This window comes from Eubalaena glacialis, chromosome 1 (assembly GCF_028564815.1).
Source record: "Eubalaena glacialis isolate mEubGla1 chromosome 1, mEubGla1.1.hap2.+ XY, whole genome shotgun sequence".
Taxonomy (NCBI): domain Eukaryota; kingdom Metazoa; phylum Chordata; class Mammalia; order Artiodactyla; family Balaenidae; genus Eubalaena; species Eubalaena glacialis.
Genome location: NC_083716.1, coordinates 101,002 through 237,412, shown reverse-complemented (window position 1 = coordinate 237,412; position 136,411 = coordinate 101,002). Strand labels below are relative to the sequence as shown.

The 136,411-nt window shown below is 54.9% G+C and overlaps 9 protein-coding genes, 1 long non-coding RNA gene and 1 pseudogene across 14 annotated transcripts in view; 4 read left to right on the top strand and 7 right to left on the bottom strand.

The window, feature by feature from the left end:
* Positions 1-7,083: 7,083 nt before the first annotated feature.
* On the bottom strand, positions 7,084-10,371 carry CALY (calcyon neuron specific vesicular protein). Its single transcript, XM_061181990.1, has 5 exons — positions 10,249-10,371; positions 9,201-9,317; positions 8,450-8,563; positions 7,225-7,428; positions 7,084-7,191 (listed from the first exon to the last, which is right to left on the bottom strand). The coding sequence occupies exons 1-5, from the start codon at positions 10,369-10,371 to the stop codon at positions 7,084-7,086; spliced, it is 666 nt and encodes a 221-aa protein (XP_061037973.1).
* Positions 10,372-25,612: 15,241 nt separating this feature from the next.
* PRAP1 (proline rich acidic protein 1) lies at positions 25,613-29,872 on the top strand. Its single transcript, XM_061182480.1, has 5 exons — positions 25,613-25,755; positions 28,051-28,117; positions 28,789-28,838; positions 29,392-29,495; positions 29,604-29,872. Exons 1-5 carry the CDS (start codon positions 25,748-25,750, stop codon positions 29,825-29,827), a joined length of 453 nt encoding a protein of 150 aa, XP_061038463.1. The 5' UTR covers positions 25,613-25,747; the 3' UTR covers positions 29,828-29,872.
* FUOM (fucose mutarotase) lies at positions 28,197-37,590 on the bottom strand. Of its 4 annotated transcripts, none has more exons than XR_009699544.1 (7): positions 37,491-37,584; positions 36,827-36,950; positions 35,363-35,433; positions 35,066-35,164; positions 34,403-34,476; positions 30,988-34,072; positions 28,197-30,460 (listed from the first exon to the last, which is right to left on the bottom strand). XR_009699544.1 is itself a non-coding variant. In XM_061182367.1 (6 exons), the coding sequence occupies exons 1-6, from the start codon at positions 37,573-37,575 to the stop codon at positions 34,064-34,066; spliced, it is 474 nt and encodes a 157-aa protein (XP_061038350.1). In that variant the 5' UTR covers positions 37,576-37,590; the 3' UTR covers positions 33,980-34,063. The 4 variants fall into 4 exon arrangements, 2 of the variants coding, with proteins under 2 accessions (XP_061038350.1, XP_061038232.1); XR_009699550.1 differs by having other exon boundaries at positions 36,827-37,132; positions 37,491-37,580; XM_061182367.1 differs by lacking the exon at positions 28,197-30,460 and having other exon boundaries at positions 33,980-34,139; positions 36,827-36,895; positions 37,491-37,590.
* A 6,606-nt stretch (positions 37,591-44,196) lies between these two features.
* Positions 44,197-51,606, bottom strand: ECHS1 (enoyl-CoA hydratase, short chain 1). The gene is made up of 8 exons (XM_061181516.1): positions 51,449-51,606; positions 50,065-50,262; positions 49,463-49,590; positions 48,526-48,625; positions 47,142-47,246; positions 46,554-46,673; positions 45,360-45,427; positions 44,197-44,352 (listed from the first exon to the last, which is right to left on the bottom strand). The coding sequence occupies exons 1-8, from the start codon at positions 51,534-51,536 to the stop codon at positions 44,287-44,289; spliced, it is 873 nt and encodes a 290-aa protein (XP_061037499.1). The 5' UTR covers positions 51,537-51,606; the 3' UTR covers positions 44,197-44,286.
* A 12-nt stretch (positions 51,607-51,618) lies between these two features.
* Positions 51,619-55,569, top strand: LOC133084822 (uncharacterized). The gene is made up of 3 exons (XR_009699477.1): positions 51,619-51,716; positions 53,376-53,619; positions 54,283-55,569. It is a non-coding gene; the product is annotated as an uncharacterized LOC133084822 (long non-coding RNA).
* A 5,909-nt stretch (positions 55,570-61,478) lies between these two features.
* PAOX (polyamine oxidase) lies at positions 61,479-69,727 on the top strand. The gene is made up of 7 exons (XM_061191638.1): positions 61,479-61,764; positions 62,261-62,747; positions 63,467-63,666; positions 65,262-65,514; positions 66,237-66,349; positions 67,151-67,308; positions 69,339-69,727. Exons 1-7 carry the CDS (start codon positions 61,581-61,583, stop codon positions 69,540-69,542), a joined length of 1,599 nt encoding a protein of 532 aa, XP_061047621.1. The 5' UTR covers positions 61,479-61,580; the 3' UTR covers positions 69,543-69,727.
* Positions 69,728-72,158: 2,431 nt separating this feature from the next.
* Positions 72,159-85,809, top strand: MTG1 (mitochondrial ribosome associated GTPase 1). Of its 2 annotated transcripts, none has more exons than XM_061181459.1 (11): positions 72,159-72,379; positions 73,438-73,504; positions 75,981-76,083; positions 78,023-78,103; positions 78,638-78,694; positions 78,913-79,003; positions 80,257-80,318; positions 80,703-80,799; positions 81,119-81,200; positions 84,966-85,056; positions 85,324-85,809. In XM_061181459.1, exons 1-11 carry the CDS (start codon positions 72,268-72,270, stop codon positions 85,408-85,410), a joined length of 930 nt encoding a protein of 309 aa, XP_061037442.1. In that variant the 5' UTR covers positions 72,159-72,267; the 3' UTR covers positions 85,411-85,809. The 2 variants fall into 2 exon arrangements, with proteins under 2 accessions (XP_061037442.1, XP_061037404.1); XM_061181421.1 differs by having other exon boundaries at positions 72,161-72,379; positions 84,966-85,078.
* Positions 85,810-88,500: 2,691 nt separating this feature from the next.
* On the bottom strand, positions 88,501-89,801 carry SPRN (shadow of prion protein). Its single transcript, XM_061181310.1, has 2 exons — positions 89,782-89,801; positions 88,501-88,963 (listed from the first exon to the last, which is right to left on the bottom strand). Exon 2 carries the CDS (start codon positions 88,945-88,947, stop codon positions 88,501-88,503), a length of 447 nt encoding a protein of 148 aa, XP_061037293.1. The 5' UTR covers positions 88,948-88,963; positions 89,782-89,801.
* Positions 89,802-96,618: 6,817 nt separating this feature from the next.
* Positions 96,619-97,475, bottom strand: LOC133084319 (ganglioside GM2 activator-like; annotated as a pseudogene).
* Positions 97,476-97,884: 409 nt separating this feature from the next.
* Positions 97,885-99,162, bottom strand: LOC133092349 (olfactory receptor 6B9-like; the record flags this gene model as incomplete). The annotated part of the gene is given in 3 exon segments (XM_061191625.1): positions 97,885-98,396; positions 98,399-98,834; positions 98,836-99,162. Coding segments are annotated over 3 exon segments (1,275 nt in total), but the record flags the coding sequence as incomplete, so codon positions are not given.
* Positions 99,163-134,519: 35,357 nt separating this feature from the next.
* LOC133092340 (olfactory receptor 226-like) overlaps positions 134,520-136,411 on the bottom strand; it is a 6,770-nt gene continuing 4,878 nt past the window's right edge. Inside the window, 2 exon segments of the mRNA XM_061191614.1 lie at positions 134,520-134,878; positions 134,881-135,559. Coding sequence (XP_061047597.1) covers positions 134,610-134,878; positions 134,881-135,559 — 948 coding nt within the window. The 3' untranslated portion in view covers positions 134,520-134,609.

Below are 136,411 nucleotides of genomic sequence, written 5' to 3'. Positions count from 1 at the left end.
CTCGCGCCTGCGGGTTTGCAGGGCTCCAGCAGGAGGGCCGCTTGCTGGGGTCACCACGACTGGCCGTGGGCACGTGAGAAAGCTCCCACGATTGAGTCCTGGGGAGGTGGCGCTCTTAGAGACAAGCAGACGGACCCAAGTAAAGGCAGTTCAAGCTCAGCCCTCCGCTCACTGAATTGGAGCAGCGGCATCTCGATGGGAGGGTGTGTGCAGAGCAGAGAAGGTCTAGTGCCCTGGACAGCGTGGCTGCCCTTCCTGGGCATGCTGTGGGGTGGGACCCGGCCCAGTCCACTCAGCTGCACCGCACCACACCACGGGAGGTGCTTACACAACACACGGTCACGTCCCACCGCTCCAGAGGCTGGAGGCCCTGCAGACGAGGGGCTGCGGGGTGTGGTTCCCTGAGGCCCGCTTGCTGGCTCCTAGACACTGGGTCCTCACGTGGGCTGGGGGAGCCCTCTGGGGTCTTTTTTATAAGGACACTGACCCCATCATGGGGGTTCCACCTGGTGACCTCGTCACTTCCCAAAGGCCCCGCCTCCTTAGACCATCACCTTGGGGGTTAGGCTCTCTCAACACAAGAAGTCTGGGAGAGGACACAGACATTCAACCTCCCATGACCACTGACACATGAGCCACAGGTGACTAGAAGGTGTGGCCACTGTAAGCCCCAACCCTTTTGGAGATAGATGTCCTGTGGACGCTGCCGGAGACCTCCGGGTGGGCACAGCAGAGCCTGGTTGCCCAGGGCGCGCTGGAGTGGGGTCCAGGTCACTGGGGTTTGGCAGGGCGGGGAGTAGGAGGCTTCCTAGTGGGAAGGGGGCTCAGGCTGCCCCGGGAGGCTGGGTCCTGGAGGTTAGTTAGGGGAGCGTTGTGACTCTCTCTGGTGGGTCCCGAGTTGGAAGGGGGAAGAGTGACAGTCGTTGGCCATGTCCTGGTGGGTTTGGGTGGTTTGCGGCTTCCCAGGCTGGTAGCGGCTGGTCGTGACTGCGGCTCCACCTCTATAGATGGTCGGCCGTAGTCTGTCTGCACAGTCAGCCTGTCTGTCTTGGTCTCTTTCAGCCTAAGGGCAGTTTTCTCCGCAGGGACCAGGGGCAGATTCGGGGCAGCACCCATGGGTTCCAGTCCCAGGGAGGAAGGCGTGGCCCTGGCCATCCCCCCACTGAGGCCAAGCGAGAAGTCCCACCTGTTTGTGAGTTACAGCGGCGTGGACGCCACGTGGACCCACGGGCTCTTCAGTCCCTTGGAGGCGGACCACGCGGGGCTGAGGGTCTGCCTGCACGAGCGGGACTTCACGCCGGGCAGGAACGCGCTGGAGAACATGGCAGACTGCATCCAGCAGAGCCGGGACTTCGTGCAGAGCCGGCGGTGGCTGCTGGAGGCCGACTGTCCCTCTTGGGCTCCTGCCTGGAGGGGAAGCCGGTCATCCCGGTCGTACGGAAGGCCTGCCGGGTCCCGCTGCTCCTCAGCCTGACCTGCCTGGAGGCTGCGGACAGCCGCTTCTACCCGAAGGAGGCGCAGCTCCTGTGCCTCCCCAACCACTGTGTGGCGCGCCCCGGCCCTGCGCTCGGCCCCCACGCTCTACAGCGGGGAGACCTGTTGACCCTGGACTGTGTCAACAGGGGCAACCTGCCCTCGTGGAAGGTGGGCACCTTCAGCACCCTGGGTGTCCCGGACCCCTTGAAGGAGGTGCTGGAGGACCCCGAGGTGTACAAGCATGCCGTGGGCACCGTGAATGGTGCTCGGTTGCCCGCGTCCTGCCTGCGGTACCGGGGCTGCAGGATCACACTTGGCATCGTCCTGATTCTTCTCTCCTTGGCATCGCTGTTCCTCCCCTTGCTTTTAGGGCTCAGGGAACGCCACCCAGCTCAGCGGTTCCTCCTGATCACCGCCAATGCATTTTTCTGCCCCTTCCTCATGGTCTTCAGTGTTAACACCCTGTGCTGGTTCCGAAGGTTTTCCAAGAGGCACATGCGGGAGCTGGTCCGCAGAGCTGCGGAGGCCAACCTGCTGCTGGCGCCGCACTCGGCGCTGACGGCCTGCGAGACCAGGAACGGACTCTGCTTTGTGTACGTGCTGCTGGGGGACTGCAGGCGGGCCCTCCTGGGCGCCCCCGAGGGCGAGGCCCTGTTCCAGGAGGCCCTGCTGCAGTTCTCGCCCAGCTACATCTGCTGCCTGGCCCATGCACACCGCCCCCACTGCGAGGACGCCGCGGGGGCCCCGGGCCACGTGGAGCTGGGCCTGTGCTTCTGCCAGTTTGTCTCTCTGCAGCTGAAGAGACTCGGGGGCCTCGGGGTTAAACCCGTGTGACAGCTGGAGGGCCCTGCGGACGGGGCTGCGCTGAGCCCTGGCTGGTGCACGCAGGCCTCTCCCCTTGGTCCCCTGTGCTGAGCGTGGCGGCCCTCAGGCCCCTGCGTCCTGCCAGGCCAGAGCAGGACTGACTGCAGACCGGGCGCCCTTTCTGCCCGTGGCCTCCCCTCCAGCTCCGCCCCAGCTCCTAACTGCAGACCTGGTGGCTTCTCCTTCCCCTTCGGGCGGAGGGCGTGCTTGGGGCTGCAGCGACGCCCCCTGGAGCAGGGGCGGGGTCCATCCACCGGCGCTGCCCCTGAAGGCTGGCTCCGCTTCTGCTGACGCTGTTCAACCCCGAGAGAGCAGCCTTGGAGCGTGAACTGGTTCTGAGTGTGGGGATAGCCGGGCAACCTTAGAGTCCTGACTGAGCGGCGTGGCTCCCATCGCTCTGTGCCCCCAGGGGAGCAGGACTCTGGCCAGCGTCCCCAGAGGTCCCTACGCACCAGGGCAGGACGTCGGAGGTGCATAGTGGCCCTGGGGCTCTGTCCTGGGCCTCAGTTTACCGATCTGTAGATGAGCAGCTCGCAGAAGTTCCTGGCCCTCCTCGGGGAGCCCCCGGCCCGCGGCCAGGTGCTGTGCTGGCGAGAGCTTAGCTAAGATCTTGCGTGGTATTGTGGCCCCGCAGCCACTTCGTTTGGCCGGCAGCCTTGCAGTCAGCAAGTGCAGGCCGCGGACAGCAGCCCCAGAGTCACAGGCCAGTGCAGACTCCCGAGGGGCCTTCCCAGCAGCCCTGTGAGCCACAGCGCCCTCCCTCCCTGGCCTGCCTTCCCCTGGCGCCCCTTAGATGAGACCCCCAGGGTGGACCAAAACCCCACTCTTTTGGTTTGAATTGACCAATCCGGCCCAGCCCAGGGACCCCAAAGCACTGCCCCCGTGGCCCCTGATGCAAGCCCGTGCTCTGGTCCCGCCTGCCTGCCTGACCTCCCCTGCGAGTAGTAAGCTCGCCTGTTTCATTGTCTCTTGTGGTCTGTTGTTGAACCTGGCTCACCATCCAGCACCCTGTGCTCCACTTAACAAGGGTTAATTGAACGAAATCATAACACGAGTGTCTTGCTGGAGGCTGGCACAGAGGCTGTACTGGTCACCTCCATCCTGGAGCCAGGATCGCACAGAGAGGCTCCCCCTCCAGCGGAGACTGACCAGCAGTGTGAGAGACAGAGAAGAGGAGGCTCTGGGTAGGGGGGCAGCGTGAGCAAAGGCGCCAGGCAAGAGCCAGACCTCGGGGGCCCCAGAGGTGGGCCCTGACACAGCCTCTCCGTGGCCCGTAGGGCCTGGCCCCCCTGCAAATTTAAGGGTTGGGGGCTGATGGGGAAGCAGCATAGCCAGGACGTGGTGATGGGCACAGCCAAAGGGGGGAGTGTCCTGTGAGCCCCAGAGCCTGCTGGGTGGCTTGGGCGCTGGAACGTTCTAGGGGATGGTGCTTAGCAGCAAGACCCATCCCGAGGGTCCCAGCACCTGGCCTCTGAGATGCCCAAGGAAGGGCACCGTCTGGGCCTCACATGGAGAAGGAGCCTCGGAACAGTGGGGGCTCCTGCTGCCTTCCAGCAACCCCCCCCCCAAGACCCCACTGGGTCCTCCATCCCCAGCAGAGTATCAGCATGGATCCATCCACCCCTGCTCCAGGCCAAAACTGCCTCTCGGACTGCACAGGTGGCACCCACAGTTACAGAGAGGCCGACCCCAGGCCACACTGGCCACGCCTGCCCAGGCCGAGGGTCCACTCAGTGCCCAGAATGCATCTGTGCCAGAGAGCACAGGAGCCCTGGGCGCAGAGCTGGGCAGCTGGGCAGCCTTCAGGGACCAGACTCCTGGGGGCAGCACAGGGAGCCCTGGGAGGCAGTGCCTGGGACCGGGGGCGGAGGCCTACCTGTGCGCACGCACCCACACGTATCCGCACATGCCCACATGTATGCACACGTACCCACATGTATCCGCACATGCCCACATGTATGCACACGTACCCACATGTAACCTGCACATGCCCACATGTATGCACACGCCCCCACATGTAACCTGCACACGCCCACATGTAGGCGGAGGCCTACCTGTGCGCACGAAGGAGCCTCGGAACAGGGGGGCTCCTGCTGCCTTCCCTGCAGACGCCCCAGGAAGCTCCTCTGCTGGGTCCTGGACTGGTTCTCAGTGGGGTGACCTCAGGCGGGCTGGGGCCTGTGAACCCCAGGGAGGGGCTGAGGCCCTAACCAGTGCTGGGACCCCCCCCTCACAAGGCTGCTGGTCACCAGGTGCTCCGGCAGCTGTCCGAGGCCGGCCCTGCGTCCTGGCACGCCACAAGCTGGCAGCCACCCCATGGGGCCTCTGCAGCAGCGCCCCCTTCAGCCCCGCAGTTTCCCATGAGACAGGAGAGGAAGGCCTCCAGGATGAGGCTGCCACACCCTGGTGACCCCCGTCCCAGCTCAGGCCTGGATTCAGCAGGGGTGAACTGAAGCTCTGAATGGACTGTCCCCAGGGCCCCATACGACCCTCCAGGGCCTTTTAGGACCCCCTGACATCCCCAAGACTAGGCCCCTCCACTGACCCTCCACCTGGCTGGGCTCTGCCCTGTGGGTCAGGTGAGCCTTACCATGGACGGTGGGGATGGGCCAGAGCTGCCCTCGCCAGGATCCTCCCCCAAGGGGACAGGGTGGGGGTCCTGACAGCAGAGGGCTGTCCTGTACCTGCTCCGCGCGTCCTGAGCACTGGGTCGAGGCCATGAGCCAGGCGCTCTCCCTAGAGGTCCTCCCTAGAGGCGAGACCTGGGCGGGGCCGGGGGGCACCAGGCCCAGCTGGGACGGAGTGTGAGGGCAGGTCCCAACCGCCTCGCTGAGAAGCGTCTCCACAGGTCTTGGGGTCCAGGGTAGTTGAGAGTCACTTTGGCCAAGGAGACGGCGGAGCTGCGTGTTGCTGCAAGGGCTCCACGCAGGTGACGGGGTTGGCCATGAGGGTGGCGGCAGTGGGGGGAGGGGTCCCTCAGCAGGATGCCCTTGGTGGGGCGGGTTGCAGAAGGTACCCTGGGAGCGGGTTGATGTTGGCGCTGCCCAGCGGACCCTTGGTGACCCCAGGGGCACAGAGAGCCTTGTTCCAGAGCGAGGGAACCCACATTCGTGAGAGGGGCCCTGTCCCAGCAACCCCACAGGTGCCAGCTTGCCTGGGTCCCCATTTTACAGACAAGGAAACTGAGTTTTCAGGGGTCTGGCCCCAAGAGACTGTGCAGCCCCCGTGGCAGGGCTGCGGCTGACTCTCTTCTCTGGCCTAGGTCCCCTGCCCTCCGATCCCCAGCTGCTAGGTGAATGGCAGGAACCCTGAGGTGGGACGTCCCACCTGGGGACACAGCCACAGCCAGGCGGGTTCTGGAGGCCGGTTCTGAGGGGAGTCCACTCAAAACACAAGCCAGGAGCCCCCATCCCAGTTCAACACCGCAGGACTGCTGCTACCTCTGCGGGCCACACTGCGGGGCCGGGACTACTGCAGGGGGCCGGGCAGGCTACCCAGCCCACACCCTGACACTGGCCAGAACCCACAGCCCTCTTGGCCCGGGTCCATCCCAGGAGCCTGTCCTGGTGCGGCGAGGTGGGCCGCGGGACCCCGCAGACGGCGCGGGGAGGGTGGAGCCCTGCTCTCGCTGCCCCTCTTGGCTTAGGTTCGCCCAGAAGTGGTGCGAGCAGCGTCAGTTCCTGTTTGCTGCTGAAAACCCGGGAAAGTCTTAAGAGGATGTAGCACAGGCAGCTCATTTTAACTTGAAATGGCTTAAATTTCATCTCAGCAATCCTGGGTTTTAGTTCCAGGAGGTGAGAGAATTTCAGTTTAAGATCTGACTAACTCCGACCTCGCGGTGTCAGGCGGGTGGGGTCCGCGCTGTTAGATGCTCAGAGGGCTCCTGGGGTATGAGACCCATAGGGAATCTAATTAATGAAGTTTGTCACTTCTGGGAAATGTCTTTAAAAGTTTAGAGAGATTAACTGTATTAAATGTATAAATTAATGGCGTATTAATTAAAGAATAAGTGAAGACATATACAAAGGTTACTAGGTTAATAAATGCTTTTAAATTGAGCTTTAAAGCTTGAGAAACGCTGGGCAACGGGGGACAGAATTCGGGCCCTCGCCCGAATGGGGTTGGGGGGTCAGGAAAAAGGCCGGAGAACCGAGGATGCTCAGGAGAAGCGCGAGATCCAGGTGGAGGTGAATCTTTACTCAGAGAAAAGCGACAGAGCTAGAGGCTCACGGGGCGGGGGGCGTCAGCGAGGGGGCCTGGGAGCAGGGGTGCGACCACGGCGACCACAGCGACCACAGAGCGGGGAGCGTCGGGCGAGGGCGGTCACAGGTGCCGGCGTGGGACGCTGCGAAGACAGAGAGGAGGAGGGGTGAGGCCGGGCAAGTTGGGGCGGGCGCACGACCACCCCGCCCACCTGCGTGCGAAGAACGGAGGCTGAACTCCGCCCTCCCGCCTCCAGTTCACCTGACCCCGCCCCCCACTGACCCCGCCCCGCCCACACTCCGGTCCCCGACCCCCGCGCCTTGCCCACGCCCCTCATCCCCCATCCTGCCCTGCCCACGCCCTCGTCCCTGCTCCCTGCCCGAGACCCTCACGCGGTCACAGGGGTCGCCAGGGCGGACAGCAGCCCTGAGTAAGCCTCCGGCAGACCGGGCCGGCCCCCCTCCCCCCCGGGGTGGGGGGGCGGATAGGGAGGAGGGTCCCACCTACCCGGACGGGCTGCGGCCCGGACGCCGGAGGCCATCACTGGGGGGCTGGGGGCGGCGCGCTCCCCTCCACCTTCTGCGCCGCCTCCTTCTCGCCAGGCGCCGAGGCCTCCCCGGAGGGCTTCCCCGAGGGCTTCCCCGAGGGCTTCCCCAAGGGCTTCCTCGAGGGCTCGGTGACCGCCGCCATGGCCGCGCGGGCAGGCGCCTTGTGCGCCTTGGGCGCCTCCTTGAAGGCGTGGTAGCTCGCGGACAACCACGGGGTCTCCGTGCCGTGCTTGCGGCCCACTGGGTAGGCCCCGATGGCCGCCAGGAGGCTGCGGTGGTGCTCGGGGTCCAGCTCGGTGTAGTACATCTCCAGGGTCAGCGGGGTGCAGATCTTGTGCTGCGGAAGGGGGCCGGTCAGGGGCGGGGGGGGAGGGGGGGGAGAGGTGTGGTGGCCGCGCCCCTGGGCTCGGGTGTGCAAAGCCGGGTGCGTTTTTTCTCAGTGGCATCAGCCACGATGCGGGAGCCGCCTCCGTGGGCCACCCGTGGGCGGGCGGTCACCTCTGGGCCTTCCCGTCCCTTCCCGTCCCTTCCGCTTTTGAGCAGTTCGGTCATACTGTAGACAGTGCCCCTAAATACACTGATTTCTGCCGTAATTTCAAGCCATCAGGGGTCGGCCTCCAATTCAGAACTGGAGGCTCCGCAGAGAGCCAGCCCTTCTCGGAACGCACCGGTGGCCGTGGCCTCCTCCCGAGTGAAGGGGAGGGGGCTCGGCGAGTGCCCCGCGGCCCGCCCCCACCCCGCGGGCCCCCGAGGGAATCCCAGTGAGTGAGGGGCGTTAGCAGCCCGGTGCACCCCTGGAAGTACAGTGAGGGCTTGTGGCCTCTGTGGGGGGAGCGCTTCCCTCTCGGAAATCATGGGGAAAGGGGGAGGATTTATCTACTGAAAACTTAGAGTCTTGAAAAAATACACTGAAAATGGTAAAAGTCACCATAAGCAAAGCTGAGAGAAAAGAAACAAGGATGGGAAACACTTTCCAAGCATAGAGAAGACCTTAACATCCTGTGACATAGAAACACGCCACATGCAAGTGAGGGAGACTTCCCTCCACCTGGACCTCCTTCCTTACGCTTTACTTTTTAAATTACAGGAAGAGAAAACCTCTCGCTAAAACACCTTTTGTTTTAATTTTTCTAAAGATAGGACTTGAATATACCTGGGAGGTGAGGGGGCTTGAGGGCCTTTGCAGGCCACGTTCCCGCAGAGCTGGGAACGCCCCAGACCAACCCTCCTGGGGGTAGCTTGGGGGAGAGGAGGCACCCCCGTCCTTCCACAGGACACCCCCCGGGACCCTCCCTGGCACTCTGCCTGCAGGGCACGACTGCCCTTCCCAGCCCTGGTGCCCAATCCACCGGCCTTACCCGAAGCAGGAAGCCGTCGGGGCAGCTGAACTGGTCGTACCAGATGGCCTTGTACATGATCAGGAGGCAGCCCATGAGCGCCATGGTGAAGGCGATCATCCGCCCTGTGGGCATCTGGGGGGTGGGCAGGTGCGGAGAGGAGAGGTGGGGGGGTGAGGCTGCGCAGGGCCCGGGCCGCGAACCTCAGGGCCGGCGCCTATTGCGCACACGGCCCAGGGCTCACCGGCCTCTCAGAAAGGATGGGGAAAGGGGAAAGGGGCAGAGTTACTACTGAGAAATGAAAGGCTTTAGAAATGGTACACTAAAAGTTATCAAAAAGCCTCCATTAGTAAGCTGAAGAGCTAGAAGAGGAAGGGAAAACACATTTGCCAGAGACACAGCAGGAAAAGTGAGTCTCCATCATATACGGGAAACCTGTGAGTCACCGAGGAAGAGACAAACGACCCACTTGGGAAAGGGTGCAGGGCACGAGCAGGCACTGCGTCTCCTGCCAGGAGCGCCTCTGAGGGCGGCGGCTGCTCTCACCCCATGTTACAGCAGCAGCGGGGAGGCTGGCAGGAGCCTGGTGCTGCCCAGGCCCGACCCCTACCTCTGATGGGGTGATTCCCTGTCCAGCTCTACTGAGAGCAGGACCCTGACGGAGGGCCCCCCAGCCCACCCAGCCCAGAGCCTGGGTTCCCATAACTTGCAGCTGCCTCTCCACCTCCCCCGCCCTGACTCCCCACGGAAATGGCGGGGAGGGTTGGGTTACCCTGCCACGTGCATCCTCCGGGTGGCCACCGCCCAGCTTCTGGGCCTCCAGGTCAGAGAACTTTGTCGGCTGGTCCCCGGAGGACAGCTGGTATTCTGTCTGTGTCTTAATGACAACCTGTGGGAAGAAATAATGCAGGAGGACCCTGAACTAGGAGGGCTGGGAGGGAAAGGGGGCAGGGGTCAGCTGCCCGCAGTGGTGTGGGTGCTAGTGGCAGGGCTCTAGTGGCTACAAGCTGACACCAAGGGAAGGGGACACTGGAAGTTGGCCAGGGCCGTGGCAGCCCAGGGCCTGGCCAGATGATGGAAAGAGCCCCTATGTCTGCTGGTTGCCTTCAGCTCTCAGGACACTAGCTGTCCCTGCCAGAAGCTTCCTCTTCGATGGCACCACAGCTTGGCCCCCTCCTCCAGGAAGCCCACCACTGAGCCTTCCCTTTGGGAACCAGGTCCAGAACGGTAGCAGGCATGGTCGAAGCCCACACAGATCGCTGGAGAACTGCCCTCGACTCATGGGAGCAATGCTGGGAAGTGCCCCCTGCCCTCGTCAATGGCTGACTGACAGGGGCCTCAGGCTGGGACAACTCTCCGTGCCATTCACTCTCCAGAGCTCCGGTGGGGTCAGGCAGGGCTGTGCCTGAGCTGAGCTCTGCTTCTTACAGGTTCCTCCTGAGAGCTCCCCCTCCACCCACCCCTTGCCCAAGGACCTCATCTCAGGCCGCAGTCCAAGAAAGAGCACGCCCAGCAGAGGAAGGGGGGTAGTTTTTGCTGCTGAGCCCCTGCTGGACAGCAGGCAAGCTGGGCACTGTCTGTGAGAGCATGTGAATCCTCACCACCACCCGTGGCCAGTTTTACCCTGGTTTGCAGATGAGGAAAGGGCAGTTCTGGGTGGCGGGGGGAGCCGACCAGGTCACACAGCAGCCTCAGCCTGGCCCTTCCTCCGCTTGCTCAGCTGCCCCTTAGAGGAGGCCACACCTAAAGCCACCTCGCTAACGCCCATGTGTTTCCAGGGCAGAATGAGACAGGCCTCCACGCCGGCCCAGGCCCCTCACCTGGTCGGAGAACGCAGGCTGTAGCTGGCTGACGTCCAGGGGGCTGATCAGAGGGACGCTGTCCATGGTAGCCGCGTCCCCGGAGCCTGTCTTCCCCGAGAAGCTGCAGTTCAGCTTCACCATGGTGGATGGCAGTCCTCGTCCTGTCCAGAGGCAGACACAGGGTCACTGGCCACCGAACAGATGTCCACACCAGTTGGCTCTGGAGTGAGAGGGCCCCAGGCTGGCCCTGATGCTCCTCACGCCAGAGGTGGGTCGGGCCGTGGGCGGCCAGGCCAACCTCCCCAGGACAAACCGGGTGAGTCCAGCCACAGGATTCTAGTCCCTTGCTGCCCACTGGACTCCCTTTGGCCCCCACAGCTGTGCAGGCGATAGTGCCTCGGACTGGTGACTGCCTGGCAGAGTCTTCCACTGGCCCACCTGCTCCAGGAGACATTCTAAGGGCAGCAACCAACAGAAAACAATCCCAGATAGAAGCCTGGAGAGTAGGGTGGCCAGACTTAGCAAATAAAAGTACAGTACGCCAGGTTAAATCTGAATTTCGGATAAGCAACGGATGCTTTTGCTTTTTATGATATATCCATGTAATATGCAATACAGGGACATACTTATACTAAAAAGTATTGTCTATCTGAAATTCAAATTTAACTGGGTGTCCTATGTTTTATCTGGCAACCCTACTGGAGATGCAGGAAGTAACAAAGAGCTACAGAAAGAGGATGCTGGTGAACGAATCCAAGAGCGAACTGCACAGACCATGGCAGTAACGGTGTACATGGACTGGACCATCTGGGGAGCTGGACGCCCCGACAAGAACAGGAGTGCGGGGCAGGGAGGAGGGGGGAGGGACCTGCATGGCTTGGAGGAGCGCAAAGCTTCCCGGGGGAGGTCAAGATGGTTTCACTTCTAGGCTGACCGATGAGAGAAAAGGAACACAGCAAATGACTTGAAACGGAAAAAACAGAACCACAAAATATACTCAGTCAATCAAAAGGAGAAAGAAATGGTCCCATGTCCACTAAGAAATTAAATCTGTTGTTAAAATCTTCCAACAAAGAACTCCAGGCCCAGGCAGCATCACCCCTGGATTCTACCAATCACTTAAGGAGGAAATAATGCAAATTTCATACAAAACTCATCCAGAGGAAAGAACAAGGGAGCACACCCCAGCTTGTGAAGCCAGCACGACCTCTATCTCAGAACTCGGCAAGGACAACGAGACAGAAGACCTCGCAGGCCATGCTACCCACCAACACCAGTGCCAAGGCCCCAGATAAAATGCAAGCATGTGGAATCCAGCAAGATATTAAAAGGCTGGGTGTATTCTGGAAATTTCACATCTGAAAAGCAATCATTATTTTCACCATATGAACAGAATAAAGAAGAAAAATGATCTGATCAATTTCAATAGTAGCTGAAAAAGTATCTGGTAAGATTCAACATTTGTTTACTATTTAAAAAAATCTATTGGAATTCCCTGGTGGTCCAGTGGTTAGGACTTCACGCTTTCACTGTCGAGGGCCCAGTTCAATCCCTGGTCTGGGAACTAAGATCCCACAAGCTGTGCGGCACAGCCAAAAAAAAAAAAAAAAAAAAAAAAAAAAAAATTGGGAGGGAGATACAAGGCCCTTTATTACCAGTTCTATAAATGATGGTGATTTATAGAGGTCCTAGCCAAGCCATAGGGCAGGAAAAAGAAATAAGAGGTACAAAGCCTGGATGAGATTAGGTAAGACTCTCATTATTCACAGAGAAAGCATCTTGTGTGTGTAGAAAATCTAAAAGAATCTGCATATAAATTATACGGATTGGAAAGTGAGTTCAGCAGAGTTGATGGATTTAAGGTATTCAGGAATCAGTCCTGTTTCTATGTATCAGTGACAAAAAATTAAAACATAATTTGTTGAGAGATTCTACTTAAACAGTATCAGAAATATCAAATGCTCAGGAGCAGGTCTAAGAAGAGATTAGAAGGACCTCCCTGTGGAAAAACAGAAAAAACTTCTGTCAAGACATTATTGACTGGGACTTCCCTGGTGGTCCCGTGGGTAAGGCTCCATGCTCCCAATGCAGGGGGCCCAGGTTTGATCCCTGGTTAGGGAACTAGATCCCGCATGCCTGCCACAACTAAGAAGCCTGCATGCCACAACTAAGACCCTGTGCAGCCTAAATAAATAAATATTTTTTAAAAAAAGACATTATTGACTGAGACCAAATAACTCCTAAATTCCTTAAATAAATGAGGAAAGATATGGTCATGGATTTTGGAAGTTTCCATGTTTAAAAACGTCATTTCCCTTCAAAGTGTAGCTATAGAATCAATAAATCCCAATCAAAATTCCAAGGTGAATTTTTTGTGTGAATTTTTAAAAAATATATCAATAGTTATGTATTTTTAAAATAAATTTATTTATTTTATTTTATTTTATTTATTTTTGGCTGCGTTGGGTCTTTGTTGCTGCACGCGGGCGTCCTCTAGTTGCGGCGAGCGGGGGCTATTCTCATTGCAGTGCATGGGCTTCCCGTTGCGGTGGCTTCTCTTGTTGTGGAGTACAGGCTCTAGGCACGCGGGCTTCAGTAGTTGTGGCACATGGGCTCAGTAGTTGCGGCACATGGGCTTAGTTGCTCCCTTCTGGGCATCAGCTCCACCACGGCCGGTGCCTGCCAGGCCCTCGCTCAAACCCCGGCAGCCAGGCCCTGCTGTGTGTTCCGGTGCGCGCAGGCCAGGTGGGAACGCAGAGGGGGAGCCCCTGCCAGCGGCAGAGTCAGACAGACCTGCAGGACGTGTGGGAGGCGCTGGGCAGGGAGGCTCGGGGCGGCCACTGTGGGGAGGGCAGGAAGCCCCCGGCCCAGGCTGGGAGAGGGGCCGCCCCATCGTGGACTCACTCCCCAGGCGCCCGCGGAGGAGGGTTCTCTTAGGGTCTTGAGCCGGCGCCCTTCCCTGGATGTGCGCGCCTTGCCCGGGCCGTACAGACCGGCAAAGCGTCCCCACTCCCCACCCACCCCAGGCTGGGGCGGTGTGCTCTTCCTGAGGTGGGTCGAGGCCTGGCCGGGGCTCGGGCCTGTGGATGACGTCCGGGCACCTGGGCACCTGCCCCAGACGGGCGGGCCATCTGTCATTCTCCGCTCGTACAGCGCTTATATGACGTCCACGCTCCACGAGGCAGAGATGGGCAAGGAGCCATCAACATATAAATAAAAAAAGGTCGGGCGATCCAGTGCGAAGAAGAAAATAGAGATGAAAGCCGCCACCGAGAGAGGGCCGCGGAGGGGGCGGGGGGAACGACCGGGGACTGCAGGGGAGGGCTGTGCGAGGTGGGGACAGCAAGCGCCCCGGCCTTGAGGGGAGCTTGGCGAGGGGTTGGGGAGGGTGCCATCCAGGGGGAGGGGCCTGGGGGCCTTCACGCAGCAGACGCCCCGCGACTCTCAAACCCAACCTGCGGTTTACAGACAGGAGCCGGGAGGGGCAGAGGGGGCGCAGCCCCCACCCCCGCAAACTTGTCAATCTCAGCTTGGTGGCCGCGCCCCCTGGAAGGCGGAAGGCCGAGGTCTCCCCCTCCTCCCCCGCAGGAGGCCCCTACCCATACGAGCTCCGCCTCTGGGTTCCCTTTAAGCCAAACGTAAGCTCCAACTCCTCTGCCTCTGCATGACGTCCACGTTACATCATCTTGGGTTTCCATGGCAACAGAGACAGGCAGGCAATGACACGTCTTCTTGAAGAAAAGAAGACTTGGGGGCCCAACGGACCCTCTGCGTCTGGCTCCAGGCGCCTTGCTCCAGGCAGAATGCTGGGGTAGGGGCTGGGCTGCATCTGACAAGCCCCCCCCCCGCCTCCGCAAAATTCCTTTCCCTGCCTGAGTCATGCAGACCCTCTGGGCAGGCAGGCTGGGCTCATTCACACGACAGACAATAGCTCCGTGGAATGGGAGGGGTCTTTCCTACTCCTCCCACCGGCCCCCTCCCTCCACCCTGCGCTGTAATTGTGCCTTCGACAGCGGATCAGCTGCTCCGCGCTCGCCGCAGGCTGCTGGGCCGGGGTGTGGGGCGGTGTACGTCTCCTCTACGAGGCCTGGGGAGGGGGCACAGGTTGAGCAGTGAGGCTGTGCTGAGGCTGCGATGGGTGGCTGGACGGGAGGGCACGGACCCCCAGCTGAAAGCCTTCAGGAAGCTCGGCTGCAGGTCACGTCACAGACTCGCTTTCACACATACGCCACCCTGCGATGCTGCGTCACTAGGAGGTATGCACGCACCGGCGCCTGCATGTGCGGGCGGGCACGAGCGTCCTGTGCGCATTGGGCGTGCGTGTGACAACGGAGCGCGGGGGGCCTGCGCGCTTTGCTGAACCCCGCAAGGCCCCCGCCCCCGCGCCGCCCCTTCCAGGCCCAGCCGCAACGCCCACCCAGGTGCGCTCCCACCCGTTGCCCTGCAGGCCGATGGGGGGTTTGACTGCCGGTTCAAGGGCAGCTGGACTGCAGGCGCCAGCCCAGCCCTGAGAGGCCCAGGCGAGCGGGGCAGGTGGGGGGAGGTGCAGGTCTGCCCCCCGCTTCAGCGTCCCAAGTACCAGCCACCTGTGGCTCCGCACCGAGAGCCCGCGGCAGGCGGTTCTGGACAAATGCCCTCTCTCCGCTTCTTGGCCACGTCCCGCCTGCCACGCAGCTTCCCTCACCTCCGCCACCACCGTGCCGTTGCCGACAGCGCTTCGTGATCTGGTCCGTCGGAAGCCCCTTCTGCCTCCCCCACCCCCTCAGGTAGAGCTGAACCAGTCCTGGAACTGGCACCCCTTCCCCACCTCGGGACGCCCAGCTCCCACTGGCTCTCTCAGACCTGCAGAGGTGGAGCTGGCTCTCGGGGAGGGGGCTGCAGTCACCATGGGACGGGGGGAGCTGATGTCCAGCAGTCCTACCCCCACCCGAGCCGCCCCGCTCTACCGCGGACGGGAATCCGGGCGGCACGTCGGGTCTGCGTAAGGCTGGACAACCACGGCCCTTCTGGAACATCCAGACAGGGACCCGCCCCGCGGAGGCCCCGGACCCTCGGGGGGGCCTGAGGACAACCTCCTGCGCTCGGGTCAGCAGAGACCCCAGGAGAGGACACCTGCCCGGCCGGCCGCCAACGGGTCAGCCGCAGTTCCCCCCGTCCGCCACTCTCCCACCCCTGCACACGCCCCTCGCACATCCGTGCACACACACCAGTATACCTGCGACCCCCGCACACCCACCACGCACACCCGCGCAACGCACGCGCACACCCTCCCCCCAGCCCCGCTCCACAAGGACAAATGTGGAAATGGCTCACAGGCGGCTCCAACGGGCAGCTGCAGCAGAATGCGGTCGCAGGACAAGGATGCGGAGGAAGGATGCGGTTCCAGACGCTTCTCAGCTGCTGCGCGGCGGGGGAGGGGCCGAGCCCCAGACCGAGGCTGCCCTTGTTGCCAGGGAGATGCAGGCTGGAGGAGGGGAGCACTGCGTCTGCCGCCGCTGCCCCCCTCCCACGCGTGCCCGTAGGAGCTGCGCTGCCCCCCCCCAACCTGTCACTGGCTTAGACACGCACACCACATCCACCCACGGCACACATCTCACACACACATCACACACACACACCATTCACACGCTGCACACACATATACATACACCTCACACTCAGACCACCGCACTGCAGGCGGGGCGGGGGGTGGGGAGGGGACGGACACCCTGGCCAGCATCCTCCCCGAGGGATGTCCAGGCTCCCAGGCACCACCTTGTCGGGCGCGCAGACTTGCCCTCTTGCCCCCTTTGGGCCGCTTGGTTCAGGCACAGCTGGGTTGGGCCCCCACCCGCCCAGAGGGCCTCCTCCTCACGTCTCGGCGTCCAAAGCCCCGACTGTCCGCTTTCCGAGGACAAGCCCGTGACTCCCGGTAGCCGCTGTGGCCCAGGGCCTGCACAGCGCCGGGCATAGAGCAGCCGCCGCCCAGTCGCGTTGTCCGAGTGAGCAGGTGAGCGGGGGCCGTGGTCTCAGGACCCCGGGGCTCAGCCCAGCAGGGTCGGGGCTCCACACCTGGGCTCACAGCTGGCTGAGGAGCGATGGCGCGGCTGTGTCACGCCTTTTTGCTGTTGACTAGTGCCCCGTGGTGCGGATGTGTCCCGTTTTATCTATTCAGTCGCCAGGCTCTGGACTGTTTGTCCCAGGTGTGTCTACTGTTGACAGCGTTGCTGCCAATGTTCTTGGACTAGTGTTTGTGTGGACACAGGGCTTTCATTTCTCTTGGGCAGGTACCTAGGAGTGGAATTGCTGGGTCGTATGGTAGTTTACATGTAGTTTTTAAAGAAAATGTTTTAACTTTTTTCCAAAGTGGCTGCAGCATTTCATATTCCCACCAGCGGTGCAGAGGGGCTTGGCTTCACCCCCGCCCGCCCCCACCCCGGATGCGTGTTACTGTCTCTCCTTTTTACTGCAGCCGTCTGTATTCGCTCGCTAGGGCTGCCATAACTAAGTACCACAGACCGGGTGGCTTAAACAACAGGAATTATTTCCTTGTGATTCTGGAGGTTGGAAGTCAGACATCAAGGTGTCGGCAGGGTTGGTTTCCTCTGGGCCCCTCTCCTTGCCTTATAGAGGCCGGCTTCTCCCTGTGTCCTCAGATGGCCTTTCCTCTGTGTGTATCTGTGTCCTAATCTCCTTTTCCTTTTTTTTTAAGCTTTTTAAAAATAATTAAATAAATAAATAATTAATTATTGGCTGTGTTGGGTCTTTGTTGCTGCGTGCGGGCTTTCTCTAGTTGCGGCAAGCGGGGGCTACTCTTCGCTGCGGAGCACGGGCTCTAGGCACGTGGGCTTCAGTAGTTCTGGCTCGCGGGCTCTAGAGCACAGGCTCAGTAGTTGTGGAGCACAGGGTTAGCTGCTCTGCAGCATGTGGGATCTTCCGAGACCAGGGCTCGAACCCATGTCCCCTGCATTGGCAGGCGGATTCTTAACCACTGCGCCACCAGGAAAGTCCCTAATCTCCTTTTCTTATAAGGACACTAGTCAGAATGGATTAAGGCCACCCATATGACTTCATTTTAACTTAATTATCTCTTTAAAGACCATATTTCCACATACTGTCACATGCTGAGGTCCTGAGGGTTTGGGCTTCTACGTATGAATTTTGGGAGGAAACAATTCTGCTCATAACGCTGACCTCATACCCACTAGTAGGATGAGTGATATCTCACTGTGGTTTGAATCTGCACCCCTAATAACTAATGATGCTAATGTCAACAAAAATTAATCAGTAGTCCATCTAAAGAAGAAATAGAGAATTTTATTCAAGGCAACCTGAGGATTATAACTCAGAAAACTCTGAGGACTGTTCAGCTTGCTAGAAGTTGAAGGCACAGCTCTATACATTTTCAAGACAAAGGATTATTCATCAAAATGACCCTGACGTTTTATGTAAAGTTCACCGAAAATACACACTCCAGCTCTACATGTATGAATCGAGTGCAGGTCACCACGACCCTAACAGAACTAGGAAAAGAAGGAAGGAGGAAAAAAAAATGATCTTTTTGGTGAGGCAGACATTCTTGCTCTTGAGGAGGGCCCAGGGCAGGGAGTATGGTCTGCTTAAATTTTCTTGTCTTGTCTTAAAAACATACATTTTATTCCATCATTAACTATACATCTCTTCGTGGGTTTCTTAGCCACCTGTATATCTTTGGTGAAATGTTTGTTTAAACGTTCTGAACATCTTTCAGTTGGGTTGTTTGTCTTGTTGTTACTGAGTTGTTAAAACTCTTCATATATTCTGGATACAAGTCCTTCAGCAGGTAGAAGATTTGCAAATAGTCTCCCCCAGCCTGTGACTTATCTTTTCACTTTCTTGATAGTCTCTTTTGAAGTGCAAAAGTCTGTAGTTTTGATGAAGTCCAAGGAATCAATTTTCTCTTTTATGTGTCGTGCTTTTGGTGTTGTGTTAAGAACTGACCCAAGGCCATGAATATTTTCTCATTTTTTCTTCCAGTGGTTTTGTAATTTTAACTTTTACATTTAAGCCTATGATGCATTTTGAGGTAGCTTGTGTGTACGATGTAAGTTAAAGGTCTAAGTTATTATTATTTTTTGCATATGGATATCCAGTTGTCTCAGCACCTTTTGTTAAAATCACTAATCTTTTCATGTTAAGTTGTCTTGACATCTTTGTCAAAAACCAGTTGTCCATACATATGTGGGTTTATTTCTGGACGCTTAATTCTGTTTCACTGATGTGTGTCTCAATCCTTATGCCTACAGTATATCTTTTACCACTGGGGCTTTGTAGCAAGTTTTGAAGTGACGTAGTGTATCTGTTCTAATTTTGTCCTTTTAGAAATTATTTTAGCTCTTCTGAGTCCTTCGCATTTTCATATAAACTTTAGGATCAACTTGTCTATTTCTTGGCTAGAAATTTGATAGGAATTGCATCAAATCTATAGATTAATTCTGGGAGAATCACCATCTTGACGAAGACTTGAGTCTTCTAATCCATGAAGAAAGAATATCTCTCCGTTTATTTAGATCTGTGATTTTCCTCAGCCCAAGTCTTGTGCTTCTTTTGTTAAATTTATTCCTAAGTATTTTATTACTTTCAATACTACTATGAATGAAAAATTCTTCCTAATTTCATTTCAAACTGTTCATTTCTAGTATATAAAAACAATTGATTTTTGTATATTGATCTTATATCCTGAGATCTTACTAAATTCTTTCTAAGTATGGGATCATATCATCTGTAAATAAAGACAGCTATTTTTCCATTCCAATTCAAGCATGGTTTTTTCTTTGTCCTGCCTTGTTGTGCAGGCTGGACTCTCCAGCACAATGTTGAACAGCAGGGTGAGCGTGGACGGTGAAGTCTCCTCCCCATCTGAAGGTGAGAGTTGGTGGTCTTTCACTACTGAATATGATCACCACTGTAGGTTTTTCTGTACATGCCCTTTTACCAGGTTTAGAAAGTTCCCTTCTACTTCTACTTTTTTGAAAGTTTTTTTAAAAATCATCAATGGATATTGGCTTCCTGAAAAAGAATTGCAGATTCTTTTTGTGTCTATTAAAATGATCATTTCTTTGTCTTTCATGTTATCTATATAGTATAGTACATTAATTATCTTTTTGAATATTAAACCAACATTGCATTCCTGGGATAAATTCTTTTTTATGTGTTGCTGGATTTCGTTGGTATTTTTTAAAATCTCATTAATAGCTTTTTAATATGATTTTTTAAAAATTATTTATTTATTTATTTTTGGCCGCGCTGGGTCTTCCTTGCTGCGTGCGTGCTTTCTCTAGTTGCAGCTAGCGGGGGCTACTCTTCGTTGCGGTGCGTGGGCTTCTCATCGCGGTGGCTTTTCTTGTTGTGGAGCACGGGCTCCAGGCACGCGGCCCCCGTAACTGTGGCCCGCGGGCTCCAGAGTGCAGGCTCAGTAGTTGTGGCGCAGGGGCTCCGCCGCTCCGCGGCATGCGGGAACCTCCCAGACCAGGGCTTGAACCCTTGTCCCCTGCATTGGCAGGCGGACTCCCAACCACTGCGCCACCAGGGAAGACCTCGCTGGTATTTTTTATTAAGGATTTTTGTGTCAATATTCAGGAGGAATGTTGGTCTGTATATAGCTTTCTTTCCCCTGTAATGTCTTTGTCTACCTTTGGAGTCAGGAGGTGCTCTCACCTCCTCTACAGGTTGTGAAAGGTTATTTTTGCTGTTATTCCTTCTCAAGCATTGTCTGCAGGCCTCCGGTGTTTCTGATAAGAAGTCAGCTTTAATCATGTTGCTGGTTCTCTGCGCAGGAGTAGTTTTTCTCTTTCTACTTTAAAGATTTCCTCTTTATCTTTGGGTTTTAAAGTTTAACTGTGGGCTTCCCTGGTGGCACAGTGGTTAAGAATCTGCCTGCCAATGCAGGGGACGCGGTTTCGAGCCCTGGTCTGGGAAGATCCCACATGCCACTGAGCAACTAAGCCCATGTGCCACAACTACTGAGCCCGTGCTCTAGAGCCCTCGAGCCACAACTACTGAGCCCACGTGCCACAACTACTGAAGCCCACGCGCCTAGAGCCTGTGCTCAGCAACAAAGAGAAGCCACCGCAATGAGAAGCTCGCGCACAGCATTGAAGAGTAGCCCCCGCTGGCCGCAACTAGAGAAACTCGGCACACAGCAACGAAGACCCAACACAGCCAAAAATAAATAAATAAAATAAATTAATTTAAAAAAATAAAGTTTAACTGTGATACATCTTTGTTTTTATCCTATTTGGGGCTCATTGAGCTTATTGGGGTCTGTAGATAAATGCTTTTCATCAAATTTGGAATGGTTTTTGCCATTATTTATTGAAATATTTTTTCTGTCCCTCTCTTTCCTCTACTTCTGGGACTCCATGTATGTGTGTGTATGGTGTGTGCCTGTGTGTGTGCACGTGTGTGGTGTGTGTGTGTGGTGTGCATGCATGTGTGTGTTGTTGTCTCACAGGCCTCTGGGCCACCAGGGAAGTCCTTGGGATGCTTTTCATTTTTCTTTTTTTTCTCTTCCTTCAGGTTGGATAATTTCTATTTATGCCTTTAAGCGTTGATCTAACTTAAAGGTATATACTTAAATATGTCTTCTATTAAGCCCTCTAGTAAATTTTTTATTTTAGTTATTGTTTTTCAATTCCAGAGTTTCCATTTGATTCTTTTAAAAATGTTGTTTATTGAGATTTATTTATTTAAATCACTTTCATCTATTTTCCTTTAACTCTACCCATGGCTTCCATTAATTTTTTGTTCTCTAAGTCCAATACCTGGGTCGACTAAGAACAGTTTCTATTACCTGCTTTTCTCCTGAATATTGGTCACACTTTTCTTGTTTCTTTGCCTGTCTTGTAATTTTTGGTTGAAAAATACATGTTTTAATTGGCTCATCATTTGTAACAAATATACTAACCAATGTCAGCTAATAGGAGGGGAAATGGGGATGGGAGAGGGTATTATGGGAACTCTGATTTTCTGCTTAATTTTTCTCTAACCCTGAAATTGCTTAAAAATAAAGTCTATCAGGAGACTTCCCTGGTGGCTCAGTGGTTAAGAATCTGCCTTCCAAGGCAGGTGACATGGGTTCGATCCCTGATTGGAGAACTAAGATCCCACATGCCGCGGGGCAACTAAGTCCAGGCGCTCTAGAGCCCGTGCGCCACAACGGCAGAGCCCACGTGCTGCAACAAATATCCCATGTGCCGCAACTAAGACCTGACACAGACAAATAGATAAATAAATATTAAAAAAAAAGTCTATTAACCAAAAAAAACTAGATGTATTAGATTATATTTTGAAACAACTATGGACTACGATATTTTCCCCTGAGGGTAGTGGTTAGCTGTTTAGCAATTTCCTGGACTAAATCTGAGGACTGTTTCCTTGTGGTGTGTGGCACTGATCTCTCTCTGCCAGGGTAATAGATAAACGACAAAGACCCTTCCTCTTAGGACGTTATTTTCAATGATACTTGTTAGTGGTACAAGGACCAGAATTAGAAAAAAATACAGACTAGATCCTATGTGTCCAGTGACAATAAATGGGTGATCAAAGGGTTGTCCTCTGTTTCATATTAGTGTCAGTAGGTGCCCTACAAGTACTCAGATAAACATTGGCTAAGGGGTCGGAATGTTATACATCGTTGTTTTGTTGTATGAAGTATTGGGACAATTGATAAAAATAGGATTGAGAAGATTAAGGACAGTATGCTCCCTGTTTGTTGTGAATGGATCATACAATTGTGTTTGCAAATAAGAAGTATCATTCTGGCTTGATGTGGGGGGCTGTGTTGAGGGGGTTAGGAGGAGTATAATGGTCTGGGTCCCCTAGAAGTTCAGATGAGACTAGTACCAGCGTTAGTGAGATTAGAAATAGGAACAAGGCATACCAGATATCTTTAATTGTGTAGTGTGGATGAAACGGGATTTTGTTCATATCAGATGAGATCCTTGTTGGATTATTAGAGCCTGTTTCATGAGGAGTAATGGGTGAAGAGCTACTAAAGCTGCAGTAATCAATGAATGGGAGGATAAAGTGGAAGGTGAAGAACAGGGGAAAGGGTGGCTTTATCCACTGAGAATCCTCCTCAGCTGCATTTGACTAGGTTAGTGCCAATGTAAGGAATTGCTGGAAGGAGATTTGTAATGTAATGTAACTCACCGCAACTAGAGAAAGCCCGTGACAGCAACGAAGACCCAACACAGCCAAAAATAAATAAATAAATAAACAAATTAATTAATTAATTTAAAAAAAAAAGCTATTTAGCCTCATGATAAGACGTAACCTGTAAATGCTGTGGCTATTACTTTAAATAGCAGGATGATTCCAGTGTTTCATGTTTCTAGGAAGGTGTAAGATCCATAATACAGACCTCTCCCAACATGGGTAAATAAGCAAACAAAGAATATGGAAGCTCCATTTCCATTAAGTATCGGATAATTCATTCATAGTCTCCATCTTGGTAGATATGGGCTATGGACAAGAAGGCAGTTATTGATACATGATACATGATAATGTATTGCTAGGAATAACCCTGTTAAGATATGTAAAATTAAACAAATACCAAGCAGCGAACCAAATTTCATCATGATGAGATATTTGATGGAGCTGGTAGATCAATAAATGAATCGTTAGCAGTTTTGATTAATGGGTAGGTTTTTCTAATGTTGGTCATTAGTGGGGTTTTTAAAATAAATTTATTTATTTATTTATTTTTGGCTTCATTGGGTCTTTGTTGCTGTGCGTGGGCTTTAGTTGTGGCGAGCGGGGGCTACTCTTCATTGCGGTGTGCAGGCTTCTCATTGCAGTGGCTTCTCTTGCTGCGGAGCACAGGCTCTAGGCACGCCGGCTTCCGTAGTTGTAGCACGCAGGCTCAGTTGTTGTGGCGCACGGGCTTAGTTGCTCCGTGGCATGTGGGATCTTCCTGGAGCAGGGCTCGAACCCATGTCCCCCGCACTGGCAGGCAGATTCTTACCCACTGTGCCACCAGAGAAGCCCCGGTCATTACTGTTTATATAGTTGAAAGACGATGATTTTCATGGCATTGGCCATGGTTACATTCCACATAAGAATAATCATGACATACGTTGTATTTATTTTAAGTACATTTTGGTAGTTAGTTTTGAAGATTTTCCTTCAAAAGCTTCACTTACTTATGGTGGGCTTGGGTTGATTGTGAGTGGTTGAATTGGTTGTGGTATTGTAATAAGTTCTGGTGGGTCATCTTTGAGCTTAATGGTTTTTAAGTTTATTTAGGGGGACTGTTGTTAGTTTTTGGTTATACAACAGCTGTGCCTACGGAGCAGTAGCCTGAGGTTTGTGTGTCTAACAAAACTGTCTTAGGGCTATTTCTTTTGGGGTTGATAATGGGGCTTGCAGTGATCCTTTTGCTTAAAAAGATGAGGAGCAGGGATTGTGTTTAAGTTTAATGGGATGGGAATTGAATAATTTATGCTACAGGAGATTCCGACTTTTTAGTGAGGAAGCTACAGGAGCGGCTGTGTGGTGTAGTTACGGTGTTTGACTGGTGATCGTTACGGGTTGGTCACTGCTCATTGGTGTTCTGGTTATGATGGAGATTACCCGTGGACATTAAATAGGGTTTTACTTAAGTGTAACGAGGAAGGAGAGCAAATGTAATTTAACTGGGCCTATACGTGTTTGCCGTAGGCTGTGAATAATAGCTTTGGAGCATATACAGAGCGTGGCTTTGAAGAACGCACGTGTGAAGGCATGGAGGCGTGCTAGGCAGGGTTTCTGCTGTCGGTAGTCAGTACTACGAGGCCTAGCTGACTTGAGAGGGGTATGCACTCTGAGGCAGTGATGAATGTATTGACCCCTATCAGGATGATGGTGATGCTGGATCCTGAGAACGGTGACGTTACTGCACCCGAGCAAGGGCGCTTGTCCCCTCGGAGCAGAAAGCAACTCTGGACAGCAGGTGTTTGCAGCAAAGAAAGGGTTTATTTGCAGGCTTTAAACAGGGGCATGAGAGACAAGCCTCAGATCCACTCAGACCAGCTCAGATAAGCCTCCGACCAACTTGGTCTTTGAGTTAGGGGATTTTTTAAAAAGGGGAACAAAGAAAGAGGCTGGGATTCATCATCGTTTTGTGACATTTCTGTGACATTTCTGAATCTAGTTTCAGGAGTCAGGCTGTCTCTGGTTTACATTCTCAGGCCAGGCGGTCCATGGCTGGGGGGTCTGTGAGCTCATCTTGCCTTGGAGAAACAACCTGAGTTTGTACATTAACGATGATGTCTACAAGGCAATTTTAGTACATTAGCAATGTTATCAACAGCAGCCATCTTAGTCACCTGACTCTGGTTGATTAGTGTTCAGTTAGCACAGGATTGAGGTCAGAGGGAACAAGAAAGGGAATAAAGTTTTGGGTGGAGAGATGAATCATGAACTCAGTAAGGGAACTCGGTTTTAGGGGGACTTGGTGTCACTACTACAAATAATTCTCTAATTAAGCTGATTGCTGGGGGCAGGGCTACGTTTGTAAGCCTTGCTGATAGTTGACATTGCCATTAGTGGAAGAAATGTTTAGGCCATGGGCTAAAATTATGGTACGGCTGTGAATACGTTTGTGATTTAAATGTGCCAAGCAAAATAGTATAGATGATGTGAGGCCATGAGCAGTTCTAAGCCCCTGCGACATCAAGGTGTCCGGGTAAGAACAGCTACGCTGCCAGTGTGGCCCGTGGAGGAGCAGCGGTGAGTGACTTTCCGTCTGTTTGGCGCACGCGGGTTGAGTTGTTATAATTATTCCTCATTAGGATGATGTAAGGATTGGATCTGCTCTGTGGCTTTAAGGGGTTTGGGAGTTTGAGTGCTGTGGCTGCAGGAACCGAAGATCCCGCCGTCGGGGCTTCCTACACCCGCCCTGCAGTCAGAGGTGTAACGCAGAGGGGTGTTTTTACTGTAAAAGCTATTATGTATGCTAATCGTATGAAAATATTGAATCGAGAGTCAGATGTTGCTTGGGTTCGGTACTGGATCATTAAAAAGTTTGGGGAACCTGTGATATTTCGGAGGAGTCCAGCAGCTGCGGCTGAGGGCCCAGCGGGCAGGGTGGGCTGGGTCGCCCTCCGGCTTCCATCCAAGCAGTCAGCCCCGCTTGGGGTCCCATGCCCCCGGGTGACAGAGCCCAGGGCCTGGGTGGGGCGGAGGCTGTGCGAGTTCCAGCGTGTGGAGAGGTGGGGGGAGGTAGGGCTGCGTCAGGTGGCTGGAGCGGGCAGAAGTCAGGTCCTGGGGAGGGTCATGCATGTGACAGACAGGTGGAGTGGGGGCCGGCCCGGTGCACTCAGTCACCTCGGCAGCCCAGGCAGGATCCCTGGCCCCGACCTCTGTCCAGACACGCCCACACGGGGGCCATAAAACCTCGAGAGGCGAGGGCGGGGAGGAGGAGGACCAGACGTCTGGATCCCTGGGCCGCTGGCGAGCTGGGTCTGCAGCTGCAGGTCCCCCAGAGCGCCGTCTACACTGAGGAGGGGACCCCAGCATGAGGAGGTAATGCCCAGTGCCTGCAAACCCGGGTCCCCACCCAAACACCCCACCCACAGCTTTGCTGTGTGGTCACTTGGGTCCAGGAGCCCTGGACGCAGGGGCCAGCCCCTGGGGCACCTGGGTCCCCAGCCCAGCCCGGTTTCAGGTGGGGGTCGGGGCTCTGTCTGCAAACCAGTGTCTGGCTGGTCCCCAAGAGCGCCGTCTCCTCCGGGGTGTTGAGGGCTTGGGGACACAGTTCTCCCTCCCGCATCCTCCAGAAAGATTGTGGCCCCTGGGCTCCAGCTCCAAAGGCCACCCCTGTGGCTCCTGAGAGACAGCACTGTCCCTTGGGGTCCCTTGACCCTGTGGAGAGTCACCCGGGAGCCCCTGGAAGCGGGTGGGAGGCACCAGGGCCAAAGAAGGCAGGTCTGTGACTGACAAAATGAAAGTGGGGGTCAAGACGCTGAGACGGGGCTGGAGGCTGGGGGGCGATGCGGGCGGGGCAGCTGGAGCCCAAGGGGCCGTCACCCGGGGAGCTGGGGTATGAGGCCCGGGGAAGCACTGGGGCTCCTCCAGGACCCTGAGGTCAGAGGCCATTTGCCCTGAGGGGGTCTCCCTCCTCCCCCTCCACCTGTGGCAGGGGTGGGGGGCCCCTCCCCCCCTCCCCCTCTAAGCCAGAGCTCTCCCCGGCCCTCCTGTCCTGGGGGGTTCTCCTAGGGACCCCAGCGTGGACCAGAGGCGGGCTGATCAGTGACGTGGGGACCTCTTGGTGTCCAGAGCCTCTGTCTAGGGTCGGTGCCCAGGAGAGGCAGGGTAGCTGACCAGACTGGGCCAGTGCCCTGCAGTCCAGGGCAGGCCCCCATCCTTTGACCCCTTGGAGTGCAGGGGAACCTCCACCCCAAAGTGCTGAGTCACCCGAGGAGCGAAGGTCTTTGTGGGGCTGGAATCGGGGGATCAGGCAGGAAGCCTTGATGGGCCGCCCCTCCCCCTCCCCCCAGCCACGTGCTCCCGGCCCCGCCCAGCTGCGGAGCAGAAACCTTCCTGCCCACGGACTGCCACTGCCCAGAGACACACTGAGGCGTGTCAAACATTCCGAGTTTATTTAAGCAAAACTCAATTCAAATCGGGCGGCATCCAATCTAGCAGATAGAAAGGAGCTCCAGGGAGCTGTACAGAGTGAAAAACTTCTACAGGCCGGGTGGGCGGGGGGCGGTGAACAAGGAAGTTCCTGTAAGCGAAGGGCGCTGGTTGTGGTCGGGTCACCTTCCTTCAGGGGAAGGCAGGGCCGCGAGTGCCGCCTGGCGGTTCCGGATTGTCTGGCTCAGGATTCCATCCCGGGGAGGGGAGGGGACTCAGGATTCCATCCCGGGGAGGGGAGGGGAGGGGAGGGGAGGAAGCCCACCCACCCTGTACTGACGTCTCAGTTTGGTGATGAAAGCTCAACTCAGCAGCTCCGCTGGGGGCCTGTTGTCTTGTATTTTAATAACGGAAAAGACACCGGCACATGCACACCACACACGCGCACGCTACGCACACCCACACCACACACACGGCAATGCACACGCACAGGCACACGCGGGCACCCTAACCCCACACCATGCGTCCCCGCTGCAGTCAGCCCCGGCCGTCCTCTGCTCTCCCGCCCCGGCTTGTCTTGGGTGAGGCCTCCTCACTGCTGAGTCCCTTGGTCACCTTCTGTCCTGTGTATCCCTCCACATCTCCTGCCTTCGGCCATTGCTCCTCGGACCCCCTGCTTGGGCTGGGTCCTCGACCTCCCTGAGGTCAGGCTGGACGTGCCCAGGCGGAGCACCCCATCTTTCCCGCCCCTCCTGGGCTTCCTGCCCAGGTAACGGCCCCGGCGTCCACCCACGGCTCTGGGACAGAGCGGAGTGCCACCTGCCTCTGAGGAGCCACGGGCACAGCCTCAGGGGTGCTGCGGGCTTGAGCGCCTGCCAGCTGAGCCCCAAGCCCGTGCCCCATCAGTGCCACAGCCCCACTGTGCCAGGCCCCGATGGTGCGGCCGGCACAGGCCGCGGAGCCAGAGGCAACGCTGGGACCACCAGATCCACGCGGTAACCCGGGCCTGCAGGGTGGGGTCCGAGGGCCCGAGAGCAGGTGTGGACCTGTGGAGGCCCCATCTCTGTGCCTGCGTGGCCTGCTCTGTGACGTGGGGGACAGCAAACCACCTGTGGACCTGATCAGTACCCGGCCCTTGGCCGCCCTGGCTGGACCATCGCCGGCCACGCCAGGCGTCATGTCTGGAGGTCGCGGGGCAGAGGCGGAGCCTCGCCGTCTCTCACCCTCCCCCTGGTCCCCCAGGCTTCTCCTGATCACCAGCCTGGGGGCTGCGTTTCTGCTGGAGGCGGGCTCAGCATGGACCCCCCAGGTATGTGCGGCTCCTTGCCCAGCCACCCCTTGGCTTCCGCCCTCAGCCCCACCAGCAGCGGGTGGAGAAAGGCACCGGCCGGCCTAGGGCAGGGAAGGCGTGGCACCCATGGGACTGCAGGTCCTGCGCACCGGGCGGGCCCGTGGGCACTGGGGGGACCCTCAGGATGAGGGGAGCGGCCCCTCTGCGGGGTCTGATGGACAAGTCTCGACGACCCCAGGTGAGCCAGGTGGAGGAGGGGGCCTGATGACGCTCACCTGTGCTGTGAAGCCCAGGGCACCTCCACATGCCGGGCTGCCCAGGGGCCAGGACTGTGCTGGGGCCGTGTTCTTCACCAGCCCTGGCTCTGGGCCACTCAGCCCTACTCCCTGGGAGTGCCAGGTGAAGGGGGAGACACAGGAAGACCGGCACAGCTGTCCCACAGCTGCCGGGCACTGGTCACTGGGCTGGGTCACCCGTTTCATTTGCTCCCCTGTCCCCACTGGCCCCGCAAGGAAGTACGGGCAGAGGAGCTGGCCCCCCTTCCTCAGGCCACCAGGGGACAGGTGGTGCAAGTATAGACCCCATGCTGTCCCCAAGTCTCCCCAGACACCACACAGCCTCCAGCCAGTCCCCAGAGGAGGACCCTTGGAGGACCGCACTGAGCCTCACCTGTGACCTCTCTCTCCCAGGTCCTCGTCCAGACCAAAGGCAAAGTCGGGGCTGAGCAGAGCACAGAGGAGTGAGTGCCCCCGGCAGCCTCTCTCGCCTTCCCCTGCTGTGCCCCCTTTGGGCCTTCCCTGAGCTGGGGGCCTTCATGGATGGAGGGGGGATCCTGTCCAGCAGCTTTGGGGAGGGGATGCACGGGAGCCCCTGAGATCGGTGAGCGACCGAGCAGAGCGCAGGGCCTGGAGGATCCAGTCCCCCCCTCCTGCCCCGCCCAGCTCCCCTGCTCCCCTGTAGCCTCCAGGGTGGCTCCCGCCCCGGGTGGCCGAGGCAGCAGACTGAGCCAGCCGTGCCCCCTTCCCGCACCCACGTGAGACGGCCGGCCAGGCGGGAGGACGCAGCACCGCCTGTAGACTGGGCTCCGCTGACCTCTACGCAGGAGGGAGCCCCGGCCAAGCCCATGGAGCCTTCTCAAGGCCTCAGCCTCGGGGACCTTCCCGGGCCCCACGCACATGAGGGACGTCGTGGGGATGCCTGGCGCGTGGGTCTGGGTTGGGGGCGGGGCAGGGGTGCTGTCCTGGGGTCTCCCGCTGCGCACGGTGACCTGACCCAGATGCTCTTGCCCACAGGGCCTGGGGCACCCGAGCGGTGGAGCCTCTGGAGAAGGACAGCCAGCTCATGGGGCTGTTCATGGCACCAAAGCTCTTGGCCACCACCGGGGAGAAGCGGCCAGGTCAGGGCAGGCGCTGCCCCCTGGGGAGGGGGCTTGCAAGGGGCTGACGTGGACGAATGAAGCCTCGGGAGGGAAACTGAGGCCACACTTCCCTCTGTCTGTCCCTAGGTGCCGAGGCCCTGGCAGAGACCAAGGACACCCTGGGCCGTGTCCCAAGCCCCAGGTGGGGCCCTGAGCCTGACCATGACAGCCTGTACCACAACTGGCCCGAGGAGGCCCAGGGGGAGGCAAGGCCCTGGGCTCAGGTGCTGCCACCTCAGCAAGTGCTTCAAGGGCCAGAGGAGGACCGAGACCACATCTACCACCCCAAGGAAGACTCCTGGGAGCCTTGACCCCCCCAGCTGGAAAAAATAAACCCTGCAAAGAGGCGGAGGCCACATGTGTCTTCAAGAACAGTGATTGTGGGCCCCGCCTGCTCTGTCTGGGAGAAGGGGGGCCACAGGCTGGCCCCCGGGCAGCCCCAGGCTGACGCTTGGCTCCTGCACCCAGCGCCCATGCTCTGGGAGCCATCTGCTTCCCCCAGGCCTTCTCATGTGCTGGGGTGCGGACGGAGCTTCTCCGGGCTCCCCATGGACAGGACCGGAGAATGGAAAGGACTCGGGAGCAGGGAGCCCAGTCGCTGACTGCTCAGGGGGACAGGGGCACAAGTGGGCAGGTGCTCGGGGGGACAGGCAGGCAGGGGCACAGGTGACTGGGGGTGGACTTGGGCCCAGCCTTTCTGTCCTCATTTTCTGGGCAGTTGCTGGCACTCTCTGAGGTGACCAGTCATCTGGCGCGGCCTGGCTCAGCAGGCCTGATGTCACAGACGCAGGTACAGGGTCACTGGAATTTGCCACAAGTTGTACATGTGCTGGGGTGTGTGCAAGTGCAGGCGGGGTTTCTGCGTGGCAGTCGCGCTCCGGCATCGAGAGGGAAGCACTTGGTGCCTGAAACTTCCCCGCCGCCCAGACTGAGCCTGCTGGGTGCTAAGACAGAACGAGGCGCCCGGCTGCTCCAGAGACCGTGGGTCTGTCCTGGGGACCTCACGTGCCCTAGAGCTCCTATGTCACCCCACGAGTCCCAAGCTCCTGGAGGCCTCAGGTGGCAGCCTCACCCCCGGATGCGCTGCTCAGAGGCGTACATGCCTCCCGGCTTCGCAGCCCCACATACAGAAGCTCTGTTGCCCCCGGTACCAACGAGGAGACCGAGGCCCCGGCAGTGACCTGCTCAGACCCAAGGTCGATGGTGGCCACGGCCCTGGGCAGCCCAGGGTGGTGTTTGTGGCCAAGTCTCTCTCCAGCCCTGCTGGAGCCAGGTCCCCAGTGGGCACTGCCTGCCCCGAGGGCACAGCCGGAGACCCAGCAGGAGCAGGGGACTTGGGGGTGAGCATGAGACGCTGGCAGAGGCCCCAGGCCGGCTCAGCCCCCTGTGGCCCCACCCCCCAGACTCCCAGGCGCACCCCCACTGCCAACCCCTTCTACAGAGGGTGCTGAGCCCTGTGAGCGTGGGTCACCTGCCTCTGCTCCCCGGTGTCATAGGCAGTACTGCTTCTGCAGAGCGACCGCTGGCGGGTGAGGCATCCAGGCAGGGAGTGAGACAACTGAGGTCATTCCTGGGAGCCGCAGCCCTGGCTTCCCTGATGCAGTGGTCCTGCCGGGGACCCTGGACGCTGCACCTGCGTCTGGGGGCACAGGCTCTTGGCCAGGCGGTGCCCAGCGACCCTCATCCCCACACACCTGAGCTGCCCTGAGCCACAGAGCAGCTGTGACCCACTGCACCTGTGGGACGTTCTTCCTCAGTGGACGGCTGGCAAGGGTGGTCTGTGCTCTTCCCTGAGTCTGAGCATTTGGTTGAACCCAAGGCCCTTCTGGTGGGCACTGGGGCTCCCCAGCAAGTGGACTAAGTGAAAAGTACTGTGACTTATAATCAGAAATGTGCGTGATCTTCGTCCCTGACCCTGGCACAGAGCTCCTAAAACCCTTGGAATTTCCTGAGTGATGGGCGTGATAAAGGTGTCCTTTGCTGTGTGACTGAGGTGACTCTGGGAAGGTCCCTAAGGATGGGGCCAGTTGCAGGGAACCGACCAGGAATTGAGGGTTGGAACCTCCAGCCCCAGGCCCAGACCTCAGGGAGGGGAGAGGGGCTGGGGGTTGGATCAGTCGCCAGTGGCCAGCGACTGAATCAAACAGCCTGTGTAGTGAAGCCTCCACAGAAACCCAGAAGGATGGGTCTGGAGAGCTTCGGGTTGGTGAGCATGTGGAGGTGCGGGGAGAGGGGTGCTGGAGAGGGCGCGGAAGCCCCTCCCCGTACCTCATCCACCTGGCTGGTCCTGAGTCCTATCCTTTTAGGATAAGCGGTGATCTAGGGAGTGAATGTTTCCCTGAGTTCTATGAGCCGCTCTAGAAAACTAACTGAGCCTGAGGAGGGGTCATGGGAACCCTCTATCTACAGCCGGTCGGTCAGAAGTCCGGGTGCCCACCTGGGCTTGGGACTGGCATCTGGAGTGGGGGCATCGTGGGGGGCAGTCCCGTGGGACTGAGCCCCGAGCCTGCGGGATCTGACGCGTCCCTGGGCAGGGGTTGTCAGAACCAAGCGGACTGCAGGACGCCGGCCGGTGCTGAGGGGCTGCCTGGCGGGGGGGGGGGGGCCCTGCCCCTCCCCCCCCCACACAGTGTAATTGGTGACTGGAATCATTAAACGCCCCAGTGCCAAAATGGGCAGGAGATTGACCATTCATGTCACCAAAGAAAATAGAAGGCACACACACCCATGAGAAGATGTTCAACATCATTAACGATCAGAGAACTCACCACTACAGTCCCCTTAGAGCGGCTCACGGGAAAGACCAGCAGCCAGGATGAGGACCAGGGGCTGGAATGCACATTCCCAGGGCTGGGGATGTAAACCAGCTCAGCTGCTTTGGAAACGGTTTGGGAGTTTCTTACAAAGTCACACATACACACGCCCTACGGCCGAGCCTTGACCAGAGGTGTTTTACTCCAGAAATGAAGGCTCTTGTCCACGCAGACTTGTGCGGGCACGTTCACAGCAAGCTTATCTGCAATAGCCAAGAGCTGAAAGCAACCCAGCGCCCCCCAAGAGCTGCCTGGATGGAACACAGCAGTGCGTGCACAGCAGAATCCCGCTCTGCAGCAAAATCCCGCTCGTGCACAGCAAAATCCCGCTCTACACCCCACCCCACCGCGAGCACGCAGACGGCATGCACGGCCTTCCACTTACACGGAGTTCTGCAAAGTGCACACTGACCAGCAGGGGGGGGGGGGCGGACCAGTCGGGGCAGGGAAGAGGCGGGGGGATGGAGGTGCTGGTCCAACACCCAAACGAATTTAACTGAATGCTTTAAACGTGAACAGCTTACTTACTGCGTGTCAATTCAACCTCGATAAAGCTGTTTCAAGAGAGGCCCGTGTGTCGCTGGAAGTGGCTGGCCGTGGGGTCAGGGATCAGAGATTAGCCCTGGCAGTGGCGGGCCCAGAACGTGGTCCCTTCCCCAGGCTGAGCCCCAGACCTCCGCCCAGTGGACCTGTCTGCCTTCCAGGCCCACCAGCCCCTGGTCCTGACCATGGGAGCCTCCCCCGAGCCCTGGGGATCCCTGGTCATCCCAGCTCCCACGCCCACGTGCTGTGAGAAGGTCTGGAGGAGCAGGGAGAGGGCCCTCAGGGAGGGATCCTGTGCAATGGCCAGTGGGAACCCCGCCCACCCCGGGAGACCCAGTTTGAGAACGTGCCGGGAAGCCGTCGCAACCTCGCAGGCCCCCTTTGCCTGGGAGCCTCGCGTCCTCCTGTCCTCTACCTGCCGCCCCGGCCATCGCCAGACCCAGTCGGGCTCATGCGTATTCCGTAGGCGCTCAACCACCAGAGCGAGGGAACCCAGGCACAGGGCCCAGCGCCCCCCACCCCAGCTGACGGTGTGGTCAGCCCCCGGAGGCTCCAGACCAGCTTCTGCCACCTGCCCTCCTGCCTCTGGGGCTGAAGGAACAGCCCTGGCCCCCTCTTCAAGGGCCACCTTAGTGACTGCAGCCCACTCAGGGCTGCCTGGGTAGCTGATGCACCCACCTCCAGGCCCCCTGCCGTGTGCTGCATCACCCAGGCCCCTGCCCAGGCCCTCTGTGCGATCTCCCCACGCGAGGGTCTCGACCTGTGTGAACTCTCATCCCAAACCCAGGGACTTGCCAAGTCAGGTGACCCAAACCTATCGGGAGGAGGGAGGCCTTACTTCCCGCCTGAGGGTTCACCGAGAGTGGGTGGGGTCTGCCCTCCAGGGAGCCCACAGCCGCCGTTGCACTCAGCACCAAACAGGCCTTTGTGAGTGAAGATGGAGCTCCTGTTTAAACCTTTGGACTGTATGTTGGCAAGTCACTGCACTTTTCCATCATTTTCCTGAACTGGGATAACGCCAGCCCTGGTCAGCAGAGGCCCACCCAGGACCCGCTGGGCCCCCGGAGCCCCTGGCTGGGGGAGCTCTGAGCGCTGCCAGGCAGGGCCAGGCCAGTTCATCTGCCGCTGGACACGCCTGCTGGTGGTGGTGTCGGGCCCAGGGTTCCAGATCCCTCTCTGGGCGGGTGGTCTTCAACAGGCCTGGAACAGGGCATCGGGGGCCAGCACCCCCTTCTTGAGGATGAGGTTTCCGTAGAGGGCCGCCTCCCTGCATAAGGAGCAGGCTGAGAGCCGAGCTGGGATGGAGAGGACTGGGGTGCCCAGAGCCCTGCTCTGCCACCCACCCTGCGCACTTTCAGCAAATCCCTCGGCTCTCCCATTCCCCGTGGGGCATCTAGTCTCCACCGGGGCAGGGGCTGAGCAGAGCTCTGCAGTGGGAAGGGGTAGGGCCCCAGGCTCGGCCCAGATGCAGCCGGACCCAGCCAGACCCAGGAGGACCCAGTGGACCCAGCGGGTCCAGCCAGAGCTCACCCAGTTGTCACAACAGCAAAAGCCTTTCTGGTCCGCTCATAAAACTCAAATCTCTCTATTGTGGCCAGGGGACTCTGGAAGGCAAGGGGGGACTGTTGAGGGCCCCAGGCCCAGTGGGGCATCAGCCGATTCTCCAGGCTGGGGTCCCCAGGATGCTGGGCTCCTGACCTGCGAGGGCTGGGCGGATAGGGGCATAGGGGGCTGTGGTGGCCACCTGCCTGGGGCCCTTGAATCGTCTGAGCTGCCCTGGGGGTTGGGGTGGGGCTGCTGTCAAGGACAGGAGCCCCGGGTCCTCTCTTCAGGAAGGTCCTGCCCAAGACCTGCTGGTGGGTGGTCCTGGGAGGACAGGCCCGGCCCCTTGAAGGGTGGGGGGTGACAGGCAGCATCGGGCCAGGCCTCTGACCACAGACGGGGGCCAGGGGTTCCCCGCTTTCCCCTGGCTCCGCTCGGACAGGCTGGGTTGGGTGAGGACCCCCAGGCAGAGATAGGTCAGAGTACTGGAAGGGAGCAGGGAGGCCGGGGCAAGGGGTGGCCATACCCCCGGGTAGGAGCTCGCACAACCATGGTGCAGGGTTCGGGGAGGCCCGTCTTTCACTTCTCTCGGGACTCCAAGGAGGCACAGAGGATCCCTGACTCCTTTCTTGGTGGGGGTCTCAGGCTCACCGCACAACCGGCCCTGGAGAGGATGGGCTGGTAGCTTGTCCACACTGGGGTCTGCAGGCCCCTCTCCGTGTCGCTGGGCACCAGCTCCATGGCCACAGCCTGGAGACAGAGGGGGTCAGCTCTGTGGCCCACTGACCCCTGCCCTGGGTGCCTCCAGGACCCCTTGTTGGGTGACAGTTCAGGGCTCCTCTGATCAGGCTCAGGGGTCTTTGGGGACACGGGTCCTCCCCCCTACCCAAGGCAAGTGGCCCCCCTGAGTTCTGGCAAAGGGTAAACTGAGGCCCAGAGCAGCCTTACCGGCCTCTCCGCGTAGTCGTCCAGTGGTAGCAGCTGCAGCACAGCCTCCAGGCGCTGAGGGATGCCCAGGCCTGCAGGCAGAGTGCCGGCCTCAGACGCCGCCCTCTCCCGCCCGGCCACCTGCTGCCCGTAGGGTGACACTTATTGAGGTCACGTTGGTGTCTCCCCGCCCTGGCCACGGCACCTGTCACTGTCTTGGCCCTGCCCATCCCCCTTCACTCTACCACACGGGTTGTTGGTGGTGACCCCCAAACACTCGTCCACCAGGAGGGGCACCTGGGCCACCTCCTTGAACCCAGAAGGCCCTGGAGATGACCTCCTTGTGACGAGGACAGTGGGGTCTGGAAGGAGGCCCCTCTTGCCCCAGGCCGCCCCCAGACCTGCCCCACTTGGCTCCAAGGGCCCCTGCTCTCCCGAAAGTTGGTTTCTGATTGTTAAACTAATGCGTGCTCATGTACAGAACCAGGAAATACAGAAGCCCACGAAGAAAAAGAACCGGCTGTAATCTTACTATGCAAAGGAAACCCTGCTACTGTCGGAGTGCATTTTCTTCTGCCTTTTTCCCCTCGTTTCAACAAGGTTAGACTTTTCTGCATATTGGACGCTGAATGCTAACTGCTTGTTTGCCAGGGTGTGTGTGTCACTTCTGGGGGCTGCACCGCGATTTACTTATGCCCTCCTTCTCTTCCACCATTTGGGCCTTTCCATGGCCCACCCTGCGGAAAGGGAGGAGAGCACCTCGGGTTACCTGGCCCAAGGTGTAAACCGAGGCACAGTGGGCTCAGCTCCCTGAGCAGGGGTGGAAGCCGGGGCCACCAGGTTGGGAGCGCCCTGTCCAGGGGGCTGCGTTTACCCCACATTTCATATCTCTGTGCCTTTAGTGGCCTGAACTCTGCAGGGAGAGTCGTGTTCCTGCCTCACAACATTGCTGGGGGTGGGGGCATCCAGGCACAGCCCGAGCCCAGCCCACGGCCCCCGTTACCCTCAAGACTGCTAACCCCTCTCTTACTGTTACCTCCTGGACCTGGCTCCAGGCCCCTCCCAGCCTCACCTCCCACTGGCCCCTGTGGGGATGAGAGGGTCTTAAGAGACGGAGTGTGCGGACACCTGGAACCTTTGGGGCCAGGTCACGAGTGCTGGGATTCTAGAGCAGAGTAAAGGCTGAACACCTGACCTGGGCCGGGAACCACTGCTCAGCCAGCCAAGAAGGTGCCAGGCCTTAGTTTCCCCATTTGTAAGACGACACCAAGTGGTGTGTGAGATGCAGCAGGAGGCCCAGGCTCACTTCTGGGGGCTGGGGGCTGCAGGGAGAATCTTGAGGGTCCTGGCACTGAGATTTCCTGGGTCACTTGTGGGTTATTGAGGAATTGGTGGGGGTAGGAGCAGAGCTGCAGCACCTGGGCAGCCCAGAGGCCGGATGACAGCCCACCCTCCCCACCCCGGCCTGCAGAAGGTGGGGCTCACCGTCGGCACGGATCTCCTCTGGGCCACACCTGCAGATGGAGGCGGTGGGGAAGTTCATGTCCGCAAGAACTGAGCAGCCAGCACGGTTAGACATCCGCGGTGGGTCCGCGCAGCCCGCCGCGGGCTTGGGCGCAGACCCGGGGTAGCCACTCAGACGCGTTAGGACACGCCCACTACCCCTCCCTTCCCGTCCAAGAGAGGGGAGGAGAGGGAGCCCCAGACATAGGAGGAACTGCAGGTGTCACCCGAAGGCTGCCCGGAGTCCCGCCCAGCGTCCGGCCACGCAGCCCGGTCCAGGCCCACAGCCTCAGGAAAAGAGAAACCGCTGCAAACGTTAGGGGACAGCCCAGGCACAGGCGGTGGTGGCCCCTTGGGGGCCGTGTGGGGAGGGGGCTGGAGTAGGAGCGGCACACAGGGCCTGAGGCGGGGCGTGGACTTGGCCGCCCGGGGCCCCGCACACCCGGGCTGGGGGAGGAACCGGATGTGCCGGACACAGTCCCTCTTGTACCAAGGGCCATCGTCCTCGTGACCGCCCAGGCAGGCCTCTGTTTCCTTAAGGGAGCGAGGGCGCCAAAGCAATGCCCCCACCCAGGACCAGGGGCCCCGCCCGACTTCTGCCCCCGGGGGGTGGATCTCCCCGAAGTTCTGCCCCCGCCGCGCTCACCGATCTCATCTCCGTGCCCCATCCGCGCCAGGGCGTAGAGCAGCTCGGGGGACACCAGCGCGGGGACGCCCTTCAGCACCACCATGCTGGCTGGGCCTGAGAGGGCGGGGCGGCCACGAGGGGTGGGGCCGGGGAGGGCGGGGCCGCGTGTGGGGCGGATCCTGGAGGGGAGGCGAGGGGCCAGAGGGGGCGGGTGGCATATAGGGGCGGGGCCCGGCGGGAGATGGGCGTGGCCTGAAGGGAGGGTCCCCAGCGGAGTGCGGAGGACTTGGGGTTGCGTGGGCCGCCTCGGGGCGGGGGGCGGGGTCGACCCCAGCCCAGCCCCGCAGGCGCCACCTTTCCAGGCCTCGCTTTCCGCGCCAGGTCCAGGAGCCGGGCACCCACGTGTGTTTGTGTTGGAGCTCCCCAGCGCCCTCCGTGCGTGAAGGCCTCCTCTCCAGCCCCAATTCCGCCCCCAGGCCTTGGGGACTCGTCCCCCACCCCCTCCAGCCCGCAGGGTCCGTGGTGCCCTGGGGTGGGGAGGGCTGGGTGGCGGCACGGGGAGGACTTACTCCTTCACCCAACACTGTTCACACGGGAAGGACCCTGAGGGCAGGTGGGTGCGACCTCTGGGCCAAGCCGGTGTGCTGAGAGCACCCCTACGCTGTCTTCCAGGCGTCAGCCTGCTGAGACCCCTCAGGTACCTGGCTAGGGTGCCACACCCCTGCCCAGGGAAGCAGTGCTCTGACTGCCCGTAGGGGCCCCAGCAGCCTGGGCTCCACAGGACCCCCCCCATCCCCGCCCCCACGCCCCCACGCCCCCCAACACTAGGTGTCTTGATTTTGGCGGGGGAGAGATCACCTTCAGCTGGCCAGCTGAGGTGCATATAAAAGGAATGATTTCAAGGAGCCCATACATCTTGCATCTTCCCATACATAGGAAAGCACTAAATTCATTAACTTGAGATGTCTGGTTTTCTTTAATTAGCAGTAATCTTTTGCTGTTCGGACTACCTGTTTTTTTGTTTTGTTTTGTTTGCAAAAACTCCTGTACATACTGGCTGCTCCTGTTACCGGAAAACTGGGTTCACCGCTCGGTGGGTGTTGAGCCGAAAGACAAAACCAAGCCAATAAAGATCGGGAGAAGGAAGAATTTATCACAGCAAGTAAGGAGAACACCGGGGATCTTTCCCAAAGCAGTGTCTCCCCACCAGCAAAACTGGGGAAGTTTTAAGCTAAGGGCACATGCATATTCAGGAAGGGGCTTGAGCAGAGAATTTAGCATAAAATTGGGGCAAAGGTCAGGTCGACAGAGTCAAGTCTTCGTTGATTTAAGTCAGGATGGTCAACATCACCATTCCACTCTCCACCTGGGTAGGGACCTTAGTTCCTGCAGAACTCAAGGTATATTATTATGTTTATCCCTTGAGGAGGAACTAGGACTCTGCTTTATCACTGCCTTTTCTCTGTCCCTGTGTTCCTCTGTTCGCTTAACATCACTGATTACTGAGACCTGTTCAAGGGCAAGCACCGGGGCCAGGCTTAGATCACAAAATGGCATAGGCCAAAACGGGTTCTCATATGTCCAGAAAGCCATTCCTGGTTCTCTGTCTCCAGGGACCCCCTGCCCTGTCTGCTTACACTCCCTTACCTCTTCGGAACAGTCCCTGAGAGCTGAGAGGCTGTATCCTGGGCTTAAGTCCTCAGCAAGTCCGCCGAATAAAGCATAATTCTCAACTTTTATGTTGTGCATTTATTTCAGTCGACAGGTATGATTGTGTTTTTCCAAAATGGCAGCACCGCCACCATGTTGTATCTGACACGCCACAGTGAGTGATGCGCCTCCCCTGAGGTGGGTTTGTCCCCTTCCTTGAACCAGGTGGACCTTTGTAACTGCCTCCAATAGAATGCTGGACATGCTGCTGCCTGGCTTCTGGGGGCAGGTCATAAAAGGCAGTATGGTGGGACTTCCCTGGTGGCACAGTGGTTAAGAATCCTCCTGCCAATACAGGGGACATGGGTTCGAGCCCTGGTCCAGGAAGATCCCACATGCCGTGGAGCAACTAAGCCCGCCCGCCTAGGGCCTGTGCTCCGCAACAAGAGAAGCTGCTGCAATGAGAAGCCCAGGCACCGCAATGAAGAGTAGCCCCCGCTCACCGCAACTAGAGAAAGCCCGCGCACAGCAACGAAGACCCACCACAGCCAAAAAAAAAGGCAGTATGGCTTCCTCCTGATTCTCTCTTCGGAACACGTGCCCTGGTGTTAAAATCAAATGCAACCGAGAAAAATCCCCAGAGGAGACAAAACCAATTAGACAAGCACAATTTAATTTAGCTTATTTTGCAGGACAAGAAAGGTCAACTTGACCTGGGACAGTTCTTGCTCATGCCTCTGAAAATCATAAGCAAAACTTAAATAGTTCCCCCAATTGGCATGAGGTAACCACTAGCCAACTCTCTTTCATTTAAGAAACTTCGAATCTTGTAACCAATCGCTGTAAGAATCACTGCCCTCACGCTATCCACGCCGCTTTGTAACAACATCCTCCCAGCCTCCTTCCATGTTTTGGTTTGAGTGCTCCTGGTTTGCAAACTGTCTGTCTGGTGGGTGCACAGCACACTTTTACTCATCTCTACCTAAGCAATTTGTTGGTTTTACTTCTGTTTTTTATGAACTTCTGACACTGGGAACGCAGACACAGTACTAGCAGGAAGCCAAGGGAATGAACGTGGTGAGCCCTCCAGGGGGCGTGCGGCCCACAGCTCAACCAGTGATGCTCCATCAACCACCAGGCCAGGGAGTGAGTGCTCAGGCGGGGCTCCAGCTGAGGCCCCAGACTTTGTGCAGCAGAGACAAGCTGACCCATGGTGGCCTGTCTGGATTCCTGCCCCATACAAACTGAGAAAGGAGAACTGATGGTTGCTCCTTTAAGCCACCGAGTTTAGGGATAATTTATTATGCAGCAGTAGCTGACTAATGCAGGTGGCTCCTGTGCCCTGCCGAGATGTCACCAAAAGCCCTGCTGACACTGCCCTTGGCCTTCAACCCTGTGTCTGCTCTCTCTCTACCCCGCTCCACACATGCAGGCTTGAGTGCAGACCCCAGTGCAGATGCTCGTGCCTGCACCGGCCCGATCATACCCCCGCTTAAGAACCCAAAACCTAACTTCACTGCCCAGCCTGCAAACGGGGTCTCGCTCACGCCAGCTGGCTCTCAGCCCTCCATGCTCTGGCCCTCCTTACAGGGCTGCCCGGTTTGCCTGCCAGCCACCCGAGTACTTACTGCTGCCTGTGCCGCAGGAAACAGCCCAGCCCGGAGCCAGGACAGGCCAGGCTCTCTCCCCTCGGAGCCCGCCCCCTCCCACCTCATTCCCAAATGGACCCTCAGCCCTGCAGTGACGTGCCCGGAGGCCTGGCAGCTCCTGCGGAAGTTCTGTACGTGAAAGATGGCAGAGAACCTGAAGTCAACAGACAACCCACGTCCACTGCCCGGCCCTGGGGAGCCTCGCTGGTCAAGGAAGCTGCCCAGGGAGGTGGTGAGCAGGGCCCACACTCAGGCCGCCCACAGTGGTCAATTCCACCCAGTGTGAGCCGTTTCTACTCCAAAACCTGAGTGGAGAGACTTGAGGTCAACATTCCCTGAAGCTTATCTCTTAAGTAGGAATATAAGAGGGAAAAGCCAATTTTATACAGAGAGATGAGAATGAAAGGTCTCAGCTTCAAAAACAAATCAAAACCCCAAAACAATATGGGGCCGGAGGTCAATTAACTCAAGAGGGAGTGGAGGGCTCCCTGGGGCTTGCGGTCCTCGAAGTCCCGCTGGGGTTCGTCTTCAACCCCGTCACCCACAGCAAAGCACACAGTCACACCACTGCATGGTCCCCAGTCTCTCCCAAGCCCGGAGCCAGCACACAGCCTGAAGACAAGATCCTGTTCCCTGGGCCCGGGGGTGGGGCCCTGTCCCTGCCATGTTCTGGAACCCAAACGACCCCGTGGGTGCAGACCTTTGAGACACACTCTCACGTGCAGGTTCCATGTCGAGCCCTTTCCCGGCTTCCGGCTGAGCCGCTGAGACAAGGGTACCCGCGAGTCTCGGACGGGCCCCTCACAACTGGCCCCCCAGCACTCGGGGCTCCGTTGCTCGGAATCAATTATGAAGGTCACCGCCCAACGCGTGTGAAAAATTAAACTAATGCACGGACTTTCTCAACTTTAAGGTTTCCTCCTGCACATACCTCTGCTTGTTCATTCTAGATGGTATGTCACTAGTGCAAACCCCGGTTACACAGCTTTAATAAATGGGGTTCCCACCTCTCCTGCCATGAAGACCGCCCGGCTGGGCCTGGCCTTCCTGACCCCAGGGGAGAGCCTGATCTCATGGTCCCCTTGTACCTACTCCCTTGCCCACCGTTCACGGGCGACTCCATCAGAACTGAGTGTCTGCTGTCTGGGGAGGGTCTTGTCACATAATAGAACCACTGCGCCCTTCTCAAACTTCTGACCACGGCACACACAGCAGAATGACAGGGCCTGGGCGGAGACTGCAGAGGTAATTCCCCCGGGCAGACGATCAGCAGAGCAATTCTTTTTGGGCCCTGCCCCCAGCTGTGCAAATATGACCAGAGCACAAGGGCGAGTCATCGAAGGTGCTGGGCGGCCAGAGCTCCACCAGCCATCTCAGCTCTTCCTCAGATGCAGGTGGGTCTCTCTTGGGTGTTCAGCATGGTCCTGGGTAGGGGGAGGGTACACACTCTGGGCCCAGCCCTGCCCAAGGCCATGACTGCAATGCCACATGCAGAAACCTCCGCTGGGCAGGCTGGTCAACAGGCTAGCTGCCCACGTCTGGCTGCAGGACAAGGTGGAGGAAACGCCTGTACCACGTGCTCAGGCCTTCGCTGGGTGGCGGCTCCCGGAGGAGGGCTCTGAGGCCCGATTCCCAGGACAGGCAGGTGCACGTCTCACCGTGGAGCCCTTGCTTAGGCAGAGCTCTGCCCTGGGTTCTGAGTGGCACCCATCATGCCCGACAGGTGAGGCTCTCTCTGCAGAGCAAGACTGATGGGGTGGGGGTGGGGGCACAACGAAGCCAGCAGAGCTCACCCCTCACCTGGCCGTCTGTTCACCTGCAGCTGCGTTGCCGTGGGCGCCGCACCAAGAGCCAGGGGGATCCTCACAGTGCTGGCGTCCGCTCCCAGAGGTGCAGCTGTTCTGGCCTCACCTTGGAGAGTCTGAGGACATTCTGAGGCTGGGGGGCCCTGACCCAGGCCAGCGACTGCCCCCTTCACCCGTGCAGCCCTCCCAGGCAGCAGGAGGACAAGGGCCTTCATCCCGTGCTCCAGGACTCATACGACTCTCCCCCTGGACACTTGCTCAAGAAGCTGGTGTAAAATGGAGGGTTTAGAGTTCCGAGCTGGGCTGTGACCTGAAGATTAAACAGCAGACGTCTGGTCGGGGCAGAGGTGTTTCCCGGTACCTCGGTCACTCATTCACCCAGGGTCCTGCGAGGTGCCTGACACTGCACGGTGACCCGGGGGACGCAGCTGGCCCTCCCGGGGATGAGGCCGCCAGAGGAACCTTGGTGTGTAAACTCTACGTCCTCCCACAGCAAAGGGCACTAATCCTGCGCCAGGTCTGGGAACATGCATTTTAAACCGACGCCCCAGGTATTCCGACACAAGCAGTCCTCACACCAATCTGGGAGTCTCGGCCCCCCAGTAGCCCAGCCCCTCAGTGCAGCCCTTCCCTTCCAGACGCACTCGAGCTGAAATGCAAGGATTTGTGCAGGGAACGTTCGCTGCACCGTCACCACGACGGCTCTGAAACAAGAACCTGGACACGGTCTAAACAATCAACACCATGCGAATAAGCAGATCACAACATACACACGTCATGAAATATTTCAGGGCCACTGAAAAGAATGCTAGTAGGAATAGTATTCAGCCATGAAACGAAATGAAACTGTTAGTGCTACAACCTGATGGACCCTGGAAATATCATATTAAATCCAGCGACAGAAAGAAAGTGGAATAGAGGTCCCCAGGGCCGGGGGCTGGAGTAGGGAGTTAGTGTTAAAGGGGTGAGGTTTCTGTCTGGGGTGATGAAACAGTCTGGAGATGAAGAACACTGTGAATACACTGAATGCTGCTAAAAGGTACATTTAAAAATGGGTAAAATGAAAAAAAAATGCTAGTCAAACGAAAGAATACGGTGCATTTGTGCAACAGAAGCAGGTGATCAGTGCACCTTGCAGAAACGTGTACGTGGAGAACCATTTTTGTACAAAGAAAACTGAATTTCACACAGGAGCGTGTGTTCACGCACGTGGGCACAGAAAGGCATCTTGAAAGCCACGAACCTGTGAACAGTGGTCACCCTCGGAGTGGGATGTGGGTGCCTTACTTTAAGAACCTTGTTCTGTTTGAATGTTACTGAAAATGACGAACAAAAGTTTTTAAAAAGTGACAGAACATTCAAATCTAGCGGTAACTAAAAGAAAGGCATAATGTGACCTGAAGTTTGTCATTTAGTCAAGAGCACATCTCTTTAAAGGCCCAGCAGCGAGGCCATCCCTCTGAGCGGCCATGTCCACCGGCTGCAAACGATACCGCGACCAAGCTGGGGGTCCTCGTGAGAGCCGGGTGAAGGCCACCTGCTGCTCGGTGGGGCGAGAGCCCACACAGCCCCCCAGGGCCCCTCACAGCTGGAGAGAAGCTGTGTGTCACTGACACTGCGTTTGAAAGAGAAGGATTTATTTGCTTCTGAAGCTGACAGGCCGTGTTTTTCCTCTTTAACTCGAGGTGCTGAGGCAGAGGCAGCCAGCTCTTACTGGTCTTTGAAGTTGGCCTTTCTCTTCTCCACAAACGCGGACATCCCTTCCTTCCGGTCTTCCTGGTGAGAGAAGGGGAAAGGCAGAGGTGGATGGTCACTCTGCATGGAGTCCGGGTGCGAGGCTCTGCCCGTGTCAGGGCTGCTCACTGCCTGCCGGGCTCCTCCCTGCCCTCGGCCGTCCACTCACTGGGTTCTGCGGCGGGATCACCTCGAAAACTGTGAATGATCCCAATTCCCAGGGCCGGCTTGGGAATGGGTATTTTTCCATTAAACACCCCCGCCCCGCCTTTGTGATGGTCATTCAGGTCATTCAGGAACCATTCAGGAACCTATGAGTCGAATAAACTCCCATCTACAGAGAACCTCAGAGGCATGTACTTGGGGCATTCACCAAATCATGACCTGGATTTAGTCGTGCTCTAGGTCAGGCGGTGTCCTGAGGGTCAGGAAGCAGGACATGAGAATCCAAGCTCTACCTCTGCATACCTTCCACTGTGTGCACATATGCACACATGCATGCAATCACACACATGTGCACACACGCACCCGCACTTCCTCAAGAGCTAAAGCCATTTTTAATCTTTCTTTTATAAAACACCTAGATATGACTTTCTGATAATAAAAGATCAGTTTTAATGACTACTAAGAGAATGATTTCCTTTGAGTTACTGGCAGATATCCTAGAAAATAATGCTCCAAGGCTTCAGATTTCAGTATTATAATATATTCGAGCCCCAATTCCAAGTAACTGGAACAATCTAGGAAAATTACGAGTAAATGGATTGCATTTTAAATACAGGAGTTGCTGTTTAAGGATGCAATTTGTAAGATCTTTTGCAACAGGAAATAACCCTGTGTAAGTTTCTGTACTTTTGAACTTCCACACACTGTACTTATTTGAAAAAAAATCAATGCTCAGTGATAGAACACATGTGATCCAGCTACAGGGGAAGCTAAGAGTTCTGACCAAAGAGAAATGGTATTTAGTGATAAAACCTATAAGGAAATGCCAGGAACGTCTATGGCTGGACCGTGTGTGATTCTCCACGTGAATGAGGCTTACTTACGGTAGCAAAAGTTGAATAGAAGAGTTTCTTCTCCAACTTAATGCCCTCTGTTAATGTCATTTCAAAAGCTGAAAAAGAAAACCCTGAAGTTAGGAGCTGAGATGCCAGATGTGGGAACGCAGAACTTTTTTGTGGAGACAGGAAACACCCTGGGGGACTGATGTGGACTTTGACTTCACCGACGTTTAAAGTACAGCCTCCCTGCTCAAATGCACCACCCCAGCCGAGACGCCCAGTGAATACTGCTCCCGGCCTCCCAGTGTCCTGCACGGGGACCTGGATGGAAGGTGGGACGGCAAACTCTGTCCAGTCACGAGAGGGCTGAGGAAGCCCACGACACTGAACTCAAAAGCACGACAAATAATTAAGGACAACACCAAGCAAACAGAACTCTGTGCAGAACAGAGTGAGTCCCGGGCCATCTTTGCAGTGGAGGTGATTCAGGTGCCAGGCTCGCGGAAGTGTTTCCTTGGCGGCACCTGCAGCTGGGTCCCCGCGGCCAGCGCCCAGCCAAAGTGACAGGTGCCTTGGGCCTTGCGGCACGTCCCCTCCCCTGCTGCGTGTTCCACACGCTCGTGCCTGTGTGAACGCTTTGGCCGAGGCCGGGGGCCCGGGGGGCCGGTGAGCAGAGACGGGGGGCAGGGCGGCTCGCCGCGGGCACACACGGCTGTCCCAGCTCACCGTCCTCTTGACAGGCAACATGGAGCAAAGGGACAGCCTCACTCCAACGCTGAGAACAAATCGCCATGTTAACAGTCAAGCGATTCTGAGGAGGGCCGGTCAGAGCTGCCCCGCCGGCAGAGAGAGGATGCCCAGTCCACAGCGACAGCCGGGACACGCTCTCTGCCCCCAGCTCATCCCTGACAGATGGGCGGAGCTGCTGGCCGAGAGGAGCCTCTTCCTCCCAGGTTCCCCAGGCGACCCTTCCCGGGCTTCCCCTGCACGCCAGCGCCAGCCCCCTGCCGCCTGTCCCCCAGGCTGGCCCTGTTCTCGGGTCCTGCTTCCAAGGGGAGCTCAGGCCATTTCAACAGAATTTGTGAGTGAGCAACTAGAAACTAGAACTCTACGAAGAGCCAAAATTGAAATACCAAGAACCCTAACTTTTTTTGTCCAGACCAGTTAAGATGCATAATTCTGACCCCAAATTGTCAAGCCTCACCACCACTGTGCGGCCTTCTCCACTCTCCTCCCTACCTGCATTCACTGATTCTTTGGCCATCGCTGTTACAATTTTAGAGTTGCTGGCAATTTTTTCTGCACACTTTACAGCTTCTTCCACCAGTGTCTCAACAGGAAAAATTTTGCTTACAAGACCTAAAACACAAAAAGGTAAACAACACGTGGAAGCAGCTGGTTCTCGTTCTCTAAGCCACAGCACAGGCCTCTGGGTGCCGACAAGGCAGCAGGGACACAGGAAAGGTCCACGGTGCCCCCTGGTAGGGCCGCCACCCTTGGCTGCTGCGGTCACTGGGCTCTTACAGTCACAGGTCACTGCGGGTCCAGGAGAGGGCATGCCTGCGGAGGGTCTCGGAGACCCTGTTGCTCACGCTGGCTCTGGGAAGCGGGGCGGTTTCACTATTGCTCTTTAACCTGCATGCATGCCTCAGTCACTCCTTTGAGCATGTGGTATTTCAAATAAAAAAACAAAGGCAGTGAGTCTCCTGGGATCCCAGGACACGGGAAAGCTCTGTGCTGATCACCGGTGGGAGCCCCTGGATGCAGCCCTCCCCCCTCCACTCAGCTTCCTGAGGGGGCAGCTCCACGGGCGGCTGTGGCCCGTACCTGCTTGCTTGGCATCCTGGGCTGAGATCCGGTCACCAGTGAGGACCATCTCCATGGCCAGTGACTTTCCGACGGCACGGGTCAGTCTCTGGGTGCCCCCTGCACCTGCGGGGCAGAGGGCTGCTGGGCACGGCTGGCTCTGCGGCCAGGATGCACAGACGTGCTGTCCCCAAGTGCCCCAGGGCTGAAGATGGGCCCCTTGGGTGGGGTGGGTGGGCAGAACCCAGGCGTCCAGCAGGTGGGGAAGCCGGGGGAGGCCCGAGACTCCACAGGGGAGGCTCCTTTCCACACTCGGGCCCCCCCGCCTGGTGCCCTGCGTCCCCTGCACCAGTACCTCTCATGCAGGAGTCAGACTACGGACAGACACACGGAGCTCGCGGCCCAGGGCCCCAGACCCTGACCCAACCCAACCCAGAGGGCAGCTGGGGGCGGCCTCCGAGCACAGCTTGCTCCGCTCCAGGTGTGGGACGACGCAAGGCCCCCCCCTCCCAGGGCTCTGAACATGCCCCTCTCTTCCGGGCTCCCGCCTCCCCGGGCCCCGCTGCCCGCCCCCTCCTGCACACTCCATGGCCTCCAGCTGGAAAGAGAGTGGTCTGCCCGGTCATCCGCCCATGGTGAACCCCAGGGCTGCCAGAGCGAGCCAAGGAGCCACCTGAGGGGGGCACCCACAGTCCAGCAGACTCGGACACTGCCTCAATGCAGTGGAGACCTCAGGCACTGGGATGGGAAGACCCTGGTGGTCACCCTCAGCTGACCCCAGACACCCTCTCCTGACCCCACGGCTGCTCCCTGCCCAGCCCAGCTGGCTCGGGAGAGGCCCTGGGCTCCAGGCTCTACACCCAGGGCAGAGACCCTGTGGGGACACAGCCCGGAGTCCTCGTCAGGTGGACCGAGGGGCAGAGGCGTCACTGTTGGCCCACTGTTCCTGTCGCCCTGTCCACGGGGGACCTGATTCCCTGCTCTGAACCTGGGTGAGCCCACGGGACTCGCTCTGGCCACTGATACGTGAGCTCTCAGTGTTGGCCCGTGGTCCCCGTGTTCTTTTCTCTGAGCTGCTGACCGATAAAGATCCAGCGCAGATGTGGCTCACGAGCAAGACTCACTGCGGTTAGAATGCACCGTGCGGCCAGCCTTTCCTATTCGTGTTGGGCAAGGGACGCGGCCACTCCAGAGGAGCCGGCACAGCTCCGAGGCCCCCAAGCTGCTCTCAGCGCTGCTGTGCCCACGTGACCTTAGTGTGCAGACAGGCAGCCACCGTCCAGGCTCACACGACAGCCCCACGTGCTTTTGTCTGACACTGGAACAGCCCAAATGCCCCCAAGACGTGGGCAGATTGTGGACGATGACTTAAAGAACCGATGCCAAAGCTACCATCAGTCTTTACCTGGGATGGTTCCTATTAGGATCTCTGGCTGCCCAAACTGGGCTTTCTCTCCAGCATAAATGATGTCACACATCATAGCAAGTTCACAGCCACCACCGAGCTGCAAAACAACACGAGGTACCACGGAGGAACCCAGTCAAAAATCACTCTATTTGCTTATTTGAATTTTCTATTGAAGTGAGACACAGTCTAGGGTACAGCAAAGATTAACACAGAGATGCAAAGTTAGTTAACTGTTCCCACAAATTACCTACACAGTTGATGCCAACAAACTTTCTGTAAAGGGCCAGACAGCAAATGCTTGTGGCTTTGCAGGTCCTACAGTGTCTGTTGTGGCCACTCCACTCTCTGCCGTGGGGGCTCGAAGGCAGCCAGGAGGGGGAGAACCGACAGCCATAAACTCTGCCCGCAGACCCGCTCACCCCAAGGGAGCTTTACTAAGGAATTGTGAGTTCAAACGCCCTCCTGGCTTCTCTACAGGCCACAACCAGTCCCAGCACCTCTGAGCTGTCCAGGCGCCTATAGGAGACCCCGATGGACCAAACAGGGGATGCAGAGCTTTCAACAGTAGTGAAAGAGGTTAGTTTACAGGGCAGTGCAGGTTGGAAAGTCATCAAAACTGCACAGAGAGCCAACACGTGTGCCCTGAACGTTGCAGTGGGGGAAGAGCACTCCCGGGGAGCCTCAGGATTGGGGGGACTTTATTAACAAAGGCATCTGAAGCCCAGCAGCTGAATCCCCACTGACACAGCAGATGCTGAAACACGTCCTCCCTCTACAGTTCTTGGCTCTTCAGCATCACTGCTCAGAAAAGGCCTGTGAGCCTGGGAACGAGACTCAGGTCTCCCCCAAATAAAAATCAGTTCTGCTGCACACACACAAGTACAATTCCTTCAGGTGTTCTGAGTGCAAGGAGGGGGCATGGGCAGACACTCACGGCGTAGCCATTGACAGCAGCTATGACCGGCTTCTTGACCCAAGTGAGTCGGTCCCAGTGGCTCAAGAACTTGCTGGAGTAACAGTCCTGGAACGTTAGATTCTGCATTTCCTTGATGTCGGCTCCAGCTGGGGTGGAAATGAGGTCCCAGTTACCAGAGCAGAGACCGCACACCAACAGGTAGCTACTGAGTGTGCCCTGCCAGCAGGCATCAAGGGTTGCAGGGGACGGCCACATGGACACACAGCTGGGCAGGGGGGACAGTGCAACACGCTGTGATACGAGCTGATGGAGGTGATGCAGAGGGATGCGGACAGGAAACAGAGCGGAGGGGGACTCAGAAGACACGGGGCTCACTCACTAGTCACTCGCACCCGAGACGTGACTGCCCCTGTACAGACTGGTTTTGCTGGCGGAGCACACTCAACGTTAAACGTCAGAGGGGCCCCTCCAAGCAGCCTGGGGTTTGGTCCGCTTTACGTAAATAAACCCCCAAGTCGCAGAATCTTCCTGATGCATTCATGGAGGTGTAAGGCTGCCTGCCTCACGCCACAGGTGCGACCGCACACCTGGGCAGCCTGCCACCACACTGCCCACCTCACCTGCAAACGCCTTCTCCCCGCCCGTGAGGACGATGGCCCCCACAGCCGGGTCCTCCTCGAAGGCCTGCAGCGCCTGGTTGAGCTCCACGATCAGGCCGTCGCAGAGCGCGTTGAGTGCCTTGGGGCGGTTCAGCTGGACCAACCCCACGTTGCTGTTCTTCCCCTTCTTGGCTGTGATGATGTATTCAAAGGCTGCGCCTGGGGGCAGGGGGAAAAGGGGATTTCCGCTCACGGAGGCACCAAACCGGGGAGACGCACCCGTCAGTGGACAGAGTGACCCTAACAGGACCTCTGAGGGCCCCTGCTCAGTCCCTGGTGGCTGCATCATGCAGCTTGCGTGCAGCCAATTATTATTGGCTTTTACAGTGCTGTCTGCTTTTGCGGATGCTGAAACACTTCCTTAAGTTAAAAAAAACCCAGCAATGAAGAGCAGCCTTCCTTCTCCTGAATGCCTTGGTCGGCGCTTCCCAGAACGCGCACTAGAGACAGCCTGGGATCCTGTAGAAACAAGGGATGAGGAAACGCCTTCTTTAAACAAATGCCAACTAGGTGAGGGCAATTAAGCTGCAAACAGAACAGAGTTCCAGCCCTGCTGGGTGGACAGTCTGGTGGGAGGCACACAGGCAAAGGGCAACTGCCAGGGCCTGGGCAGGGGGGGGGTGGGTGGGCAGCCCGCTCAGAGCTGGGGCCAGCAATGACCTGGAGAAGAAGGTTAGCCAAGGTGGTGGCTTCCTTGAATGGGGAATCAGGGATCACGGTACCTATCCCATGCGCTTGTGGGGAAGTGACTGAAATCACACGTGTAAAGGCAGCATGCCTGTCACATACAAGACCAGGAATGATGGCTGGGTACAGGCCAGGATGCAGAAGCGGGTGGTCAAAGAGAACTCAGGTAAAACCCACACGACTTGGTAGCTAGGTCAAGTGGACACACAGGTGAAGGAAGAGGCCGCAGAGATTCTTTCCCAGCGACATCGACATGGCCAAGAGTTCCTGCAAAATGCGGGGGGGGGGCGCGAGTGCGCTCAGGAGAGAGGAGGAGGGGCGCCCCGCTGGCTGGGGTGGGGCAGAACCTGAAGGACACACTCGGAGAGAAGCAGTGGACATGGGGAGGCCTGGGCAGGAGGCACTGCAGGACAGCACGTGCGACCCTTTCCAATTGCAGAGGCGCTAACCGCACGTTCTCTTAAAGTCTGAGGACTTTCACACCGAACGCTGAAATGGCCAGAGGTCTTGGCACTCCGTCCCGAGTCCCCGGAGTTGAGACCCTAGTGACCCCAGGGCTCCGCGAGCTCAGGCAGCAGGTGCTGGGAGGGGTCCGGCCCTGGGATGAGGGCCCGGAGGACCCCCACCGCGGGCCCGCCCCCCTCGGCCCCGCACTCACTCGAGGCGAAGGAGCGCGGCGCGGGGCAGCCGGGCCAGGTGCCCAGCAGGGCGCGGACGCTGGGCTGCAGAGCGCGCAGGGCGGCCATGGCTCTTGCGTGACGACACGTCGCTCCGGCCGGCCCCCCCCCGCCGCGGAGCCGACCCCCGGCCGCGCCAGTCAGGGCCCGCCCCGCCTACGGGCCAGCATCGCGAGACCTCGCAGGCCTCGCGAGATCAGCCGGGCTGCGGAAGTGGCCGGGCGACGGGCCTGAGGTTTAGGAGCGAAGGTCAGGGTATGGGGACAGGGGTCAGGGTGCGGGGGGAGGGGGACCGGTGTCCAGGAGGAGGGGCCGGGGCGGGGACGAGGGGTGGAGGTTCAGGTTCAGGTCCGTCCCCTGGTCCGCGCCGCCTTTGGCGGACCCCAAGTCGTAGGAAGTAGCCCTGAAGACCTGAGAGCAAACCCTCCGGTTTGCTCCGGGCCGGCCGAGCCGTGGGGGTGGAAACACGCGGGGACCGCGCGCCGCAGCCCGAGCCCGGGTTGTGACCGCTCGGGGCCGGCCGGGACGCCCTCGTGGTCGGGAGGGACCGCCGGGAGGCCTCTCGAGTGCGCAGGCCCGGGCTGCTGGCCCGCCGGGCTCCAGGCGGAGCTGTCTGCCGGCCTGCGCCGCCTCTGTTCTTTAGGCCCCGGCAGTGCCCTTGGCCTTTGGCTCTTCCCGCCGTTTCCGGGAAACGGCGTGTGTCTGTCTGGGTGCGGGGCAAGCGGGTCGTCCCCGCACCCGGGTGACTGCGCCTCGAGCCACAGCTGGGTCCCGGACTCGCAGCTGGAGGCAGTGGCTGTGGGGCATGGAAAGCCAAACGTGCTGAGGACGGGTAGACTGGAGCTCGCTAGAGCTGGGCGGATACACCTGTGACCTGAAGTCAGCCCTCAGGGCAACGTGCAGTTGTAACCCGCTCAGAAAGCCAGACTCTGACAGCGGGTGTTTATAGGACACCAAGCAAAGGAGTGGGAGACAAGCCTCAGATCCGCTCAGACCAGCTCAGATAAGCCTCCGACCAACTTGGTCTTTGAGTTAGGGGATTTTTTAAAATGGGGAACAAAGAAAGAGGCTGGGATTCATCATCGTTTTGTGACATTTCTATGACATTTCTGAGTCTAGTTTCAGGAGTCAGGCTGTCTCTGGTTTACATTCTCAGGCCAGGCAGTCCATGGCTGGGGGGGTCTGTGAGCTCATCTTGCCTTGGAGAAACAACCTGAGTTTGTACATTAACGATGATGTCTACAAGGCAATTTTAGTACATTAGCGATGTTATCAACAGCAGCCATCTTAGTCACCTGACTCTGGATGATTAGTGTTCAGTTAGCACAGGATTGAGGTCAGAGGGAACAAGAAAGGGAATAAAGTTTTGGGTGGAGAGATGAATCATGAACTCAGTAAGGGAACTCGGTTTTAGGGGGCCTTGGTTTCAATAGCACGGAGAAATCAGAGATAATACTGCTAAGCAGTGTGGGAAGGAGTTGAGAGGCAGAAGTAAGTGCTTAGACAAGGAAAAGATAAGTTATTAACAAAACGCTTCCTTTTAGAGGCATCACGTAACTGATTTTTTCATTGCCAAGCACTGTGGCAAACATCTACCTTCTTATTTCTCTTCCTGTCCCATTTCGTGGTCCCGGTGCTCGTGAAGTGTGTGCAGTATCATTCATAGCAGCTGCACGAGGTGGCTGAGGAACATTTTGCAACATTAAACAATTCATATCACTCTGAAATGTATGTATTTATAGGTCTAGACATAACACGAGTGCAGCATAACACTCTTTACATTGGTAACTTGGTATCTATTGAACACTAGACTGAATAGTTTTATTTGTATAAAATAAGATGTAATTAAACTTTAACAGTGAAATCATTTATTTAAATTACTTTGATTTATAAATTTCAAATGTTTAGGCACATATTATTGGCCTCCGTTTGTATTCGTGCCCAAGTTCTGCAAATTCAAGGGTGGAGATAAAAAGATCACCTACATGGGAATTCCCTGGAGGTCCAGTGGTTAGGATGCTTTCACTGCTGGGGCCCGGGGTTCCATCCTTGATCAGGGAACTAAGATCCCACAAGCTGCGTGGGGTGGCCAAAAAAAAAAAAAGAAAGAAAGAAGTCATCTACAAATGAAGAGTGAAACGGATATTTTCAGGTAAATAATAAAATCCAAATCAGAATTGCCTACTTAGCAAAACTTTATTTCAGGGCTGAGGATAGACTAAAGACATTTTCATGCAAAGAGAACCAGATTACCAAAACTCTTTACCAAAGGAGTCTCTGTCTTAGTATGGGCTGCAGTACTGTGACAGGTACCCAAAGGGAAATGGCTCCAACGTAAAGGAAGTTTTTTCCTAACCCCCCAGGGCTGGTGTTGAGGTCAGGTGGCTGCTATCCTTCATGAAGTAATTTAGGAACGAAAGCACAAGTGACAAAAGAAAAAAATATATAAATTGGACTTCACCAAAATTAAAAACTTTTGTGTTTCAGAGGATACACTGAAGAAAGTGAAAAGCCACCCCACAGAATGAGAGAAAAAATCTTGCAAATCATAGATCTGATAAGGGTCTTGTGTCTAGAATATATAAAGAATACTTTCAACTTGCTAACCTAAAAAATAAAACAGCCAGTTATTTTACCATTTTTCTCTATAGAGAAAAGGGAGGAAGTTGGGAGGGGTTGTTTTGAAGAAAAGTCAATTGGAGGAAAATGAGAGTTCAGGGTGATGACAGGTTCTCGTTGGCCTGGCAGCTGGGGCCGTCACTTTCCTGTAAGAGATGCAGTGAATCTCTTTCCTGTTGGTGATCCTTCTCCTTAGGTCTGTAATTGACAGTCAAGAGGTACCTGCCTGGGCTTCCCTGGTGGCGCAGTGGTTAAGAATCTGCCTGCCAATGCAGGGGACACGGGTTCGAGCCCTGGTCCGGGAAGATCCCATATGCTGCGGAGCAACTATGCCCATGCACCACAACTACTGAGCCCGTGTGCCACAACTACTGAAGCCCGTGCTCCACAACAAGAGAAGCCACCGCAATGAGAAGCCCGTGCACCGCAACGAAGAGTAGCCCCTGCTCGCCGCAACTAGAGAAAACGCACGCACAGCAGCGAAGACCCAACGCAGCCAAAAATAAATAAAATAAAAATAAAAATAAAAATAAAAAAAGATACCTGCCTGAGAGCTCCCTCTGCTGGCCTCCCAACTCCATTTTAAATGAGGTTTCCCTTTATTAATTTTCACAAACTCAGTAATAAAAAGACAATTAGAAAATGAGCAGAGGATGAACGGACATTTCTACAATAAAGATATACAAATGGCTGATAAGCACACAAAAAGACGCTCAACATTGTTAGTCACTAGGGAAACGCAAATCAGTTGTATCATGAGATACCACTTCACACCTACTAGGATGGCTATAGTCAAAAAAGATAGGTAAATGTTGTGAGGACGTGGAGAAATTGGAACCCTCATACAGTGCTGGTGGGAATGTAAAATGATGCAGTCACTTTGGAAAGTCTGGCAGTTCTTCAAAAGGTTAAACATAGAGTAACCATATGACCCAGCAATTCCACTCCTAGGTATATGCCCAAGAGAAGTGAAAACGTGTCTACACAAAAACTTGTACATGATTGTTTATAGCAGCATTATTCTTAATAGCCAAGAAGTGAGAAAACGCCCAAATGCCCACCAACTCATGAATGGATAAACAAAATGTGATAGCTCAATACAGTGGATACATTAGAATTTATGAGAATATACAATGGAATATTATTTGGCAATAAAAAGCAGTGAAGTGTACTGATATGTGCTACAACACGTATGAACCTTGAAAACGTGATGCTGGAAGAAGCCAGACCCAAAAGATCACACAGTGCATGATTCTATTTATATGAAATGTCCAGAATAGGCAAATCCATAGAGGCAGAAAGTAGATTAGTGGTTGCCAGGGCCTGCAGAAGGGGGTAGTGGGTACTGTTAAAGGGTAGGGGGTTTCTTTATGGGGTGATGAAAATGTTCTAAACTTGATGTGTTGGTTGCACAACTCTGAAAATATATTGTAAACCAATGAATTGTACACTTTAAATGGGTGAAGTGTATGGCATGTGAATTCTAATCAATAAAGCTGTTTATAGAAATGAACTGCCTGATTTGGTTAAACCACAGGTGATGTCACTGGGTACCACAGGTGATGTCACTGGGTAGTTGCAGCTTCTATTGCCATAGGTGGCCCTTGGGCATCAGGAGAAGCCCAAGACTTTGTAGCAGTCCGACTGAAATGAGGTGTGTGTGTGTTGGAGCTGCTCCTGGTGGCCTGAGACCCAGCAGGAGAGTCCAGCACCTGCCCACAGCCGCATGAGTGTGTGGGATGGTGATGACGGACCAGCTGCAGGTCAGAGCGCCGGCTGTCCCCGCTGTTGGATTCAAGCGGTAGTGCTACACAGAGGGGACAAAAAGCAGAATGCCTGGCCCACCCCACGCCCCACAACTCCTGGGGTCTAAGGTGCTCCCTCCCCCAGAGTCAGAGCGCTGCCCTGTATCCCTGGCCATAAAGTCAGTGCGTCACATTTCTGTGACTTTGCCTTTCCTCCGATCACCCAGGCCTTCCATCCAGGTGAGGTCAGGTGTGAGTGGGATCAGGGCATTTTTACACCTTGGCCTGCGATGGCCACCATGAGGGCACTCAGCCACGTGGTCCCTGCCTTCGTGGTGTAGAGTCCTGCCATTCAACAAGAGGCTCCAGCGGGCTGAGCTAGAATTAAGTTTAAGCCCCCAGACCCCGTTTTGGCCATTCCCACTGAGGGATGGTCAGAGCAGAATCTCGAACGTTCTAAATAGGCCTACGTAATCCCTTATCATCCTGACCTTTACTAGGGAAAGGTTGGCTGGCAGAGAAGGGGGAGGAGGTGAAAAGGGCGGAGTGGAAATCTTTGAGGCTGTTCCACCTCCTGGCAATACCGTGGCACAGTGGGTAAGAATCCGCCTGCCAATGCAGGGGACATGGGTTCGAACCCTGGTCCAGGAAGATCCCACATGCCGTGGAGCAACTAAGCCCGTGCACCACAACTACTGAGCCCGCGTGCCACAACTACTGAAGCCCATGCGCCTAGGGCCCGTGCTCCTCAACAAGATAAGCCACCGCAATGAGAAGCCTGCACACCGCAACGAAGAGTAGCCCCTGCTCGCCTTTGACTAGGGCCTTGACTAGGGCCCTTGCTGCATGGCCAGTGGCAACTGTGAAAGGATGGGAAAGCCAAACACAGGACACAGGGTAGTTTCAAAGGTGACAGAGTCAGCTGATGGGACGAGGACAGAGGGGCTGCAACCTGAGAATGTGGCGGCAGCCATTGGGCCCCGCTGGCAGCCCAGAGAGAGGCCCCAGTGTGCCCGGAGTGGCCCAGGCCCAGCAAGGAGGCCTCCTGCACTGCAGGACGAGCACACAGGTGTGTTTCTCACAGCCCCACGAGGCTGCACCAGTAGCTTGATTTCAGGGGTTACACCAGGGACCTCCCTGTGGGCGTACCTGTGAGGGACCCAGAGACCAGTGGTGTGTTTGTCTGTGGAGCTGGGACCCAAAGTCTGCAGGCTGAAGTGTCCCCAGGGTAGACCAGACCACTGGGACGTTGGCAGCAGCCCAGTGACCCTGCTGGGCTTCAGCTTAGCTGACCCTTGGGGGAACCTCGCAGGAGGGAGCTACACTGAGCTGGGGACTTTGCTTCAGGCGGCAGAATGGGGGGTAAAGTTTCCCCCTGCAAACAGGGACACCAGGGTCAGGGTGGCTGCACGCAGATGGGCTGTTTCATTAGAATTGCCAGGTCGCCTGGCGTTTCCTCATTAGTCGCGGGATGTCAGGCTGAGCGACAAGGCCAGTGTCTGGCTCAGCGTTATGGCTGGTCCCAGGCCCAGCGCTTTAGCCAGGAGTTGGCGCTGCTGACCCCGCGCCGCCTCTGGGTCCAGTGGTCACCGCCATCGCCGAAGGCGCGACTCTCGGGCTCCGTGCCGCGCTTCGTGCCTCTCCTGCCCTGCGGGGACCGGACGAGGTGAGCCCCCGTCTGGGACGGGCACGCTGCGAGCGGGGCGCTTCATCCTGGCTCTTTCCTTGGGAGGGGGGGACCGCGACCAGCGTGAAGCGCGCGGGGAGGGGTGGGGGGGGGTGGTCACCAGCCATCTCTCGCGGGCCGCGGTGGGGGAGGGGTGCGGGGCCGCGGAGGAGCTTGGGCAGGCGGGACTCAGAGACGGGGGATGGGCAGGGGGTGCTCCGCGGGTTGGGGGGTGCGGGGGTGGGGAGTGGAGAGTGAAGAGCCCAGGGCCACGGGCCCAGCAAGCAGCAAACATGCAGCAAACATGCAGCAAGCAGCACGCGAGCCACCCTCCGCCGCTGCCGTTCCCCGGGCAGCGGGCCATTACTAGCAGTCATGCCGCGGGCGCCTTGACCTGCTTGGTGGCCTGTAAGACCAGCCACCGAAACTGCTCAGGATCAGGAGCCGGTCAGCCTGCAGTCTGGGCACAATGGGAGAGTTTTCAGAGACTGCTTCGGGTCCATGGCAACACCTCTCCCCAAGCCTTTCTTTTAAAGGGCAGGCATCCCTTGCATGCACATTTCATTGGAGAAATGATCACATATTTATGCGACTATTTTCTGTCTCCACTCACTGAGCTCCATGAGGGCTGGGATTCTGTCCCTGTTACTCAGGGGTGAGTCTTCACAGCTTGATTATTTGCATAGGTACTGTCTTATTGCTTAAGAAGCAATTAGATTCCTAAACCCCTTTTCACATTCCAGGAAGTGGCACTGGGTGACTGGTAGCATCCTGGGAGGCTATTCTCTGCAAACAGGGATTCCAGGAAGGGGACAGCAGGCACAGTTGGAGGTGGGTCTACTGCATCCAGTAAGCTGACCCTCCCCACTCCTGTCCATCTTTGGCTCCCAAAATATCGGCAGCCAGGTCTATATGCTCCAGGCAGGAGACTGGAAGACTCTTCCCAGGGAGCATGACCAACCCAAGAGGAAAGACCTAGGGATATGGATGGAGGTTCCCCAAATAACAGCCTCCCCAGAATCAAGCTCAAATTTGATGAGCCCCACTCACAAACAGCCATCTGGCCTACCATTCCTCGTCACCAGCAGACACACATAACCTGACCTCTCAGAGAGCTTCTTCCTGGAAGACAGAGCCAAAAGAAACAGGAAGAAGAACCCAGAGCACAGCGACCGAGCAGGAGCACAGCACTTCGCGTCTGCAGACCAGCGAGGACGATCCCCCTGGAAGATGAGGCAAGAAGAGACCCTCCCCTTTCTAAAAAGAAACATTTGTACAGAAGAAAGGGCTCCTGGAAATGAACACTATGACAGCAGAAACGAAAGCCTCAATGGAAGAAATCACACAGAGTGTCACCGGGTTGACGTGCGTTATAACAAAATAGCTCCAACCGAGGAGGTCAACAGAAGCAATTGCTGGTCAACGGACCAGCAATCTTGGTTCCGCGATAGTAAGCAAAGACTAGCAAACTACAGCTTTAAGCTTAAGCATAAAGCAGAGTTTATTTAAGCATAGGTACACTCTCAGAGACGGAGAGAGAGAGAGAGAGAGAGAGAGAGAGAAAGAGAGAGAGAGAAAGAGAGAGAGAGAGAGAAAGCGGGCTGTTTCTGAGAGCGGGCTGTTTCAGCGAAGTGAAGCAAGACCAAAGCAAAGTTTATCAAAGCAAAGGTACACTCTCAGAGAGAGAGAGAGTGGGCTGTTTCTGTGAATTGAAAGCAGCATTCCCATACAGGCTTAAGGGTGCTTTTAAGGAGCACTTTGCAGGGAGGCGGGGGCGAATGACAGGGGATCATTATTTGATCGACAGTCCCGAGCTATGTAACAAGTTTACTGCTGCACAGGCTCTCATCCTTCAATCGCTAAGAAACGCCCACGGGGGCGGGGGGCAAAACCATACATAGATTTTATTATAATGATGGTATAATGAGTTTGGGTTTACTGTAGGTTATACACCTGTCTGGTCTGGGCATGCGCAGCCCAGGGAAGTTCCCTTGTGTTACTGTGCCCCTCTTTAACAGGATAAGCTGCCCACCATATGACCATAGTTTCAACTGTTCTGGGTGGGGTCAGGGGAGAGTCCCCAGATGGTTGGGTGTGACTTGATTGCTCCTTCTGGTCTTTCTCACCACTGTCACCTTCTTGCTGCTAATGTCAGGGAGGGTCCCCAGATGGTTGGGTGTGACTCGATTGCTTCTGCTTGTCTTTCTCGCCACTGTCACCTTCTTGCTGCTAATGTCTGACTACCTAACAAAAGGAGAGCACAAACATAAAGATGGGAAGCAGGAGAGAACACATGTGAGCATTCAAGGGCCAGGCTCAAAGTCTGACAGCCTAAATTAAGGACTTTAGGAAGAGGTAAGAGTAAACCCTCAAGAGTTTGCTTAGGGATGAGTCATCAGTGGAAACAATTGATTAGTGAAATAATCAATGACATCATTTACCAGGATTGAAGGACAGGCGTTTCTAGACTGAGGGCCCTTCGAGTGCCCAACACAGTAAGTAACAATCGAGGCACATAGAAGCACCACGTTGTGAAACTTCAGGAGAAGATCTTAAAAACTTCCAGGGAGGAAAATGTCCCCACTGCTTGCAAAGGATTAGAAATTAGAATGGCTGTGGATTTCTTCACAACACTCCTAGGAGGGAGGAGAAAGGGAGCAATGCCTTCAGAGTTTGAAGGAAGAGGATTCTGACCTAGAATTCTATGTCCAGCCAAACTACAAATCAAGTATGAGGGCAAAATGAAGACATTTTCAGCTTTGCAATATCTTTAAAAAAAATGATCTCCCAGACACCTCTTTTCAGCTTCACCAACACAGGAAAGTGAATCCAAGAACAAGAATATACGGCGGAGGAGGGCAACACAGGGAGAGAGAAGGGCTCCTCCTGGAGAAGGAGGAACACCCCAAACAGAAAGACTACCTGCCCAGCCTGGAGCTAATTCCCCTCCCTGACTACCCTCACCCCACAGGGAACAGGTGGCCACGGAAAGTCCCCGGAGGCACGGGTGCGCCGTGGTTTGGAGCAGCAGGACCCCAGTGTGGCTGAGAAGGAATGATGTGCCCTAACTGCGGTTACAGGGAAGCCTGAGGGCCCTTTTAGCAGAAGGCAGGAGCTTTCTAATACCTGCAAGGCAGTAGGGGAGACCTGCCGGAACTAGAGGGATTCTCCAGAAATGCCTGCAGGCTTGAATATGTCTTCCTCTCCTGGGGCCGGAAGGGGAGGGAGGGACGTAAGACGTGTTTCTCCCTTTACTGTTTATCTTGAACTTTGTACTTTATGTGTGTTGCATCCTGTGTTTGTAGACTTGTGACTGTGTATACACACACACACACACACACAAAAGTGTCGTCGCCTGGAGGCTTTCTCCCCGTCCCGCCCTGACATCTCAGCACCCACCGTCCACGCGCTCCACCGGGTCGGGAGGTGACGGCGCTCGCCTCCGCGTCTGAAGCTAGAAGGAGGCGCCTCCTCCGCCTTCTGGTCGCCGTCCCCACGTATCTTTAGGAAGGGGACACAACCCGACTGGCCAGCCGGCCGCCCCCATTCTCCCTCGGTGGGGACGCTTGCCCACACCGGCCGGCACCGGGGGATACTCACGGACCCTTCCGCACTCGCCGTCGCCCTCCCCGGCGGCCCTCCGCCACCATCCTAGGGCGTGGGCCAGACCCATAGGGGCAGCCCCAGGCCCAACCCAGACGGGCGCGCGGAGCCAAGGGGGGCCGACGCGGGGGACGGCCTTGCCCCACGCCCCTTGCTCCACCTCCGGTCCCGCCTTCCGCCCCGCCCCGGGCCCCCTTCCTCCTCGCCCCGGGCCCCCTTCCTCCTCTGGCCCCACCCCGCGCCCCCATCCACCTCCGGCCCCGCCCCGAGCCCCTGCCCCGCCCCGCGTTCCCGCCCCGCGTCCCCGCCCCGCGCCCCGAGCCCCCGTCCACCTCTGGCCCCGCCTTCTGCCCCGCCCCGCGCCCCGAGCCCCCTTCAAACTCCGGCCCCGCCCCGCGTCCCGGGCCAACTTCGTGTCTCTTCCCGGCTTTCCGAGCCTCCGAGCGGCGGGGACGCGCGGGAACTGCCCGGGACGGCGCGATGCAGTCGAGTGGCCGTCAGGCGGAGACCCCGGGCCGCGGCCCGCGGGTGCTGGTGGTGGGCGGCGGCATCGCGGGGCTGGGCGCGGCGCAGAGGCTCTGCTACCACCCGGCCTTCCCGCACCTGCGGGTTCTGGAGGCCACGGCCCGCGCCGGTGGCCGCATCCGCTCGGAGCGCAGCTTCGGTAACAGCCCTCCCGGAACTCCTTCCCGGAACTCCTTCGCGAAACCCCTTCCCAGAGCCCAATCCGTGCCGCCAGAGCTCTGTCGTGTCCTGGCTCGGCCTGCGTCCGGGGTTAAGCGACCCGGAACCCTTATCTGGCCCCTTGAGTGAATCCTCGCACTGCTTCAGTTAATTAACCGAAGTTCACTGGTCCCCGAAACTCAGCTGCCCGCATGAGCAGGGCCGGGCCCTGCCGTGCGTGGGGAACCCGTGGCTCTGCACAGTTGCCCCCGGTTCTGGCCCCGCAGGTAGCTCCCCCTCCAGCCTCCAGGTCGCCCCTCCCGGGTGTTCCCCTTAAACTAGGTCTGATGGGCCCTGCCGGGAGAGTCTGTGGTCCTCAGGGACCGTGCGGGCCTCTGGCTGATTTTCAGAGCATACATGGGAAGGGCAGGGCTCGGTGTACAGAAGAAGGGCTCAGGGGAGGGAGCCTCAAGATGGCCTCTCCTGCTCCCTCCCAGGTGGTGTGGTGGAGGTGGGCGCTCACTGGATCCATGGGCCCTCGCAGGGCAACCCCGTCTTCCAGCTGGCTGCCAAGTACGGGCTGCTGGGGGAGAAGGCATTGTCGGAGGAGAACCAGCTGATCGAGACCGGGGGTCACGTGGGCCTGCCCTCTGTGTCCTATGCCAGCTCCGGGGGAAGTGTGAGCCTTGAGCTGGTGGCGGAGATGGCCAGACTGTTCTACAGTCTCACAGACCAGACCAGGGAGTTCCTGCACGCGGCTGAGACCCCCGCACCCAGCGTCGGGGAGTACCTCAAGAAGGAGATCCGCCAGCACATGGCCGGCTGGACAGAGGAGGAGGAGACGAAGAGGCTCAAGCTGGCCATCCTGAACAACTTGTTCAACGTGGAGTGCTGTGTGAGCGGCACCCACAGCATGGACCTGGTGGCCCTCGCACCTTTCGGGGAGTACACTGTGCTGCCAGGGTTGGACTGCACCTTTCCTGGGTATGTGCATGCCCCACCCACCCAGGCAGTCCTCCATGTACCCAGACCCCTCCGTGCCTCCCAGGGGTCCCCCCCATGCACCCCAAGTACCCTCCATGCACCCCAGGGGTCCCTACCCATACCTCAGGCCTCTGGCAGGCAGGGGATGGGTGGGAGAGACGGGGCTGTTTGTCTTCCCTGTTTTAGGGAGATTGGTCATTTATTTCCCTAGTTTTGCTCACTTATGAAAAAGAAAAGAATTGTTCTCAAAAACAAGTGATTAAAAGAAGGAAATGCATCTTGTAATGCTTTGTTCCTCCCACGTTTAGGAGGCCTCCTGCTTGTAAGCACTGTGCGGGGGCTTCGACCTCAGAGATGGGCAGACAGGCCCTCCTCTGTGTCGGTGTGGCAGTTCCCCCATGGGGCACTCACAAGACTCTCCAGGACCGCCCTGCACAGGGAGGGCACTGTGACCAGGCAGATGCCCAGAACAAGAGCCCTGGGCTTGGTGAGGAGGGACCTGCTCTCCACGATTACCTGGGGAGCTTTGCATCCCTTTGCTCATTTAATCCTCCCATGAGACCCCCTCCCTCCCTGCTTTGTCCCTGGCTGAGCCAGGCCCCTAGGCCAAGACCACAGCCCCTTGCAGCTCCTTGATCTGGTGTGAGCTTGGAGAACTTGTTTCAGAGACTCACCTCCAGGGCCTGGTCCTAACCACGGGACACCTCTGTCTCTCCCAGGGGCTACCAAGGACTCACAGACCGCATCATGGCCTCCTTGCCCAAGGACGTGATGGTTTTTAACAAGCCAGTGAAGACCATTCACTGGAATGGGTCCTTCGAGGAAGCTTCTGCTCCTGGGGAGACGTTTCCGGTGCTGGTGGAATGTGAGGATGGAGGCTGCTTCCCAGCGCATCACGTGGTCGTCACCGTGCCGTTAGGTAAAGCCCCTCCAGTTCCCATCCCAGGGGCCCCTGGCCTCTGGCTTTCTTCAGCCTCATTGGCTCTGGGGCGTTTGTTGGCTGCTAAGCTCACGTGTTCATTCTGAGTTTGGGATAGAGTTACTTGGTTGTGCTTTGTAGCAGTCGAGTGCTTTGGAATAAAGTTTCACAGGAAGAGAAAACGCAGGGCAGCAAGGGTCTTGCTCCTTTTGGAGGTAATTTATGGAAAGGTTGGGAGGTTCACCAAACTGCTTCCGTAGCGGTGGAGAGGGCGTGAAAGCCAGGTCTCGAGTTTAGGTCCCTGTGGTAATCGAGGAAGGAGTCGTGCGTATAATCCTATTTAATTCCAGATCCGATGCTTTAGACGCAAGTCTTGGAGTAGGAGCGGGCAGTTGGGTAAAAGGTGGAGATGGTTGAACGCAAGTCTGTGCCTGCTCATCTCATTTACTCCTGCGGCAGCCGGGGACACATCTGCCCCATCCCCATTTGACAAATGAGAACAGAGATAAGTCACTTAATTGCCCAAGTTCACAAAGCTAGCAGGTGCCAGAGTGGATGGAAGATGAAGGGCAAGAATCTCCCCACCGCCGCCCCCGCCCCCATCTCCACCCCAAGGGCGGTGGCCGCATGTCCCGCCTGTCGCCTCGCAGGGAGCTGGGTACGGATAAGCTTGCTCAGTGCCCGGCTCCTTTTTCCCACGGTGGAATCACGCCAGACGTGTTAGCACAGTGTTCTGCCGCGCCTTCGTTTCCGGATCAGCACAGACGGGTCTATCACGGTGTTTCTTCTTTTACATGGACGGCCTTGTTCATGCACAGCTGTGGTGCGTGGTCACTGAAGCTGCTGCAGTCAGTAGGTGCATCACTACGGCTGTGCGGTCGCTGGTCACAGGGGGCCAGGCACCTGTCCCGTTTGTTCTTTACAACCACACTGTGTTTTCTCGTATGTAGGTGTCGTTACTTGATATTGATGCAAATTTAGACGGTTTTCACTTGTTCTGTTGCACACAGTGTGGTACACATGTGTGTTTAAAAACACTCGTGGGCACGTACGTGTAGGATCAATTCCAGTAGCGGGAACTACTGAGTTGAAGCTCTGCACCGAGAGGGCAGCCGTGGAGGGACGGTCCCCTCTGTGGATGCTCACGGCTGGTGCCTTGTTTCCTGTGGGGTTGTTCGTCCTTTTCTTGCAGACCTGCGAGGTTGGCTTGTGCTGCAAATGTTTCATCTCTTCGCGGTTTGACTTTGGGCTGAACCTGCTTAATTTTCAGGTGGCTTCTGGGTAAAGCCGGTATGTCTCGCTGCCCCTCCAGGCTAACCCTGGGCAGACTGAGAGGCAGAAGGCTCAGGAGGGAGAACTGTCCCCACAGAGGAGTCTGGGGGCCATGCGACCCGTTCCTGCCTGGCCAGGTGTTCATGGGGCCTGTTGTGTCCCCCCACTGAGGTGCTGGCCAGGATTCCCGATGGCCAGCCTGTGTGGGTCCCAGACGCCTCTTTCTCTGACTCCTGTGACGGGGTCAGGGTGCCTTCCCGTGGCTGTCAGTTCTGGTTTAAGCGATTGACGTGGTGTAAACCGAGTCTACTTATGAATTCCAGGTTTTCTTAAAGAACGTCTGGACACCTTCTTTGAGCCGCCACTGCCCACCGAGAAGGTGGAAGCGATCAGGAAAATAGGCTTTGGGACCAACAATAAAATCTTCCTGGAGTTTGAGGAGCCTTTCTGGCAGCCAGACTGCCAGCACATCCAGGTGGTGTGGAGGGACACGTCGCCCCTGGAGGACGCCGCCCCCAAGTTGCAAGATGCCTGGTTCAAGAAGCTTATTGGCTTTTGGGTCCTGCCTTCCTGCGGGTACGTGCTCTTCCCGGGTTTCTCCGGGGAAGCCTGGTGTGAGCTCTGCGTGGGGTCCAGCGCGATGTCGATTCTCTGTGAGTTGTTTCTGGAGAGTTTGAATGGGTAGGGATCCCAAGGGCACCTAAAATGGTGAGACAGACACCCTGGGCCCACCCCTTGCAGGGACAGATGGAGACCCACTGTGTGCAGCTTGTCAGCATCTCTTGGGACCTGGAACGTGCAATAAATACTAGAAGTTGTTTTCCTTGTAAGAGACACACTTTACTCATTTACGAGAAAGTGTCTGCCAGATACCCAGGCCCGAATGCCCCTGGCAGCCGAGCCAGGGTCCGCATGGTGTGCCCCGTCCCCTCCGGCCCATCACACGGGGTATTAGAAAGACACGCACCCGAGGGTCAGGACTTGATACAGTTAGTGACTCGCTGCCTCACGGGACACTGCAGTGGTGGGGCGTTTCCCAGTGCGTGTGGGCGGCAGGGAAGCCACCGGCTCTGCTCATAGGTTCTGTTGAGTCCCCGACTGTGCTGGGGGTGGCCGTCCCCACCGGCGCTCAGTGGTGGAGACAGAAGGAACCATCTTAGTGCCCCGAGAGTTCTGACCTTGCAGACCCCGTGTCGAGGGGCCCTGGGAGTTCGCGGCCACACTGGCGGAGCCACTGGCCCTGGTGGAGGCCGTCTGGGTGTCGCGGGTCCGGTCGCAGCGCTGCTTCTCTCCGGCAGGGCCAGCCAGGTGCTCTGCGGCTTCATTGCGGGGCTCGAGTCTGAGTTCATGGAGACGCTGTCGGACGAGGACGTGCTCCTGTCTCTGACACAGGTGCTCCGCAGGGTGACAGGTACTGACTGCAGGGGCCATGCCGCCTCCTGCCCTGGTGGCTGGTCTCTGACAGGAACCAAACCTCTCACCAGAGAGGAACTGGGTTCAGCCCTGAGTGTCCGGGGACTGTCCTTCCCATTAGTGCATCACTGAGAGCTCTTGTCTCTGAGGGACACTTCCCACTTCTCTTTTCTAAAATCTGCCACCAAGATGAACGCAGTTGTCCCTAATCAGAGCTTCACAGACAAGACGCTGAGGCTTGGGAAAGGCGGCGGTGCCTGTCGGGGGCTCTGCTTCCAGGGCCTCCTGAGGGGAGCCCCTTACTAACACTCTCTGGGCCTTGGTTTTCTCCCGGGCAGTGTCTCTCACTTTTAGCTGCTAAGTCCTTAAGGTGAGAGGCTCCTTGTTTTTTTTTTTTAAATTAATCAATTAATTTACTTTTGGCTGCGTTGGGTCTTCGTTGCTGCGCGGGCTTTCTCTAGTTGCGGCGAGCGGGGACTACTCTTCATTGCGGCGCATGGGCTTCTCATTGCGGTGGCTTCTCTTGATGCGGAGCACGGGCTCTAGGCACGTGGGCTTCAGTAGTTGTGGTACGCGGGCTCATTAGTTGTGGCACGCGGGCTCAGTAGTTGTGGCTCACGGGCTCTAGAGCGCAGGCTCAGTAGTTGTGGCGCACGAGCTTAGTTGCTCGCGGCATGTGGGATCTTCCCGGACCAGGGCTCGAACCCGTGTCCCCTGCATTGGCAGGGGGATTCTTAACCACTGTGCCATCAGGGAAGTCCCAGAGGCTCCTTGTTAATGCGAGTGTCTCTTGGTCTAGGGAACCCCCGGCTCCCCGCGCCCAGGAGTGTGCTGAGGTCCCGCTGGCACAGTGCCCCGTACACCCGGGGCTCCTACAGCTACGTGGCCGTGGGCAGCTCTGGGGACGACCTGGACCTGCTGGCCCAGCCCCTCCCTGCAGACGGCAGGGGTGCCCAGGTAGGACGCAGCTGCCTGGCAAGGGCACCGGGGTCCCGCTGAAGGCCCAGGGCCCGGGACAGGCCCCACGAAGGCCAGGGCTGCTGGGTGCGATCAAGTGGGGGGCTGGGACCCCGAGACTCAGAGTCCATTTTCTTTTTGAAACTAACAGTAATTTTAAAATGTGTTATTTTTATCAGAATTATACATACATGTGGCTTAAAGCGTCAGAGGATTCTATGGTGCTGGCTAACAAAATAAAATAAAAACAAAATACAGCACTCTGGTTGGGGGCGCGCCGTTGCCCCTTCCCAGACTGTTCTTCAGGCTGATTCTGATCTCTAAATAACAGGCTTATGCTACCACTGTTTTAAAGCCATTTTATAAAATCGAAGTATAGTTGATTTACAATGTTGTGTTAGTTTCAGGTGTACAGCAAAGTGAGTCAGATATACACACACACACACGTATTTTTTCTCAGGTTCTTTTCCATTATAGTGCTACCACTGTTTACAAAACACCTAATTGTGTAAAACTTTAAATGTTACAAAGGTTGGCAGAACCTTTGGGTTCCTGTCTCCAGCTTCACAGCTGTCTGTTTCTGGTGTCTCACTGCCCCGGCCTCACCCATGCTTGTTACTAGGCATGTCCCACAGGTGATGTCATTTTATTTGCAGATATTTCAGTGTTGCGTCTCTAAAAGATCAAGGACACAGCACTGTTATCACACTTAAAAATTCACAATAATTGCTCCACATCATCCAACATTCTGTGTTCAGTTCTCTAAGTGCCTTTTTTTCCTTTGGCCACGCCTCGAGGCACGTGGGATCTTAGTTCCCCGACCAGGGATCGAACCTGCGCCCCCTGCACTGGAAGCGCGGAGTCTTAACCACCGGACCGCCAGGGAAGTCCCTCTAAGTGCTCTTTGATTTTTCAGTTTTAAGAATTACTGATTGAATTCTGACCATGGCACAAAAAGTTTTAGCTTTCTTGCACTCATCTGCCCACCCAGCCCTCAGACCTCTCCCCACCCTCCAAGGTGTGATGCAGTAATTTTGCTAAGACTGCTACTCACTGTTCACACATCCTGTTTGCCGTGGGCACTCTCCACACCTGAGCTGGCGAGGGTGCCTTGGTTTCTTTTCCAGCGGTGGAAACAACCACTTCTCTGGGCCGATGGATTCTGTAGGTGGGCACCGTGGGACGGTTGTTTCTGCCCCATGACATCTGGGGTCTCAGCTGGGAAGATGACGGGCTTGGGGTGACTCAGGGCTGGGGCTGGGGTCATCTGAGGCTGCTTCTCTCACGTCTGCCCTGAGCATGGCTGGGACGCTGGCTGGAGCACCTGCCCCAGGCCTCTCCATGTGGCTTGGGCTTCCTCACAGAGTGGTGGCTGTCACGCTGCCTTGTGGCTGCCTGGGGCTCCAGCGCAGGCCTTCCGGGGAGGGGCAGCTGCATTGCTCCAGTGACGGAGCTGGGAAGTCAGGAAGCACCACTCCTGCCACACCTGCTGGACAAAGTGGTCAGGAGCCCGCCCAGATTCAAGGGGCGGGGCACAGACCGCACTTCCTATGGGAGGAGTGTCCAAGGATTTACAGCCGTGTAAAAGCCTCACGTTGGGTGTAAATGCCAGTTGGAGAGCCACGTCCCTTAGGGTTTTGAAGACGTTCTCCAGTGTTGCTGCTGGAAGCCTGAGGCCGTTCTGATGCCTTTCTTCCCTGTGTCACCTGGTTTTCAAATCTCTGAGGAAGCCTGAACGAGCAAGAAGCCCCACCCTCATGGGCCCACTCCAAGCCCAGCGGCGCTGCCCTCTGGCGCATATTCACTGTCTGTCTGGGATGCCCTTCAATTATCTCATCATGTTTTTTTTTTTCCTTTTTCTTTTTCTGGATTTCTGGTTGGATGGTGGGCTTCTGAGTTGGCCCTTGAATTTTCTTATCTTTTTCCTGCTGATTTCCGTCTTTTTGTTTTTTCGCTCTGTGTTTGGGGAGGAGCGTGTGGGGCTTGTGGCCGACCCCTGGCACCTACCCTAAGCCCACCCTTCTTTGCAGCTCCAGGTCCTGTTTGCAGGGGAAGCCACACACCGGACGTTTTACTCCACCACGCACGGGGCTCTGCTGTCCGGCTGGAGGGAGGCTGACCGGCTCATTGCTCTGTGGGATTCGCAGGCACAGCGGCCTGAGCCCGGCTCTGAGCTCGGCTCTGCTCCCCGGGTTCCCGGGTCCCCAGGAGGCTGGCCCCACCCTTTCCTTTGATGGGCAAGGTTCAGTCGCGCTTGGGATTTGGGATGTTAATGTCACTGGGGTCAGCTCCCTCCTTTCCCAAGTCGCTGGAGTCCGGCCAGGGCTGAGCTTGAGCTGAGCGCGAAGTCTTCCTGGAGAAGGGAGAGGCGGGATGCTGCTGCTGATGCGGTTGGAAGAACATAAAGTGTGTAAAAGCGTCCTTTGTCCAGAGTCGTCCTTACGCCTCGGAGCTGCAGCGTGGGTTGCTCTGTCCTCGTCGTGCCCCGGGCTCCGGTCACTGCAGGGCCCTGTGCCCCCAGCACGTGGCCCGCCTACCCCGGCCACCCTGGACCCTGGGTGTGTTCACGGTCCCTGAATTCTCGTTGCTGGTGGCAGCAGAGCCAGTGGACCTCCCCATTGTTCAGGCACTGGCTGCCCTACGGTCTGGGCGAGGGCCAGCGAGTGTGAGAAAGGAGTGTGCGGGGGAGGGGGCGCCCTGTTCTGACCCGAGGGCCCAGGGCTTTCTGGAGGAGGTGTACAGTGAGGCCTGAAGGGTGCAGAGGAGTGGGTGCCCTGGGCGGCATTGCGGTGAGCGTGTGAGGGTGCCCTGGGCGGCGCTGGGGTGAGCGTGTCAGGGTATCCTGGGCAGTGATGGGATAAATGTGGGGAGCATGGAGGGGGCCTGGGTGCTGTGCTCAGCTTCTCCCATCTTCCCTCGCTGCATCCTCAGAGTCCCAGGGAATGGGCTGCACGGCCCCCATCTCACAGCTGAGGAAAGGACAGAAGCCTCAGCTGAGGGTGGCAATGGCCAGTCTCACGGCTGCCACGGCAGAGCTTGGGCATCTTTCCAGGACCGTCCCGGGGAGGTGGTGCAGCTGGAGGCTAGCCTGTGGAGGGAGGCGCAGGAGCTGCAGAGGCCGGGACTCCATGTGGCAGGCATGGGGCCCACTGGCCTGGCACCCACCGGCCTGGCACCCACCTCGAGGTCAGTGGCTGCTGACCCTCCTCAGACCTTGGGCTGCAGGGTGTGTCCTGCTTCGGGTTGGGACCCTGGCTCCCTGGAGAAGCATATGCATGCCTGGAGAACTGCCTCTGGGCTTCTCTTCAGCCCCAAGTGGCCAGGCTCTGGGCCGTGGTGCCAGACACGCCCTCCGCCCTCCAGCCTGGCACCTTCTCATCGACTTCTCATCTTGGGTCAAATCGCCCTCCCAGGGACCTTCCCTCTGCCCCCAGAGGTCTGTCTGTGTGTCCACTGCTTTGTGTCCCTGGAGTTGTCTCACTTGGGGCACCTGCCTGTCAGACAGCTGTGAGAGAAATCTGGGCTTCAGGAAGGTTTTTATTTTCGTTCTCTGGTCCTAGGGCCATGGAAGAACACAGCGTGCATCAGGCACAGAGTTCTGTGTTGTTGACGTCTCAGGTTTCATGAGTCTGGGTGCAGGACTCAGGCTGTCTGGGCTGGCTCAGGAGGGGTGCTGGGAGGCCTGTCAGGAGGCCCAGGTGGTCTCAGTCAGCCACCTGGAGGGCTTGTCTCAGCCCCAGGAACCATTAGCTCTGAGTATTAGGAGGTTTAAGGCCATCAAGATGACAGTAATGATATCTTTGTGCTGAGAATCTGAGCATCTTTGGAGTGTTAGGATCTTGTTTAAAAAATTCCATTAGGGCTTCCCTGGTGGCGCAGTGGTTAAGAATCCGCCTGCCAATGCCGGGGACGCGGGTTCGAGCCCTGGTCCGGGAAAATCCCACATGCCACAGAGCAGCTGAGCCTGTGTGCCACAACTATTGAGCCTGCGCTCTAGAGCCCGCGAGCCACAACTACTGAGCCCATGTGCCACAACTACTGAAGCCCACACGCCTAGAGCCCATGCTCCACAACAAGAGAAGCCACCGCAATGAGAGGCCCGTGCACCGCAATGAAGAGTAGCCCCCGCTCGCCGCAACTAGAGAAAGCCCACGTGCAGCAACGAAGACCCAACGCAGACAAAAAAAAAAAAAAAAAAAATTCCATTAGCGTCATACTCTTGTAACTCGAAGTGCAGTGAGTAGTTGCTCAGACTTGCGATATAAAGTTAAAATCTGGTGGCCTAGTGGTTAGGACTCTGGGCTTCCACTGCCATGACCCAGGTTCAACCCCTGGTTGCACAACTCAGATCCTGCAAGCCATGCGGCGCGGCCAGAAAAAAAAAAAAAAAGTTAAAATCTGACTACATTTATAGAGTATTGGAACAGTGAAGGGAATTTTGAGGCTCTTTGTAATAATAGGTTTAATTTAGCAGAACTGCAGTCAGTTTTTGCAAAGGGTTGGTTTGTTACATTAAAATGCAGAGTACTTAGAAAAGGATGTTACACTTGTAAGTTAAATTTTAAATACCTGAAAAATTTTGACCAAGTTTGTAAAAAGGGACCAAACTGAAAGCGGACTGCTAGATTTTGTTACTTATGCTCAGGATACGCTTAGGAAGAACCAGGATTTTTTAATTTAATGAATTACTAAACTCTGGACCCCGATAACTCCCGGGACTGCGTGGGTCCGCCCCTGGCTCGGAGCCACGCCCCTGGCTCATAGCCCCGCCCACAGCCCCGCCCTCGAGCCCCCCGCCCCCTCTCGGGGTCCGCCGCTAGAGGCAGAGTCGTGCGCGCACGCGCGGGCCGCGCTGCGGAAGCTAGGAGCGTCGGAACCCTTGTGCGGGTCGCGGGCCCGGCGGAGAAGTCCGTTGGTGGAGCGGTCCGCGGCGCTGCGCGGCGCTCGGGACGCGGCGCCATGAGGCTCACCGCGCGCGTGCTGTGCGGCGCCGCCCGGGCCGCCTGGCGGGAGAGCTTCCCCCTAGACGCTCGCGACGTGGCGCGCTGGTTCCCGGGCCACATGGCCAAGGGTGAGGTCCGGCGGGTCGCGACGGGGCCGCGCTGTTTACCCGGCTCTTCGCGGGTCCCCCGCGAGCGGAGAGGGCGGGGGTCGCAAGGCCCTTCTGCCACTCGGCTTCCGAAGCCTCAGTTTATGCATCTGCTTTGGAAAAGATAAATTCCTGACGTTACTTTGGAGACTAGATGAAGTTGGGGTAGGAAAGCACTTTCCAAGTTGTATTCAGCTATTCAGTCACCTCAAAACCTTTGAGACGTAGATCGAGTTTGTTGTCTTCTGCCTAAACCTCTCTGGGAGTTTCTTACTGTTGATTTGTCAAAGTTTGGCCCCAAGAAGACATGTAGGACGGGTCCAGCCCTTCCCCGTGTGACGGATGGCCACGCTCCCCCTGCTCCCGCCCCCTTTGGCGCCTGCTCTGCCGGGCTCGGTGACGGGTGCTCCGCGCGTCGGTGCTCAGGAGGGACGGGGCGCCCGCGGGGGGCGGCATGTGGGGTGAGGTGAGATGTCTGAGGATGTGCATAAATGACAGGGCTTGGCTGTGGGAGGGGAGCCTGAGGGGCGGTGTCACTGCTGAGCTGCAGGAAGAGGAGCCTTGTTGCTTTTGTTGTGTGTGGTGTTCCTAGTTCGGGGTGAGTTCAGTGCCTTGTGTGTGCGTCGTCCAGGGTGAGTGGCTGAGGTTGGTACCTACACCATCGTCATCACACAGTATTGAGGGCCCCATGAGTCAGTTAGTCAGTGTTTCTCTGCTTTATAGATCAAGACCCATAGAGGTTAAATATTCCACCTAGAGTCGCCCACTTGTGGAAGTGGTGTAGACGGATGGGCTCTGACCTCACCCTATGATGTGCAGGTGTCCCTCAGGCAGGGACCTGAGCTTTTCTCTCCTTAGCCACCAGGGTTGAATTTGAAGGAGACACAGCTATTGTTTAATAGAGCACTGCACTCAGATGTATTCATTTTAGGTTGTTTATGATGGTGTGTCATTCTTGACAGTTCAACTTAAATCTTCTACCTCTCTTAAAAGGCCATGGACCCCTTTCTTCCCTTAAGCGTCCTTCTTCTGTTTTCCAGGGCTGAAGAAGATGCAGAGCAGCCTAAAGCTGGTGGACTGTATCATCGAGGTCCATGATGCCCGGATATCCTTTGGTGGTTGTGACATTGTGACTTATAATAAGCAATACATATTTGGTCTTTGTCCTGGTTCTGGCACAGAGCTCCTGAAAGTCTTGGAATTTCCTAAGTGAGGTGCTTGTTAAGGTGTCTTTTGTTATGTTAATGAGGTGATTTTGGAAAAGACCCTAAGTCACCTAAGGTGGGGAGCGGGTTGCTGGGGGAACCAACCTTGACATGGGGGCCTTAGAACTTTCAGTCCTACCTCTGACCTTAGGGAAAGGAGAGGGGCTGGAGATTGAGTTCAGTCACCCAAGGCCAATGATTCATTCTGTCCTGCCTGTGTAATGAAGCTGCTGTAAAAACCCAAAAGGTTGAGGGGTGGGCTGGGGACAGCTTCTGGGTTGGTGAGTGTGTGGAGATGCAGGCATAGTGGCATATAGAGGGAATGGAAGCTCTGGGTCCCTTCCCCATCCCTCGCCCTATACATGTCTTCCATCTGGCTATTCCAGAGTTATGTCTTCTTATAATAAGTCTGATCTAGTAAGTAAAATGTTTCTCTTAATTCCTTGAGCCAGTCTAGCAGACTAATATTGCTAGAACCCAAGGAGGGGGTCGTGGGAACCCTCCTTCCATAGCCCGTTGGTCAGACAGCCTGTTGGTTGTCACCAGGTGACAACCTCGACTTGCAATTGGTGTCTGAAGTGGGGGGTGGTAGCAGTCCTGAGTCCTTAACCTGTGGGGTCTGATGTCATCTCCAGGTAGATAGTGGCAGAATTGAGTTGAATAGTAGGACACCCAGCTGGTGGTGGTGGAGAATTGCTTGGTGGTGAGGGACGCCCCCCAACCCCATTGGCATTGGGTGCAGAACTATAGTGCAGGGGAGACCCTCCTGAGTCAGGCAGTGCTCACGACAGCAGGAAGCATTCCTGGCTTGTTACCTTGTTTCCGTCTACCTCCTCTGGTCCCTGCTCTGGTCCAGTCAGCACCACAGTGGTCAGCAGCGTCACCTGTCATAATTATTGGCATTTGAAGCAGTGGTTCTCAATCCTCGTTACGCACGAGAATTCCCCCAGGAGACTTTTGAAAATACCGATATCTGGGCCCCGTTCCAGGCCAGTGAATCAGAATCTCTAGTGTGGGGCCCGGAAAGCTCCCCTTTGATATGCAGGTGGCATCGTTTCTCTCAGACCTCTGCCTGGCATGCCCAGGCCTTCCAACCCAGTCCAGGTGGGATATGAAACCTCCATTAAAACGTTCCTGCCAACCAGACTTTTCTTGCTATACTTGAGGCGTGGATTGGCAGGATGTAACCATCTCGCTCAGTGATGAGTATACTTTTCAGAGCCTGCTTTTGTTGTACTTATTTGAGCTGTGTTTAGATTCTCCTTGTACAGCGAAGGTGTTGGCTTGAGAGTCATTCCATCTCTAGGGTGGCGGGCGAGGGACTGTTTTCTCTGTTGCAAAGGCCTGTGGGAATTTCTCTACTGTAGGCTAAATGTATCAGTTCGTACAATACCTCATGCCAATCAAAAGGGCTTACTGGCAATTATATGTCTGATTATTGAAAAACAACGAAACCTGCCCTTACTGTTCCGCGTGCTGTGATGAGAGGCCACCTCTGCTCCTTTCAATCTCTAGACGTTCTGATTTCTCCTCCGGGTCGGCACCGTGAGGGAGTCTGGAGGCTTTCAGCGTTATGAATTAGCCCAGGCTTGGTTAACCTCTGAGGGAAGAGGGCTGTTTACGGCAAGTCCTTTGTTGTGTGGGTGAGGACACAGCACTTGACTGGGTGCCTAGACCCAGGGCACGTTGAGGCCTTGGCCTCGTAGTAGACAAGCACCAGGTAGGGGCCAAGTGCTCACGAGATGAAGACACAGACAGACCTCCCTCCTGCCTGGGTCCGTGTCACAGGAGGTGGCACTTGACAGTGAGCGCCAAGGGCCCCTAGCTGAGGGAAGAAGGGCCTGCCCCTGGCAGTAAAGAGGCAGGTTCACTGGAGGTCTCTGTGGGAACTCCAGAGGGTGGCGGCGGTGGGTGGCAGCGGTGGTGGGTGGCGGCGGTGGTCTGACATATACTAGTTAGGACTCTGTGGGAGGTACTTTTTTTGAGCCATCAGATCATTTTGGCAACTGAACAATGGTCTAGTCGTAAAACCTTCCAGTGAGCTTTGGTTTTTGTTTTTGCCACCGTTGTTCCTGTTTGAGAAGCCACGTGAGAGCCACCGCCCTGTCTGTGCTCTGGCTCTTGTCCACAGGAAGTGGCGAGGGGCCTGCAGTGGCTCCGTGGCACTGGCGGGGCAGGCAAGACGGGGGGTTGGTCTCGGCGGGAGGCTGGGAGGCTGGGCTGGCCCGAGCTCGCTTGCTCCCAGACCGGCTTCCTCTGCTCTGTCCCTTCTGAAGGTTTCCTTTCGAAGGTGGGTCCAGTCTGCGTAACAAGACAAGGCAAAGTACATTAATTGGCTGGTAAAGCTTTGAAGGAATTTTGCCTTAATTTTGCCACATCCCACTTTCAGGCCGAAACCCTCTGTTTCAGGAGACCCTTGGGCTTAAGCCTCACTTGCTCGTCCTCAACAAGATGGACCTGGCGGATCTGAAGGAGCAGCAGGTAATGCCCTGCAGGGCCTTCGGCGTGAGGGCCCCTGAGTCGGACCGGATCACTGGCGGACATGATGTCGGTCCGCCCGGGCCCGCCGGCTTTAGCAAACTACCCTTTGTCTAATTCATGATCCAAGTGATGGAAGCGTGCGCCTCCTATAGCAGGTGGCCGGGAGGAGCGGCCGGAGCCGAGCGCCCCATGTGGTGGCCGCTGGCCCCGCGAGGCTGGGAGCACGTGGGTCGTGGTTGCTGCTGTGAGGCCGACATCCACGTTTTATTTCCCTTTCATTCGCTAACGTTTCTGTTGCCTCATGAGGTGAGTGGCCGTCCGTCCCCTGGACAGCGCTGGCCTGGAGGCCTCTTGGTGGCTGCGTTTGCCCCTGGTGTCCTCGCTGGCCAGCCCCACGGCCCCCTAGACCCCTGGCTGACCTGTGGGCTGCCTGCTGCCTACCGAGTGATCTGGAAGCTGGAAGGCGGGAGGCCCAACGAAGCTAGGGAGTTTCCCTGAGCCCTGCCGGACGGGGATACAGGGACCGGGCTGGGGGATGTTTCCCCTTGTCCCTGAGTGAGAGAAACGTGAAGATTCAGGAAATGTTACTTGTGAAGTGTTCTTCTCTGCTTTTCTTGCTGTTATCAAATCCTTTGTGAAGAGTAGGTGTCAGAATCTTGAAATCAAGCCAGTTTTTTTCTTTTGTGGAGCTTTTCCTTTCGCAGCAGCAAGAACATGTTCCCGGTTTCTTAGTTGTCTGTGGTACCTTGAGTTATTTAAACCCCTGCCACAGGCCTGTAGCAGCCGATTTCCAGGGAAATGCAAGTGCTGAAGCCACAGGGTTCTTCGTTCATTGAGAACCCGAGTGGAAGACATTGCCCATCAGGACCCTGCCCCTGCCGTGCAGGCTGCGCATCTGCTCACTGAAGTCCCTCCTGCCGAGCACGCTCCGCTCTGAGAACAGAACCCCACGGGTTTCACTGCAGGGGCAGTTGTAGTTACTTGTGATCACAAGTTTTCAATTGCTTTTCTTAGTTGAGACTTGGGTCTTATCATCAATTGCTCCTGCTCCAAAATGCTAATTTTTGTGGAGTGATGGGCACATTAGGTGGCCTGACACGGGGACACGGGGGTGGGGGGGTCTCACCTGCAGGAGGCGGCTGGAGTGTTTGCCCCTCCTCTCAGGTGCTGCGGCCAAGGGCTTGGGGAGGAGAGGAGAGGAGAGGAGAAGCCCCTAGGGTGGCCCCTCCGTGTCTGCCTCTGTGGAGTGGGTGGCAGCGTCCCGTGCAAATTTGTACTCTTGAAGCGCAGCTTCACATGTGTCTTTGTGATGGCCTGACCTTAATCTGCGTCCTCATAACAAATAAAATAAATGAGTAAAACTAACTGAATTATTGAATGATTTTTTTGTTCCTTTAAGTAAATCAGTAGCTGATCAAACAGTGCAATACTGGTTTTAAAAATATGAGTCATACGCTGATTTTGCTTCATGTTACGGCCAGTAAGTTCATATTAACCTTAGTTTACTTTGGGGCTTTTAAAGCATCCCTCGTACTTTGTGATCGGATTGGGTTCAAACCTTAGTTTAAGTGGAGCTCGTTGTGCGGAAGCTCGTTAGGAGGAGCGGGAGTGAAGGTGTGACTAAACGGAGACCAGCACTGAGCAATTCCAGTGCTGGGAGCGACTTGGAATAACCTGGTTTGGCCTCCTCTCCCTGTGTCCTCACATGGAGCCAGCCGCCCAGGGCCACCCCGGGGCCAGGCTGCCCTCCTTGGACGTCTCGTCAGGCAGCCTGTCCCTGGTGCTGCATTGCCCCTCGCGCTGCCCGGTGGGCGCAGCCTCCTCCCTGAGTCCCCGGCCGCCATGGCTCTGGGCTGGCGAGCAGATCTTGGACTTTAGCGTATGACACCGCCCATGTCTTCATTTAGTGTTTAAAATGGAAACGTCTCGTCTCTTTCAGAAAATTATACAACACTTAGAAGGAGAAGGCCTAAAAAATGTCATTTTTACCAACTGTCTGAAGGATGAAAATATCAAGCAGGTGGGTTTTTTTTCTGTTTTGTGCTCTAATGCTTCTGCTTAAATACGTTAAAGAAACGCCACGAATTATTTTGTGCTTCCGTAAGAAGCAGAGTGTTGGAGACGACCCGTAATTGCTCGGGTTCTGGGCCCGCTCGTCTCCTGCTGCCGAGGGCAGCGTGGGCCTGGACGGGCTGACGGTGGGAAGGAGCAGAGTCAGGCTGCGAGACACGTTCCGGGGTCATAAGGTGGAAGAGCCCGTGGAGGGTCTAGTGCCTGTTTTCCCAGTTGTATTTGAGAATTTCGCCGGCTGACGTGCATCTTGTTAGCAGGTGCTGGCAGTCACAGCCGTCACCCCACGGGGTCTGTCCTGCTGGTTCCTGGTGGAGGGACGAGGTGGGGCACAGGCGACCCCCACCCCTGCCCGCCGTAGCGCAGCCTGAATCTTGACGTGTTCGGACCCGAGCTGTCCGGTGCTGGACGCTGGAGTGTCCACCTCCAGAAGCTAAGGGTGGCCAGTTCCCCCAGGAAAGTGCCTGTGGTCTGTTCCTTGCAGATAGTCCCGATGGTCACGGAGTTGGTTGGGAGCAGCTACCGCTATCACCGAGGAGAGGTTGGTGGTGGGCCAATGCCAGCTGTGGGATGTCCCTCCTGCTGGGGAGCCCCAGGCCCAGCTGCTGAGCACAGCCTGGGGAGCCCCCTGTCCTCCGGGTCTCAGCAGGTGGGTGGGCAGGGCCGGTGCAGTGACTGTCCTTCCTGTTAAGCTGGCCTGGGCATGTGTGGGTCTGGGAGGTCTGGGTGGGCCCCTGATCCCTGCTCTTGCGCCTGCAGAACCTGGAGTACTGCATCATGGTGATTGGGGTCCCCAACGTGGGCAAGTCGTCGCTCATCAACTCCCTGCGGAGGCAGCACCTCAGGAAAGGTAGTTCCCCGGGGCAGGCGCTGGTTCTCGTGCTGGGACGATACTTCAGAGCCTGAGACCCCAGCTCGTCAGGGGGTCTTTTTCCACCAGGAGGACCCAGCTGACAGCCTGGCATGCAGTCAGCTGGTGAGACACAGTCATTCCCTTATACATTTTATACTTCATTCGCTTTCTCTCTTCAAAATTAAATGCTTAATTACAGCGTTTAATATATGCGATGACTTTTCTAAACGTTGGTGATCGTGTCCTTTTATTTATCTGTCTCTTACCCACTGTGCTCAAGGTGGGTAAGATACGTGGGGTGAGACGTCAGGCCGGGACCTGGGGAGGAGGAGCCCCAGGCCTGTGTCCTTGTCCCATGCCTCTTAACTTTTGAGATCAAGTCTGCACGAGCGTGTCCTTTGGGAACCACCCCAAAGACCGAACAGTGCTAGACCGTCATCTCAGGCTGTTTCGCTGCCAACTGGAGAGCTGTTATAGTCAGCTGTTGTTTTGTTTATTTTTCTTTAGTTGTGGCTTTAAAAAACATCATTGGCATTAAGTACATTAAGTGCTGTGCAACCATCACACCATCTATTTCCAGATTTTTCCATCATCTCAAGCGGAAACTCTAGACATTAATGGTAACCGCCCTCCTGAGCTCCTGGGAACCTCTGGTCTACTTTCTGTCGTGTGGATTTGACGGCTCCGGTGCCACATGACTGGAATCACAGGATTTGACCTGTGTCAGGCTTATTTCACGGAGCCTAACTCTACAGGGTCCATCCATGTTGTAGCGTGATTCACAATTTCTTTCCTTTTTCGGGCTGAATAATACTCTGTGGTGTGGACGGGCTGCATTTCGTTTATCCATCCGGGTGCCGACGGATGCACGTGTCCCTTTGCTCTCGTGTTGATTCAGCAGAGGGCGCAGAGTCTGCTTGGGACACACCCTGAGCTGGGCCCCAGGGCAGCCGGTGTCCAGAGCACAGGCGGCCTCCTGATCAGGAGTGGCCCCACCGACAGGCTGTGCTGGGCGGTGCGGAGGCAGATGCTTGGGACCCGGTCTTGCAGGGGGGAAGGTGATGGCGGCGGGCAGCTCTGGTCCAGATGTCACGGCCGTCGCTTAGCAGGTGCTGGGCCGCTCCCAGGGCCGGGAGGCAGTTCTCTCCTGGTGTTAGGGGCCCTCCAGGTCTCCACGTGTGTCGTTGCCCATTCTGTAGCTTACCTGCCTGTGTGTTTAACAGACACTGACACCCTCTTTTATCCTGCAGGAAAAGCCACCAGGGTGGGCGGCGAGCCTGGGATCACCAGAGCTGTGATGTCCAGGATTCAGGTAGGGGCCCTCGGCCGCCGGGCCTCCACCGCCCCTTCCCTCTGCTCTGTCCGCCAAGCGCTGCCTGGGTCCTCACACCAAGCCCGGGGGAGGGCACAGGTGCCACCGCATCTCACAGATGAGGAAACCTGCCCGAGGGCACACAGGGTCAGGGCGGAGCCCGTCCTCCTGGGAGGAAGGCAGCTGCTGGGCTCCTGCTCTTACTGGTTCTCCACGTCACGCGGGAGTGGCATCCTGTGGGGTAGCTGAGAGCTGGTGGCAGTGACGACACTGGCGGGCAGGTTCTGGGGCCTCCTCAAGCCTCTGGGACCCAGCAGAGGGCCTGGCGGGAGGGGCTGTTTGAGGCTTCTTGAGCGGCGGGCCGACCACCCTCTGTGCCCACAGGTGTGTGAGCGGCCGCTGATGTTCCTGCTGGACACCCCCGGGGTGCTGGCTCCTCGGATCCAGAGCGTGGAGACGGGCCTGAAGCTGGCCTTGTGTGGTGAGCCAGCCCCCCGCAACTGGCCCCCAGGCCCCCAGGCCCCCAGGCCCCCAGGCTGGGCGCCTTGTGCCAGCCTTGGCCTGGCTGCCGCAGAGATGTCCAGAGCTGTGCTGAAGGATATCTCGGGCAGCGTGTGTGGTCCTGGCTCACAGGTGACACACTCTGCACCCTCTGACCCCACCAGCCCTCCTGGCCTGCCCTGGAGGGGGCGCCCTCCTCCCGTTTGACAGGCGGGGCGGGGCTGGTGAGGGCAGGTCAGGCCACGGCTTGGCCTCCTCAGCGGCACGTGTGTGCGCTCACCCTTGCTGCCTGTTCCCAGGCACCGTGCTGGACCACCTGGTGGGCGAGGAGACCCTGGCTGACTACCTTCTCTACACCCTCAACAGGCGCCAGCTCTTGGGGTGAGTGTGGGAAGGCGGCCCTTCCTCTCCCATCCCAGCCAAACGTGACTGAAAAAACAGCACCGTTAAAGTACTGTAGACAGACAGTCTGCAGTCATTTAAAGTGTACAGTTTGATAGACGTGTGAAACCGTTCCACAGTCCAGAAAACCCCCCCAATTCTTATGCTGCTTTGTAGCCCCTCCTCCCCGCCCATTCCTGCCCCATCTGCTTCCCATCACCTTCTAGAATCTCATGAGTGGAGCCACATGGTGCGGACTCCCTGCTCAGCCCCGTCGTCTCGGGATTCATCCGTGTTCTAACACTGGTCACCACCAGGAGGTTTCATTGTGCAGACATCTGGTCGGTTTGTTCTCACCGCTGAGGACGGTGTGAGCGCCGGTGTCCCGTGGGGCCCCAGAGCTGTCCTTTATCACAGGGGTCCCCAACCCCCAGGGGACCCGGTACCGGTCTGTGGCCTGTTAGGAACCGGGCCACACAGCGGGAGGGGGCGGCGCGTGAGCGAGTGAAGCTTCATCTGCCGCTCCCCACCGCTCCCCACCGCTCGCGTCACCGCCTGAGCCATCCCATCTCTCCCCCTCCCTGTCCGTGGAAAAACTGTCTTCCACGAAACCGGTCCCTGGTGCCAGAAAGGTTGGGGACTGCTGCTTTATCACCTTGAGGACATCAGTCACAGGTTATTGACTTCCCCAGAGAACCAGCTTTTGGCTTCATGACTTCCTCTGTTCTCTCTCTGTCTTGATTGCTGTTGGTTGGTTGCTGTTCGGTCCCATGTTCCTGACTCTCTTGCTGTTTGTGCTGCCTGTGGGGAGACGGGGCCTCCCACCACCGCCGGGGCCGCTCTCTTCCCCGCTGTCCTGGCAGAAGCTGCTTCACGAGCTTCCAGGCTCCGTTGTCGGGGGCGGAACCCTCGGGAGGTCCCTGGGTTCTCCTGGTGATTTGAGGGCGTGACCCCCTTTGTCCTTCAAGAGAGTCTCTGTGTGCTTGTCTTTCTTGTCGCTTTACTTTGAGCTTGTGTGTCTTTACTTGTAAAATGTGTTTATCGGCTGTTTATAGTTGGGCCTTGCTTTTTACCCATTCTGACCGTTTCTGCTTTTATTTTAGGCATTTAGACCATTTACATCTGATGTGATCACGGGTGTTAGGTTTACGTCTGTCATATTGCCGTTTGTCCCAACTATTCTTTGTTCTTTTTTTCCTCTCTCTCTCTGGCCTGTTTTATGATTCCCCTTTGTCAGCTTGTTACCTGTAACTTTGGCGGAGGCCGCTTTAGGGTTTGCAGGACACTTTTCGGTGGTGTTAATGCCGAGTGTGGTGTGAGGGCCTTTCCACTCTCCTCATCCTCACCTCTGGGCCGGTCTTGTCACACGTTTTGCTTTTATGTAGCAGACATGCTGCCGAGCTTTGTTTATACACAGATGTAAAGTGAAGACTCAATCTTGGCAGTTTACTCTGAGCCTCGCCAGTCACGGCTCCTTGTCTGTGTGTGGACCTGCCCTCCCTCTGGGGCCATCTTCCTGTCCGAGGATTTCCTGTGACGCTGATGGTGATGCAGATTGCTGTTTGTCCGAAGATGTGTTCATTTCACCTTAGTTTTTGAAGGGCGTTTGCCCTGCGTGTAGAATTCTAGATGGATGGATTTCCTCAGTCCCGCAGAGCGGCTGTTGTTTCTGATGAGAAATCTGCTGTCTGTCTGTCTTTGTTCTCTGTATACATGACCCTCTGGCTGCTGTTAAGATTTCTCTTTATCAAGTTTTTGAGCAATTTATGATGCTGGGCCCTGGTGTAGTTTTCTTCATGTTTCTTGTGCTTTTAGTTCCTTGAGTTCTTGCATCTGTGGTTGTGTAGTTTGTATCACATTCGGATGATTTCTGGCCATTCTTCTCTCCCAGGACTCCACTACCCAGGCACTGGCCGCAGGTGCCGCCGGCTCAGCAGCGCTGGGTCTCCAGTTCCCTCACCCTCTCTTCTGCAGAATCTGATCTGCTTTATAATCCCCTGAGTGTGTGTTTCATAGTGCTTTCCTCTAGATACTCGATTTGGATCATTTTTTTTTACTGTCTTCTGTGTGTTTTCTTAACTTTGTAACCACAGGGAACACAGTTCTAATAACCGATTCAGTGTCTTTGTGAATTCTAACATCTGAGGCAGTTTCAGGTGATTGGTTTTCTCCTTGTAATGGCTCTGATTTCCTGCTATGTGTGCCTGACAGCTTTTGATGGGGGGCAGGCACGTGAATCTGACCTTTTTGGTGACAGGTATCTTATATTCCTGTTCTGGGACCGTTATTTGGAAACAGTTTGGTCCTTTTGGGTCTTCCTTTTATGGTTTATCAGGTGGGCCTGGAACAGTTCCCAGGGTGCTCCGCCCCCTCCCCAGGCCCTGTGGATCTTGGGGTTTCCGTCTGTTCCTGGCTCTGAGGAGGCTGGCTGCTCCCCTCCTGCCCTCCTGGGTGGTTCTTCCTGGCCTCTGGCCTTGGGAAACTTTCTCTGCTGACCATCTGAGGGTGGCTCTCTGCCAGTTTCCCGAGTCCTCTCCCTGGGCAGCTCTGCCCTGTCTGACTCGCCTGCAGCCGGCAGCTGCCCTGGTCCCCAGCGCCGTCTCTCCACTCCGGGCTCTCCCGGGCCCCTCCCTGCGCTCCTCCTTCCCATAGCTACACTCTTCGTGGCCTGATGTCTGGTGCCTTGAAAACCATTGTTTTGTGAATTTTTGGTTGTTTCTTCCTTTTTTGTTATTTCACATGGCGAGTAGACCCAGTCCCTGTTACCCCATTTGCATGGAAGTGGAATTTGACATATGTGTTTTTTGTTTGTTTGTTTTTTGGTTATTTTTGGCTGCACGTGACTAAGCACGTGGGATCTTGGTTCCCCAGTCAGGGATTGAACCCGCGCCCCCTGCACTGGAAGCACGGAGTCTTAACCCCTGGACCGCCAGGGAAGTCCTGGAAGTAGAATTTGAAATGTCATGTTTTGCTTGATGTTCGAGGCATTCAGTTTGGACCTCCGCTGTCCTCGGTGTTTCTGGGAAGTGTGACAGCCGACTTCCTGCGGGTGGCAGGTCTTGGGCGTGTGTGGGTGGGAGTCTTCCTTGCCTTCGGTCTCTTGGGGACAGAGGGGCCCATGCAGCTGCTGCTCCGGGAAGTTTGATTTTGGACGCGCATTCCTCAGGATTGTCGTCCCCGAGACCAGCTCCGATGCTCACGTGGGGTCCCGGCACGAGGCCTGAGGCCCGTCCGGCCTCCCCCACTCTGCAGCTTCAGTTCACATCCCAGCCCTGCCTGCCCGGCGGGCGGTGAAGGGGAGGGGCCAGCGCAGGTGCTGGTCCAGGGGTCCTGGCCCCGGGGCTCAGGGAGGCACGTGTCCGTGGAAGACACTGGTCTCCTTTGGCCGCTCAGCCTCTGATGTGCCGCGCCCGTCCCGTGCTGGCTCTTCCCCCCAGGCCCAGAGCACGCGTCAGTGGGGAAAACCGCCATCCGTCTCCGGCCAGCCGCCTGGAGGCACCAATGCAGCCTCGGCAGCAAACTGTGTGCCGGTGGCCGGGCTGCCATCGTGGGACCCGGGCCAGCTCAGGGCCAGGGGATGACACCACTGGGAGCTGCAGCCATTCTGGCCGCCGCGCCCAGGGCCCCGGTGCGGGAGCGGGTCTCGGGCAGCTGGTCGTGGCCATGCGGAAGGCAGGTGTCGGTGAGGCCCCCAGGTCTGCATGGCGGTCACCCGCACCCACGAGGGGTCATTGGTGGAGCTGCTGACCGTCGCCCTATGTGCAGGTACGTGCAGCACTACGGCCTGGGTGAGGCCTGTGACGACATCGCCAGCGTGCTAAAGCGTGTGGCCGTGAAGCTGAGGAAGACCCAGAAGGTGAAGGTGCTGACGGGCACTGGTGAGACCTGGCGGCCCCAGGCCGGGCTCGGGGGGCGGGGCCCGGGGCGGAGCTTCTGGGGGGAGGGGCTCTCGGTCCGGGCTCAGGGCAGGGTGTGCGGGGCGGCCCACCCCTCTTCCCGTGGCTTCTGGAGGCTCCAACTTCCCGAATGTGCAGCGCAGGCGCCCACCTGAATGGGCCTGAGGCGGGTGGGCTAGAGCTCCCGAGCGGGGCTCCATCCTTACTGGGCCCTCCTGCTTCCCCAGGTGACGTCAACGTTGTCCAGCCCAACTACCCCGCGGCCGCCCGAGACTTCCTGCGGGCCTTCCGCAGCGGGGTGCTGGGCCCCGTGATGCTGGACCAGGGCCTCCTGCGGGGCCCCCCTGCGGCGGAGCCCTGAGCTAGTCCGGCGGGAGGGCCTCGCGCCCCTGCCCTTGGCTCCACGGCCAGGGGGTGGACGCCCAGGAGTCCCCTGGCCACAGGCTCCTCGCTGGTCCCTGTATACCCCCCGGTCTCTGCTCTAGGGAGGAGGCCGTGCCCTCCTGCTGCTCCACAGCCCAGCCCCTGGTTACAGGGGACTGAGCCTGGGTGTGGACATCAGGGCAGTGGACGTCCCTGGGTGCCTGGCCTGGGGAGGAAGCTCACTCATGTTCAGTATCTCTTAAATATTCTCTTGAGGAGAAGCTGGTGTTTTCTCAGAAGGAGTTGAAAGTGTAAACTGTAATTTTAAAATTAAAAGGCCTATTTCTGTGGTTGGCCCTTTCGTTGTGCACCTGTGCAGCCCCTTGGGCCCCTCACCAAGGAAAAACGGAACGTGAACCACTTAGTACCCAAGGCTCTTGTGTAAGATTCCCGACACGGAGTCCTGGGTCCTGCAATAAGAAACAGTCTCATTGGCAGCAGAGTGTTTATTTCACTACTAAAACGTGCACACACACGGACAAGAGGTCCCAAGTAGCCGTGGCAGAACCCAAGGACCACCTGTCCCCTCGGTGGCCGGGGCCGCTCTGCTCACAGCCCAGCCGCACACAGGCCGGTGTGGTCAGCGGAGACCCCGCGCCTCCCCACCGCCTCCGAGCACCTTCCAGCTAATGAGACAGCAGGACTTTTTCCCGGAGGCGGCGCCCAGCATTGTTGTGATCGCACCTGAAGGGGTGCAGGAACATGACCACCAGCTTGCGTTCTGGAGAGGCCGGAGGGGGGAAGGGCAGTGGGGGTGGGGTAGGCTGCACCTGGTCAGCAGCCCCGGCCCTTCTGTGTCCGGTGGTGGCGCGACCGCCTTCCTGTAGGCGCCCCTCTAGGGCCTGCCGCCCCGTGTGGCTGCCCCACACCCAGCACACCTGCCAAGTCTCCGGAGACACCCACCGGCCTCCTGCCGGAACCCTGACCCGTAGGGGTGGGAAGCATTCAGAGACTCGCGGCTGTGCCAGACTCCAGATGCCCCTGGAGTCGGGCTGGTGTGTGGAACAGCTTGACGAGAGTGGTGTTTCCATCACGTCCCGAGTGCGCTGGCGGCTCACGCTGCAGAGGCACGTGAAGGTCTGGGCCTGCCACAGTCCAGGTCCGGGTGGGTCTCTGAGGCTGAGCACAGCCTGGCCGGGCCCATCAGGGAGAACTGAGTCAACCAAGGGGCCGCCCTGATGGGTCCCCCTGTTCAAGATTTTCAAACGGTCACGCTGCCTCTGAGGCCCCGGCCAGGGCTTGGCCACGACCTGTTGGTCTTTGGGAGCATCGAGCTTCGTCTGGGAGGATGGAGGGCATCTGGGCGCCGCACCCAAGAATGCTGGCAGTGTGGACACAGGAGGCTGCAGGGAGCTGCGTCCTGCAGCGGAGCGCCTGGGTCTTTGGAGGAAAGTGCTTGGTCCAGGTCCCGCGGATAATCTGGAGACCTTCACTGTAACCAGAGCTGAGTGCCAGCTGTGGGACAGCAGAGGTGGCACGGCTCCTGGGAGATGCTGGTCTTGGCACTGGCGTCCATCAGCTGAGTCCAAAGGCCCTGCAGCCCAGGGGCGGGCGAGGGCAGATTCTGGAGGCAGCCCTGCCGGGGAGGCTCCTGCTGAGCACAGGAGAGCCCGAGCCGGAAGCCAGGCCCCGGAGCCGTCCTTCTGAGGGACAAGAGGCTATTCAAGCCAGAGGACATGTGAAAGAGCTGGGGCCGCAGGCTGAGCTCATGGCCAGAGGACCAGGCTGGCGGCTTGAGGGAAAGGCACCTGAGAGATGAAAGGCTGGCCTTCTGCGCGGGTGTTGGGTGCCAGCGGCAAACCCTTGTCAGGACGTGCCCTGTGGTTTCTTCAGAGGCCGCTCTGGCCTCGTTGTGACAGCCCTCGGGGTGTGGAGGAAGCTCAACTTCTCCTGGGCTTTCTTCTGCTGGACAGGTGCCCTCACATCTGGTGGTACTTGCTGGGTGCTGGGCCCTCCCTTGTGGCCGTGCCGGCCGTGGGTCTGACTGGAGCCCCGGCTCCTCCGGTCCACCTCGCCCTCAGCTTCCGAGGGGCTGCCTGCCACAGCTGCCGTGCCCGAGTACAGGCGGGGCTCTTATCCCGGAACGTGGACCTGGAGCTCAGAGCGAATGGAACACTCTTGAAGTTTAAACAGATTTTTTTTCTTCCAAAATAGGTCCAAGAAGAGTTATGTGACTTGTTTCAAGTCAGAGCAAAGTGGCTTTAAGGGAGCCCCTGGCGGCGGGTCTCGCAAAGCGTCTGCCCAGAGGGGGACACGGGCCCTGGGCCCGAGGGCAGGGGCAAGGCGTGGGCAGTTCCTGTGGGCGAGGGTATCCTGGGAGCCATCTGGAGAACCACGGGGCCACGTCTGGGCTCACTAATCCACAGATGTGGCCCCCTTCCTTTCTGGACGGGCAGGCAGCACACCACAGCCTGCGAGGGAAACCTCTCCTCTCCCCCAAATCCTCAAGGCCTTTGGTCCACTGGGGCTGTTTCTGGGGGGGAGGCCACCACGTCCTCAGGGCTGTGGGAGAACCAGCCCAGCCTGAGGGCCCACCTCTCTGCCTGGTGGTCAGCACTGTCCACACCGCTCAAGTGTCCAGGTGGGGTCAGGGGAGCTCGAGTGGCCTGAACAGCTTGTAGAGTGGTGGGCAGCTGGCCAGGACGGTGCAGGAGCCTCAGGGCACCTGCCTTTCTGGCTGGGGAGGGCCCTCACCTCCAAGTGGCAGGCAGGGCATCCTGGAGCTGGTGGGCCACTGGGCCCCTGGTAGGGTGGGAGGTGCGGAGGCTGGGGAGGGGGTCGGGCAGGAGGGGGAACAGGAGGTGCCTCTGGGTCACAGGAGGAGAGGCTGCTGGACTGTCGGGAGTTGGCCACGCAGCTCCTCTGGGCTCAGAGGCCTTGGGCAGTGGAGGCAAGGGGCGCTCAGTGCTGGGCAGCCTCTGCGGTGGCCCGCGGGGCGGGCGCGGGCTGGGGGCAGATCTGGCCCCCGAGCCCAGCCCGGCCTAGGGCCGCAGCAGCCCCAGGGCGCCCAGGGCGCCGCCCAGCAGCAGGCAGAGGTGAGGGTCGCCCGTGGGCCCCGCGCCCGAAGTCCACGCCCGGTAGCTGTAGACGCTTCGGTTCGTTCCGTTGCCGCCGGGTGCGCCGTCCTCGTCGTCCTCCGGGCCATGCTCCCAGGGCCCCGCGGCCCTCCTCCAGCTCGAGCCCGCCGCCAGGCCCGCGGCTGCCCCCGCCGCTGCCCCCGCCGCCGCTCCTGCGGCCACGCGCAGCGAGGAGCCGGCGTAGCGGGGCGCAGGCCTCACGCGCACCCTCGAGGCCCCGCGCGCGCCCCCGCGCAGCCCGCCCCGGGCGCTGCCGCGAGCCCCGCCACGGCCGCCCTTGGCCGCGCCGCTGTCGCAGAGGAAGGTGGCCGCTAGCAGCAGAGCCCAGCACGCGGCGGCAGTCCAGTTCATCTTCGTGGAGCAAAACCTGCGGGAGGACGGAGGAAGGGACCTCAGCTTCCGCGAGGCCCAGGGCGCCCGGGGCCTGGGGACAGGGGCTCAGCATTTGGTGGTACATGGGGCCCCAGCACCTTGGAGCACTACCCGCCCAGGCTGGCGTGGGCTGAGAGGAGGGGGTTTTAATGCCGGAGGATTAGGGACTCAGGCCTGGGGAGGGCGTGGGCTCTTGCTCAGTAACTGGGAAGGGGCGGGAGGGGGGGAGAGGGTTCTGCACCTGCGGGTTATTCTGTGCTTGGTGGGGGGGGTGGAGTGGGGGCAAAGAATGGGCGGTGGTGAGCATCCTCCGGTGGGCGGGGGGCGCTCAGGCCTGGGGAGGGGGCTCCGTATTCTGGGCTGCTCTGGAAGGACCGACTCAGGCCTCCAGGGCTCGGCAAGACCGGAGGCCACCCTGGGGTCTCAGGGACCGAGGGCCCCCAAGGAACCAGATCGGGGTCTGGAGAAGGGACCAACGGTGAGACTCGGCCCGGCCCTCCCAGCCCCTTCCGGGGCTGCGCGGGGCCAGAGCCGGTTCGGGCCTCGCGGGCTGGTCACACTGTGCGGACCCCGCCCCACCGCCGCAGGCCCGGACCCAGCTTAGGGTCGCCTCCCCTACTTCTGTCTCGCGCTCCACCCCTCACCCACCGCCTGGCTCAGCTGCTGGGCCGGGGCACCGGGACGCGACCACCTGCCGGCGGCTCCACCCTCCGCCCGGGCCCTGTCGGCCCCTCGCTGCGTCTTCATTTCTAGCCCGGCGGGCGCCAGCCCCAGCCTCCCGGTGCGCGCCCACATTCCGCCGCCCGGCCTTACCAGCCACGGGCCTCGCTCGGAACCGCGGCGGCCGCTCCAGGGACCGCTGCCGAGCGGGAAGGAAGGAGCTGCGGCGGAGACTGCCCGGGGCGCCGAGCGCCAAGCGCCGACCGCGGAGCCTGGCTTTTGCGTGAGGCCTCCGCCCTAGGCTTGGGGGTGGGCAGACGCGGAGGCGCATCCCGCGGGAGACGGAAGGGAGGAGATAAAGGCAGGCGCTCGGAGGCGCAGCCCCTCTCGCTGCCCAGCACCCCGTCCTAGCGGCCCCCGTCCCCCCTCCCCGCCACCCCCCCGTCCCCCCTCCCCGCCCCCCCCGTCCCCCCTCCCCGCCACCACCCCCCCCCGTCCCCCCTCCCCGCCACCCCCCCCCCCCCCCCCCCCCCCCCCCCCCCCCCCCCCCCCCCCCCCGTCCTGTCTGTCGACAGGACCGTCTGCCCCGCTGTCTTCAGCACCCGGTGCGCACACCGCCACTTTCCCACACTCCATCCCATCCCACCCGCCCCAAACCCTAACCTCTCCCACCCCACCCTCTCCCGTTCCTCGTTTCCATCCTTCCCGGGGTGGGTGTGTCCCAGACACAGGGACCACAGAACGCGACGTCGGACCCTGAGCTCCTGACCGCGGTGCACAGAGAGGGGAGGACGGCTCTCCAGGGCCCCATGGTGTCCGAGTCCCAGAGCAGCACCCCCTCGTGGGCCCACCTCCTCCCACCCTTCAGGGCCCACTGTTCAGGCTCCTCCAGGGGGTCCTCAGGTAGCCCCGCCACCGGTAACCCGACTGCTCAAGCCAGCGGGCCTCCCCAGTCCCGGCCGGATTGGACTCTGGGACCACGTCTGAAATGGTGCTGTCTTGCTTTCCAAGGTTGGTTTGTCCTCTGGAATCTCTTCCCCTCCACCCACTGACTCTAGGCCTTCACCCCAGCCACTCCACCTGGGGACACCAGGCCCTCTTCATGGTGTCGGGGGTGGGCACAGGGACCTCCTGAACTTCAGAGGGTTGTTATGTGATTCGATCTCTCAGCTTCCATCAGACCCTCGTGGTCCCTGGAGTCTCAGCACCGCCGCTCCACACGTTCTCCTGGGCAATCTCAGGGCCTGTGGGTTTCAAATGCCACCTGGGCCAGAGGGGCAGCGGCCAAGGAGAGAGCCTCCCGCCCAGCCTCAGGGATCAGGCTGCTGTGGTGATGGATGGCGGGAGGGGTGGGGACAGCAATGGGGGTTCGTCCAAGGTTTGCATTCTCTGGTCGAGCCCCCCCCCCGGTCCCACGCACAGAACGGCCCCCAGAGTGTTGCTCACCCCGAGGAAACAAGGGCGTTTCTCTGACGGGGTCAGGAAGCGCCTGGAAGCCCCGGCGCGGTGTGGGGCCTGCTGGGGACAGCTGCCACTTTGGCCTCTCAGCATCCTTTCCCTGTTCCAGTCAAAGCATCCATGTGTGTGCCCTGGGGAGCCAGCCCTCTCTTATGCTCGGCCCATGGGGGTCTGACTGTGACTGCCCCCTCCCCTGGTCTTGTGAGGGGATGTGGCATGCCCTGTGGCTCTTCCTGGCCACGTGGACCTGCTTCCCAGTGTAGGGCTCCTGGCCGTGCTCTGAGCTGCTGAGAGAGGCCGCTCTCCTTCCGCGGGAGGCTGAGCCTGGAGCCGTTGCATGTGAGGACCCGTCACCCGCGTGGAGCCTTCGCATGGAGCCCGAGGGCAAGTGAGGTGGGCCCTGTGCCCCCTCGACCTCCTGGGTCAGGCAGCGCCACAGCTGACGCCATGGACCTTCTCTGGATGAGTGCTTTCCGTCACCTGCACTTAGAGGGTCCCCAGCCCGATGGCCCGTCCCTGCCGCCTCATTCTCAAGGGTCCTGCCGAACACAGGGAGCTTCCAGGCAGCCTTCCCACTGCTTCGTTTTAAAGTATGAACAGCAAATAGCGTTTATCAGGCATTCGAAGACAGAAAGTCTGCAACACAACAGAGAAAGACCAAGGTAAAGAAATGGGGGAAAAAAAGAAGGCTCAGGAAGTTTGAGGAATTAGAAGAAAACCTAAGAAACAAACAAAAAATACTCCAATTCATAGGCTCAGAAAAGCTGGGGGGGATACTATTTATATCAGAACAGGATGCTGTGACAAAGGTCGAGGCTAAGAAAGAACCTCTGAAAAACAACCAGGAGAATTGAATTATAAAGTTAAAGAAATTTCTCTGGATGAACAGCAAACAGATGGCAAATATGAGAGAAAGGGCACAGTTTTGGGCTCTGAGTCTGACAGATAGTTGTTCGGAGGAGAGAGAAGGAGAACCAAGGGCACCACGTAGGAAGAGCCACGGGTTGAGGCTTAATTAACCCTTTTATGAGACCCTAAACCTTTTCTCTTAAAATATATAAGGGAAGCACAGAAAAATATTTAGACTATTTTATGTTTAAATATCAACATGAAAAATCTAAATAAAATATTAGCCACTGAGCCCAACAGTACATCAAAAGCAGGTCAGCACCACTCGGGTCCAGGCGGTTTCAACATTGTCGAGTACGTGGACGTACTTTACTCACTGCTGCACCAAGGGAGAAGAACGCTCACGATTTTCTCAGAAGGAGAAGACAAAGCATTTCATTTCTTAATTTTTTTTTTTTTGGGGGTGTTTTTTGCATGTGAAAATGTATTACTATCGTGCCATCACCATCAAAACTTACGATCTTGGTCCTTTCTTCTAACCTTTGCGTTAAGGCCAAAAGAGAGACATTGGCTACTTTGACGACCTACAAGACGACTCCAGGAATGTCACCAACAGCATGACCTTTGCGACCAAATCCAGCAACCAGAACTTCATCATTTTCCTCAATAAAGTTCAAACAACCATCACTGGGTACAAAGGCTGTGATTTTTTGGCCATTCTTCATTAACTGAACCCTGACACACTTCCCTATGGCAGAATTTGGCTGTTTGGCTTCAACCCCTACGTTTTCGAGCACAGTTCCCTTTGCATGAGAAGCGCCTCCATAAGGGCTGGCCCTCTGGGCTGTGCTTTCTTGTACTGTTTATCAGGCCACTTCTGGGCTTGTCAGTGGCTACGGAGCTTCCTGGCAGGATGAAGACATGCCACGGGCCTGAGCAAAAGAGAGCCATTTCTTAATTTTTAAATGTTATTTTTTTTAGTTTTTTTAATTGAAATATATATGACATGTAACATGTTGTAAATTTAAGGTGTCCAACATGTTGATTTGGTACATTTACATACTGTAATATGATCGCCATTGTCAAGCGTTTGATTTCCATCAACACTCATTGGTGGGGAAAAATGCCAAGAAAACTAGTCGTTGAAATGAATTTTTTAACTCGATTAAGGCTGTATTTCAAAAAAACCCTCAGCAGACATCATATTTAATGGAGAACCTTTAAATGTGTTCCCTTAAAAAATATGAACAAGAAAAGCTTCCTACTCTCACCACTTCTGTTGATCAGAGTGAAGTCCGGCCTGAGACCAGGAGACAGCCATGCACTGGAGAAGCCACAGGCTCTGCAGTTCGACTGCTTACCACCCCCCGCAGCTGGGGAGCCAACGACTAGGCAGAGCCGACGAAGCCTGCAACAGGGTGTGCTCTGAGGGTGCCCGGGGGGTTTTGCTCCCCCAAAAGAGGGCATGCTCTCCCCCTCCCCTTCCTCCAGCCTGGATTGTGGACTTGGTGCTGGGAGTTGCTGCTGCCATCTGAAGACTGCAGGCTGGACGCCAAGGCTAGTGGGTGGGTGGAAGGTGGGGAGGAGCGTCCTGGGTCCTGGACACTCAGCGGTGCTGCTCTGCTGGCCCTGTACTGCCCATGGCCTGACCGCTTGTCCCTGTTGGTTCAAGCGATTGCTACCTGGATATTCTGTGACTGCAGCCATGTGTGGGTCTTAGGGTTGATAAAATAGAATTTCTCTACCAGAACAAGAAATAGCTAGAAAATATAAAATAGGGAATTCCCTGGTGGTCCAGTGGTTAGGACTGCGTGCTTTCACTGCCGAAGGAGGCACTGGGTCCCGTCGTCCCTGGTCGGGGAACTAAGATCACACAAGCCGCACAGCGCAGCCAAATTAAAAAAATGAAGAAGAAGAAAAAATTAACAGTGGTTCTCTAAAAAAAGAAAGAAAGAAAGAAAAAAACCCCGAAAATATAAAATAAAATGCCATGCACAGTAACAACCAACTCCATAAATAACCTCCCACGATGCAAAGGATCTCTGTGGCAAAAAAAAGAGAAAAGTCATTAAGGGACATAAAAGAAGACCTGCATAAACGGGGGAGAAACAAGGACAGCACAAGTTGATACCTTGAGTGACCCTTCTCCACAGTTAACCCATAAACTTGGTGAAATTCCAATAAGAATCTCCGCAGAGTTTTTAAAGGAACCTGTTAATTTACTGAATTGTGTCCCCACCATTCATTCCTGTCCCCAGCACCTGAGAATGTGACTGTATTTGGAGATGGGTCTTTACAGAGGTGATTAAGGTAAAATGAGGTCATCAGGGTGGTCCTGACCCAGTATGACTGGTGTCCTTATAAGAAGAGATCAGGTCACAGACATGCACCCAGGGATGACCACGTGAGGATGCAGGGGGCAGATGGCTGATTACAAGCCAAGGACAGTGGCCCCCGTGAAACCAACCCTGGTGACACTTTATCTCAGACTTCCAGCCTCCAGAATTGTGAGAAAATGAATTTCTGGCATATAAGCTGTCCAGTCTGTGGTGCTTTGTTACGGCAGCCCAAGCAAACTAATACAGAACCCGAGGGTTTCTAAAGTCCATACAGAAAAATTAAGGTCAAATATAATTAATTTTGAAAAAGCAGATCAAAGAAGAGGGATTCACTGTGCCAGATATTAAGATGTTGCAGAAGCCATGGTGATAAAACAATCCAGTCTTGGCAGAACAGAGAGAGAGACCAATGCGAGAGAAGAAGGGCATCACTGACAGACCAGGTAGGAGCTTGTACATGTGCATAGGAATCAAACAAGGCTGAGAATTCGATAGAGAATGGGAAAACTGTGAGAGGAGCCAGATGGAAACTCTAGAGCTAAAAAAACACATTAGAAAACAGATTAGACAGATAGAAAGCATTAGTAACCTGGAAGGCCGTCTTCTGAAGACCAGAGGGAAGAAAGAGAGAAAGCATTAGTAACCTGGAAGGCCGTCTTCTGAAGACCAGAGGGAAGAAAGAGAGAAAGCATTAGTAACCTGGAAGGCCATCTTCTGAAGACCAGAGGGAAGAAAGAGAGAAAGCATTAGTAACCTGGAAGGCCGTCTTCTGAAGACCAGAGGGAAGAAAGAGCATGCAGAACAGGCTGCAGGGGGTCATGGGGGACCCTATGAAAGGTCCAACATACACGCACTTTTTTTCAAGTTAAAAAGATTTATTACCATTCCAGCCTTCATGTGAGCCCAGAACACGGGGCTGGTCACGGGTGGTTAAGTTGTCATGAGAGGACAGGATAGTGAACAAACCCAGGCACCTGACATGAGTCTACCTCTCTTCGCTGGACCCCTGCTCCTCAGTGGCTGCTGGCGGGTCCACCTGTTCAGCCTCTGCCCCACTCACCCTGACGGAGCTCCAGGGCCAGGGCAGGCAGCCTCGTGATCCCTGAGCTCACAGCTCTGAGGCCGCCTCTGCTCCCCAAGCACCGGAGGAGCCTTCTAGGGTCAGGCACTATGGATTTGGCCCCATGGAGGGAGAAACAGTGCTGGAGGAGTTGTCTCAAGGTTAAAAGGACAAGGCATGCATGTCCTTACATCCCAGGCCACCAACTGGCCACCCATGAGCCAGCCAGATTTCCCCAGTGACAAGTCTGTTTGGCCCCTTCTGCCTGCTCAGTATTTAAAAAAATAATTGGTTGCCGATATTTAAAAATTGATTTCATTTAAAAGTCTGGATTTCTGGCTTCTCGAGGGAAAAAAAAATTGAGAGTATTTTGTAATGCTGGGCCCACATTCTCCTGTGGTACTTACTGGCTATAGCTAGACAGCAGCTGTCCCTACGGACCGGATGTGCCCTTTCCAACTCACCCCAGTCCCCTCATCCCTGATTATACCCCCGGCTCGAGACTGGGCAGCCGCTGCCTCGGATCGGTTATGTTATACGAAGGAAAAAATGAAAGATGTGCCCGGAAACAGCATGTTCCTCGTGGTCCTCATCATTTACTGATGTCTTGTGCTTTGCCCTGCAGGCACCTGAGTTCGCAGACTATCTTAAACACATAGAGCATTCTCACATATCTCTCCCATCACATGCCCTGCCTCTCCAGGATACACTGTGCCCCACTGTTAACTGGGCAAGTCTAGAAAAGAACACTAAATCATAGAAGTTAATGGAGGAACAGACTGAGATCGACTCCTTCAGACCCTTCATTGTAAGAGGGGGTGGGAGTAAAATGAAAACTGTTAGTACTCTCACTCTGCTTTTAGGTCAGTGACACACACAAAAAATCAATGAGAAAAATCATAAAGGTACTTCAGGAGACCAAGACTGGGTCAATCTGAACGGGGGGTCATAAAACGTGTTAGCCCCCTTCCTTGACTGTTTAGAAAATGAGTTGAGTTCTTAGGGAGAAAGCCATGGGGGTGAGGAGGAAAATGCAGTGGCTGGCCCAGTAGTTGTCCTGGGCTGTCAAAAACCACCAGGCTCATCCGCCCTTAGGTTAGGGCTGTTGGCCCACGCCTAAAAATTTTGTAGGTGGCATAAAATGACTTTCAGCGGGGTAGTGTCATCATTGTAGAAAGGGGCTCGAGAAAGGACAGAGAGTAGAATCTGGCCTTGGCCAACGTAAGACAGAGGAAGAGGATGCCTTCCTCACACCCCCTGCATTCTGCTGTGGCAAGGGCCACCTTATTTGCCCTTCAGGGAGGCGGAGATTTTGACACAGCCCAGACGCTTCCCGTTGCTGCTTAGGATGATCTCCGGCCGGTAGTTCCCACTGCTGAGCCGGCTGGGCAACTCCAGGTCAGGCAGGAAGAAGTCAGACTTGGGCAGTGAGTAGGTGCCTTCTTTGAAGGGACAGTTTCAGGGAAGCCCATAGGTGTGCAGGGGTTCTGGGCAGGGATTCTCAAGGGGAGTTAACACTCAAGCACATTACAGAAGTTCTCGTAGGTGCAGCTACCAAGTTGCTCCACACGTGGGACTTTGACCCAAAAGCCAGCCACTTCCTTCTCCAGAGTTAATACCACCTTCAGAGGATCTTTGAGGTCCACAGTGGTCCTGACCTCAGCACTGATGGTCATGTTCCCGGGAATGACAATGGGGTCAGGTTCCACAGTCAGGCTGTTGATCACCGCAGGGTCCTTCCCCTCATCGCAGTTATCCCAGGAAATGCTACAGAGCCGGGAGAGCCTTCGAGAGGATGCGTGCAGGAGCTGCTGGGCCGGCGAGAAGCAAGCCCAGGGAGATGAGGAATGGAGCCTCATGCCTCATCAGGGGAATGGACCCTCATCAGGGGGTTCATCACAAAGGGTGGGTCCTCACCGGGTTAACTACAAGTTTTGTGGAGGTGACGACGCCTTTAAATGCCTGCCTGTATTGGTTATGCAAAGCTGTGCTTTCCAACATACACGCACTTTTGAAACCAAAAGGAGAGGAAGGAAGAATGAGGCAGATGCAGTGTTTAAGGAGATAATGGCTGATAACTTTCCAAAACTGATGAGAGAAAGCAAGTCTCGAATTCTAGAAGCATGACAAACTCCAAGCATGATAACTACAAAAAAAAAAAAAAAAAAAAAAGAGAAAAGCATACCCTGGACACTAAACACAACAACAAGATCTTGAAAGCTTCCGGGAGTGGGGGAAAGCCAGAGACTGACCAGGTTACAGGTGGTCAGGGCAGTGACGGTGGAGGGGCACCTTCCTGGGAGCTCGGAGTGAGCCCGTCCTGGGCTGAGGACCTGTCCCCTGACTGGGTGCTGAAGCTCCCTGTGAGAGGCAACTGGAGCCTTTGGAGTTTCGGCGGCTCCCACTGTGCTCCCGTCTCAGGGTGAGGGGGGAAGAGAGGAGCTTGCTGGCTGCGCTAGTGGGAGAGAGCCATGGCCTGCCTGCTGTGGGCTGGTGGCTGTGAGCAGATGACGGGGGACGGATTTGAAGTTCCTCCCCCTGCAGCTGGTGCTAGGAGGGGCCAGGGGCCTGGTGGAGTTGGGCCAGGGCCTCCCTGATGTCGTGGTTCTGCAGGCAGTAGATGACGGGGTTAAGCCATGGGGTCACAACCAAGTAGACCATGGACACCAGCTTGTTGAAGTCGAAGGAGCTGACGGCGTGAGGCCAGGCGTACCTGAAGATGGTGGTGGTGTAGAAGATGGCCACCAGCGCCAGGTGGGAAGCACAGGTGGAGAAGGCCTTCTGGCGGCCGGCCCCTCCTGGGATGCTCAGCACCGTGGCCACGATGTGGGCATAGGAGACCACGGTCACTGGCAGGAAGGTCGCGCGCACAGCCAGGGCTGCCACGAAGTCCAGCACTTTGATGGTGATGGTGCCGGAGCAGCAGAGCCGCAGCAGGGGTGAGATGTCACGGAAGAAGTTGTTGAGGACGTTGAGGCCTCAGAGCCTGAGGCAGGAGGTGAGAGCCATGGACACAAAGGAGACCAGGAAGCCACCCAGCCAGGCGCTGAGGGCCAGACTCAGCAGAGCCTCGAGTCCATGATGGCCGGCTAGTGCAGCAGGTGGCAGATGGCCAGGTACCGGTCACAGGCCATGGTGGCCAGGAGCAAGCACTCAGAGGCGCCAAGGGAGAGGAAGAGGAACAGCTGGGTGAGGCAGCCTGAGAAGGAGATGGTCCTCGCCGAGACCAGGAGGCCAGCCAGCAGCTTGGGGATGGTGACCGAGGTGTAGAGGGTCTCCAGCACGGACAGGTTGGCCAGGGAGTAGTACATGGGTGTGTGCAGTGGACGGCTGGCTCTGATGGTCACCACGATGACCAGGTTCTCCAGGACAGTCACCATGTAGATCGCGAAGAATGACCCGAGCAGCAGCCCCTGAAGGTGGCACAGCTCAGGGAAGCCCAGCAGGATGACATCTGTCACCAAAGTCTCAGTGGAGTTGGTGGAGTTTCTCATAGCCCTCCCTGGCAGGGGCGTCACTTCTGAGTACCCTGGACAGCGGAGAGATGCAGGTGTGATGTGTGCTGGGCAGGGGGCCGGGTCGTGAGAGCTGCATGGGGGCACTGTAACCCTTCTCAAAGCTGCTGCAGCGCTGACCCCCTCTCAGCCCAGCACGCGCCTCGCCCCGAGCTAACACCTGGCAAGGGGGCCTCGGCTCCTGCACACCAGTGCGCGCAGATACACCTCTTACCTCCACACTCATGTGGATGCTCTCAGGTGCGTACTGTCCCCTGTCCCAGCACCAGGTACACGGACAGGCGTGGGAGTGCGTGTGCCCGTGCACACACACACACACACACAGGTGCACTCGTACGTGCACACACACTCACACGCAGGTGTATGTGTGCACATAGCAGGAGAGAAGACCCATTCTGCCTGCCTGGTGTGCCATCTTAGGCTGTGCGTCTGGGCTCTTCCCTGGCCTCCTCCACGTGGGCCCCCAGGGACGGCTGCTCCATGCTGCTCTCTGGCCAGGGCCCCTCACGCCTCAGGAAGGACACCACTTCCATCAGATGGCCAGCCGGCTCCCCAGGGGTGAGCAAAACCTGGGCCAGGGGTTTGCAGGGCTGGGGGTGGGGTGGGAGGGTTCATCCCCACTTTTGGTGTCCCCACATGACTCTCCTTGAACCGGCCTGAGGTCTTTATCCTGTGTTTTCTGAGCATCAAAGTGGCCTTTGGGGGATGGTGGAATCGGTCCACTCAGAGCCTTTCAAGGGCCGCGCAGTTGGGGACTTTTGTGCCAGGACGCCCAGGAGTTGGGTGTCTGACGGATGGGCGAGCGGCAGGGAGGTGTGGCGGGCTGGGGCGGAGCCGGCGAGTGCTCCCCACTGGTGGGCGAGGGGCTCCTGGGGCCTCAGCTCCTCTTCAGCCCCTCCCCCACTCTGCGAGGTCGGGGTCTGTCCAGCAGGACCAGGGGGCGCGCTGGAGGTGGAGGGTGATTCCTGCCGGCAGGTGTACTTCTTGGGCGACCCTCAGCCGGTTCCTCCTACATTTACCTTCCCTGCGCCGGGGCTGAGCAGGCGGCTGCTCCTGGCTCACCTCGAAGAGGCTCGGAGACCCCCCCTGATAGCGTCCGGTGCCCAGCCCCGTGGGGAGGGGCTGCAGGAGGGCTCAGAGCTGGTGGGGGGTGCAGAGGGGACTGAGGACTGTGCCCCAATCCCTGGCGATGTGAGACCCGTCAGCGATGCGGCAGAAGAGGCTGGGCCTGAGAAGGGGCTGCAGAACCGGGGTTGGTGGGCCAGCTTGGACACAGGGCATCAGGGCTGGGGGCTCCAGGAGCCCATGCCCTGCTGTCTATGCCGTGCAACTTGGTGGCAGGTGTTGGGGGCACCCGGAAGGTGCTGCCCTCGTAGCAGCCCCAGGCCCTTTGCCTCAAGACCAAGGTCACTGCCAACCCACCCTACCCCTCCCCTCGCAGAAGGTCTCCAGGGAGGGTCTAGGGGAAGTGCCGCATCTCACTGGGTCCTGCTGCCTCAGGGCACAGGTGGCTTTTATGGCGCTCACTAGAGGCCTTGCCCCCCAGCCCTGTCTTCCGGAGGACGCTAATTGCGAATTCTCACCGCAGCGGGACTCTCAGGGTCCATGGCGGGACTGTGAGGAGGGATATGATGTGGCGGGGGGGGGGGGGGGGGGCGTCCCGCCTTCCCCACGGGACACGTAGAGCCTGGCCTGTTACCTGCCCTCCAGGTGCCCTGGCCCTGGTGACGCCTGAGACCAGCTCCCAGTCTCAAGGCCCTTCCCTGAGGTCCAAAGGGGAGGGGCTGCTACCCGATAGCATTCGTTTTATTTCCTCTCCATGCAGAGCATTTATTTATTCGTTTGTATAAAATAAGGTAAGGGACTCTTGTAAACCTGCTCTCCACTCAAGACCTACACAGTGGCTAATAAGTGACCTTAGTTCCTCCCCTCTGCCACCCCTCCTTCCCTCTCAGAGGGGCCACTCGCAGGGGTTCCCCTGCTGCCTGAAGCATTTTAATTATAGATAACACACTGCTTAGTTTTGCTCGTATTCAAACGTCATAACAAAGGGTGTCATGCTACATGCTGTCTTCTGGGTCTTGCTTTTTTTGTTGCTAAGATTCTTACTCTTTTTGGTAGCTGTACTGCATTCATTCTGACACCTGTGCAGTAACATTCTATCGTGTCTGCCTCATGATTCGTGAATTTGTTCTTTGTGCACAGCTCCTGAGCGCTGGGTGCCAGTGTTTCTCTTGCAGCTACCCCTACGAATGCGAGTGCTGGGGCTGAACTTCGCATGCAACTGCAAGAAAATGCCAAGTTCTTTCCTCAAAGTGGCTGTAGTGATTACACTCCTACCATTGAACTACATCCTCTCCAACAGATGGTGTGGTGGATTTCCTAATATTTGCCAATTTAGAGGGTAAAAATAGCATCTCACTGTGAATTGTCTTTCCCTGCTTCTCTTGATACGGTTAGTGTCAGTGAGTGTTTCTGCTTCTGTGAGATGCCTCTGTGTCTGTGTGTGTGTGTCTTTTGCCCGTTTCTCTCCATGGTGCCACCTTTTACTTATTGATTTGCAGGAGTTCTCTTCATATCCTTTTCTAAATTTCTTTATTGAGGTGTAATTTACACAGAGAAGTGCACAGACCTTAAGTGTTAAGTTTGATGAGTTTTGACGAATGCACACATGCATGGAACCTGCACCTCATCAAGATACAAACTTCCTTCATGCCAGAAGCATGCCCCTTCCCAGTTAACCCTTAATCCCCCACTTCGAGGCAACCACTGTTCTGATTCTTTTCTTCATAGATTAATTCTGTTTTTTTCTAGAATGTAAGAGAAACGGAACCACCCAATATCCCCTCTTTTGTCTCTGGCTTCTGTCAGCATGTTTTTGAGGTATGTCCAGGGTGTCTGTGCCCGTTCCATTATATAGATAGACCATGGTTGTCTGGAAGAGTGTTATTTAATTTCCAAATATTTGGAGATTTTCTGGAGATATTTCTCCAGATATTTTAATTTCACTGTAATCAGAGAGCATACTTTGCATAATTTTGAATCTTTTAGAGTTTGAGATTTATTTTATGCTCTAGAATATGGGCCTGTATTGGTAAGTGATCTGTGTTCATGGGTCTATTTCTGGATTCTGTTCTGTTCCATTTGTCTCTAAGTTTGTCCTCTCTCTGATACCGCACTGCCTTGATTACGACAGCTTTATAGGCTTGAAACCAGCTGGTGTGAGTGCTCTGACCGTTCTTGTTCTTCAAAGTAGCTTTGGCTCTTTTAGTTCCTTAGCTTTTCCATAAATTTTAGATTCAGCTACTTGATTTCTATGAAAAAAATTCTGTTGTAATTTTTACTGGAATTGCATTGAATCTAGATCAGTTTGGGGAGAATTAACATCTTTACAATATTGAATCTTCCAATCCATGAACATGGTCTATCTCTTCAGTTTTTGGTTCATCTTTGATTCACTTCATTAGTGTTTTTTAATTTTTACCATGTTTTGCAAATATCTTTCCCCAGTTTATAGCTTTTCTCAGTTCCTTTAAGATGTCTTTTGATGAACAGAAGTTCTTAATTTTTCAGTTATTTTAGAACAGTTTTAGATTTACAGAAAAGTTGCAAATTTAGTACAGACAGTTCCCGTACACCCCATACCCAATTTCCCCTAATGCTAATATCTTACATTAGTGTGGGGTACGTTTGTTACAATTCATGAACCAATATTGATACATTATTATCAACTAAAGTCCATACTTTAGTTGGATTTCCTTAGTTTTTTTTTTTAACACCTTTATTGGAGTATAATTGCTTTACAATGGTGTGTTAATTTCTGCTTTATAACGAAGTGAATCAGCTATACATATACATATATCCCCATATCTCCTCCCTCTTGCGTCTCCCTCCCACCCTCCCTATCCCACCCCTCTAGGTGGTCACAAAGGACCGAGCTGATCTCCCTGTGCTATGCGGCTGCTTCCCACTAGCTATTTATTTTACACTTGGTAGTATTTATAAGTCCATGCCACTCTCTCACTTCGTCCCAGTTTACCCTTCCCCCTCCCCGTGTCCTCAAGTCTATTCTCTACATCTGCGTCTTTATTCCTGTCCTGCCCCTAGGTTCTTCAGAACCATTTTTTTTTTTTTTTTAAGATTCCATATATATGTGTTAGCATACAGTATTTGTTTTTCTCTTTCTGACTTACTTCACTCTGTATGACAGGCTCTAAGTCCATCCACCTCACTACAAATAACTCAGTTTCATTTCTTTTTATGGTTGAGTAATATTCCGCTGTATATATGTGCCACATCTTGTTTATCCAATCATCTGTTGATGGACATTTAGGTTGCTTCCATGACCTGGCTATTGTAAATCGTGCTGCAATGAACATTGGGGCACATGTGTCTTTTTGAATTATGGTTTTCTCTGGGTATATGCCCAGTAGTGGGATTGCTGGCTCGTATGGTAATTCTTTTTTTTTTTTTAACATCTTTATTGGAGTATAATTGCTTTACAATGGTGTGTTAGTTTCTGCTTTATAACAAAGTGAATCAGTTATACATATACATATGTTCCCATATCTCTTCCCTCTTGCGTCTCCCTCCCTCCCATCCTCCCTACCCCACCCCTCTAGGTGGTCACAAAGCACCGAGCTGATCTCCCTGTGCTATGCGGCTGCTTCCCACTAGCTATCTATTTTACGTTTGGTAGTGTATATATGTCCCTGCCACTCTCTCACTTTGTCACAGCTTACCCTTCCCCCTCCCCATATCCTCAAGTCTATTCTCTAGTAGGTCTGTGTCTTTATTCCCGTCTTGCCCCTAGGTTCTTCATGACCTTTAAAAAAATTTTTTTCCTTAGATTGCATATATATGTGTTAGCATACAGTATTTGTTTTTCTCCTTCTGACTTACTTCACTCTGTATAACAGATTCTAGGTCCATCCACCTCAGTACAAATAACTCAATTTCGTTTCTTTTTATGGCTGAGTAATATTCCATTGTATATATGTGCCACATCTTCTTTATCCATTCATCTGTTGATGGACACTTAGGTTGCTTCCATGTCCTGGCTATTGTAAATAGAGCTGCAATGAACATTTTGGTACATGACTCTTTTTGAATTATAGTTTTCTCAGGGTATATGCCCAGTAGTGGGATTGCTGGGTCGTATGGTAGTTCTATTTTTAGTTTTTTAAGGAAACTCCATACTGTTCTCCATAGTGGCTGTATCAATTTACATTCCCACCAACAGTGCAAGAATGTTCCCTTTTCTCCACACCCTCTCCAGCATTTATTGTTTCTAGATTTTTTGATGATGGCCATTCTGACCAGTGTGAGGTGATATCTCATTGTAGTTTTGATTTGCATTTCTCTAATGATTAAAGATGTTGAGCATTCTTTCATCTGTTTGTTGGCAATCTGTATATCTTCTTTGGAGAAATGTCTATTTAGGTCTTCTGCCCATTTTTGGATTGGGTTGTTTGTTTTTTTGATATTGAGCTGCATGAGCTGCTTGTAAATTTTGGAGATTAATCCTTTGTCAGTTGCTTCATTTGCAAGTATTTTCTCCCATTCTGAGGGTTGTCTTTTGGTCTTGTTTATGGTTTCCTTTGCTGTGCAAAAGCTTTTAAGCTTTTGTTTATTTTTGTTTTTACTTGTTTATTTTTGTTTTTATTTCCATTTCTCTAGGAGGTGGGTCAAAAAGGATCTTGCTGTGATTTATGTCATAGAGTGTTCTGCCTATGTTTTCCTCTAAGAGTTTGATAGTGTCTGGCCTTACATTTAGGTCTTTAATCCATTTTGAGTTTATTTTTGTGTATGGTGTTAGGGAGTGTTCTAATTTCATACTTTTTCATGTACCTGTCCAGTTTTCCCAGCACCGCTTATTGAAGAGGCTGTCTTTTCTCCACTGTATATTCTTGCCTCCTTTTTCAAAGATAAGGTGACCATATGTGCGTGGGTTTATCTCTGGGCTTTCTATCCTGTTCCATTGATCTATATTTCTGTTTTTATGCCAGTACCATACTGTCTTGATTACTGTAGCTTTGTAGTATAGTCTGAAGTCAGGGAGCCTGATTCCTCCAACTCCATTTTTCATTCTCAAGATTGCTTTGGCTATTCGGGGTCTTTTGTGTTTCCATACAAATTGTGAAATTTTTTGTTCTAGTTCTGTGAAAAATGCCAGTGGTAGTTTGACAGGGATTGCATTAAATCTGTAGATTGCTTTGGGTAGTAGAGTCATTTTCACAATGTTGATTCTTCCAATCCAAGAACATGGTATATATCTCTCCATCTATTTGTATCATCTTTAATTTCTTTCATCAGTGTCTTATAATTTTCTGCATACAGGTCTTTTGTCTCCTTAGGTAGGTTTATTCCTAGCTATTTTATTCTTTTTGTTGCAATGGTAAATGGGAGTGTTTTCTTAATTTCACTTTCAGATTTTTCATCATTAGTGTATAGGAATGCCAGAGATTTCTGTGCATTAATTTTGTATCCTGCTACTTTACCAAATTCATTGATTAGCTCTTGTAGTTTTCTGGTAGCATCTTTAGGATTCCCTATGTATAGTATCATGTCATCTGCAAACAGTGACAGCTTTACTTCTTCTTTTCCAATTTGGATTCCTTTTATTTCTTTTTCTTCTCTGATTGCTGTGGCTAAAACTTCCAAAACTATGTTGAATAATAGTGGTGAGAGTGGGCAACCTTGTCTTGTTCCTGATCTTAGTGGAAATGGTTTCAGTTTTTCACCATTGAGGATGATGTTGGCTGTGGGTTTGTCATATATGGCCTTTATTATGTTGAGGAAAGTTCCCTCTATGTCTACTTTCTGCAGGGTTTTTATCATAAATGGGTGTTGAATCTTGTCGAAAGCTTCCTCTGCATCGATTGAGATGATCATATGGTTTTTCTCCTTCAATTTGTTAATATGGTGTATCACATTGATTGATTTGCATATATTGAAGAATCCTTGCATTCCTGGAATAATATTCCATTGAATATATGTACCACATCTTCTTTATCCATTTATCTATCATTGGACATTTAGGTTGTTTCCATGTCCTGGTTATTGTAAATAGCACTTCAATGAACATTGGGGAACATGTGTCCTTTTGAATTATGGGTTTCTCAGGGTATATGTCCAGTAGTGGGATTGCTGGGTTGTATGGTAGTTCTATTTTTAGCTTTTTAAGGAACCTCCATACTGTTCTCCATAGTGGCTGTATCAATTTACATTCCCACCAACAGTGCAAGAGTGTTCCCTTTTTCTCCACACCCTCTCCAGCATTTGTTGTTTGTAGCATTTCTGATGATGCCCATTCGAACTGGTGTGAGGTGATACCTCATTGTAGTTTTGATTTGCATTTCTCTAATAATTAGTGATGTTGAGCAGCTTTTCATGTGCTTCTTGGCCATCTGTATGTCTTCTTTGGAGAAATGTCTATTTAGGTCTTCTGCCCATTTTTGGATTGGGTTGTTTGTTTTTTTAATATTGAGCTGCATGAGCTGATTATATATTTTGGAGATTAATCCTTTGTCCGTTGATTCATTTGCAAATATTTTCTCTCATTCTGAGGGTTGTCTTTTGGTCTTGTTTATGATTTTCTTTGCTGTGCAAAAGCTTTTAAGTTTCATTAGGCCCCATTTGTTTATTTTTGTTTTTATTTCCATTACTCTAGGAGGTAGGTCGAAAAGGATTTTGCTGTGATTTATGTCATAGAGTGTTCTTCCTATGATTTCCTCTAAGAGTTTTATAGTATCTGGTCTTATATTTAGGTCTTTAATCCATTTTGAGTTTATTTTTGTGTATGGTGTTATGGAGTGTTCTAATTTCATTCTTTTACATGTAGCTGTCCAGTTTTCCCAGCACCACTTATTGAAGAGACTGTCTTTTCTCCATTGTATATCCTTGTCTCCTTTGTCATAGATTAGTTGACCATAGGTGCATGGGTTTATCTTTGGGCTTTCTATCCTGTTCCATTGATCTATATTTCTGTTTTTGTGCCAGTACCATATTGCCTTGATTACTATAGTTTTGTAGTATATGAAGTCAGGGAGTCTGATTCCTCCAGCTCCATTTTTTTCCCTCAAAATTGCTTTGGCTATTCGGGGTCTTTTTTGTCTCCATACAAATTTTAAGATTTTTTGTTCCAGTTCTGTAAAAAATGCCATTGGTGATTTGACAGGGATTGCATTGAATCTGTAGATTGCTTTGGGTAGTATAGTCATTTTCACAGTATTGATTCTTCCAATCCAGGAACATGCTATATCTCTCCATCTGTTTGTGTCATCTTTGATTTCTTTCATCAGTGTCTTATAGTTTTCTGAGTACAGGTCTTTGTCCCCTTAGGTAGGTTTATTCCTAGGTATTTTATTCTTTTTTTTTTTTAACATCTTTATTGGAGTATAATTGCTTTACAATGGTGTGTTACTTAGTGCTATATAACAAAGTGAATCAGCTATACATATACATATATCCCCATATCTCCTCCCTCTTGTGTCTCCCTCCCACCCTCCCTATCCCACCCCTCTAGGTGGTCACAAAGCACTGAGCTGATCTCCCTGTGCTATGTGGCTGCTTTTGGGTTTGTTTTTGTAGGTCCTTTCCTTCTCTTGTGTTTCCCACTTAGAGAAGTTCTTTTTAGCATTCACTGTAGAGGTGGTTTGGTGGTGCTGAATTCTCTTAGCTTTTGCTTGTCTAGGAAGCTTTTGGTTTCTCTGTCGAATCTGAATGAGATCCTTGCCGGGTAGAGTAATCTTGGTTGTAGATTCTTCCCTTTCATCACTTTAAATATATCATGCCACTCCCTTCTGGCTTGTAGAGTGTCTGCTGAGAAATCAGCTGTTAACCTTATGGGAGTTCCCTTGTATGTTATTTGTTGTTTTTCCCTTGTTGCTTTTAATAATTTTTCTTTGTCTTTAATTTTTATCAATTTGATTACTGTGTGTCTCAGTGTGTTTCTCTTTGGGTTTATCCTGCCTGGGACTCTCTGTGCTTCCTGGACTTGGGTGGCTGTTTCCTTTCTCATGTTAGGGAATTTTTTGACTATAATCTCTTCCAATATTTTCCTGGGTCCTTTCTCTCTCTTTTCTCCTTCTGGGACCCCTGTAATGCAAATGTTGGTGCTTTTAATGTTGTCCCAGAGGTCTCTTAGGCTGTCTTCATTTCTTTTCATTCTTTTTTCTTTATTCTATTCTGCGGCAGTGAATTCCACCAAGTCACTTATCGTTCTTCTGCCTCAGTTATTCTGCTATTGATTCCTTCTAGTGTATTTTTCATTTCAATTATTGTATTGTTCATCTCTGTTTGTTCTTTAATTCTTCTAGGTCTTTGTTAAACATTTCTTGCATCTTCTCGGTCTTTGCCTCCATTCTTTTTCTGAAGTCCTGGATCATCTTCACTGTCATTATTCTGAATTCTTTTTCTGGAAGGTTGCCTATCTCCACTTCATTTAGTTATTTTTCTGGGGTTTTATCTTTTTCCTTCATCTGGTACATAGTCCTCTGCCTTTTCATTTGTCTATCTTTCTCTGAATGTGGTTTTCATTACACAGGCTGCAGGATTGTAGTTCTTGTTGTTTCTGCTGTCTGCCCTCTGGTAGATGAGGCTATCTAAGAGGCTTATGCAAGCTTCCTGATGGGAGGGACTGTTTTCACTTTCTTGATAGTGTTCTTTGATGCCCAAAAGTTTTTGATTTTTATGAATTCCAATTCATCTATTTTTTTTTCTTTTGTTGCTCTTACTTTTGGTGTTTTATCTAAGAATCCTTTGCCAAATCCAAGGTCATAAAGATTTACTCACATGTTTTCTTTTAAGAGTTTTATAGTTTTAACACATATTTTCATTGTTGATCCATTTTGAGTTAATTTTTGTATCTTGTGAGAGGTGGGGGTCTGACTCCATTCTTCTGAAGATGGAGATCCCATTTGTTGAAAAGACTATTCTTTTCCCATTGAATGGTCTTGGTACCCTTGTCAAAAATCGACTGACCATAGATGTATGGGTTTACTTCTTGACTATCAAGTCTATTCTGTTGGTCTATACATCTATCCTTATGCGAGTCCACACTGTTTTGGCTACTATAGCTTTGTAAGGTTTGAAATCAGGAAGTGTGAGTCATAAGACTTTGTTCTTTCTCAAGACTGTTTTGGCTATTCGGGGCTATTCCGTATTAGTTTGAGAACCAGCTTTTCCGGTTTTGCAAAAAAGGCCATTAGAATTTTGATAGGGATTGCATTGAGTCAGTAGATCATTTGGAGTAGTATTGCCATGTTAACAATATTAAGTCATCTAATCCATGAGCATGGGATGTCTTTCCTTTTATTTATGCTTTCATTAATTTTTTTCCACACTGTTTTGTAGTCTTCAGTGTACAGTCTTCTTTCACCTCCTTGGTTAAATTTATTTCTAGATATTTTATTCTTTTGGATGCTATCGTAAATGCAATTGTTTTCTTAATTTCCATTTTGAATTGTTCATTGCTATTTCAGAAACACAGCTGATTCTATGTGTTGATTTTGTATTCTGAAACTTTGCTGAATTCATTTATTAATCCTAGTAAGTTTTTGGGTATAGATTCTTTGGGGTTTTCTAATAAAGGATCATGCCATCTGGGAACAGAGGTACTTCTAGTTCTTCCTTCCAAGTTGGGTGCTTTATTTCCTTGCCATTTTACTCTGGCTGGAGCTTACAGCACAGTGCTGAACTGCAGTGTGAAGGCCAGCATCCTCACCTTGCCCTGCTCTTAGCAGTGTTTTACCATCAATGATGATGTCAACCGTTGGTTTTTCATAAGTGCTCTTTATCATGTTGACGAAGTTCTTTTCTGTACCTAGTTTTCTGAGTATTTTTTATCATGAAAAGATGGTGAATTTTGTCAGATGGTTTTCCTGTGTTGAGTAGATTATGTGTCCTTACATTCTATTGATGTGGTGTAAATATTGATTTTTGTATGTTGAATCACCCTTGCGTTTCTGGGATAAATCCTGCTGGTCATGGTGTATAACCTTTTAATATGCTATTGGATTTGTTCTTGTGTATTTTGTTGAGGATTTTGCATCTGTATTTGTAGGTGTTAGTGTGTAGTTTTCTTGTGGTGTGTTTTTGTCTGACCTTCTTATCAGGTCATGCTGGCCTCATAGAACACATTAGGAAGTGTCCCCCCTTCTGTTTTTTGGAAGATTTTGAGAAGGATTGATGTTGATTCTTCTTTAGTTGTCTGGTAGAATTAGTGAAGCCATCTGTCTGGTCTTGGGCTTTTCTCTGCTGGGAGGAATTGAATTACTGATTCAATTTCTTTACTTATTGTAGGTCTGTTCAGATTTTCTATTTCTTCTTGGGTCAGTGTTTGCACTTGTGTGTCTAGGAGATTGTTCCTCTCATCTAGGTCCTCTAATCTGGCGTACCACTGTTCATCGTACTCCCTTGTTTATTTCTGTAAGGTCAGGGGTGATGTCCCCACTTTCATTTCTGGTTGAGTTAGTTGCATCTCTCTTTTTCCCTTAGTCAGTGTAGCTAAAGGTTTGTCAACTTTGTTGATCTTCTCAAAGAACCAACGTTTGGTTTTGTTGATTCTCTCTATTGTTTTCTGTTCTCTCTTTCACGTGTCTACTCGAGTTTCATTATTTTCTCCTTTCCACTGGCTTTGAGTTAGGTTTGCTCTTCTTCTTCTGGTTCCTTACTGTGTTTTAATTTTATTGGTTTGATATTTTTCTTCTTTTAAAACTGTAGGTGTTTATACCTATATATTTCCCTTTAGGCACACTGCTTCTTCTATGTTGTGTTTTCATTTTCAAAGACTTCCATCTTTCACAAAATTTTATATCTGGAGTTTATTTATCCAACTGTGAATAGTTGGAAGTAGGCACTCACCCCACATCAATTTTCCAATATTTGAACAGTGCTTTCTGTTCTCTGCTATCTGCTCAGCTGCTTCTCTTCTGTGTCAGCATTCTCTAAATGGTTGACTGTGTTTCCCAAGTTCCATTGTAAAATTGTACTTCTGAACAAGTGTTTAAGAAGTGGATGCCCTTTACGCCCAGGCATATCTTTAGTACTAATTCTAATCAGTTTTTGTCTTGAGTCTTTCACTTCTTTGTAAAAGTTGTGATTTTCCAGGCTCAGGTTTCTCAGTGACATTCTTCACCATCTTCTCCACCAGCTGGAGCCTGCCTGACCCTAGGTTTTGTCTTTAATTCCCCGTTGTTCACAAAGGCGATGGGCCTCCCTCCTGCCCTTCTCCCTCTGTCCCTTCCTCCCCGTCCCTACCTGGAAGACTCAGGGGAGAGGCTGGGCTTGGGGAAGGGAAGCCCAGGACCACCCAGCCTGGAAGAAACCCGGTCTCCTCACCTCCAGCCGTTGCTCGTTCAGCCACAAAGCATCTCGAGGGAGATGTCTGGCTTCAGGCAGCTGGAGGTCACAGAGTGACGTTCAAACTCTTTGAGGTTCTCAGGCAGAAGATCAGCAGAGTAAGGTGGGCTGGGCCAGAGTTTGGTTCTGCCAGAACCAAGCTCAGAAACTGAGGAGGAAGTGGGGTGTGGGACGACCATGGTCCTGGGTTCCCAGGTGTGAACCAGGCCACAGGAGCCCAGGTGTGCCCTGGGGCGAGATGGAAGCCTGGCCGTCCTGGGCCCTGGGGGAGATATGGGGGGCCCTGAAGGCGGGCTGGGAGGTGCTCTGTCTGCACTGGCTATCAGAGCCTCCAGCACCCTGGACAGCGTCACCCCCCAGACCACAGAGGATTTTCCTGGCAGGGCCCTGGGTTGCCAGGAGGAGGGCAGATCACGGGAGAACTGATTCTTTAAAGTATGCACACCACACTCTCTGTCACACACAAACACTCACACATCTGACCCCAAGACTCAAGTACAGACGTGGAAACACAGTCATGACACACGGACACCATCTGCACAGTCAGGGACGGGCTGGACGAGACACAGTTATTGACAGACAGTCTTACAAACACACAGGCAGGTCTGCACTGTAAATTACTTCACTTAAAATGAATTTCCCTAAAACTAAACCAAAGCTGAAGCACATGCATACACAAACATACGAATCTGGATATATTTGCTCACACTAGATTCATATCAGTTACTCTAGTGATCAATATTCTTAATGACTAATAACCTAAAAGACACATTTAAAAACAAGTTACATATGGTTTCAGCACCCTTTGGGTTTAAAACTTATATCATGTGGTTCCCCCTATTTTGCATACTTCAGGGAATGTTCAGGGACTCTCCATTTCCATGGAGGAAGTGGTGGTCCAGTGGCTAAGACTCTGCACTCCCAACGCAGGGGGCCTGGGTTCGATTCCTGGTCAGGGAACTAGATCCCACAGGCCGCAACTAAGTTCGCATGCTGCAACTAAACAATACCGCATGCCACAACTAAGAGCTGGCACAGCCAAATAAATAAATATTAAAAAAAATAAAGTTCATGTATCTGGGAATATGTTCAATAGGCACAACAATATTTCTGGCATCTTTTTAATAGCCACTTTCCAGTTTTATCTACTCTTGAGCATTTCCAGGACGTGGGCACAGCTATTACATATAACCATCACCCTCTCCTGTGGCCCCAATCCCGCTGCGTCTGGCTTTGCCCTCCTGCTGCACACCCAGCGGTTACTCCTTTAAGAGAAGGACTGTGGATCTGACAGTGAGAACAGGAGGGCATGATGGGAATGACAGATACGTGGTTTTCTTGAGCCACTTTATCAAGATGTCACCAATGGAAAGAAATGCTGTGTTGCAGAAGCTTTCAAAGGGCAGGTGGTGGCATCATTATTTTTGACCCAGGAATCCTTGTCACATGTGGCTTCACAGGAGACACATACAGAACATCACGTTTGCAATCAGACAAATTGGAAGCGGCCCAAACACCCGCCGATGGGATCCTGGCGGAGGGGCGCTCCCCTGGGTGGGGATGTGGACAGAGGCAAGTCGGTGGGCAGGGCTGGAAGCATGGCCTAGGATGATGTGAGCACCTCGGTGTTAAAACAAAACACATCCATGGAAAATGTTGAGCAAGTTTCTCACCAAAGGGTAACTTCTGGGGGGCGGTATAGCGGGACTTTCACTCTTTACATACTTCTGTGTGGTTCAAATTCCCTAAAAAGAGCATATAGTTATGTATCACTTTGAAAAACGAAACTAATGACCATGAAGTAGTATGGAATTGCAAAATACCAGTTATGACACAGAAGTACTTTTTGCATGACTGCTTAAAAATAAAGACTATTTTCATCACAACTGCCTGTCATAATTAAAACACAGCCCTATTTTGTCTGCAGCTATTCTTTAAATGCATTCAGACAGGAAACTTATTTCCAAGTTGTCGACTCTCTTGACGACTCTCAGATAATGCGAGTCCTCCTGTCACTTTGAGCCACAGAACAGACTGTCCTGGGAATCAGGACGTCTGGACAGGACACTCACGCAGGGCGTGGGGCAGGTGGACTTTCTGCCTATGTTCTGTCTGTGGTCAGCAGAAAATGCACCCCCTCCCCAGACAATGTCCACGTCATAATCCCCGGAACCTGTAAAAGTGCTACAGCACCTGGACCAGAGGGATTGAGGCTGCTAGAGCAGGGAGAGTCTCTGGATGATCCGAGTTGGTCCAATGTCATCACAGGGTCCTTAAAGGTGGAAGAGGAGGCCGGAGGGTCAATCAGAGGAGATGTAACTACAGAGGAGTGTCAGTGAGGTGCAGCATGGCTGGCTTTGGAAAAGGAGGGGCCACGAGCCATGGGATGCAGTGGCCTTTAGGGAAGAGGCAAGGAAGGGGTTCTACCCCAGAGCCTTCAGAAGGGCACCAGACCTTCACACCCCTGGAACTTAGCCCAGGGAGACTTGTACAGCACTTCTGAGGTATAGAATGGAAGATAACAAATGTGTGTTGCTGTAGGCCACTAGGTTGGCGGTAGTTTCTTCCGCAGCCACAGGAAACTCGTGCATGATCCGATTTCCTGTTCCTCAACTCAGGGCGCCAGAGGGAAATGGGGCATGTGGGGCGGGGTGGTGGCCCTGGGAGCCAGCTTTGTGCTTGCTTTGGGGCCTGGCAGTGGGGTGCGACCCTCCGGCCCTTTCCTGGTCTTCCCAGGCTCCCCTGTGGACCCCTCCTGCATCTGCAGGATGTCATCGGGTGGTTCTGGCGCCCCGGGGGCTGCATCTAGCCCAGAGGAGCTGCCCCCTCCCTTCCCTGGTGAACGCGAGGCAGAGCCTCGGGCGGCTGCCCCTCCCGCCCCCACCTCAAGGCTGCTCCGGGACCCTCCCTGCCCCCGACTCCAGGGCTCCCACCAAAGCCGCTCTTGTATTGGCAGGCGCCTACCCCCCACAAAGGAGTGTCTGCACACTCTCCCTCTGGCCGCTCTTCCTTAACTCCCCCCCCCCCCAATTATTACAGGTCACTAGAATGAAAACCCTACGCTTATGGGTCCTCCGCATCTTCCACACTTCCTACGTTCACTCCCGGGGCAGGGGCGGCTGGGAGAGACCAGGATCCCCATCACGGAGAAGAAGGGGCTGGTCCTCGGACCACAGCGGGGCCAGGCCTGCAGAGGACCTCGGGTACCCAGCTCAGCATCCGGGTCGGCCTTTCTGAGAACAACCCTCTGGGCCTTGTCACCTCCTGAGTGGTCTTGTCAGGGGGAAATTACGGATTTGAACTGCCCTTCTTTATCATAAGGAAATTATCAGAAATACAGAAAAAAGCTTTTGCTCAACGTATGTTTGCAAGGGCTTTAGTTATAATAGGAGGAATGGGAGGTCCAGTTGTTAGACCTGGAGCAGTTGAGGGAAATAACTTCAGTGAGCTTGCGAAGTCGTGGACCGTGCCTGGTGGAAGACGCTACGTAAGAGGGTGGGTCTTACGTCACACGCTCTCATCACACAAAGAGGAGGGGGGACTTTTAGAGGCAGCGGAGAAGTTTATGGTGATGGTTTCACGGATGGACAGGTATCTTCAAACTCATCAAGATGTGTACGTTAATCACGCACAGCTTTCCTGTTTGTCAGCCGTATACCTCAATTAACAAAAAAAGAAACAAGGACTCAGCGGTGTGTCTGTGACGTGAGCCCTAAAAGTGGACAAGTGGGCACACGTGACACGCCGCATCTTCACACTCATCTGTGCTTTGAAAAGCCTTTCTTCTGCACCTTCCAAATTCCTAGAGTGTTAGTAGATTTGGGAAAACAGAGTTTATTGAAGCAAACAGAAAGTGGCCCTTGTGTTTTCCCAGACAAGTGGCAGCGCTGTGTGGGCGCCAGTTGACGAGGCCATGCTCCCACCCCGGGGAGACCTGCCACCAACTTTTAATGAGCTCCCAATTAGGGGCCTGTGTGGTGGTGGCCCCGTGGTGGTGCTGGAGTCCCCAGGGCATTGTGACACTTGAGGCCGAGCGTGGCTGTGGGGGTCGGTGGTCAGTGCACATCCTGGCTGCCAAGGTGCCCGTTGTCCCCAGGGCCCCATCAGGACCCACTCTGGCTGATGCCCACCTGCCAAGTGCTGACGGGGGAACAGGTTGGGGGTGGGGGCACACTCCCGCCACCTCCCAGGACCCCTGCCCCTGGCAGCTGCATCCTTGCCACCGAGGCCCAAGCCTCATGTGACTACCAGCGCGCAGCCCCGTCCGTGGTGGCCGTGCGCCCGACTCCATGTAGCTGAGGTGCGCCGCACACGTGTGCTCCGGAGCCCAGACGGTGGGTCCTCCCGCCTGGCTGACAGCTGCTCCTCCTTCCGGTCACAGCTTCCTCTTGTTCATTCTGGGATGGGGGTCCCCAGCTAAGGGAGCAGCCCCTAAGGGATCCCCACCTAAGGGGATCAGGCAGGAAACAGCCGCCAGCTGGGCTCTTGCTGGAGCAGTTATTCCTGGAAGGCTTGGGCAGCGGTGGGGGTGGGAGCTGTCTATGGTTTGCCTACCAACCTGTGGGGTGTCATCACCCGTTTACAGAGGAGAAACTGAGGCACGGAGCACCTGCCAAGAGCACCCAGTGTCCAGTGTGCCCTGCGAGGGGCTGGGTCCTGCAGCAGACACAGTTGGCTGCGGGTGAGAAGCGGCTGGCAGGTGGAGCCCAAGGGCAGGAGGCCCCTCAGGACGCTGGGTGCTGCCTGGGATCACCCTCGGGCCCCTCCCCAGCTCCCAGGGCCAGGCTCTTGCCAGCTGCATAATTGGCAAGAGGGTCCTTGCAGGCCTGAGCCCCAGGGAGGCCGGATGGAGGGCAGAAGTAACCCGAGTGCGAGAGGGCTGGGCTCGGGACTCTCCCTCCTGCTCTCACCGTTGGTGGGTGGGCAGCCGGGGGTCCTGAATCAGGTGCATTTGCTGCCTGGGCTGTGAGCTGGAGTGCCAGCAGCCTTGTGTCTGGGCTCCTGGCCAGCACCTTAGCCGACAGCCAGCTGGGCTCAGGGGAGATGCTGCCCTGGAAGAGGTGGGGTGACAGGTGTCTGTGGCCACAGTTTGAGTCGAGGACGGCAGCCTGAGGAGCAGGACAACGGCCGGGGAGCCGCTGGCTTCCTTCCTTCAAGGCTGGGGCTGGTCGGCACTGGGCTGGGCCAGTGCGGGTCACCCTGAGTGACCAGAGTCAGGGGTGCATGGGCAGAGCAGTCTTGCAGATTTGGGGCCCAGGCAGTGGGCCGAGGGCAGCACTCGGATCCAGTGCTGGTGGTGGATCAGGGCACCTTCCCCAGCAGCCGAGATCCACCCCCTGGCCACCGCCATGGACGTGCAAGGGCAGCATGAATGCTTTGGCTGCTCCCTGGGGACCCAGAGCAGCCGGTGACCCCTATTCCTCTTGCCATGTCTCCAGAGGAGGGGGCAGCGGAAAGCAAGTGGCTCAGCCAATAGGGGACCTTCACAGGCAGGCAGGGTCAGCCGGCCAGACACAGCTCCCCACCCGGGGGCGTGGCCTCACCTGGAGGGTCCTCGGTGTCCCGCGCTCAGCCTCCTGGTCTCCAGGTGGCTTCAAGGGGGGTGTGTCCTGTAGCCTGCTCAGACCCCAGGTGAGTGACCCCACACCTGCGTCCCCACAAGCTGCCCTGCAGGGAGGCTTCCCCCACCCCTCCCCCATGGTGGGCTCACGGTAGGACCCCCATTTAGTCCCGTCTTCTGAGTCTCAGGGGACTCTTGCAAGACAGGGAGGATTCCGCAGGCTCTGGGTGTCCTCACCATGGGCCCACACACTTGCAGGCACATACACACCCACGCACATACACACGCACACACATGGGGAAGCAGGCGAGCTGTCATCACCTCCAGGGCACGGGAGTAGCCGTCCACGGGTTCAGAAATTCAGAGCTGCAGGATTCTTAGCGCCCCAGTCAAGGCAGGGCTTGCCAAGGTGTCTTTTACCTTTCTTTCAAACTCTCAGTGGTCATCTTCAACACTTTTCTAAATGAGAGGCTTATCCGGAGTCAGGGCTGAGAAAAACAGGAGAAAATAGCCCCAATTCCCCAGGGTCAGGACCCAACACCACAGGCAGCCCCTGCATGCAGTACCGTGCTCCCTGCGGGCTGCAGGGGTCTGTGCCCACCTGGGGTCCAGGGGACGGCTGCAAGGAACACCCTGACCCTCAGGAGACAGCGTCATGGCCGGGGTTGGGGGCACTGTCCTTCCAGGACTCGGCCCATGGTGGGCTCACTCCTGGGACCTGGCGGGGGCGCTGGCCTTTTCTGTACTGCTGCAGATTCTCCTCTTGAGGTTTGCTTTTGTCTAAATGCCCACTGCATGGCTCTCGGTCCGAGCAGATGTCTGTGGACGTGGCTGGAACACGGGCCATTTTGTTGGGCTCTGATTAAGGACAGCTGCCCTGGCTACACTGTGGGGCTGGGGATGGGGGCACAGCCGAGTGTGTCGAGGCCGTGGCTGGTGTGTTGAGTGTGCAGATTATGACCTGCTGGCTGAGGACGCACAAGCACACGGGGTTGGCAGGTGGCTCCCCCAGCATCCGAGCTCCCACCTTGGGGAAGGGAAAACCCTGTGCCTTTTTGATGAAGGCGCAGCTTCAATACCTCACACAAAGGAAGTAGAGGCACAGGGTTTATTGCTTACAGACCGCAGAATGAGGGGCAGTGAGCGGGGAGAGGGCCGTCCTCCGTCCAGGTCACCAGGGAGCAGGAGACAGAGCAGGCAGCCGGCACCTGTTAGAAGGCGTTTGGGGCGGAGGCCCCTCCCTTGCGGCTCAACTCCGAGCGGTTATTTTAAAGGTGCCCCGGAAAAGCAAAACGGGACTTGGGCGGGAATCCTGAGCTCCTTCCTGACCTGTGTCCAGACTCCGGTGTGAGCAGGGCCGTCACACTATGAAATGATCACACCAAGGGACCCCAAGTCCGTCAGGAATGGGGTGAGCGCTCCAGAGGCAGCGGGTCGGCCCAGGTAGTGTGTGTGCTGTGCCCACGAGTGGGCGGTGCGTGTGCGGGGTGTGCAGGGGGCGGGGGCAGCGGCAGGGGGCGGGCGGAACACCGCCTCGGGGGCCGTGGCTCCCGGGCACCGTCCAGCAGCTGGACCAGGAGCCCTTGACCGGCCGGTCCCGTCTGCCTCGCCGCGGCCGCGGGTTCTGGGCTCTGGCCTCGTGCCCGTGGGGTCGAGGCCCCCCCTCGGGTTCCGAGACAGGGGGGCGGCGCCGAGGGACTGAGCGCGGCTCCCCTCGAGCCTCCTCCCCCAGCCCCGGCGCCCACCCAGCGACCTCCAGCTGCCGGCCGGGAGGGGGCGCTGGTGACACAGCTGTTTGCAATCCCACATTTCGGGCGCCTGGCTTCCCAGCGGCCCGGCCAGGGCTCCCTGCGGCTGCCTCGGAGGTGGTCGTCCTGCGTCGGGTGCGGGGGCTTTACCGCGCACAGCGGCAGGAATGCTTCACTAGGACTCAATCTGTTCTGTTGGATGAAAATGCTAAAAATCGAGCCATACGTAGTTTCATTTGTGAAAACTTGACACTGTCCTTTCCCAGGCTTCTTGAGTCTAGAATAAGGACACCCTCCCACAAGGAGTCTAGAATAAGGACTCCAGGTGACAAGAGGCCTCTTTCCCCCTTGGTAACCATAAGTTTATTTCCTATGTCTGTGAGTCTGTTTTGTAAATAAGTTTATTTGTAGTTTTTTTTTTTTTTTTTTTAGATTCTACATAGAAGTGACATCATATGATATTTGTCTTTCTCTTTCTGACTTACTTTACTTAGAATGATAATCTCTAGGTCTATCCATGATGCTGCAAATGGCATTGTTTCATTCTTTTTTTATGGCTGAGTAATATTCCATTATATATATATATACATATATATGTGTATATATCTACATATAGATATAGATATAGATAGCACATCTTCTTTATCCAATCATCTGTTGATGGACATTTAGATTGCTTCCATGGCTTGGCTATTGTAAATAGTGCTGCTATGAACATCGCGGTGCATGTGTCTTTTCGAATTAGAATTTTCGTCTTTTTTGGATATTTGCCCAGGAGTGGGATTGCTGGATCATATGGTAGCTCTATTTTTACTTTTTTAAGGAGCCTCCGTACTGTTCTCCACAGTGGCTGCACCAATTTGCATTCCCACCAACAGTGTAGGAGGGTTCCCTTTTCTCCACATCGTCTCCAGCATTTATTATTTGTAGTCTATAGTTTTATCTTTTCCAAAACATCATATAGTTGGACTCATACAGTGTATAGCCTTTTCAGATTGGCTTCTTTCTCTAAGCAATATGCATCTATGTTTTGTCCATGTCTTTTGTGGCTGTACCATTTTGCTTTCCCACCAGCAGTGAATGAGGGTTCCTGTTGCTCCACATCCTCACCAGCATTTGGCATTGGCAATGTTTTGGATTTTAGGCATTCTACTCAGTGTGTAGTGGTACCTCGTGGTTGATTTAATTTGCAGTCCTTAATAAGCATCTTTTCATATGCTGACTTGCCATCTATATAACATCTTTGGTGTCTGTTCAGATCTCTTGCCCATTTTAAAAATGAGTTGTTTTCTTACTGTTGAAGTTTAAGTGTTCTTTGTATATTTTGGATACAAGTCCTTTGTCAGATATATGTTTTGCAAACATTTTCTAGTTTGTAGCTTGTCTTTTCATTTTCTTAGCTGTGTCTTTTGCAGAGCAGAAATTTTTAGTTTTAGTAAAGTCTGACATATCACCTTTTTATTTCATGGATTGTGCTTTTGGTGTTGTATCTTAGAAGGGTACCACCAAACCCAAGGTCACCTTGATTTTCTCTTGTTACCATCTGGAAGTTTTATAGTTTTGCATTTTACATTTAGTTCTGAGATCTATTCTGAATTAATTTTTTGGTGAGAGGTGTAAGGCCACTATCTAGATTCTTTTTTTTACTATTTTTTATTTTTTGCATGTGGATATCCAGTTGTTCCAGGACCATTTGTTGAAAAGATTATCTTTGCTCCACTGTATTTCCTTTGCCCCTGTATCAAAGAGCAGTTGACTACATTTACGTGGATCTATTTCTGGGCTCTCTATTCTGTTCCATTGATCTATTTGTCTCTTCTTTACCAATAATACCACACTGTCTTGATTACTGAAGCCTTACAGTTAATCTTGAAGTTGGCTAGTGTCGGTCCTCCAACTTTGTTGTCTTTACTATTATGATGCTAAACCTTAGAATCAGTTTGTTGATATCTACAAATTAACTCGCTGAGGTTTTGATTAGAACTACACTGAATTTATAAATGAAACTGAGAGAATTGACATCTTAACAGTTTGAGTCTTCCTATCCATGAGCATAGACTATCTCTCCATTTATTTAGATATTTTCTTTGACTTCACTCATCAGAGTTTTCTGGTTTTCCCTCATGTAGTTCTTGTACATATAATGTTATATTTATACCTAAGTATTTCATTTTTTGTGCTTATGTAAATGGTATTGTTTTTTGTTTCAAATTCTAATTGTTTATTGTTGTTACATAGGCATATATAAAAGCAATTGATCTTGTATATTAACCTTGTATCCTGCAACCTTGCTGTAATTATTAGTTACAGAAGTTTTTTTGTCTTAAAACATTTTTTTTTCTACATAGACAATCATTTCATTTGAGAAAAAGCGTTTTATTTCTTCCTTCCCAATCAATATACTTTTATTTCCTTTTCTTGTTTTCCTACATTAGCTAGGACTTCCTGTATGATGTTGAATATAAGTGGTAAGATGGGACATTTTTGTCTTTTTTCCAGTCTCAGGGTGGAAGGCATTTAGTTTTTCACAATTAGTATGACATTAACTGTAGGTTTTTTTGTAGATGTTATTTATCAAGTTGAGGAGGTTCCCCTCCATTCCTAGTTTGCTGAGAGAGTTTTGTAAATCATGAATGGGTGTTGGATTTTGTCAAATGCTTTTTTTTTTTTACATCTATTGATATAATATGATTTTTCTTCTTTAGGCTTTATAGATAGATTACATTAGTTGGTTTTCAGATGTCCTGCCTTGCATACCTGGAATAAATCCCATTTGGCTGTGGTGTACAGTTTTTTAAAACACATTGTTGGATTTGCTTTGCTAATATTTTGTTTATGATTTTTGCATCTATGTTCACAAGAGAGATTGACCTGTAGTTTTCCTTTCTTGTAATGTCTTTGCCTGGTTTTGGTATTAGGGTGATGCTGGCCTTGTAGAATGAGGTAGGAAGAGATAGGGATGTGATGAGATGGTGGCTGCAGAGATGGGGAGGAGACCTGATGGTGGGGACACTCTCTAGTTGCTGTCTGGGGGCTGGTGGGTGGCCCTGAGTATCTCTCATCACCTTGGCCACACCAGCATGCACTTGTACCATGATGCAGCTGCCCCCAGTCATGGCCCCTCGTGGCCTGTGTTTCCTCATTTCTCTGTGCCCTCAGCATGCTGTTCCTACTCTCGGGAACACCCTTCCCTCTTCTACTGACTCCACATTCTTTTTTAAACTTCAGCTCTTGGGTTGCCTCCACACCCTGTGCTCCCAGGAGCCCCATGTCCATTCCTGGGGCACCTGAGGCCCCCACAGAGCCTCAGGGTCACTCATGGTCATGACCTGTCTGCTGCCTCTCCAGTGGATAGCCTGTGGCTGCAGGACTCCACTGGCTTTTGAGGCACACCCTCCCCCCAAGTGCAAGTTGGTGACTTAGGTCTTGAACTGGACCCTTTGGCTTGTGTACTTGGCTGTGTCTGGACTTGGTTTCAGTTTGGACCATCTGGTCCAGATGGCCATCTCTGAGCCTGTGATTAAGATCCCCCATCCCCTAAGCAATTTTGGGTGACTCCTGACTCTATCCCAAGCACCTATTGGGTGGGCAGCAACACACAGTGTGTCTTCCTGGCAAGAAGATGCCATACTATTTATCTGTCACTGTCGATTCCCCCAGACTGTGAGCTCCTTGAGGGCAGAGGTCAGTGGCACTTATCCGTGTCCCATCCATCAGTACTGACATCCAGCCACCCACCAGCCCAATCATCCATCCATCCATCTACCCATCCACCATCCATCCCATTATCCATCCATCCATCTGTCCATCCATCCATCTGTCCATCCATCCATCCATCCACCATCCATCTGTCCATCCATCCACCCAGCCAATCATTCCCTCCTCTTCTTCTTTCCATTTCTTTTTGACTCCTTCCCCTCTCCCCTTTGCACCTCCACACAGGGTAGGAGTATTTCCAGGGTGTTTGGGGAACAACTGTGAAGCCTGTGTCTGAAGCCTGTGTCTGGGACTGAGGGGGCCAGCGGGAGGAGATGGGGTCACAGGGGACCCAGGTTATGTGAGACCCTGTAGGTTGTGGTGAGGCCTTAGCTGTGCTCTGAGTGGAATGGGAGACTTTGGAGGCTGTGAGTGGAGGGGTGATGTGATCTATCTGTCTCCCTCCGGCAGCTGCACTGAGAAGACACTTGAATGGTGGAGGCTGTTGCAGTAATCCAATTGAGCAGTAATGGTGGACAGGGCAGGATGGCGGCAATGGAGGGAGAAGCCGCCAGGTTCTGGATATTTTCTGAAAGTAGATCCAACAAGACTGCTGCTGGGCTGACTGTGGGATGTGAGAGAGAAAGAAGAGCCAAGGGTGATGTGGATTTTGAGCAACTAGAAGGATGGGCTCCATTTATAGAGAAGGAAACAGCTGGGGATAGAGCAGGTTTGGGGGTATTTCAGGAATTCCATGTTGGACACATTAAGTGCAAGAGGTCAGGAGACATCTGAGTTATCTGAATGGAGGTGGAGAGGGATCAGCTGGACACGGCTCTGGACTTTAGGGGCACTTTAGGGGCATTTGAGGATGTCACAGTGAAAACCATGGGACTGACTGACACCCCAAAGGAGGGGTGTGGAGAGAAAAGAGACCTTGGATGACAGGCCTGGGACCTGATGCTAAGAGGCTGGGATCACGAGGTGACACCAGCCCAGGAGGCCGGGGGCAGCAGCCCCCAGGGAGGGGATGAGCAGGGCCAGGAGGAGGAGGTGCTGTGGCCGGCGCTGCCCGTCCTCAGCCTGGCCGGCGGGGTGGGGGGGGCGGCGGTCACACGTCACACGACAGAGACAGAGTGGCTTTGGTGAGATGGTGGGGCTGGGGCTTGTGAGAAGGTGAGTGGGGAGAGCACATTGACACCATCAAGGCGCCAGGAAGTGGTGAAGCTGGAGGGGCAGTGGGGAAACCTACGAGGACAGCATCACGTCTGATGGAAATGCCCAGGAACGAGGGCAGCCTTGGCGCTTTGGGAACAAGAGGAGTGACCTTGCATCAGGTGAGAGCAGCCCTTGGATGAGGACTCCGTGGTGCATCCCAGACTCACTGCACCCTGGGTTGAGGGTGAAATGTTTGAGACTTTTGGACTATTGCAGTAATTCCTCTGGGGCCGGGGGCAGGGGGGAAAACATCTACAGACATGGAATTCCTGTGCTCGCCCTCAGAGGGATTTGGAGTAAGCGGCTTCAAGCCCACAGGCAGGAACTCAGCTACAGCTTTCTCCCCAGGTAGTTACTGGCCAAGACACACCTGCTGAGGACACACCTGCTGAGCCGGGACACACCTGCTGAGGACACACCTGCTGGGCCAGGAGACACCCGCTGAGGGGACACCTGCTGAGGGGACACCTGCTGTGGAGACACCTGCTGAGGGGACACCTGCTGAGGGGACACCTGCTGTGGAGACACCTGCTGAGGGGACACCTGCTGGGCCAGGAGGCACCAGCCCCTTGCTGGCAGCAGGGCCCTGGCCATGGCTGGGTCTCTGCCCATGGTGGATTTTCATGCCTTGCTTCCGCAGCTTCTGTAGATGTGTGTCCAGAGCATCCCCACAGGCATCTCTGGGCAGCAGGGTGGCAGCGGCGTCCCAGTCAAGGGCTGAGCGCCGAGGGCAGGCTGTCCCCATCCCCGCTCAGCGGCTCGTGCAGCCGTGCTCGGAGCACCTGCTCATCCGTTGCCTCTTCCCTGACCTGCTCCACCTGAGGGCATGTCTTTATTCTGAATTCTGTTTCTGAGAAAAGTTTGTGTTCTCCAGGCAACTGGGGAATCCTTTGTAATCCCCTTGGTACCCAATCAACTCACAGTTGATGAAAATTCCAGCCCATATTGACGGAAGAAGTCTTTAGAGCTGGGCGTAGAGGTGCTGCCTTCCCTGGGGCATAATTAAAAAGGAGGCAGGTGGGGCTGCTGGGGGCTGAGAGCCCGGGGTCAGCAGGTTCGGGCTCGTTAGGCCCCGGCGACGCTCCGGCGTGTCACCCTGAGGATGGTGAGGGCAGTCCCAATTAATAACGATATCACATCCCTCCAGGGTCCAGTTCGGAGGAGGCAATTAATTTCAAACAAGCAATTGCATATCTGGCGATGCGCCTCCTGAGAGTGGGGGTGTCTGCGGGAGGGGAAGGTTGAACAGAAACCTGGACCAGGTCTCCTCATCCTCCTGGCCTCCCAGGCCACGGGGGCTGAGGCGTGGGGAGTGTCCCGGCCTTGGCAGCCACCTGCTCTCCTGGTTTCTGTGGAATTTTCTGGCAGAGTCTTGCTGCCTCGCCGAGTTCTGGTGGGTCTGCGGGCTGCCCCAGGGCGCACCCGGGATGAAGACATGGTGACACCAGTGTGTGCAAATCACATTTCTTCCAGCTGTAACCCGAACACATCCAAGTCGTTTGTAGTGTATTGACTTTCCTGCTTTCTCTCACTATCTATATTTCAAAGGGCTTAAATGCTTTTACTCTTTTGGCGTGTAAACTTCAACAAATTTCTAGTAGGCTATTTTTTACAACCCAATATGTCACAACACAAAACTTTGGGAGTCTTTCGCATTTTCATTAATTAGTTGATATTGAGATATAATGAACACATAACATGGTATTAGTTTGATGTGTACCACATAATGATTTGACATTTTTATATGCAGTGAAATGGTCACCACAGTAAGTCTAGTTAACATCCATCACCACACAGAGTTAAAGAATTTTTTTTTCTTGTGATGAGAACTTTTAAGACCTACTCTCTTAGCAACTTCCAAATATACAATGCAGTGTTATTAACTATAGTCACCATGTTGTACATGACATCGGGTGAGTAAATTTCTCATCAAAGTATAAAATACACATAGAAAAGTGGCCAAATCTTAGGTGTATAATTTGATGAAGTTTCATAAACTGCATGCACCTGACCAAGAACCCGACGTGGCTGGAGCCCCAGATCCCAACGCCTCCTCCCCCTGGGGGTCCCCGAGGGTGGCCACGATCTTGACTACTTAGCAGATTCACTTTGCCTGTTTTTTCTTTTTTTTTTTTTTTTTTAATTTATTTATTTATTTATTTATTTTTGGCTGTGTTGGGTCTTCGTTTCTGTGCGAGGGCTTTCTTTGGTTGTGGCGAACGGGGGCCACTCTTCATCGCGGTGCGCGGGCCTCTCACTGTCGCGGCCTCTCTTGTTGCAGAGCACAGGCTCCAGACGCGCAGGCTCAGTAGTTGTGGCTCACGGGCCCGGTTGCTCCGCGGCATGTGGGATCTTCCCAGACCAGGGCTCGAACCTGTGTCCCCTGCATTGGCAGGCAGATTCTCAACCACTGCGCCACCAGGGAAGCCCACTTTGCCTGTTTTTTATTTTTATATAAATGGAATCACACAGAATGTGCTCTTTTGTGCGTGGCATTTTCCCTCGACGTCATGTGTGTGAGATTCTGCCGTGGTGCTGCGTGTGGTCGTGTTCACTAACCCTCACTGCTGGTCGTCCTCCACTGCATGAATAGACCACGGCTCATCCACTCAGCCATTGAGGGTTGTCTCCGTATTTTGGTTATTACAAATTATGCTGCTCCAATCATTCTCATACTGTCTTTGGGAAGTTCTGTTGGGTATGTATCCAGGAGCGGAATTTCTGGGCCCCAGGTTGCTGTGTGTCCGTCTTTACAGATAACAGTCTTCCCCAGTGAGTGCCGCCCTGTCCTGTCCCTTCAGGAGTGTAGGTGTGTCTGTCAGCCTCTCCAGCACTTAGTGCTGTCTGTCTTCATTTTGGCCATCCCAGAGGGTATGTGTCACATCGTGGTTTCAGCTTGTGTCTTCCTGATGACTAAGGAAGTGGGCATTTCTTCTTGCTTGTTTGCCATTGAGATATAAGTCAAATCTCCCTTGATCTGGGATGCAGGAGAGCAGAATACAGCTTCTGTGGCAACCCGTTTATTCCCAGTGGCCCTCGGATGGCCCTCGGATGGTCCCGCCGATGCTCAGCATTGCCCGGGGCTCAGTGTCACCTTGGAGATGGTGGACAAGGCGTGTCTCCAACACGCTCCCCCAGCCTTTCCATTTGAAATGCATGTGCTTGGCTAACAAGATCCTCTCAAAGCAGAAGATATGTCGGGTGGGGCTGCAGTGCTGCTGTGAGCTGCTTGTGCCTTATGCCACTGGGCAGTCACTGCTCAGCGGGACCACTTGAGGCAACACCGCCTTTGCCAAAAGCTGGGCTGGCGTCTTGCTCCTCCTCCCGGTGGCTCTGAGATCCTGTGCTCAGTCCCCATCCGCACAGTGGGTGTGACCACCACGCCCACCCCGTAGCGCCGTGGGGACTTGTTGTGCTCTCTTGGCAGGACAAAGCAGGGGTAGAACCCACTTGGCCGAAGAGGCTCATGGACACATGGCGAGCACACCGCAGACCCAGAGTCTGAACCTCTGTCCGCCTCCTCACACGCGAATGAAAGGACTCAGCCTGGCCGCTGTGAGGCCACGGGCAGGATGCAAAGTCCCTGTGGTGGAGGGGGCACCACAATGGGTGGACCACGTTGTGCTTTCTTTCAGGTGAAGTATAGTTGATTTATGTTTCAGGTGTACAACAAAGTGATTCAGTTATACATACATATACATACATATATATATTCCTTTTCAGATTCTTTCCCATTATAGGTTATTACAAGATATTGAATATAGTTCCCTGTGCTATACAGTAGGTCCTTGTTGTTTATCTATTTTATATATAGTAGTGTGTATCTGTTAATCCCAAACTCTTAATTTAGCCCTCCACCCCGCTTCCCCTTTGGTAACTATAAGTTTATTCTCTATGTCTGTGAGTCTATTTCTGTTTTGTAAATAAGTTCGTTTGCATCATTTTTTTAGATTCTACATATAAGTGATAACATATGATATTTGTCTTTCTCTGCCTAACTTACTTCACTTAGTATGATAATCTCTAGGTCCATCCATGTTGCTGCAAATGGCATTATTTCATTCTTTTTTATGGTTGAGTAATATTCCATTGTATATATGTACCACATTTTCTTTATCCATTCATCTGTCGATGGACATTTAGGTTGCTTCCATGTCTAGGCTATTGTAAATAATGCTGCTATGAACATTGGGGTGTGTGTATTTTTTAGAATTGGTGTTTTCACTTTCTTTGGCTATGTACTTAGGAGTGGAATATCTGAATCATATGGTAGTTCTAATTTTAATTTTTTTGAGGAAACTCCATACTGTTTTCCAAAGCGGTTAATATCATTTGCAAATATTTTTCTCCCATTCAGTAGGTTGTCTTTTCATTTAGTTGATGGTTTTCTTTGCTGTGCATACAATGGAATATTATTCAGCCTTAAAAAAGAAGGAAATCCTGCTATATGTGACAATATGGATGAACATGGAAGACATTATGCTCTGTGAAATAAGCCAGGCACAGAAGGACAAATACTGCATGACTCCACGTATATGAGGCATCAACAGGAGTCAAACTCATAGAAACAGAGCAGGATGGAGGTTGCCAGGAGCTGGGGGGAGGGGAAAGGGGAGTTGTGTTTCAATGGGTATAAAGCTTCTGTCATGCAAGGTAAGTTCTGGAGCTCTGCTGAACACATGGTGCTTATAGCTAACAATAGTGTGTTTGCACCTAAATTTTGAAGAATAGGACAGTGGTGTGGTGATGGGGCCGGGGGTGGCCTTGTGTTCCCGTGCTGCACAATTCCTGGGAGTGGATAGGGACCTTACCCTCCCCCCAGAGCATGGTCTTTATTGTCCAGCGAATTGACCAGTGTTTAATGAGGCCTGGCTCTGTCCTAGGTGTAAATACAGCAGTAGGAGACACAGTCCCCGTCCGTTTGAGGCATATACTCCAAGTACTTCTCAGGAATTACTCCATGGTCAGAAATAAAGTCTGGACTTAGTTGCCTGTATTGCAAGGAACGTTCTTTAAAGTCGACATTTTAAGGAAAAACATTACACCCTGCACTTATATGGTATGAAATTTCTTCCTGGTAACATCAGCTTCATCATTATCAATAAACAAGGTTTACTTTTGTTAAAATTCACCTTACATTCCCCTCCTCTGTAATTTGAATAAAGATTTTTAAAAAATTAATTTTTGGCTGCATTGGGTCTTCATTGCTGCATGTGGGCTTTCTCTAGTTGCAGTGAGTGGGGGCTACTCTTCGTTGCAGTGCAGAGGCTTCTCATTGCGGTGGCTTCTCTTGTTGTAGAGCACGGGTTGTAGGTGCATGGGCTCAGTAGTGTGGCAAGCGGGCCCTAGAGCGCAGGCTCAGTAGTTGTGGCGCACGGGCTTTGTTGCTCCATGACATGTGGGATCTTCCTGGACCAAGGCTCAAACCCGTGTCCCCTGCATTGGCAGGTGGATTCTTAACCACTGTGCCACCAGGGAAGTCCCATAAAGATTTTTTGAAAAGGGAATTTTATGAGGTTAAGCAGTGGAAGGAAGGGCTTAGGTATAAATTTGGCCAACAGCTGTCTGGGCAAAGGAGCTCTAGGGTGTTGAGTGAACCCAGCTCATCTCCAGGCCATTTTTACTAATATTTTGAGGACAACAGAAAGCACCTGAGAGTGGATGGGAACCAGTAAACATGCAAAGGTGAGGGGCTGTCCCTCCTGTCACCACGGTACATCATGTAAGACGCTGTCCGAGCTTGACCCTGCTGGTCCTGAAGAAGCAAGCCGCCATTGTGAGAAGGCCTGTGGGAAGGCCCCGGGGCAGGGGACTGTGGTGGCCTCTCGGAGCCGAGAGCAGCCAGAAAGAAAATGGGACCTCAGTCCCACAGCTGCAGGGAGACAAATTCTGCCTGAGTGTCGTGCCCTGGTCAAGCTTCAGATGAGAACTCAGCCCACCTGACTGCAGCCTGGGGACCCTGAGCAGGACCCAGCTCAGCTGTGCCTAGGCCAGCGGCCCACAGAGACCATGAGATAACAAATGTGTGTTGTTTTGAGCCACTAAGTTTGTGGTGATTTGTTGCTCAGTGTAGAAAACAAACATAGGTGGTGAAGGAAAGAATGGTGGGCTGTAAGATTGAAAATATTTTTAGAATCAGTAGTTACCTGAAAGATGTTCATGTGTCTGCTTTAGCAGGTCTTTGCTGAGAGTAACCTGAGACCAACAGCACCTCTCCAGGTCCACACAGGTGCTCTTGATCAGGACCAGGGGAGAAGCACAGCAGCCAGAGCTGGTGGCGCACAAGAGAGCCCCCTCAGGAATCTCAGGAATCTCCTTTAAGGTCTGTGCCAGTCGATCCTGAATGTCTGTGCAAGTGGCAAATCCCCGTATCATCAACTTTATTGATACTCTCAAAGAACCAGCTTTTGGTTTCATTGATTTTCTCTCTTTTTTTTCTGTGTTTTATTTCACTGATTTCTGCTCTGATCTTTATTATTTCCTTTATTCTGCTTATTTTTGTGCTTAGTTTATCATTATATTTCTAGTTTCTTAATATGGAAGCTGATATCATTGATTTAAGGTCTTTCTTCTTTTCTAACATAGGTGTTTGATGCTATGAATTTCCCTCTAAGTACTGCTTTAGGAGAATCCCACAATTTTTGATATGTTGTGTTTTTATATTCATTAAAAACATTTTCTTATTTCTCTTGATTTCTTATTTAACTAACAGGTTATTTAGAAGTGTACTGTTTCCAAATATTTGGAGATTTCCCAGACATCTTATTCTTTTAGTGGTTTCTATTTTAATTCTATTATGATCAGAAACATACATTGTATTACTTTCAATTCTTTTAAATTTGAGACTTCTTTTACGGCCTAGAATAAGGGTCTATCTCGGTACGTGTTCCATGTGCACTTGAAAAGCATGTATTCTTCTGCGTCTTGTGGAGTGTCCTCTAAGTGTCAATTAGGTCAAGTTGATGGCTGTTCAGTCTACTGTGTCCTCCCACTTCTACTTGTTTTACCTCCTTGGGTTTTGTAAATACAGTTGTTGTTTCGAGTTTTTCTTAAGTCCGATGCTGGCTGTTGCTCATCATCTTTCATTTCTTCACGTGCCTTCTTATCTTTGATTTTGTGCTGAAGATGATATTTGAAGCAATATTTGAAGGAATGATTGGCATTACTCTGATGTCATCTTCCTCCAGGAGGGATTTTTGTTGGTTTTTACTTCTTCCAGACACATGGTGGTGCTGGTTGTTTAGAATCCTGTGACTCCAAGTTCAAAGTCTGCACTTTCATGCTCTGAGGACTCTCGACTCATGGTTGTCCTGGGCCCCAGGGAGCTGAGTCTTGTCTGAGTCACCCTCATTCCCAGGGTGCAGCCCCTCCCCAGGCAGGCTGTGGGTTTGCAGGGTCACCGTGTTGGTGGGGTCTGTAGGGCCTCAGCTGGCCCGAGGGCTGAGTCTGGGCTCCCCGCACTAGACACCAGTTGTCTTTGTTCCTCAGCCTGGCAATTTCTCACTGACTCTTGTCCCTTTGCTGCTTTTAAGATTAAAACGTGGTTCACTCCCCTTATCTGGTTGTCCTCCAGGAAAAGCTTAATCTGAAGTGCTCAGTTCTCCAGCCTGGGTCTGGAGCTCCCCATGGTTTCCTCTGTGTCTCTGGTACTCTTGGTTAGATATCAGATCTCCGGGCCAATTCCCTGATCTTAAAACGTGTTTGGTATCCATTTTGCATGTCAATTCTTGGCTTGATTTTCTGAACGATTTCTTCAATTCACTTCCAATCCTTACTGAAATTTTATTTCTGCCATCATATTTCCAGTTCGCAAGAGTTTTCTCTCTCTCTCTCTGTCTCTCTCCTTTTTTTAAAGTCTCTATTGTTTCAACAACGCAATCCATGTTTTCTCATGTCCGAGGATATTCACAAAATTCTCTCCCTTTGAGCTCTGCGTCCTCTGACTTCCAGTCTTTCCTTAGTTTCGCTCTGTCTTGTCTGCTAGAGGCTCTCATCAGATGTCTGGTGACCCTCAGCTCTCAGCCTGCACTGGAGAGGCCCAAAATGCTGACTATACCTAGGAAGGGTCACTGGGCTGGGGCACCCCACTGTCAGTGTCCTTGGTTCCGGGCATTCGTGGGAAGTTTCCTCAGAGAAGTTCCATCCAAGCTCCCATCTGGAGGGACCAGGGTGCAGGACTGGGGTCTCGCCATCAGATATCTGGGTGTGTCCTCCCTGGGCCTCTGTCTCTGGAGTATTGGGGGGTCAGGCTGGGTTTTCCTGCCTTCTGTAACCTCCCATTTTCAGCCCCATGTGAGCCTGGAGCCGGTGGACACCTTACTCCCTGGCCTCGCCATTTGCGTCTTCACTTCCATCCCCTGCTCTGCCCAGCCCTCCCCATTTGTCCGGTTTCTGAAATCTTGCTGTTGTCCCCTCTGTCGTTACCCTTGCGGGGGGGGTCCCTTTATCATCATCCTGGGGGGATTTAAGGTGGGAACATGTTGTGCTCAATCCACTCTTTACCTGGAGGCTGGTCTTCACTGGGGGTCGGGGGAGGAGGAAGGAAGACAGAGGAGACCTGGGGGGCGGGGGGGCGTGGTCACTGGGGCAGCAGGAGTGAGGGTGGGCGTCGCGGGCAGGCTTTAGCCCAGGGAAGCTCGGCCTCCTCACAGCTGGTGGGGCATCCTGCCTGGCGGGGCGGGCACTGGGCATGTCCCCGGCGCTGCAGGCCCGGGCACCCTGACTTCTGGCCGCTGCTCCAGGCACACAAGGCCTCCGCCTTCTCTGGTGCAGCGGCCCCGTCTTCACGGTGTGGAAGGAAAGGAGTAGCCACTGGAAATACACATGTTTGCCAAAGTCCGAGAACACAGGAAAATGGGGCATCAGATGAGGCAGAAGGTGCGGGCCGTGCTGGCTCAGCTGAGGAGGGGCTGCCTGGATGGCAAACTTCCTGCCTCCGCCCCCGCCAGGAGCTGCTGGGGGGCACGGAACAAATGACCACAGTGGCTGAACAGACTTGCTTGTGGAGAGTCCTGGAAGCTGGGGTGGTTTGGGAGGGCCTCTGTGCAAGTCCTGCTTGGAGACAATCTGGTGAGAGGGGTCAGGGCAGAGGGGCCTGCCCTCAGCCCCCTGGGGAGGGGCTGGGGCCCGACGGGAGCAGACAGGGAGAGATGGGCTGCGGCGCGGGGGACCCAGACTGGGAGGGCTGGATCACAGGGTCATGAGGACGATTTGGGGATTTATCCTGTGGATAATAAGGGTTTGATGAGGATGGTGAACAGGTGGGGGAGGGGCGGGAACCGAGGGTGATCCCAGCAGGGGTCCCCCATGGGGGGGTGCAGAGGGGACAGACTCACAGCCCTGCAGGCCCAGTGTGTGGAAGGAGCAGAGGAGGATGCCAGGGGCTGGGCCAAGGGGTGGAGGGTTGGCTCCTACCAGCTGGAGGAGGAGGTCCTCACTGTTGGTGGGGGAGGGGGACCAGCAGCTGCGGGGGCCAGAGTGAAGGCTGTCGGGGGGCAGCTGTGGGTCTGGAGCCCAGAGCAGGGTCCTCCGGGAGGTGCTGGGACGGGCGTTTAGCGTGAGAATGGTCCTGGGCAGAGTCCAGGGCCCCCGGGTGTGGCCTGGAGAGGAGGGGCCGACACAGAGGAGGCCCAGGAGGCCCAGTCCTTACAGCTCTGCAGAGTCTGGTAGGGAGACCCCCACCATGTCCCGGAGCTCAGAACTGCGAGAGCTTCATGGCCTCAACAAGAGCCGTGAGGGCTGAGACCACCACCCAGGAGGTGTCTTCCTTCCCAGCTGAGGCCGGCCAGCCTGTTTCCTGCAGCCCATTCCTGCCCTGAACCTGGGTCTCTGCTGCCCACTCTGTCCTCCCTTCTCATCAGCGTGGCCGCCTTTCTCATCAGAAGGAGTGCCAGGAGGCCACCCTCCCTGCCCACACGCGCTCCTCCAGCACCCCTTTCCTCCCCTCACCCCCAAACCAGTTTGGCCCCAGACTCTGCTCCCCCACTCTGGTGTCTGACTGTCTCAAATCCAACGGAAGCTCTCCAGGCCTCGTTTTGCCTGGTTCTCTCTTGCTCCAGGCCCTTCGCGCTTTCTCCGAGGGCATCTGGCCTCTTCCCTTCGGGCTCTGCGTCCTTCCCTCACTCACGGTCCTGACTTTGGTTGCCCACTATATACTGGTGATTCCGAGGGCTTTATTCTGGCGCTTTCTCTCTGGAGCCCCAGATCCAGGCACTGCACTGCCTGTGGGACATCTCCAGACCTGAGTGCAGCCTGGCATGGGGGTCTGCCCACCCCGCTGCCTGCAGTCACTGGCACTGCCGTTGTCCTGTAGGGCCCTCCTCTCTCGCTGGGACGACTCCACCCTCACCCCTCCAGGCACCCGTGCCCCGCCGGCTCGCTCTGGGCAGGCCCTGTGGCCCCAGCACCTTGGAGACCCTGCTGCGTGGCAGGCCCTGGTCAAGCCGCACCTGCTGCTCCAGGTGTGTCTGCCAGGTGTGAGCTCCCTGACCCTCCTGGTCTCGGCAGCACCTGGCAGCAGCCGGCAAGGGGCTGGCATGCAATACTCGCTTTATTAGTTAAATGACAAATCAGTGACCCAGTATTTTCACTCTGCTCTTTAAAATGATCTCTTTACAGAAGTTTGATTTGGAAGTACACCCATTTTGAAAGAGGGACGTGCCCATAATTTCTGACATAAGTCATCTCTCGTGGGACATCTGTTCCATCGTGGTGGCTGCCATGGCAGCTGAGCGGCTGGACGCTCGGAGCCTGGAGCTGATGCAGCGATGGGGCCGTCAGCACCAGGTCTCCCAGCGAGAGGTCCCTCGCATGAGCTCTGCCCACAGTTGTGGCCGAAGGGGCAAAGCGTGGGCTTGGCCTCCCACCCACAGGGCTGGGGCTCTGTTCCCCCTCCCCCTTCCCTGTGGATGGTGGAGAGACCTTCCCTCCCAGACAGACTCTCCGGCCACCCAGCACCCGCTCCTGGTGCAATGGACAGTCCTGTCTGGCTTGGACGGCGCTGCCCTCACTCACTCCTCGCACCTAAGCCCCACGTGACATGGTTCTCGCCCTCCGTAATGCCCTGGTCGGGGGTCATTGGTCAGCACAGGGCCCGTCAGCTGCTGAGCTGGCTGCGTGAATGCTGAGTGAGGGGGACAAATGAGAGGGGTCTTGGGGGCAGGTGGGGAGTGCATCTTAAGAGGATGTGCCCAGGGCCTGGGCCGCCCTCTGCACCACCATGTGCAGGGCCTCCTTGACCTCCCGGTTCCGCAGGCGGTAGATGACGGGGTTGAGCAGAGGCGTGAGCACTGTGTAGACCACGGGCACCAGCTTGTGGAGGTCGAAGGAGTAGATGGCGCGAGGCCGGGCGTAGATGAAGAGGGAGGCCGAGTAGAAGATGACCACCACGGCCAGGTGCGAGGCACAGGTGGAGAAGGCCTCGTGCCCGCCGGCGGCGGACGGGGTGCGCTGATGATGGCGGTGTAGGAGGAGACGGTGAGCAGCAGCGGCCCCAGCGGGATGAGCAGTGCCAGGAGGAAGTCCACGAGCTCCGCCAGGGACACGTCGGAGCACGCCAGGCTCAGCAGGGGGGACACGTCACAGAAGAAGCGGTTCATGACGTTGGGGCCGCAGTAGCCCAGGCGCGAGATGAAGAAGACCTTCCCCACGGAGATGGTGAAGCCCGAGAGCCAGGGGCCAGCAGCCAGGAGGCTGCAGAGGCTGGGGCTCATGATGGCTGGGTAGCGCAGCGGGCTGCAGATGGCCACGTGGCGGTCGTAGGCCATGACGCCTAGGAGCGCGCACCCTGAGCAGGCCAGTGCCAGGAAGAAGTACAGCTGCACCACGCAGCCTGCGAAGGAGATGCGGTGGAACTCGGGCGCCGCCAGGCTGAGCAGCATCTTGGGCACCGTGACGGAGATGTACCACACCTCCAGGAAGGATAGTTTGCTAAGGAAGCCGTACACGGGCTTGTGCAGTGCGGGGCTGCCGTGGATCACGGCGATGGCGAGCAGGCTCTCGGTGACGGGCAGCAGGTAGGCCAGCAGGGGCACCACCAGCAGGCACACGTGCAGGCCCAGGGAGCCCGGGAAACCCACCGGGATGAACTCAGTCACCTCCGAGTGGTTGGCCCCTGCAGACGTGACCTGGGGGCGGAGGTGGCGGGTTAGGCGCTGCGCCTCCCTCGAGGCTGTGTCCGCCGAGCCCCCCATGAGGAGGGGACCTGACTCTCGTCTGCGTCCCCCAGTGCTGCCCAGGGCCTGGCCCATGGCACCACGAGTTTCCCACCGGGTGCTGGGTGGGAGCTGGGCAGACGTGGGCCCTGTCTGCTCTGGGGCGGCCAGCCCAGCCTGGTCGCAGATGGTAGACGAATGCTGTGTGTCGTGGGGAAGGCTAGCAGGGCACCAGGAGGACACCTGAGAGGCCCGACCTGGCAACCCGCAAACAGGCTTCATGGGGACTGGTGGGGGCCCATGGCCCAGGTCACCGAGGTCAGGGACAGTGGGCACGTGAGCCGGGGCAGAGTGGGAGGAGCCAGGCCTGGAGCCAGGCTCCTGCTGTCTTCCCAGGTAAGTGGCAGGTCCCCACCACCCTGTACACGCGATGACAGCCCTGCTAAGTTTACCCCATGGTTACCCACGGCACTCAGCAGGCTCCAAAAAGGGTGGCGCCTGTTCCCAAGGAGAAGCAGGCTCCCGAGGAGTTAGCAGGACCCAGGAATCCAAGTCCCCCCACCCTGGGTCCCCTCGCAGCCCTGGATGAGCAAACTGTGACCCCAGAAGCTGAGTCCCCTCCACGGCCCTCAGGATCCAGCCCTCAGCTGCCCGGCCCCATGCCAGCTCCCGCCCAGTTCTGTCTGAGCCTCGTCCTGCGGCCATGGCTCTGCAGGGAGGTTCTGCGGGCGGGGCCTCCCTGTGCGGATCTCAGCCCCCACCCCAAGTGATAGTCAAGGGGCTGCGAGGGGCCAGGGCTGGCGGCGGCTTCTCCCCTGTTACAAA

Coding starts and splice junctions, on each gene's coding strand:
- CALY (XM_061181990.1), bottom strand. CDS start 10,371: ATGGTGAAGCTGAACTGCAGCTTCTCGGGGAAGACAGGCTCCGGGGAC. Junction 9,318..10,248: donor AGCCTGCGTTCTCCGACCAG/GTGAGGGGCCTG, acceptor TTCTTCCCACAG/GTTGTCATTAAGACACAGAC. Junction 8,564..9,200: donor CGGAGGATGCACGTGGCAGG/GTAACCCAACCC, acceptor CCCACCCCCCAG/ATGCCCACAGGGCGGATGAT.
- PRAP1 (XM_061182480.1), top strand. Junction 28,839..29,391: donor GCTGAGCAGAGCACAGAGGA/GTGAGTGCCCCC, acceptor TCTTGCCCACAG/GGCCTGGGGCACCCGAGCGG. Junction 29,496..29,603: donor CACCGGGGAGAAGCGGCCAG/GTCAGGGCAGGC, acceptor GTCTGTCCCTAG/GTGCCGAGGCCCTGGCAGAG.
- FUOM (XM_061182367.1), bottom strand. CDS start 37,575: ATGGTGGTGCTGAAGGGCGTCCCCGCGCTGGTGTCCCCCGAGCTGCTC. Junction 36,896..37,490: donor GGGGCACGGAGATGAGATCG/GTGAGCGCGGCG, acceptor CTGGCTGCTCAG/TTCTTGCGGACATGAACTTC. Junction 35,434..36,826: donor AGAGGAGATCCGTGCCGACG/GTGAGCCCCACC, acceptor CTCTGCCTGCAG/GCCTGGGCATCCCTCAGCGC.
- ECHS1 (XM_061181516.1), bottom strand. CDS start 51,536: ATGGCCGCCCTGCGCGCTCTGCAGCCCAGCGTCCGCGCCCTGCTGGGC. Junction 50,263..51,448: donor GCCGCGCTCCTTCGCCTCGA/GTGAGTGCGGGG, acceptor CCCTGCCCCCAG/GCGCAGCCTTTGAATACATC. Junction 49,591..50,064: donor CGGGGAGAAGGCGTTTGCAG/GTGAGGTGGGCA, acceptor TTTCCACCCCAG/CTGGAGCCGACATCAAGGAA.
- PAOX (XM_061191638.1), top strand. CDS start 61,581: ATGCAGTCGAGTGGCCGTCAGGCGGAGACCCCGGGCCGCGGCCCGCGG. Junction 63,667..65,261: donor GGTCGTCACCGTGCCGTTAG/GTAAAGCCCCTC, acceptor TATGAATTCCAG/GTTTTCTTAAAGAACGTCTG. Junction 65,515..66,236: donor TGGGTCCTGCCTTCCTGCGG/GTACGTGCTCTT, acceptor TCTCTCCGGCAG/GGCCAGCCAGGTGCTCTGCG.
- MTG1 (XM_061181421.1), top strand. CDS start 72,268: ATGAGGCTCACCGCGCGCGTGCTGTGCGGCGCCGCCCGGGCCGCCTGG. Junction 73,505..75,980: donor GAGGTCCATGATGCCCGGAT/ATCCTTTGGTGG, acceptor ATTTTGCCACAT/CCCACTTTCAGGCCGAAACC. Junction 78,104..78,637: donor AGGATGAAAATATCAAGCAG/GTGGGTTTTTTT, acceptor TGTTCCTTGCAG/ATAGTCCCGATGGTCACGGA.
- SPRN (XM_061181310.1), bottom strand. CDS start 88,947: ATGAACTGGACTGCCGCCGCGTGCTGGGCTCTGCTGCTAGCGGCCACC.